At 42.4% G+C, this 144,179-nt stretch overlaps 1 protein-coding gene and 1 non-coding gene across 9 annotated transcripts; one reads left to right on the top strand and one right to left on the bottom strand.

The window, feature by feature from the left end:
* Window positions 1–38,133: 38,133 nt before the first annotated feature.
* Window positions 38,134–125,933, bottom strand: TLE1 (TLE family member 1, transcriptional corepressor). Of its 8 annotated transcripts, none has more exons than XM_069476339.1 (20): window positions 125,872–125,933; window positions 125,006–125,106; window positions 123,498–123,561; window positions 123,342–123,386; window positions 99,811–99,873; window positions 98,140–98,244; window positions 84,683–84,887; window positions 83,933–83,949; window positions 71,134–71,250; window positions 67,474–67,527; window positions 66,826–66,978; window positions 65,259–65,403; window positions 64,053–64,243; window positions 62,171–62,247; window positions 47,617–47,866; window positions 45,472–45,719; window positions 42,007–42,154; window positions 39,935–40,085; window positions 38,895–38,971; window positions 38,134–38,757 (listed from the first exon to the last, which is right to left on the bottom strand). In XM_069476339.1, the coding sequence occupies exons 1-20, from the start codon at window positions 125,893–125,895 to the stop codon at window positions 38,650–38,652; spliced, it is 2,343 nt and encodes a 780-aa protein (XP_069332440.1). In that variant the 5' UTR covers window positions 125,896–125,933; the 3' UTR covers window positions 38,134–38,649. The 8 variants fall into 8 exon arrangements, with proteins under 8 accessions (XP_069332440.1, XP_069332442.1, XP_069332447.1 ...); XM_069476341.1 differs by having other exon boundaries at window positions 98,170–98,244; XM_069476346.1 differs by having other exon boundaries at window positions 65,304–65,403; window positions 98,170–98,244.
* LOC138388860 (U6 spliceosomal RNA) lies at window positions 119,208–119,314 on the top strand. The gene has a single exon (XR_011234337.1). It is a non-coding gene; the product is annotated as a U6 spliceosomal RNA (small nuclear RNA).
* Window positions 125,934–144,179: the final 18,246 nt, after the last annotated feature.

Here is a 144,179-nt window from a genome sequence, read left to right as displayed (position 1 = left end):
AGGAAAATAAGAAGAAAAACTAAAGGGAAACCCATAGCTCTGAGTCCAACATAAGGGATGGTGGGATAATATAAGAAGTAATGTTGGTGAATATAAAGTGATCAAGTAAGCACTATTTTTTGAAGATGACACAAAACGGAATTTAGAATTCTATTTCCAGCAACATGGCAAACTAATCCCTCCAGGCATAACTAAAATGCTGAATAAAATATTTAAAATGTCATTTGAATGCATGGCTTGGCTGGCAGGAAAATGTAGGGATGGATTGAAGGCCAGAGATGAAAAGTGTGAACTAGAAAGATAAATAAGCAGTAGAGAAAGCATCTAAGAACCCTCGAGTGGCCTATGGCTTATATCATACCGGGCTGCCCAGTGCAACTTGGGGCTCTCGCAAAGGAATAGGTCAGATCAGAGAGTTTGGCATAAACCTGGCTCCCCCAACTATATACATTCTCAGGGCATAGGGGGAAAATAATCCACGCATGTTACAGAGGGAGATGTTTGGTATTTATTCCTCTGCTGACTTTGGCTTTGGATTTGGGTGAAGTATAATAATAAAAAAAAAAAAATTAAACTTTCCTCTTAAGAATTTCTAACCACAAGCCCCATTTGTGTGGGTTTGATGTCAGAATTCCCACTGCCTGTGTGGCTTCCAAAAATAGTCGGACTAAGAAGAAGGTTTTCTTTAAGTGGTCTTCTCACATCCACATGCTATGAAGTTGTACACACCAGTTCTGGCCAGAACTTAGTCATGTGGCCGTGCCTAGCTATGACAAACGCTGGGAAAGGTAGTTTTTATTCTGCATGCCAGGGTTCTGTTAAGGAAGAAAAACTGAAGAATGAATCCTAGGAGTGAGGAGGGGGAGTAAGCTCTGCCTTGATCTTCACACGCTGCAATGACTCCCAAAGAGAGAATTCAGTAGTGTTTGCCCCGTGGACATCTTTCCAGTTAGTAACGGATAGGAGTTTTGAGACTTACTGTGGAATAAATCAGTTTTGTTTTGTTTGTTTTCCACTTTTCATTAAAAAAGTATAAAAAATATATTTGAAATTGGGAATCAATTTCTTAAATAATAAGAAAAAGGAAAGAAGAATCTAAGAGCCAGAAATCATATAAACTGCAATTAAATTAAAGTTCTTTTTCTAAGGGGAACTTGAAGTCCCTAGGATAGACAAAACTGATCAGAACTGAAGCGGCCTTATTGTTTTTTCTCTGTGTTCTTTCATTTTGCTCCTCATAACACAAGTTTCCTCAAAAGAGCGTGGTGGCAAAGCCCTCCCGCAAAGCTAGAAAAACAGGGAAATAACTGAATTGTTTCCTTTTGATGGAATGTTGGTTTTTGTTCTTTTTTTGTTTTTTTAGGTGTCTGACCAAAGCATAGGAAATTGCACTGTTAACATTTTAAAAGGTTTAAAAAGGGACATTTTCTATAATAAGATAGCATCTTTTAAAACACACACACAAACAGAGCATGGTGGTGTGAGCCTATAGTCCCAGCTACTCACGAATGGCTTGAGCCTGGGAATTTGAGTCCAAGCTGTGCAACAAAGCAAGACCTTGTCTTTTTTAAAAAATAGTAATAATAATAATTATTAAATTAAAATTTTAAAAATTCATTCAAAAAATAAACACACATACACACACAGCTAACGCTCTCAATATTCTTGGCAGAAGGAGATTGTCTGTTTCTCTTTATAGGATTAACCTTGAAATACTTAAAAAAAAAAATCAGGGCACCAAATCTGAAAATCCACAATAAGGGTATATGCAATTCCCCCAAAATAAGGGAGATATTTTGTGTGTGTGTGTAGTGCTCCTAGCTAATCTACAAGAAAAATTAAAATGGACTATTGTGTAAATGTCAAAATGACAGTGACTGGTGGGAATAATTGTCCTGGCTAAGTCAAAGAGAGTACTAAAATTATGGGCTGATTTGGGAATGCAAACAGGAAAGTTCTCCTGCTGCAGGCTTTCAGACACATACACACTCTTGCACACTCATACGTAGGCCTAGGTACACCTGTGGTCCCCAACCCCCAGGCCGCAGAGCTCCACTGCCCCACCCCCTCTCAGCCCCACCCCACCCCCATCTGTGGAAAAATTGTCTTCCATGAAACTTACGAAATGAAGTGGGGTGGGGAGCCCCACACAGCAGGAAGGAGGCAGTGGGCTAGAGAGAGAAGCTTCATCTGTATTTAAAGCCGCTCCCCATCACTCGCATCACTGGCTGAGCTCTGCCTCTACTGCAATCCGTGGAAAAATTGTCTTCCATGAAACCAGTCCCTGCTGCCAAAAAGGTTGGGGACCACTGATGTGCACAAACCTGAGTGTGAGTCATAGCAACCGCTATACCAGCACAAAAGGTTTCCAAATGATTCAGCCCTATTATCTGAAATTTCAGATTTCAGATCCACACTTAGTCCCTGCACATGGACGGCAATAAATCTATTATAATCTAGTGCCAGAGAGGGGAGGAAACTAACAAAAATAGCCTCTGCTAAAAAATGGGCTGCTTTCTGAAGAACAGATATGGTACATACATCTTGTCATCTACATTTTAAATGAGTGGATATTTATGTGTTGAGTTTATTCCTTGGAGCAGACCATGCAGCAATCCTCTGCACTGCAGGCATCTTGCCTTCCCCTCTGAGGCTCCCTGGGTCTGCGATGGGAAGGCACCAACATGTAGAATTTATCCAGCGGGTTTAACTTTCAGAAGGATTGGGATCATGAAAAATAATAAAGATATTTAACTAAGTCACAACTTGATATGAGTATATTTTTGAGAATTATTTTAGGCGTTCAACTTAATGTAGATCTATATAAAAAGGCTTCACCAAATAGGGCTTTCTTTTCTTCTTGTCACAAGTCCAGGAACAGGCCACCCTATTCCAACTGTGTCTGTCTTTCCACTCTGCCGTGTTTAGCATTTTGCTTTCATCCTCGTGGTCTCAACACAGCAGACTACTCCTCCAGGCATCACACCCACATTCCCGGCAGGAAGAAGGAAAAAGAGACAAAGAGGAAATGGGAATGCCCATATCAGGAGAGCAAAACTTTCCGACACATCCCTAACAGAATTTAACGAATGCCTCGCTGACCAGAAGTGAGAGAAAAGCTTCAAAAAAGACTGGAAAGTGGTCTGTTCTCACTCGATCCATCGCCCCCTCAAACAAATCAAGGTCCTGATAGTAAGGGTGAGAATGAATAGTATCAATAGTTAATGCCAAAATTCTAGAATTTCAATCCATGGAGAAAGTAATTAAGCTTCTCCGAGGAAGGTGTAATATCATATTCACATTCTGTTCTTCATGTGCTGACACACAGAATGTACTCATTCTAAAACTATTTCTCCAGTTCCTATGATGTGCCAGGTGCTATTTTAGGTGCCTGGGAAATACCCAGATAAAAATTCTTGTCCTCTTAGATCTTATATTCTAGCAAGTGGAGACAGATAAATAAATATAATAATAATAACACACTATAGTCACAATAAATAAATAAAGTCTACAGTTTGTTCAGGGATAAGTTCTATGGAAAATAAAAACAAAAATATAGCTGAGTAAGGAAGATTATGAGTGGTAGGTGGAAGGAATGGGTTGTAATAAAAACAACACAAGAATTATGTATTAATTTGTTCTTCTTTCATGCCTTGGACCCTTCTAATTTCTGGAGGGTAAGTATGTTTTATCTTGAAAAAAATATATTTCATTATTTTTTCAACTGCCATACTTGAATGTGCTGAATCCACTGCTGTTATTTACACAAGAAATGTCAACGATTGTGTCAGGCAGGATGGTAGGCGAGACGTTGCTTCACACGGGGGAACTGTTTGCAATTTACTTAAAGGGTCTAATTCCATAAGGAAGAAGGAAAATTCAGGGGGAAAAAAGCGCAATCAACAAAGAGAAAATGCTCTCCTGACCTTGAGCCTTTTGAGTGTCAGAGCGTGGCCTTTCTGGGGAATGTGGCTTTTCAATAGGCATAACGCTATTGGATTAACCCTCCTCTGCTTTGAATCATAAAAATAAGAACTGTACACACACACACACACACACACACACACACATAGGAGTTGCATTTCAGATTATTTTTTAATTCCAAAATCAACATCTCCCAAGGGATTGGGGTTTGATTGATTTTATTTAAAGTCTGGGTGGGTTTCTGACCACTAAATATTTACTTAATTATCCCAGCAATGAAGAGTGATGCTCTCATTAGCAGAGGTTAGAAGCCCATCTGTGTTCTCTGTCGGTTTTTTGTACAGGATTGTAAACCTGCAAATTGCATGTACAGTTGGGGAGTCAGAAAACTGTAATTGAGGCTCTGATATTCATTATCCCATGAACTTGGGTAAAGCAATTTTTTCCCTGGGGTCTTGGCCTATTTGTGCATAAATTGTTGTTAATAGTACTCCACTGCAATACACAATTTCAATATTTTATGCTAAGCCAAAAAGCCTTGCCTTGTGCACTGCTCATTGGCAGAAAGCGATGCCCTATCAGATCCTAAAGCTGAGGTTATTGCACAGAGCTCAGAGAAACTGCCACACAGTCAGAACACGAGAGGCATCTTATCATTTTGGAACTTGCAAACACAGAGATCATAAACATAGCTGGCCCTCTCCCTGAGGAAAACGAAAAGTGAATGCTTCTCCAAGAAGAAACACTATGAGTTGAATTTCACAAGTGTTTAGGGAGATGACCTAACAAAAGTCATTTGATGGTTATTCCCAGCAAGAGCAAATCCAGATTTTGTGAGGCCTGAAGCTTTTACATTTTTGTGGGATAAAGATGGGTGCTCTTTAGTAAAAGTAATAATAGATATACCTTTAGAATGAAAAAAAGTCACAGCACGTTACAAATTTTTAAAAATGTAAACTATCTATCACAAACATCACAAAATGCATAAAGACATCAACATTTATAACTGCCTGACATGCCTTTATATTATCCTCCGTACTTTTTTTGTCTGCATTCTTGACTACTGCTTTACAGAAAAACAATTTTGAAAAAGCATTTTCAGAGACAGATTTGCCATGAAGCCCTAACTTCAGGGACCCTCACTCCCATGGGTTTCTTCCAACCTTGCAAGGCCCCATATCAATCTCACATTTTCCTCAATTCCCATCACACACGAAAAAAGTGATGGTGTCTTTATAATCAGGCATGTTGCATTATTGGGTTGCATTCCTGAGAAGAAAGAACTTACATTTACTAGGCTTCAATGAGAATGAAATTTCCTACTTAGAGCTGAGGATTTGAAAAAATTTCCATACTAGCTTCTAGTTTCCCTCCACTACTCACCCACTTGCAATGCTGGACTCTGTAGTGCAAGAAAATTCTTCATAGTGCACATTCATAGTGCAAGAAAATTCTTCCCCACCCCTTCACAGCACAACGCTGGGTCAGTTAGCACAATGGGAGGTGGAAGTATTCCTAGAAGCCATTTCCATACCAGGACACCTAGCCTACTTCTCACTCTAAAGAAACATTCACTAGGTACTTCCAGAAGTGACTGTGAACCACACAAACACATCCCACTAACCTCAAACTATTAATTCATGTATTCCTACTCAACCTCCCCTTACCTAGATTCTCAACATCCATGGTCATTTCAGTGCCATTGTGTGTGAGGGAAAGAGTAGTAGAAGGGAAGTTGGAATGGAAAGAGACTGTGATCTTTATATGTCTAAAATGTCTAACTTTTGCAAATTTTACAGAAACATTTGACTTTACAAGTGAGTGGCCCTAAAACTTAAGCATCATTAATTTTGTGGTGAATCTTCCTCGGATTCTGAGTCCTGATGGCTCCACACATGTCCCCACTATGGGGGTGATGCCTTAGAGGAAGTAGATGGCTGTCCAGGTACCCGATATTCTGAGCTTCAGAAGTAGCATTTTGGCATTTCTAGCTCCTTTGAATCTGGAGATATGGATTCTGGTTTGGACTTTCATTCACTCAGCTGTGGTTCACTCACCTACCTATAAAGTTACCCAAAAAATACTCCCTGAACACTATCACCATTGAAAGACTATGCCAAGAATTGTGGCTAATTGAAAAATAAGTAAGTCATGGTCCCTGCCCTCAAGGAACCTGGTCTAGGAGAGGAGATAAAAATATACACAAATTATAAGGCAAGGCAGACTGCATTGGAAGAACAAAGGAAGTAGATGTCCAAGTTGGAGTCCAAGTGTTCAAACCATGGGCTTATTCCTTTGAATAACTGTGTAACCTCTGATCTTCTCTGATCCTTGGTTTCCCCATCTATAAAATGCAGGTAGTAATATTCATCTCACAAGACTAAGATAAGGATTAAAGAAGATAAAATTACACAAAATTGTCTAAACATAAGGTTTTCTGTAAACCTTATGCTTAATAAGTGAAAACAAACTTATTATTTTATGTATCTATGTCTGTTCTATTTCTTAATGTCTCTGTCGCAAGAGGAATAATGAATAACAGGGTAATGAGATGAAATATAAGAAGAGAGGCAAGGGCCTCCCAGAGAACATTTGCCCTTACCCAAGCCTCGGAGGATGTTTTGGACATGATGAAGAGATACCAAGAATGCACTGGAATGCCCTGGACAGGAGTCTGTCAGTGACAACTGGCAGAAACTCAACTCAAACTGGCTTAAGCATAAAAGAGGAACCAGTTGGCTCATGAAACTGAGAGATCCAGGGGGGAAATTAGCTCTAGGCTGGCAGAACCTTGGGATCCAAACAACATTCTGAGAACCGGTCTCTCGCTATTGCTTAGCTCTGCTTTTCTTCATGTTGGCTTTATTCCCTTCAGGCTCTTCCCACACCGTGGCCAATGGTGGGTCACCTGCAGCTCCAGGTGCACGTGGGAAGAGTCTCAGATTTGGGATATGTTGATGAGCCCCAGGGTAGAGATGGTTGGAGGGGTGGTACACAAATGGGGGAGGCATTCGGCCTAACTTGAGTCACAGGGACTGAGAATGGGAAAGGAGTGAATCTCAAAAAAAAAAAAAAAAAAAGAAAAGAAAATTCCAACAGCTCAGTAAGAGGAGAGAGAGGACTGCCGTGGAATTCTCCTACAAAGCACACTTCAGATAGAGAAGAAAACAAGAGCAAATGCACAAATGTTTACTGAGCATATACTGCCCTGTGTCTGCGAGGATACAAAGGTGAGGAGAATTTGATTCTGGCCTCAAGTAAGGGAGGTAAGGCCTCTGAAAAATAAACAATCATAATCCAAGGTAGGAAGTGTGGAAAGCCCTGAAAGGGTCGATAAATGCCATTTGGTCAGAGAAGGCTGAGATCTCTTTGAGCTGGAAGGATTGGAAACTTTTCAGAAAAGACATGGCCCCTAAATTGGATTTTGAAGACGCTTGTAGGGAAGCGTTCATAATCATTTGAAAATTGAAATGTCTCAAAACCAGCCCTAACGTTGGCCTTTGAAACTGTAGAGTTATTTAGGGTTCTGCTAAACAGAATGTCCAGTCATTTCTCACATCATCGTCATGGTCAAAGATTAAAGTGGGAACAAAGGCAGATAAGAAAGGTTACAGAGTGATTTGTATTGTGGCAAGAGTTACACTATCTGGGTTAAAGTCTCCACTTCAAATTTTAAGTAATTAGATCATTGTACATTTGTTCCTTCATTCATCAATTTAACTAGATCTCCTTTTATTGAGGTAAAATTCACATAACATAAAATTAACCATTTTGAAGTGTACAATTCAGTGGCATTTAGTACATTCAAAATGTTGTTCAATCAACTATCACCTCTATCTAGTTCCAAAACATTGTCCTCTCTCCAGAAGAAAAACAGCACCATGAAGCAGTCACTCCCCATTGACACCCCTCCCCCGGCCCCTGGGAACCACTAACCTGTTGTGTATCTCCATGGATTTACCTGTTCTGAATATTGCATATAGGTGGAATCATACAATATGCTTCTTTCACTTAGCATATGTTTCTGAGGTTAACTGAACATACTCATTTTTTATACTCCTCCCCATATCCCGTAACATGGGGCCACTAACATTAGGTATATCTTATAACATTAGGTATGGACAAACCCTATGCCTAAATTCCAAACCCTGGCAGTCCTCTTGTGATGGGCCTTTTACCAACCAGTGTCCACTCAGCCTGGTGATCATTTGTCTCCAGAGATCATTTCTTAAGAACTCCTTCAGGGTCTTTTGTAGTTATAACCAAGTATTCACTTGATATATAATGATCAGCAAATTAGCTGGCTGCACATTGGGTGTCTGTAGACTCCAAAATACATTCTTTGGCCAAACAGAACCCCTTTCCAAGGACAGTCGATCTAGCACAAGAAGCAGGTAGGCAGCAGGGTGATGGAGCCTGACTTAGGATCACCAGCTCAGCCTTCAACCCACCCCCAGCCTCCTACGCTTTACCATGGAATTTAAAAGCTGAATGGATTCTTGGAGAACGTCCATTTTTTAGGGAACAAAACTGAATCCCTAAAAGGTTAAAAAAGAGTTATTAAAAATCACACACCTAGCACATCAGAGCCCATATAGAAGCTCAGAAAATCTCAGGTTAAATGCAGTGCTCTCTGGTACGGCATGGTCCAGCACTTTTCTCTAGAAGCGAGAACCAAATATAAGAAGGCAGCACATCTAAAGAAATCCTCTGGACTCTGGAAAAGCTGAGAGGAGTCCCGTTCAGCAATTTTTCAATCTGTACAAACAATAAAAGGGATGACATTGCACTTCACAACGGAAGAAAAGCCAGTATGTCTAAACTGAGAGCAATTTTGATCTTATAATATGAGCATTTGAATGAATGAACAATGCTTTCTACTATGTATAAAGCTAGAGCTACCGTTGGAGTGATTTTTCCCTGGGTGAGGTTCCTCCTTGTCAACATGGTCTATATCTTACCGCTTTACAGCAATGATGATCTGCATCCCTCCATCTCATTTCGAATTTGTTCCCAAGGGCACCAAAAGTAAATGGCCTGGCAACGGGAGGGGGACAGGGCTGATGCTGCAGGGACAATATTTAGGATACAGCAGCAGTGAGAGCATCCCACCCATTCGGGAGCTGCTCAGCTGCTGTTCTCCCTCTCCAAAAATATCCCTAGTCTATGGGAGCTCAGCTCCTTCTCGGTAGAAATGCAAGCCTGTAAATACCATGTCAGGATCTTTATTTTTTTGTAACATAAAGTTAATGATGCTTAAAATATGCACAATGCGTACCTCTGTGGAACACTAAATTATCTTGATGTCTGAGCTTCTAAGGATGGTCTATAAAGAAAATAATTCAGGAGCGAGTAGAAATAGAATTGTAGAATTGTAAAATGCAATTGAGGTTTGGGGGAGAGCCCCAGATGTATGGGCAGCAGAACAGAGAGGGGAGCCAAACAATGCTCAGACGGGCTCATCTTTGTTTTTTAATCTCGTCTTTGAAAGATTGACTTCCTGGATTTTTCCCTTAGAGATTCGTGAGCATTTCCTTGAGATAATTTACTTTTTTTTTGTAACTCAGGGAAAAGGTGCTTTCAAAACAAGCCAACTGGACTGTTTTCTCCCTGCAGAGGTACAACACTCAAACCCTCTCCAGCTAAAACAAACAAATAAACCAGGAAAAAAAAAAAAAAAAAAAAAAAGAAGAAGAAGGAAAAAAAAAAAAACCTTCCTAACTAATATTTAAGCTTTCAAAAGCAGGTTGGCTGTGAGCTTCAGCAGGATAATCATTTGCACCCTCCTCCAGCCACATATAATACAGTCTTTATTCGGCAAATAGCAAAGCCGTTTCCCAGAAAGTCAAAGGTCACTTTTTGCTGTATTAATAGCTGCTCTGGGAGGGTCAGTGTTGTGCTATCCTACATTTTTTCCAGGACCTGGAGATGCAATTTCCTACAATCTGCAGGCAATTTCCCACCAATTTTCTTGGGGAGCTAATAGGCTGTGACAGGAGATGGAGCTAGCAAGCAGCAGGCGGCTTCAGAAAAGACAAATTGCATCTCTGCCACCTAACTGGGCAATCTAGATCGACAGAGTTTATAGCTTTGTAGTGTTATTGGGCCCCATGCTAACAGCAAATCATTCACGCTGCTTGCTGAATTTCATATTCCCTTCCTTCTGAATTTGTTATTGCCACATATCACTTTGTAACACTTTCCCTGGAAATTGCAGTAAAAAGGGGATCACATATATATTAGTGACTTAAACATCTCCCAAATTGCTTACCAGAAATTATTAGCATTCAGTAATTTCTGCTTACGAGTTAGGGCTAAGCTGGTAATTTTGAAATGGTGGGGTGGGAAGGTTGGAAAGAAAAACCAGGAAGGAAGGAAGAAGGCACCATGCAACAGGTTGAGGCCCTTTAGACGGCCAGTAGAGACTCCTCCTTGCATCTAGTGGGTCCATGTACTTCTGTAGGTCAAATGCATCTCAAAAAATAATATAAACATTTGCAAAACATGCTTGCAACACGGATTTATGCTTTGCCTCGATTGTTTTTAAAAAGCTAACAGTTTAATATAATAGTGGAAATGTTTTCATAAATTAAATAGAAACATCTTTATTTTTATTTAAGTCTTTTTTGTATTACATAAATCATATGTGTTCAACCTAAAAGATTTAGAAAGAATAGATAAAGGGGGTGATTTAAAAAGATCTGATTAAAGAAAAACCTAGTCATTGTACCAAATCAAGCACTTTTTTTTTTAATTGACTTAATTTATAAAACACTACTCTGTGCCAGGCCTGGCAAGTCCTGAGGCTACAAAGATGAATAAGACAGGATCCCTGATGCTGGGGACTTGACAGTCTAGTGGAGAAGATGTCGTGTAAGCAGATAAATTGCAAGTTGTTGTGGCCACAGTTGGCCTGAATGCTACTTTTGAAGACAAGGGGAACAAACCCCCTGCAAAGGTAAACTGTGATGAGAGAAAGCACAGCTCGGATGGAGTTAAGTGGTGCAGGTAAGTACACAGCAGAGATTCATTTGGCGCAGCTTCCCTTGAGTGGTTCTGCTGGAGAGGACCGGTATGGAAATAGTAGCCAATGCGCTCTGTGATTATCAGTATCTAGAGGCTGTCACTTGAAAAGCACAGAAACAGTAATGTTTTGGGCAACCTGATCTATGCTCCAATGATTGCTCTAACACTAAGGTCATTGCACACTCCCGCCCTGGTATAACGAGGCTGGGGAGAGCCTAGGGGTTACGGGAGTCCACGGGAAGGGGTTAAGAGCAGAGTGTGTGCCCGAGAGAAAGGCAGAATTCCTGGCTCATCTGTGAATCTCATTCCTGAATGGTATCTATCCTCAAAGAACTTAAGAAGTCTGAAATGGTTGGGAAGGGAAGAGGAGAGCAGGGAAGGGGACAGGAGGGGAGGGGAGGGAGAAAAATTAAAACTAATCACTTCCTAAAGATTAGGAAGCACCTAAGTTTTACAAATTAGCAAGCATTGTGGCAGAAACACCTCCCATCTCTCTGGGCTAGATGAGCCTGACAAAGAAGTCTCTGCAATATTTACTGATATTGATGATACTTCTATTAATATAAAAAGTAGCATTATGATGCTTTATTTTTCAGCTCATTATCATACCAAGTATGCTTAACAGTAGGCAAAAAAAATCATCTCAAAGAGAAAATGGAACAAGTTTTGATGCAAAAATTTTCAAACTTTGCAATTTGCCGGGTTGATCTAAGCAGATCACCCTGGCTTACTGGTTTTGAGGACAAGCAGAGGAGGTTTGCCCAAGCAATAGAAAAGTGAAGGGTCCCAGCAAAATCTCCGCTCCAGACACTCTCTTCCACTTGCTGGCTGTGGGATCTGAAACTTCATCATCCATATTCATTCTTATCCTAAAATACCATGAGTCTTAAAGACAGAGTATTTTTAATCTCAAAATGTCCAGAGCGAGGCCTCTAATAATTCTCCATACCCACTGATTGGCTGAATAGAATGAAGAGTCCCTTAGCTGAAAAGCCAATACTCTCGGGTATAAACCAGTCACTATCTATGTGCCCCCACCCGAGGAGATTCCAGTTGAATAGCTTTAGGAAAAGGCCTCCTGGCATCTTCAAGGCTGATTCTGCTGCATAGTTAGGTTTGGAAACCCCTGGGATAGGTATGGGGTGAGAGGAGGTAGGATGGACAGCACATGTATACCCATAAGGAATCTCTAGGGATGGCAGTGACACACAGTGGAAAAAGCATGGCAATGAGCCCTCAATGCAAAGCCCCATCTTAAATCTTATGAGCTATGGGAATTTAGCCAAGTGACCTAGTCTGGACTTTTTGTTTCCTTACCTGTTGCAGTGTGGGTGGATTACAGGAGGTAATGCTTGGGGAGCTCACCCCATCATGGCCAGCGCCGGTCAAAGCACCTTATGCAGGGGATTCTTAAAAGAAAAGGCAGTCCCTCTTTTCTCTCCTTCTCCTCCCCTTCCGCCTCCTCCTTCTCCCAGGTTGGCCATGGATGATCTGCTCCCCATGCCCAAGCTACTCCCTGACATATGACATGCAAAGCCTCCCCCAGGTCTCAGGTGCCACATGGAATCAGCCTAAGCACAGGGTACAGTGTTCTCTCTCCTTCCTCTCTCTTCCCTTCCTCTGTCGTTGCGTGTCTCTTGGGCATAACTTCCAAACGAGTGAGCCATTAGAGAGCATTATTCTCCATGAGTGGATGCACTCAGTTCCTTATCATTTCTAGATATAATGGCTTCTAATCAGATTCTGAACCACTCCTTGTATGCTACGTTCACTTCTCTCTTTCCATAAGTCACAGAAAAGTGAACCCTGAAGTTAATACCACTGCAACAATAATAAACAAAATATCATAGCACCCTTCGGGGAGGCCTTCACTGAGTGCTCTACTCCTCACTTCAAGAGCAGGAATTAGGCAAAGGAGAGAATTTGACTCATTCAATTTCTTTTCATAGATAAAGAGAAGGTAAGGGCTCGTCCACAGTCACACAGCATTTCATATATTCCTCAATCTCAAAATTAAAAGAAAATGTATGGGCACATTTTCATAACCTTCATGAACTTAGGTTCATGAAGGAAGTGCAGACCCTATAACTTTTCAGAGGGCACCTGAGAATTAGGAATAAACTTGGAAAGGTCACTGGTAAGACAAAAAAAGAAAAAAAATACATATTTCATTGATGCTTAAACTTTAATATTAAATGCACATCAGTTACTGAATCTAAGAATATTTAGAAATAAATGATGTTGAATAAAATTAGTAGGGCTTGCAATGTTTCATGATATGAATAAATGAGATAGAATTAAAAATATTTTCTACTTAAATTAACACTGTCCAGTGGGAAAGAAAATTAGTTTATGTTTAGTATAAGGATAGATAAAATTTTACTATAATTCAGCCCTAAGGAATTTTTTAATTACCTCAGTAATGAAAAATGTGAAATTACTGTAAGCGTGTGTGCTGGGATCATTCAACACCCACTCCTCAGTTTAAACCACCTGCCATTTTAATATATAATTTCATAAATACAATATTTCCAAAATGTTTGGCCCTTCAGAACAAGACAGGAGTAAATGCATGGTAACATCTAGCTGTAACTTGCACTCAACAAGAAAAAAAATGTTAATATTCATGGATTGTACAAATCCAACAGTGTTTAAACCCTAGCCAGCCATTTCTTAATCAGGAGCAGTGACAAAAATCACAAATTCCATTGCTGCTCTGTCTTCAGAATTAGGTCCAACAAATCAAAAATAACAACAACCTTCACTAGTTTGTGTGGTCTGGCAAAGGATTAAGCCAGAAAATAAAATAAAATATTTTCCCAATCAGCAAATGTTCCTCTGAATGGATCGGCCAACAAGCCCAAGTACATTTCCTTGAATTATATCTTGCATGCGATCCCATTTTTCCAATGATCCATTAGTTAACCAGAAATACTGTACATATTTTAATGGGTTAGGAGACCTTCAGGGAATTGATGCATCACAAATGAATGCCTCGGGGGACTCGGGTTTATTGCATAGATGATAATTCTTTCCTGAAAAGGAGCAAGCTTCATTTGAAATTAAGATTTGGAGATCATAAATGGAATCAACTGAGCCAAGAAGTCCTTTGTAATGTGTGGCCCATGGGAGGCAAATAAGCATTTGCAGCAGGTTACTGGAGTAGTGAGAGCAAGGCCCAGGGGTGACAGAAACCTCTTCCCCTACCTGTGTCACCTCAGAGCCTGTAAACAGTATGTTTTGTGAAGGAGACTTAAAGGATTTTCCCGGTCAATGTGCCACACTAAGAGGTTCATTCTTCAGGGGCGGGGGGCAGAGAGAGAGAGAAAGAGAGAGAGTGAGGGCATGAATGTTGGTCGCATTCCAGAATATCTTGAAGCAGTTAACCACAAAATAAGTTATTAGCTTATTGTAAGTGCAGCCAGTTTTTAAAGTAATAGAGTAATCCACTGTGGGTTGCAGCAAGGAAGTGGAACAAAGGGTGTGAAATGAACAGACGGATTGGATTTTAAACAAATTAGACCCATGACAAGGGATGTAGCAAGTCGTTTCTTAGTTTTCCATGCTATGGGTTAACTTCCCTTTGTGACCTTTCCAGCCCGCGAGCTCATTATTCCTCTACCAGGAACTCAGACCTTTCTGGGAGAGCAGCTTTTATGCTTTGCAGTTGTAAACTACTGTCCCCCGCTTCTACTAACCTGATCAAACGAGGCACCACAGGGACTGCCTCCACAGAATGCTTGATTACTTAATCTCCAAACTATTTGTTCTCTTAATCTCGTACTCTTTCCCGGACATGTTGATAAATACAAGAACAAATGTTCCGGAGGTGCCACACCTCTGTAACCCTGGGTTCTGGGAGTTTTCGACAGTACCCTATTGACATGCCCTTTGATGTGGCTGACACCTACCCCAAGCAGACTCATGACAGGGGTCATCTCTGCCCCTTCTACTCTGTCTTGCATCCCACCCCTGCCTCCCTGCCCCGACTTCTTGTGTTCAGTGGCCGCAGTCTGCTAGCGGCAGGCTTTCTGCAGTGAGGCACACCCGTCCACCAAGCCTGAACTGCCTGCCAGTACCCACTGCCTCAAAACACCCTACTGCCTCCTCGCTGTCTCAGTAACCCCGCCATCCTGTCCTTATTGCTAATGCCATCTAAAGCTTTGGAGGGAAGCACTGGGTGTTCAGAAATTCACACTAAGGGGTGAATGACTGGCCCCTTTGACTCAAATTGCAAGTCTCCTAAGCGATCCTTCCCTCCAGTCTACCTCCACAGAGCCACGAGGGTGACCCGTCTAAAATGAACTGACCAGGTCTGGATGGCTCTCTGTGACCTACAGAAAATGTTGAAGTCCCCACCCTCATTCCCTCTGGATTTCAATCCCCAACAATCCCCCATCTCTGCCCATACTGACATGGAGACCTTTCCTCTCCACTTTCTTAACTCAAACACATTGCCTCAGTCACAGCCATTTAGCAAAATCGGAGGTCAAAATCTCAGTTCAAGCACCACCTCCTCTGGAAACGTCGCTGACTCACACCCACCCAAGCGGAGGTCCTGGCTCACATCTTGGTATCAATATCTTACCCAGTTCATGACGGTGACTCTCAGCAACATTCACTTGCTTTCTGCAAATTCAGCCCTACTCAAACTGTCCCATTAATTGCCTGTAAGATGTGACTGACATGACACTTTTGTGTCACCAGAAAATCAAAATAATTCAATGTGTGAGCAAACATCACGAAACCAGTGTGTGGTTGAAGGGAGGCCTGTGGCCTGTTGCTGTTCTCAGAGCGAGGGACATGGAGGCCATGTCCCTTAGTCTCATCCCGCAGTTAGGTGCAAGGGAAAGGCCCACGGGACCTGAGGTGGGGGAGAAGCTACCACGGCTCCAGAGCCCGCCCACCCCGATAGCCGCTGTGTGAACTGTGAGGATGCCCCGGGGTCCGCTTCTCCCAGATACGCCCTCCAAGTCCCACTCGTCCCCACAGAGGAGGCTTTGTCAGCCTAGTTCTCAGTTTTGTGGATACACGGAATCCAGAAAACGCATAGCAGAAAGAGCGTGAGAGAGGCAGCAGGAGTGCAGAATGATGACTGCTCGAGGGCTCCTTCTCAGTTCCTCATTTCCTCGTTTCTGTGGAGGGAATCAGAGGGCAGAAAGAGCAAAACAGGGAGCCGACGCAGGGGAGGAAACTGAAAAGGTGCAGGGGCTGGGTCTAGCAGTCTCTAAGTTTAGCGAGTGAGAGGCTTTGAGACCATTCAGGGGAGAAAAGCAAAATTGGGCAGCAGAGAAAGGGGCTGTTGAGAAGTATTGTTGTGCATGTCACAAGAACATGAAGGTTGACTTCATTCAAAATGGTGCTTGCCGTGGGGTGTGGGTCTTGACCGACAGAGAAGGGACACAAAGGAACATTCTGTGGCTCTGGCAATGTTCTGTATCTTGATCTGGGTGGCGTAGGCGTGCCACATAAAATAAAGGACACCCAGTTAAATATTCAGGACATACTAATACAAAAAATTATTTGTTTTTATTTGAAATTCAAATGTAACTGGCTGTCTTGTGTTTTTATTTTCGAAATCGGGCAACCCTACCGTGGTGGTTACATGGGCATAGACCAGTGCTTCTTAACTGGGGGTGATTTTGCCCCAGGAGGTCTCTGGCAATGTCTGGAGACATTTTGGGTTGTCATGACTGGGTGGGCTCCTGGCACCTGGAGGATAGAGGACAGGGATGCTGCTAAACATCATGGATTGCACACAACAGTCTCCCACAACAAAGAATTCTCCAGCCCAAATGTCAATGGTGCACACGTAGGTAAAAATTCAGCAAGATGACACTTGCTGAAAGAACACTTACGCATATCACAATAAATTTATGACAAAAAATAAGTCTGAACTCATAAAAATTTTTACTCTTTAGTAAAAAATTTTAGGAGACCTTAAAATGGGTAAAAATCTGAATTAGATGGGATAGTGGATCTCAATAACATCAGAAAAAAATACTCCATTTTTAACAACATTTGCTCATTGGAATATGCTTCCCTAAATTCGAGTCCATGAGGAGAATGAGCAGTATGGGGTTCCAGGATTTTTTGAGTTGCATATAATTTTAGCATTTATGTAAGACTTCATGGTTTCCTGGGGCACCCCAGCAAACTCACAGAGATATCATGACATATTTTAAATTTTCAAGGGAAACACAGAGGTACTCAACAACTGCCGGTCATTGTACAAACTGCTAGCTTCAGCTAGCTAGTTCACAGTTTTAACATTAGGTCACAAAAATCAATACGTAACAGAGAGTAAGGGGCAGTAGTATTCAATCTGCTTCCAAAACTTGAGAAGCTGTGAAATTCCCAACTAACATATGCATTTCATTAGTGAGATCATCTAAAAATTTTTTTTCAATTTATATGTATTTAAATATTCACAAAGTTTATAGGACACAGGTATTTTTAAGTAGTTTGGTTCTTACTACTTAATAAGCAAAACTGTTAAATATTTCTTTAGGCTTGGGGTACCATGAAAACATCACTGGGTGCCATAAACAGAAAGTTTGGGAACCCTCTGCATAAGAGCACTGATTGTGTAAGTCCAGCAGTATTTATACAATGCATAGCACAGTATTTTGCAGTTTTGGAAAACAAGTGTGTCTCCTCTCCTTGAGGAAAGAGATTGTCTTATTCGTCTGCCTGTCCAAAGACAGGGAATGTTTGCTCAATGACTGTCAAATGAAGGGGGAAAAGAGGGAGTTTGTGACTCCCAAAAGAGTGTAGCTAACATGTGGTTTCAATTGATGGGATAAAATGTGAAAACCCCCCAAATAGAGAAGAAAGGAAGGAAGGAAAATTTTAGTTGGAAAGATTTGAGGAGCAGGGCCTTCCCTGTGTCCTGACATGACAGAGCACACACAATGGCCTCTTCTGTTCATGGGAGTGGCTTGGCCTTTGTGTGAGCACAAAAGGCACAAGATAAAATTCCTTGGGCTGAACATTAGAGCAGTTGATGTCACCGCATTGATCTCATAATCACCAGTGGAAAACAGCCCATTCACCTTGAGTTGGCATAGAATTTTGCAGTTGTATTCAAAGCATTTGCCACAGACATACTCATTTTGTCACCTGCTTTTTTCTCAGTTAGCCAACAGCACGAACATCGATTGGGCTCCCGAGCCTGGCCCAGGTTCAAATTCCCTGGCTTTCCAGAAGGCATCCAGGCCTCTCCGCTTTTGCACAGGGCTGTAGCTCCTTGACCTTTTGCAGTTTTCCACGGTTGTGTCGTAGCCAGTCACTCACAGGCAAGCACAATTAGTTGTACTGCCAAATGCCAGTGGAGAAATGCCAAGCTGGTGAGGAAGTGAATCAAAATGAATTGGAATTACCTGCAGAGAACTGATGAGGAAGACTCAGGCTGCAGCAAAAATCAATGAGTAAAAAGAAAAAAAAAAAAAAGGTCTGCCCGAGAAAATCAATGAAACCCAAATGGGCTGACCATAGAGAAGAATTCTCACATACACACAGTCTGGGTCTGACCTCAGATGGGCCCAGCAAATCCAGCCCTTGGCCAGCTTGCTAAAGAGAGCATAACCTGGCTTCTCAAGCTTTAATGTGTATATGAGTCACCTTGTTAACGTGCAGCGTCTGATTTAGTAGGTATGGGGTGGGGCCCCAGAGTCCACATTTCTAAGAAGGTTCCAGGAGATACAGCGCCTGCTGGTCTGTGCACCGCACTTGCAGTAGCTGGCTTCTAGAGGAGTGCGGTTTCTCAAAGCGTGGCCATTGGGCCGGCATCGCCAGCATCACCTGGGAACTTGTTAGAAATTAAAATTCTTGGACCTCCTCTCCAGACAGACTGAATAAGAAACTCTGGGGGTAAGGTCCAGAAATCTGAATTTTAACAAGTCTCTGGGTTATTCTGGTGCATTCTAAAATTTGAGAAACATCCATAGTCTAAATCTAGACTATGTTTTCATGTAGGTCCGAGTCCATCTCTAGAAGGAAAACTTCTCATGTTAACCAAACCCTAAGATTTCTTGCCTTCCTCTGAAGTCATCATCAATTTCTATTTCATGTTAACTTTTCACGTGCTTTCATTTATCTCCCAAATTATTTCAATAGCCACTGTCGTGTCTGACGGACCATATCGAGGTCTACTTGAGAGCAGGGGCCGTCCGCGTTCAGCTGTGCTTCTCCGACTTGGCACCGAGTTTGCCACGTGGAACGTGCTCAGCAAATGCTTCTTGACAGGCCCATGGATATTACGTGGATTCACGGTGAAGCCAGATATGGGTAAGTGGTGGGCAGGAATTCAGTGTCTAGTTTTGGCATCTTTTTCAAGTGAATAAAATATAAGTATTTAAAAAAATAAAAAATAAACAGCAGTCTTGAGACACATGAGGATAAAGGCTAGATTATAGATTAGTTCTACCCCCTAAAAACAATGGCAGGTTTCTGTGCTTACCTGTGTCTCTGTAAATGCAGCAATAAAATGTGATTCTCTTGCCATTTATACTTTAAATATATATATATATATTTGCATGAATTATCTAATGCTGCATAATAAACAACGAGAAAACTTAAAATAATACTCATTTATTATCTCTCATGGTTTCTGTGCACCAGGAATCTGGGACTGGAGAGGCCAGCAGTTCTGGCTTGGCTTGGAGTCTCCGACGAGGTTGCGGCCAGAGAACGGCAGGCTGAAGTCAACCAAAGGTTTGATTGGGCCTGAATGACCTGCCTCTGAGATGACTCACTCGTGTGGCTGGAAGATTGGTGCTGACTGCTAGCAAAGGCCTCAGTCCCTCTCCACAGGGTTGCTTGAGTGACCTCACAACATGGCAACTGCCTTCCCCCAAAAGAAGCAATCTAAGAGACCAAGGTAGAAAGTCCCATGCTGTCACTTTCTTAATATTCTGCTGGCCACATAGGTTAGCCCTGACTCAGTGTAGGGAGGGACTACACAGGGCATGACTAGCAGGAGGCAGGTAACTGCAAGCCATCTTGGAGGCCAGCTGTCACAGCCTGTATCTCTGGGCAGCCACAGACACTGCATTTGCTCTCAAGGAGTTCACATTCTTGGAGAAGAAAACAAACAGTAAGCACGTTCACAAATAAGGATTTAAGATAGAAATACATGCATGAAAGAAATAAAACAAGAAGGGAAGGGGGCAGGGAGGGGGTGTGACTTTAGATACTGAGATCGAGATAGGAGATTATATGAGGGCTTGACATTTGAGCTGAAGGATGAGAAGGAAGTTCCCCGGGGCAAGCAGACAGCGGGAACAGCTTGTGCAAAGGCACTGGGTAGGAGGAACAAGCTTGGCATGTTTCAGAAGCAGAAAGAAGGCAAGTGCGGCTGGAGAGTAGTAAAGAAACAGGAGAGTGCCAGTGAGGAGGAGCTATTAATAGAATCCAGAGAGGCAGGAGGCGAACTGGAAGGGTTTGGTGTCTCCAAAGCCAAGAAAAGAGAATGTTTTTAGAAAGACAGAGCCATCAACTGTTCTAAAAGCTGCTGAGAAGAACATAAAGAATTGGCCGACAGATTTGGCAAGGAGTGCTTTAGAGACCTTGTCAGGAGCAGTTTCCATGGCTTGGTTGAGACTAAAAGCCCGATGAGTGTGTTGAATAGAAGCCAGGGCATAAAGAAATGGAGGCAACCAGTATAGGATTATTCTGAAAAGAACCGATGTCATAAGAAGACAAATAGAGCGGGATCTTGGGGTATGGAGTTAAGAAAACTTTTTGTTTTGATTTGGTTTGGGGCTTTGGGTTTTAGGTTTTTGGTTGTTGGTTTTAAGGTGGGAGATAGGACAGCCTACATGGGCTGAAGTATGCTGAAGGGAATGAGGTAAGATATAGAAGTCTCTGGAACATACCCATCACTCAATGCATGCAGTTCCCACCCTTGCCCTTGGGATTGAATTGGAGACAGCTAATGTGGCAACCTGGGAGAATTTTGGTCCTGATTTAATTGGGAATTGTAGTTATTTTGTTAACTTTTCTCATTTAACTCAGGAGCTACTTATGCTTTAGTGTCTAACTTGTAGAGTTTCTGGAAGTAATAAAGCAATCTTTTTTCTAAAATATGCCATTTTAAATTGCCATTGATTTAGACTTGTCTCCTTTCTTCGCCTTTTTGCTGATTCCTATTGAGTTTTTTGTGCTGAAACAAGGCTGGGTGTAGAGACCCAGCCCTGACTGGGCTCTGCCCAGGGTGTCTCCAGTGATCTCAAGGGGTACTGAAATTTTTCCTACAGATGATTGAAGCAGTCAACTTTCATTTACTTTAATTAAATACATAAGCTATAAAAAAGGGCTTTTTTTTTTTTAAACGAATAGACAAAAACTTCCCACTTTTGCCCCGAGGCACACGGGAAACCATGAGTCCCCTCAGTGGTTGGGATACTTGGGACTGGAGGCCTCTATTTTACCCACTGCATGTTACAGAGATTTTCCTTTTCTGTGAGTCATGACCCGAAGAAGATTGGGAAATGCTGATTTTCAAACGTGTGGGAGTCAAACCTCGGACCCGGCCTTCTTGCTTTTCTCCTGGTTCTTCCTAGCTGGGCCCCTGGGCATTCTCCCCACCTCCACAGACTTCCTATCCTTTTTCTGCTCACCAGCCTTGCACAAGACAGTGTTGTGTTTGGGGTTGCTGCCTGGAGAAAGGGAGGAAACCAATGAAATCGCTGACGAGCATGTGTGTTTTGGTTAATGTCCATCTCGCCGGCTGCTGTGAGTTAGCACAAACGACTCAGGAATCCCCACTCCAGGGGCAGATAATTAGGAGGTGAAGAACCCTAATCAGGAGTCCTTTCTCCAGATTCTGCAAATGCTCCAAGTATCATCAACTAAATCAGCGCCAGAAGGTTCCTTACTTAGCATATGGATGTTAGGTTTAAGTTTTTCATTGGGTAAATAAGTGTTTTCAAGATATATGCTTAGCTGAAATGATTATGCATGCACCACCACCCTGCAGAACAAAGCCGTAAGCACCCAAGGAGCCCTGCAGTTGCAGAATTCCATGTGGTCCTGAACAACCTCATTCACAGAGGACTCCGTTGCCTGATCCGGCCAGACTTGCCGATGCTTCCACACAGGGTTCAGAACGCCCAAAAGGATGAGAACAGGGGCTGAACCACACCTAGCAGAAAGGTTGTATGGTGCTTTTGAACCCGTTTTCTTACAAATTTCTGTTTATGTGGAAGAATTCTGAGATCAACTTCCATTTTTAACCTGTTTCAGTTACCTGCTGCTATTTGTCAAACCACCCCAAAACATAATGACTCGAAGCAATGATTTACTAATTTTCATGATTCTGTTGGTTGGCAATCTGGGTCATTGTTCTGATGGTCTCATGCAGGTACAGTTGTCTGATGACTTGACTGGGGCTCTCCTCAATCCCATGTCTGGTCATGGGTATCAGCTGTCAGTGGGGTCATGTGATCCATACAAGCGCCCACACCCCAGGAGACTAGACTGAGCTTTGCTGTGTTACGATGATCTCAGGCTTCCGAGAGCATGAGCGTGGAAGCTAAATAGCCTCTAGAAGAACTTGCTCAACATCATTTCTGACATGTGCCTTGGTCAAGGTGAGTCACAGGCCAGCCCAGATTCAAAGGGGCAGAAAAAGAGACCCCATCTCTCAAGAGGACTAGCAGCAGCGTCACATTGCAAAGAGGAGTGGCCACAGGGAGAATAATCCACGGGGGCCATTATCATAATGATCAGCTTGCTCATCAGGTAGTGCAATGGTAGGGGAGGAAACAAAGAATTTCTACACAGTTCTGATCATTTAACAAAAGAACCCAACAAATTAGGCTGAAGTGCATCCTTAATCAGAGTGGATGTAAATCTCTTTTTTCAAGCAGTCCTTCGTAATTTTGAATTTTTCTTCAAGACAAACTTCCTGTTAGATCTAATGAAACCCCTTTTTTTGTCTTTAACCTTAAAATTTGACTGTTGAAGAGTTCCAAGTAGGAAAAGTGTCAGCGTGGGCATTTTTGATTGCTTATGCTTGCATCATTATATTATCCTCAACCTCAGCTCCATTGCTGCAGGGGTTTTAAGCCACCTGTACAATTGGTAAGGGTTACTTAAAATTGGATAGGTTAATACAGAAGAAATCTGTTTTACCTGCACATGAAATTTATGATGCATCACAATTTGCTATTGAAACATCACTGCTGACCACTCATCACCATCCCTGCCAGCCCTCCACATGCCTCGGCCATGTGGCCTGCTGACATCTGGCCCAAGTAGGGGTTATAATGTCAATCTGCTATTAAATATCAGTAAGCTTTATTATTTTCAATTATATACATACAGTATATACAATTTTTCTTCTTATGCCCCCTGTGGATCATCTCTCATACCTCTCTCTGGAGACAAAACAGCTACCTTAATGCAGCACATTATCTATAACCTTTGATAATAATTAGCTTCATGTGTAGCACCTGCCACACTCAGGGCCAGCACTGGGGTGAGGCAAGTGAGCTATTTGTCATGGGCACGAAATTTAAGGAGGCACCAGAAAACTTTATTTTTTTAATCTTTCCCAGTTAGAATGGCTTTTATCAAAAAGTCCAAAAACAATAGATGCTGGCACACATGGATGGCTTTTTAGGCCATTGTAAGGTCTTTGGTTTTTACTCTGAAGTCAATGGAGAGCCTCTATGGGCTTTTTCTTTTTCTTTTTTTTTTTTTTTTGAGAATATTTCAGGGGTACAAACACTTTGGTCACATAAATTGCCTTTGTACTGCCTGAGTCAAAGCTACAAGTGTGCCCATCCCCCAGACAGCAGGCACCACACCCATTAGGTGTGAATTTATCCATCCCATCCTCCCCCCTCCCCCCACCTGATCCCCTATGAATATTACTTCCATATGTGCACATAAGTGTTGATAGTTTAGTACCAATTTGATGGTGAGTACATGTGGTGTTTGTTTTCCATTCTTGTGATGCTTCACTTAGACGAATGGGCTCCAGCTCCATCCAGGATAATACAAGAAGTATTCGCCATAATTTTTATGGCTGAGTAGTACTCCATGGTATACATATACCACATTTTATTAATCCACTCATGTATTGATGGGCACTTGGGTTGTTTCCACATCTTTGCAATTGTGAATTGTGCTGCTAAAAAACATTGGAGTGCAGATGTCTTTTTTATGGAATGTCTTTTTTTCCTTTGGGAAAATACCCAGTAGTGGGATTGCTGGATCAAATGGTAGTTCTACTTTTAGTTCTTTGGAGTATCTCCATACTACTTTCCGTAGAGGTTGTACTAGTTTGCACTCCCACCAGCAGTGTGTAAGTGTTCCTGTCTCTCTACATCCACACCAGTATTTGTTGTTTTGCTACTTTTTGATAAAAGCCATTCTCACGGGAGTTAAGTGATACCTCATTGTAGTTTTGATTTGCATTTCCCTGATGATTAGAGATGCTGAGCATTTTTTCATGTTTGTTGGCCATTAGTCTATCTACTTTTGAAAAGTTTCTGTTCATGTCCTTTGCCCACTTTTTAATGGGGTTGTTTGATATTTTTCTTGCTGATTTGCCTGAGTTCTTTATAGATTCTAGTTATCAGTCCTTTATAGGACATGTAAAATGCAAATATTTTCTCCCATTCTGTAGATTGTCTCTTTGCTCTAATGATTGTTTCCTTGGCTGTGCAGAAGCTTTTTAATTTGATCAGGCCCCATTTATTTATTTTTGCTGTTGCTGTGATTGCTTTTGGGGTGTTCTTCATAAATTCTTTGCCTAGGCTGATGTCTATAAGAGTTTTCCCAACATTTTCTTATAGAATTCTTATGGTTTCATGCCTTAGGTTTAAGTCTGTTATCCATCGTGAGATGATTTTTGTGAGAGGTGAGGATCCTGTTTCAGTCTTCTACATGTGGCTATCCAATTTTCCCAGCACCACAGAAAACTTATAATCAAAAAAAATACTATTTTAATGCAATATTTCAAAAATCAAAATTAATGTAAAAAAATATCCATGACAAACACAGTTTCAAAGTTTTAAGGAAAGACAAGATCCAACAGGGCCAAGACTACGGTGAGACAAGGGAGACAGTTTTATGCCAGTGCACAGTTGCAGACTGTCTTTATTTTAAATATTCATCTTGTGCTGATCGTAGATATTTTAATAAGACTTTATTTTTTAGAACAGTTTTAGGTTCACAGCAATATTGTGCAGAAAATACAGAGTTCCCATATACACTGCCTGTCCCTCCAGCCACAGCCTCCCCTCCCCCAACCATCCCACACCTGAGTGGGACATTTGTTACAATCGCCAAGCCTACACTGACACATCATTATCCCCCATCGTTTACACTAGGGTTCACTCTTGGTGTTGTGCATTCTGTGGGTTTGGACAAACACATAATGATATGCATCCACCATTGTACTATCACATAGCATACTGCACTGCCTTAAACATCCTCTGTGCTTTACCTATTCATCCTTCCCTCCCCACTGAGCCCTGGAAACCACTGGCCTCTTTACTGTCCCTACAGTTTTGCCTTTTTCAGAATGTCATATAGTTGGGATCATACAATATGTAGCCTGTTCAGATTGGGAGCTAATGCTTAATAATATGTATTTAAATTTCCTCCATGTCTTTTCATGGCTTGATAGCACATTTCCTTTTTAGTGCTGAGTAATATATTCCTTTGCCTGGATGTATAACAGTTTCTTTATCCACCGTAGCAGTCTGGGTTCTCCAATAGGATGGAGATATGTATACATATAGATAGAGATATAGATACACACACACACATATCTATATGTACAGGTGTGTATATGTGTATGTATGTATATGGGGGTGGGGGGCGGGAATCGATTGATTAGATCTGCAGTTGGAAAGCTGAGACCCAGGACAGGAGAGCTGATGGTATAGTCCCATTCCAAGTCCAAAGACCTGAGAGCCAGGAAGCCTGTGGGTTTAAATTCCAGTCTGAGTCCCAGTCCAAAGGTGGGAGAGTACTGATGTCCCAACTCAGGGATAGGCAGAGAGAGCAAATTCTCTCTTAGCCTTTTTGTTCTAGTCAGGCCTTCAACAGATTAGATGAGGTCCACCCACATTAGGGAGAGCAATCTGCTTTGCTCAGGCTACCAAAATCAATTGTTAATCTCATCCAGAAACATCTTCCCAGACATACTCAGACTGTTTACCCAAATATCTGGGCATCTTGTGGCCCAGTAAAGTTGACACACAACATCAACCAATCATATCCACTCATCTACTGTAGGACATCTTGGTTGCTTTGGCAACTAAGTTTGGACCATTATGAATAAAGCTGCTATAAACATCCATGTAGCAGGTTTTTGTGTGAACATACGTTTTCTTTTCTTTTCTTTTCTTTCTTTCTTTCTTTTTTTTTTTTTTTTAAGACAGATTCTTGCTCTGTTGCCCTGGATAGAGTGCAATGGTGTCATCATAGCTTATTGCAACCTCAAACTCCGGGGCTCAAGCGATCCTCCTGCCTCAGCCCCCCGAGTAGCTAGGACTGCAGGGGCACACCACCACATCTGGCTAATTTTTCTATTTTCAGTAGAGATGGGGTCTCACTCTTGCTCAGGCTGGTTTCAAACTCCTGGACCCCAAACAATCCTCCTACCTTAGCCTCCCAAAGTGCTAGGATTACAGGTGTGAGCCACCGCGCCCAGCCCATAAATTTTCAGTTCATCTGGGTAAACACTAAGAAGTATGATTGCTGGATCTTGTGAGTATGTTTAAGAGTTATACTTAAGAGTATGTTTACTTTTGTAAGAAACCGCCAAACTAACTTTCAAAGTGGCTGTACCAGTTTGCATTCCCACTAGCAATGAATGAGAGTTCCTGTTGCTCCATGTCATCATAAATTTTTTACATTAATTTTGATATTTTAAACAGTGCAGTAAAATGTAATGGTCTCTTCAGTTTTTTGGCAACATTTAAAATTTTCAGCCCAAGGCCAGGGCCTTCCTTGCCTCACCCTAATCCTGGCTCTCAGGACAGAAACCATTTCTTCTAATTTTTAAAATATGGCAAGTCAAGTACTCAGTAAAGTGCTTAACATGCAGTAAATGCTCAATAAATGTTAATTATAGTAATTACTATTGTGTCTCTCAAATAGCACCTACCAGTTACTGGTACATAATGTTTGTTGAATGAAGTAATAGCTTTTTATGTAATTAAAATATCCTCTTACCTTTCACCTGTTTATAAACACATTGTTGCCTGTTTTGTCAGGCTCGGCAAATGTGTTATTTGAGATCTGTCCTTATCTTTATATTCACCTAACATTTCAAAGGTTGCATTTTAGAGTCAAGTCTTTCGCTATTAAGTAGCAAATGCTTTCACCAAGTCCTGGATAGAGAAAAAAAATATTTTCTATTCAAGCTAGAAAAAAAGCCAGTTTCCTTTGTCTTTCTTGTTACGGAGTATGCGGAGGATATGTATGTGCTCTGAGATCCTACTGCTGATTAAAATAACATTATAATTCAGTAAAAAAGTGCACCAGGCAGCCTCTCTTCCACATGACTCCATGTCACTGTGGTGGTTTTCTATTTAAAGTTCAAAAAAACAAAGTATAATTCAGTACAGACTTTAGGGTTTGCTCCAATGTTTTTATCAACCCCAGTTTTATTTATAAAGATCAGCATTTATTTCTTTTGTGATTTTTCCTGACATTCTAGAATCATTGAAAAGCTGATCCGAATGACTTAAAAAATCTCAATTACCGGCAAATTACAGAATCGTAATTCTTAAAACGGAAATAGCCATACGTCAGAGTATGTCAGAACATAAACAAAGATGACAATTGAATCTTGTCAAACAGCCTATGGAAAAGCTGGAAGAAAATTTTCCCATTCTAATAAGAGAGTCGCTGATACTTCTGTGACTATGACAAGAAGCTTTTCCGAAAATTCTCATAAGTACACAAAGAAAGCCATTTAATAACCTGCTTTTGAACAGCTGACAACTGCCAACATAAGGAACCACATTTACCACACACAATGAAATTTCTGTTCAAATCAAATCAAAGGCTCATTTACACACATTTCTGTATCTCCCAACTGAACTCAATGAAATCATATGTGCATCAAGGACTTAAGTCAGTCTTTGGTACAACAGCCTAGCCCATTTCAGTCAATTTGAGGAAAGAGAGAAGGGAGAGGAGAAGGAGCAGTGGTCAGTTTAATATTTTTTAGCTTGTGATAATATTTGCTAACGGGTGATTTATCTCAGTGCTTCTCTGCCCCCACGAGGGGAGAGAAAGGCCAGCACCAAAATCCATTTCAACACTTTTCTTGTGTGAGTGAGTCATTCAACCAACCAAGTCTTCATCACCTAGCTCTCAAAAATGCATTGAGTTGTGGCTACCATGAAAGCTTCTCTCAGCTGCTGGTACGAGGAACGTGGCTGACAAGGACAGAATGGCCACTGTTAGGTCCTCATACATGAGTATTGCATCAGATTTATCACCCAGGCAGGTCTGTGCTAAAAAATTAGTTTATATATTTTGTACCACTATTAATAGGTAGCAATTGAAATTTACTAAGTGCAAATCATTCCTTGAAATTTAAAACTTAAACAGTGAACCTCTATTAAATCTATTTTAAATAATTTAAGTCTAATGCAAGTAGAGGAGCTCAGAGTGGATAGCATGGTGAATTGTATTAACCTTAACAAAAGATGACTGGAAAGGCTAAAATTCATCTAAAATTGATAATGCGAGAGATCTGGGATCTCTACATGGCAAAGGTGAGAGTTGAAATTGCTTTTTCTCTTTAAAGCACTTTGTTCCTTTTTTTTTTTTTTTTTTTTTTTAAAGAGACGGGGTCTCACTATGTTGCCCAGGCTGGAGTGCAGTGGCTATTCACAGGCACAATCCTAGCACACTGCAGCCTTGAACTTCTGGGCTCAACTGATCCCCCTGCCTCTGCCTCACGAATAGCTGTGACTACAGGTGTGCACCACCATCCCCAGGTTCTGTTCCTTTTTTGAAAGTCCCTTCTGCTTATTTTTCCACATTACTAAGAAATAACCACCCCGTGTTAAAATGCTCCATTGAAGTATGGCCATGATGAAGCACTGTTCAATAGTCTCTCTCTTACCTGTGCAGGATGCTGCTCCACAGATGCTAGCAACAACATAGAGCTTATCAACTGCTTAGATGTGTGTATTAAGATTTCTAAATATTACATCCTGAGAGTCCACGTCTGCTAGAAGCCAAAATACCTAAAATGGATATAAATTAGTACATAATGTGACTAAAGTTTTAGGCACTAACAAAGTTTTTTTTTTTTTTTAAAAAGGTGACAACACTAATATTTACGTTCTATATACTGAAGGGACAAGAGGTCTGCACCTTCCAAATCTCAAAACATGTGATATAACAGTAAATTACAGTCCAGAGGAGATGGTTACCATGCCACTAGGTGTTAAGTCCAGAAACTAGAAAGACTAACATGGCAGACAAGGAGTCTTGCACATTGATAAAGTGGGTATCGTGGAAATCAGTAATAATCACCTGGGCCATTTTCCCAAACTATGATTCATTTGATAAAACATTAGGACAGATCTCTTGACTAGGTGTATTCCTATTTCATTCACTTTTCAAATAAAAGAGTCTTTCCAGCCCAATGATATGTCATGGCATTGTACAAATTGGCATTTGCGGATATCAAAAGGATGCCTGCCACCCAGAGAGACGCGTGAGTTTGCCATCAGTTGCTGGCTGTCAGCGGCTTTTCTGATCCTGTTTCCATGGAAATTGACATTAGATAGGTGGGGGGGGGGAGAGGAGAGTTATGGGTTGTGTTTTTTATTTCATTATTTCAAATAACACGTTTGAACCCTTTACCTTCTTTGCACCCATCTGAAACTGGTTTCCCTGGCAACGGAATCAGGGATGCTGCCCCCCAGGAGCTGAGAGCGGGAACTCTGACTCTGCCATCTCAGACCACAGCGCTGACAAGGACAGTCAGCACAGGTTGCGACTCCTCGAATGGGCAGAAAGGGAGTCAGGAGGAAAAGGAATTGGAAGTGGTCTGAAACTTTGTAGGAAGGTTTAAAAAAATACACCAAGGTTTTATTTCCAAATCTAGTCACTCAAGTAAAACAAATATATAGGTGGTGAGGCCCACCCCAGACCTCGCTGAACGCCCTAACCCCGCTGCTCCACACAGTTCGTCCCTCCACCCCTGTCACCACCTGCTCCTGCGTTTTCTTATCCTTCATGCTCACTTGGCTTGGGGTGGGGGAAGGAATATTCCAGCCAAGGGCTAATTAGGTTATTTTTTCCCATCGATCAATGTTTTTTCACACCGAGTGATTTGCTTTCCAAGGGACTATCGCTGTTTTTAAAAGGATTTTCCCTGCAGAGGGTATGTTCAATGGAGAATGGGGTGGCACTAAAATGGCTGTCTGCTGAAAAAAATAATGCTATACAAGAAACCATAGGGGAAAGAAGAGTGGCCATTAAACTAAACTATTAAGAATGGTAGCACTTTACATTCCCAATGTGAAGTTATGTATCAGGGTTATTACAATCGCAGAGTGCTGTGCCGTGGATTCAGCAGAGCGGCCACGTAAATTGAAAAGCAAACTAATGTCTCTTCAAGCTCTGGAAACCACAGAAGGAATTTGCTCCCAAGTGGAAAACTCCAGGCAATCAACCAATGAATCACTCACCCGAAGAACAAGAGCTTCGTCTTTCTCCACTGTCTTTTACACAGAAGTAGGATATGGGTCACTTCACACAGTATCAGAAGGAAACCAAAAAGGCACAGGCTTCGGCACAGACCTCACTTGGGTGCTGAAGGTTTGTATTACGGAAAGGGAAGCGGTTTGTTCCTTTTCTTTAATTTTGTCATACAAAACATTCTTATGAAAGGTTACCCCTAAAATGCTTGGTAAAAATAAAACTCTTGATTGACATGCTTGTGTTGGGTGGAGGTAACAGATTTTACTTCTATGCACGCCAACAGAAAGGAAAAGCAGGCTTATAATATATTCACACCCTGTGATCTAGCAATCCCATTCTTGAGATTATTCCAAGGTAGTAGTTCAAAAGAAGAAAAAAGCTGTATATATGAAGATGTTTAATAGAGTGTTAGTTAAAATGAACATTGCAGAAGTCGTCTAATAAATGGTAGTCTATGACTTGAAGTCAGTAAGAATGGAAGACTATGCAGAAATACGAGAGGAAAAAAGAACTTGTGAGAGCTAGTGAGAACAGCAGAATACAAAATGCAATGTGTGCTGTGCTTACATATGTATGCATGTAGAAATAAACTTAAGGGAAATACACCAAAAACAGAAATTCTAAGATATCTCGGAGAGTTTTTTTTAAGAGACATAGTCTTGCTCTGTCTCCCAGGCTGGAGTGCCATGGGCATCATCATAGCTCACTGCAGCCTCAAACTCTTGGGCTCAAGGGATTCTCCTGCCTCAGCCTCCCGAGTAGCTGGGACTATAGGCGACTGCCACCATGCTCGGCTAATTTTTTCTATTTTTGGTAGAGACAGGGTCTCGCTCTTGCTCAGGCTGGTCTTGGACTCCTGACCTCAAGAGATCCTCCTGCCTCAGCCTCCCAGAGTCCTGGGATTACAGGCGTGAGCCACCGTGCCTGGCTGAGTTTTGTTATTTAATGCTTTGTAGCCTCTTGTTTCAATGACATATAAAATAAGGCAGTAATTCAACATTTGAACCTTTCCTAACTCACTTTTGCAAGTGGCTTTGGGTGTTGGCTGTTGCTGACTGCATCAGTTTGGTAGTGTACAGTAAAGCTGAGTCATTACACCAGTTACTTCTCTAAACCTAGAGTGAGGAAAACAGAATGAGGAAATAGTAGCATGCCCCATTCATAACAAAGGCAATGACCACTTACCTCAAGAAATTGCTGAAATCTTGACAATTAATGGAACAGGTGGAAATTGTGCAAGCCTTATTATAGCTTACTCATTTTGAACAAATGGACATTAAATATAGCCTTTTAATTGCAAGAGATAAATGCTACCCAAACTCTAAGGGATGTTGAAATACACATTTTCTTCCTATGAAGAATGTTCTGAATGATCATTGTTCTAAGAAATGAACGGTATCCTCCCAACTTAGCCTATTAACTTATTAAGTAACCCATTTACTGACACCACCAGCATCTTTTTCCAGAGCTGAGAGAAGATACACACATTGTGGACAAACACCACTTGTCAACTGAGCATGTCAGGACTTAAACAGTCTGCTGTACCCCTACAACCTGTGCATGCTACAAAGTATAAGGTAACATTTGAATTTGATTGTTTCTAGGAAAAGATGCCACTTCAGAGGATCCGAGATGTTGAGGCCTGAATTCACAACCACCCATGCAAGCTTTCATTAAAGTCTACCCTGAGACCATCTACTAGCTGCCCAAAGCAATTACAAGTAACGACCAGTTTGGTAGGTTCGGTGGTCAGCCAAACTGGGCCTAACGTATCAACTTCTCAATGAAATGCATGACTGGCATCACGTTCAATTCTCAAAATGCAGCATCTTCTTAACCCTTTATCAATCCAGTGAGGTAGGTGATTTTATTCCAATTTTGCAGTTGAAGAAAGATTCTGAAAGAGGCCAAGGAAGTTGCCCAAAGCTATACAGAAACGATAAATATGTCTCACACCTGGGATCTGTACCTGGTCTGGAGTCCATTCCAAATGCAGAATTCTTCCTAACACACCGTGGTGCCCACTGGGCTGTTTCCAGTTTGCACTCTCATTACAAACAGGGTATTCTTCATGCAACTATGGAAGAGCTTTTTATTTTAAACAATAATCTAGAGGTAGGTTATAGGTTCTCACTTTTAACTTGTTATTAAGGCTTACTTACCATCATTGGGGTTTCTAAATTACCCATTAGAGACAAGCAAAGGATAACAAATGAAAAATAACACAATTCTTGAAAACTATAGCTTCTTAATATTGAAAATAAAACATACAAGTTTATGCAACAGAAGTCTATCAAGAAAATTAGACATTCATTTTAAGTGTCTGAAAGAAGCTATCAAGAGCTTTTCTGGGAAGGATGGGGCTAAACTGTTAACAAGCTGACTCCTTCAGGATGTTTTCAAAGAATGAATCTAAGCTAGAAGAAAACTAAAGGGGGAAAGGAGAACTGTACTGCCTATCATTAACAAAAAATTATTTAGAGTTAAGAACATTAATGACATTGACCTGAGACAAGATGGCATTGCCTGGCTTTGCTGGGGACAGTGTAAACAGGCCCAATATTTCTGGAAAGCATTTGATCATGTATGGTACCAACGATCTGGAATATGATTATATCTTTTGATGCAGTAATTCCATTGCTTACGCTTAATCCTAAAGGGCAGAAAATAAGAGAAACTGACATGAATATTTTCTTTACAAAAATTGTAGTATCTTAACGTTCAAAATAACCTACAAATCTGATAAATGAGAAATGGGAAAACTATAGTATAACCAACATTGTAAATTATGAATGATGAAAATAAAATGAAAAGCAGTTTATAAAACTTCATAGACACGGAGGTAGAAGAGTAAAATTAAGACTTTGGAGTCTGACCACCTGGGTTAAAATGTGACTCCACAATTTGCTGCGTGATCTCAAGCTGGTTGCTTAACCTCTGTGTGCCTCAGTTTCCTCTGTGTGGTGATCCGACGATTTCATGGCCGAGTCAAGAGGACATCCTTGAGAAGTAAGTGTCAAATGAACATGAACCCAGTGGAACTACCTCATTGGGTTTTTGCGAACATTCAGTGAGATAACACAAAGTGCTTAACTGTCCTTTGCATGCAATAAGCACTCAACAAATGTTAGCATTTATTAATAATCAGGATTATATTTGACATGCTTGGCAGGAAAAAAAATGATAATATAGTTCTAGGTGGAAAAATTACAGGTTTTTATTTTCTTTGTTGCACCTTCCCTATTTTCCAAATTGAAAAATCAGAGGCATATGATCCTTTTATGATTAGAAAAAAGTATCAGTTAAAAAAAAAAAACAAAGAGGAATGTTTTTATTAGTACACGGGCACATCTAGTAATTAAATGGGAGAACCTATGGAAGCCCTTGGCATAGTGCCTGGTCTGTCCAAACACTTGTTGGAACGGCACCGTTGGGTGTCCTAGCCAAGGGCCAGCCAATGTCCAGTTGGTAACTCGCATCCAAGACTGCAGAGAGCTGCCCGCCCATCCTTCCTGCTGGTTTTCCCAGGGCAGTGCCTCACCCACAGCCCCTCCCTCCACTATCATCAGCAGACTCTTCCCCAGTGCCCCATTGGGAACAATTCCATTGTAGTCACCAGGCCAATGACCACCTTGCTGGCCACATCCTCAATAAATTCTAGCTGGTTCACTGATTCTAATATGACAATTTAAAGAATAAAAACACTCTGTAAAGTCAGCAGCTTATTGTTTTACACAATAAGTATTCCAATTTTCAAAGAACAACTTCTAACTTTTCACTATGCATCACCACTCCAATTAAACACCGAGTACATTCTTGAGGTCTCTACTACATTAGGTCATTGTGGTCCATTTTCTAAACCTTCTACACTCACATTGCTTTTTATGACTAAGCAAAGCAACTTTAAGAGTTCGATTTCAGTTTAGACCTATTCTAACATTCCACTTCAAAAGCTGGTTTGGGGAACCAGAGACGATTCAAAGAACAGATGTCAAGCAACTTCTTGTTTGCATTTTGTTTTTAATCATTTTCCTTTTAATCCTCAGCTCCACGCCCTACAATATGGGAGGGTTCTGGTCCTGAGAAAATATGAATAGCCTCTAATAGTTTTTATTAAATTGTTATCTCTACTGTAAAGATGATCACTGTAGACCGGCACTTCTCAAAGCGTGGTCCCTAGACCAGCAGTCTCAGGACTACCTGGGCACTTGCTTGTTTTAGAAATGCAAATTCTCTAGTTCCCCCCGGTCTAGTAAACCAGAAATGCTCAGACTCTGGCCTAGAAATTTGAATTTTAACTAGTCTCCCCAGCAATGCTGATGATACAGATTAAATTTTGACACCTTCTCTAGAAACCTGAACCTGGTTAAGAACAAAACATTTAACTGTTTATTAAGTGTTAGTTTAAGTATGCAAAGAAACTTTGGTTATCTGTATGGTAAATTCCCTGGGGCAGAAAATGACCTGGCTCAGGGAAGCCTAAGACTGTGGAGACCTGATTTCATTGCCCAGTGAAGAGAGGACAGCCTCCAGAAGTCCACAATCCACGGGCCCACAGCAGAGTTTGAAAAGTCACCTCGATGACAGAGGCCGCAGTCTCCTGATGGAATTAAACAACATGCTGAAACCAAGACTCTGATCTCTCTCTCTGATCTGTGGGAAAATTTGGGGAAAGTCACAACCATTAGCAAAAGTGTGATTTTTTTAAAATCCCTATGTGAACGCTCTATAGTTTTGGAGCCAACTGCTACTTACCGGTCATGGTATCTTGAAAGAGTTAACCCACCAAAAATCCCATCGCTCAGCCACCAAGAGGGTTATAATAATTTAAGTCAAACACCTACCCTGTCACCTCACAAATAACAGAAGCTGAATAAATGTTAATGATCATACTGAGAATGTATTTTGTCCTTAATTATAAAATAAGTACTAGAAACATCTAGCTATGAAAAAAGTATTACAAAACCAATTTCACTAGGACCTTGATTTTTTTTTTATCCAATTCCATAGAAGGATCACATGGTAGAAATCAAATTGATTGATTAAAATTCCAAGATTAAATATATATATGATTTGTTGATTAAAAATGAGAAAAACAAATATTTACATAAAGTTATAAATTAGTGAACACAAACCTATCTGCACACCTGTAATACGGAGGAGGGGTGGCACATAAGGCCATTGTGCCACTGCCAATCTGTGAGATTTGAAGGAACACAGACAGGGCTGGTAGGAAAACCTTCAGTTTGGTCTACCTTCTGTGAGGCCGTGAGACAAACTTCCCTGACCTTTGTAGTTAAATAACGATAATGACAACCATCTCCCAACACGTTTCTACGTGAGACCGCCTAGCACAGCTCTTGGCACACAGAGGTGACCAATGTTTAGTTGTACCTAAATTTGTTGTACCCTGCTTTGTAACCATGTTCAAGGCAAGAAGTATAGAAACATCTGGTTTACTGGGTCTCAACGGTCACATCATGCTAATCTCCTGGGGTAGGAGTGGCAATGTCTGCCATCACAGCTCAGGAGGAAGAAAGCCTTCTCCCATTAGAGCCCTCATTTGTGAGGCCCGGTTATACACCTAAATAATAGGTACATAAAGAATGAGCCCTGCAGCTCTCATGAGGAAACAAGCATGGTTGCCACCCACAGCCCTGCTCACACCCCCACTGCTGAGCCTCCAGACCAGAAAGACAGATACGGTGACTTTCATTGTTCCCACCTTCCAAGCGGGCACCACTTGACTGTCCAGGCAATTTCCTAAGATTCTGATCCCGAGTGGTGAGGCTTGCACTAGAACACCCTCCTCCAGGACTCCTGCCACCAACCCAGTGTCTCATCTAAAATCAAACGGAAGCAGCTTCATCAGACTCAAGATGATCTACGAGTTGGTAAGGCTCAGGCTCTCAGAAAAATGTTATTGGAGAAAGAATATCAAAAGCTTGGGAAACTATATCGCATGAAAAAAAATTAAAAGGAGAAATGCCACCAAGAGAAAATAGGACTATCTCTTTCACCCAGAATTTTTTCATATGTATCACTCCTTCTCCACGTGTACATGGCTACAGAGCAAGGCACTGTATTTTCCAGTCTCCCTTGTGGCCATCATGTGACAAAGACCCTGCCAATGGACTGGCAGATAAAAGTGATGGAACAAATTCTGGTCACCTGCTTGGAAGCATATCCTTTCCCTGGACTTCCATTCTTTCCCCACCGCTCGCTGCAAGTCGGGGCAGCTGGAGCTAAACGGCTGGCCTGGGTCCCCCGGTCGGAGGTGAGAAGAGACAAACCCTGGTGGCCTTTAACCCGCTACATTGCTGGGTCTCTATCAGAGTGACCAGACCCCTACCCTGCTATTAGAGAAAACAGAGAAGTCAGGCAGGGAAGGAAAGAGAGCACAAAAGGTAAATACTCCGTTAATAAGCCATCTGAGTCTGTAGGATAGAAACCTACTTCATTATACAAGGAAGGGATGAGAGCAAAATCAGCTTCAGTAATTAGGGGTTTGCCATTTGCTTAACGAGAAGTGAAAATATTTAACAAACTCTGTAAATAAACAAAAATTTTTTTGGTAAAAAGCAAACAAAGTAATGTTTTAAATATATTAAAAAGAAGAAGGTCTCAGTAACAAACAAAAATATGAAGTCAAACTGCCAACAACGTGCTGGATCATAAGAAAATAAGAACATTAAAAATTCCTTAGGTGCTATTTTTAAACAGCCAGGAAAACTGGCTTGAAATCATTAGCCATTACTTTTTAAAATATAACGATAAGTAATAGGTATACAAAGAATGAACCATGTAGTCTTCAGGAAGAAGCCATACACAGTAACTTATTAAAAGCTCAGGGTTACAGATTTCATCTAATCAAATTAGTAAAAGCTTGTCCACAAAGATAAGGACCAAAGACAAATGACAGATAACAATGGCTGGAGCTGTAGGGAGAGCCTTAATGAGAAGAATAGGGTGAAGTGCTGGATATGGTTGGCTTAAGTAAATTAATATAACAGATCAAGTAAGTATTTATGAAGACATAACCAGCTGAATTCCCACCTTTCTTTTACAGGTTAATGAACTCTACAGCTTTCTGTGCATCACAGGTCATAATACAAAACCCAAGTGAAGCTTGTAAAGAAAGAATATAGATTTGAAAAGATTGGGCCCTTCCTAGAGAAAAGAATATTCTGCCTTCCAGCGAATCAATAGGAAGAAGTAGAGCTTTAATTTGTGAACCTGAATCAGAAGAGTATCATAACAAAAGAATTGAGTCTCGATGAAATAATTTTACCTTCCTAAATAAAACTGTCATTAATATAACTTCAATGACTCAGTGCAACAGGAATCCGCAACCAAATATACTTAAGCCTGAGAAGTATGTTTCAAAACTTCCTCTACAAATGTATGGACTTTGCTTATAAAACCCACATTGATGATCCCAAAGCTTTGATAAAAACTGTAAGGAAGGAAAAGGAAAAGCACTTATTGGTACTAAAGCCTTTACTGTAATAAACCAAATATATTTACAATTTATACAAATGTTTAACCTTCAACAAAAATACAAAAGAACATTTCACAAGATGCAAAACCAGGAAACAAGTTCATTGGAGACACCACTGCTCTACAAAGGACGGAACGTGAGGTGAACTGCAAGGAACAGAAAGGTAATCCCACACTCGGGCACGGCGTGATCGACAGATCACCCAGAAAGAACGGGCTCTGACACAGGTCAGCAGATGCTGTCCCTCAGTCCCACAACCCTTGGCCCTCTGTCCACTTGGCCTCGGTGCTCCATCTGGTCTAGGCATCAGCTGACCTTCTGCTGATGGACTCGTCGACTCCCCTTTGTAGACTCAAAGTAGTTTTGTGTCAAGGTTTGGAAACGGGTTTTTGTGTGTTGGTTTTTTTTTTTCTTTTAAAGTTACACCTTTTCTATTTCTACAAATTCAAAACATTTTGGCCCAATTCAACTATAAGTGTTAAACCACATAAATGTTTTCAGTAGATGACTTCATAGACTGTAGCCTTCTTGTCCCCTGAGCCAGTGACTATGTACTTATCATCCACAGAGATGTCACAGCTCAGCACTGACGAGGACTCTTTGGACTGGAAGAGAAAACAATGGGTATGTGTTTAATGCAGAATAAGGACACTTGGGGGCCCTGCTCCCTTGGAGGCACCTTCTAGCTTCAAAGGTGACCCTGTGGTTAAACTGTCGTTCTAGATAAGGGGCATGTACTCACCTGGAATATACTGGCTCCATAGGGGGTCCGCCAAGCATTGAGGAGGTTATCTTTTCCAGTACTCACAAACCACTTACCTAGAATTAGCAAAGGAATACGCAGTCTTAGCAAGATTAAAATTCCTACTATGTCCAGCCTGGGCAACATGGCAAGACCTCATTTCTTAAATAAATAAATAAATAAATAATTCCCACTATCGTATTATTAACAACAAGCTGGACTCAATCACACTGAGAGCATTTTTAATGCATGAACTATCATGCCCAAAGGCTTGGTCTAGGACACGAGCTGAGGTTTTAAATCTGGGCTCCTCGCTGAATTACCTGTGTGACCTTAGGCATAACTCAAGAGGTGTTGGCCTCACTAGTCACTGGATGACTAACAGCATCATAGCCAACACACAGTAGGCCTCGAATATTGAATCAGTGAAGTTGTTCTGCTTTAGTCAGTCTCCTCATGATAAAATGGGACTAGGAAGGATTAAATGTCTAAGTAAAATGCCAGTCACATCAGATGGCATACAGAAGGTGCTCAATAAGTGACGACTCAACACACATGCATCTATCTTCTGAACAAACACCTGACCACCTTCAGTACAAGAATAGTCTCCACATGACCATCTCCCCTCTTTATCCTCACTGCAGAGTGTGAGAGTCTGGGTCCAGCTAAACGTCCCCCTGTCTGACCCTGGGTTCCTCACCCTGGCCAGCTCATAACAACTTCCACTGCTCCTGTCCCTTCTTCTATAAATTTCCACCCACCCCTCTAATTGTCTCCTATGCCCACTAAAAACAAGCATGTGTCCAAACCTCATACAAGGCAATTTCATCACCGCTGGCTTTTCTCAAATTAGCGAAACAGACTGAAACAGACATTACTGTGCTCTGAAGAACATGTTAAAACAATAGAATTATTGCATCCAGCTGCTCGGAGAACAACATTTTTTCCAGATATGATCTCTACCATTTTTTTTTTTTTTTAACAAGTATTTTCCATTTAGGCCATCAATGGCCTCCAGTTTCCTTTCAAGCTGAACTCACCACAATAAGCGAATTTTAGGGACAGCACGCAGCTCTCATGGAGGTGCAGCTGGTACTTGTCGGGCTTGTTCACGTGCAGCACCTCCACGTTGCTGCTCTCCATGCCCACGGCCAGCCACTCCCCGGTGGGGCAGTAGCCCAGGGAGAAGATCTGTAAGGAGCAGACAGGCTCACTGGTTATTGAGCCCAATAAACTTAGGAAGTGAAAAGGCAACAAGAAAGGGGGGGGAAACAGCAAGAACATGGGGGAAGTAATCAGGCAAATCCACACCGTGGGGAGGTATACAGGGCAAGTGGCTCAACCCAGATGAACCAAGTGTCAAAAAGCTTTATGAAACAATTGAAAAAATTTGAACACTTCCATCCTAAGTGATGAAATTAAGAAATTATTCCTAATAATAATGGTACTCGTGTGTGCGTTTTAAAGGAGGTCTTCTTGTCTTTTAGAGACACTAACTGCAATATGGTCGTGTATCGCTTAATGAAGGGGGTAAGTTCTACGACATGGGTCGTCAGGTGACTTCATCGTCATGTGGACATAATAGAGTATATTTACACAAACCTGGGTGGTAGAGTCTACTACACACCTAACCTATACGGCACAGCCTATATTTATACCCATACACACAAATACATATATATACATAAACGTGTGTGTATATATACAGTCACATGTTGCTTGACAACTGGGACACATTCTGCAAATTACATTGTTAGCCAATTTCGTCGTTGTGTGAAAAGCATAGAGTGTACTTACACAAACCTAGATGGCAGAGCCTACTGCACACCTAGGCTATGTGTGTAGCCTATTGCTCCTAGGCTACCAACCTGCAGAGCATGCTACTGCACTTAATACTGTAGGCAACTGTGACACGGTGGTAAGTATTTGTGTATCTAAACACAGAAAAGGTATAGTAAAAATATGGAATAATCTTATGGGACCACTGTTGCATACGCAGGCCATTGTCGATCGAAACGTTGTTACGTGGCATGGGACTGTACTTACGGATAAAATGATGTCTGGCATTTACTTTAAAACAATCCAATGTTTGGGGATGGGGATAATAAAATAGATGAGAATGGCCATGTGCTGATAACCGTTAAAGCTGGGTGGTGAACATATGGGGTCTATTGTATAATTCTCTATACTTTCATATATGCTTGAACATTTTCTGTACATGTTTGAGAATTTCCATAAGAAGTCAAAAAAAAAAAAAAAAGGCAGACCGAAAATAGATCCCACTTATGTTGGGAAGGAGGGAGAACAGGGAAGACTCCGAGAAGCTCAATAAAATGTTAATAGGAAAATTAAATTTAGTAGTATATATACTTGTTTTCCATTTTTGCCCTATTTTTCTGAGTTGAATTGTTTTTATTACCAAAAAAAGGTAAATAAACGCCAAGTAATGATCGAAAGAACAATTCTACCATCAGAAAGCACTTAAAACAGCAAGCACTGTCTTTTCCGAAAGAAGTCTACATTCAGACACTCAACATCCACATATTTTTTCATGGCCCACAAAGTTACCATTTATATTATTCCAGAACTCCATACACCTGGTCAGCCATGACTTCATTGTTTAGGGGACGAGGAATAAAGTGGGCATCCACTGAGATCCCTCCGCATATTTTTAAAGCTCCCTAACGCAGGGGAAATGAACGAACTTTCAGAGCTGTTGTGACTTTACTCCTAGCAACATCATCGCATATTTCTCAAGCTCTATTGACACGGGAATCAAATAATCATCTCTATTCCGCATGAGCAGGTGGGAGCACGCGCAGCAGACCAGGCACTGCCGAGGGAAAACTGCACATTCTTCACTGTATGAACCCTTTCAACCAACTCGTACACAAATACAACAGCTGGCATGCCTTGACCTACGGGATTTTAAAAACCACTAAGAGTTTGAGGGGGTTTTTTGTTTGTGTTTTTTTAAGAACCGGTTATCTCCAATTTCACCCTGACCTGTTTGTCTAGCTACCACTACCCTGGGGTGGGAAGGGAAGGAGAGAAGGACGACACACCCAGGCCACCTCACAGATTCTGGGGCAGACGAGAGCCAGTCAGTCACCTGGGAGGTGAAGTCGTGCTGTTGCAGCTGCCGCCCCTCGCGCAGGTCCCAGGACCTGACCGTGTTGTCCAAACCGCCCGTCCAGAGCTTGGTGCCATCATTAGAAATGTCAATACAGCTGGCTCCGTCTGTGTGGCCCTGGAATTGCCTGATAAAACAAACCAGATTGAATAATGATTTCCTGCCAGAACTCAAGGTAAACACTGTTGTGTTGTTAGTTTTGGACTCTGTGTATGTGTGTCATCTCGCCAGTGTCTGCTGATGTGCAAGATCAAACCAACCTTCCCCCGAGGAGGACAGGAAACAGCACCTGCAGACTGTCTTTTTTCACAATCCAAATGCTAAAGAAATGGAACACCATGGCAGCTCACTGCCCAGGAGTTAAATATGCTACTCTGACAAATCCGTCTAGAAGGTAAAACTCCTTCCAGGTCTGGAAGTATTTAAGTGTTAAAAGAAAATAAAGGACAAACACACAAAATCCCAAGTGCATTCCTAGAGGAAAGATAAAGGCCCGCCCTTCAATTGTGAAGGCCTGAATTCACGAGAGAAGGAAGTGGCTACATTACGAGCACAGGCTACAGAGAGTATTCCCGTCTCCACGAGTGAATCAACTCGGCAATGCCCTTCGTGCCAACAGAGCATGAGCTCATGTATTTACTCAACCTTGCTTTCTGTGTTATAAAGAGCCCTGAGTTAGGAAATCTGGACTCCCAGAGACAAGGGTCATGCATGCCGGCCTCCTGACCTCAGCGGTGTTGAGCAGAGACAAAGGTAACTGCTGAGGCCTGAGGCAGACAGCACTTCAGCAAGACCCTGCTTCCAAGCTGAGTTCAAGGCTGTTCTTTAAAGGGAAACCTTGTGCTTCATCCAAAAAGCACCACCAAAAACAGTCAGCCAACAGAGCTTGCTGAGCAGGGCCTGCTGGAAGGAGGTCAGTGTGAGCCACCGCAGGGTCAGAGGCTGTCCTGGACTCGGTTTTGCACGTCAAGAGGAAGCTGGTGGGAGAGTGGTCAGAAAAGGTGAGCGAGGTCTGGACCTGCCCTCAGAACCAGACAGGAGCATTCCAAGAGGAGAGTCTCTGTGGCTTTTCTTTTCTTCCTTTAGGCTCCCCATACCTCATACCCACAGAGCTACAAACTTTTAACCTGAGCTTGGAATATAAAAGAGTGTAAGGGAAGGAAAAAGCACCACTGTTGGCCTGAATTCTGAGCCAAGAGTGAACCATCCCTCCCAGAATCTTCTCTCTGCACGCTATCCCACCTTCTGCAATTCGGGGTCCAGACTCAGTCCTCTCTCCTCCACGGCAGCTCTGTTCGTGGACCCCGACAGTCCCCTCCAAGACTTCCCCACAGGTCACGCAGGTCTGCAGCAGTCCCTGCTTCAGTTTTTCAAAGTGCCACTTTTTTCCCCCTTCAAACAGCTCTGGGGAACCAGTGATCTCTTCATCCTCTGACATCTTTTGACCTCTCTGACTCATTTAATGCTCTTGCTCCTTGGCTAAAAACATCTTTCTCTGCTGACGTACGGCACTTGGTGGGTGTTCCTCCATCCCTCCACCCCATCCACATGTCTCAGCATCACTCCCAGGCAGATCCTGCGACTGTGTGCTGGGTCACAGTAGATATGAAGACACTCAACAGGCTTCATATCACCCTGTCACACAGAGTAGCCACGTGTGGCCAGTCCAAATTGAGAAAGATCTGTGAAGTGCTACATTCTATGATGTCCAACAGGTATTTACTGCCTGGGGGCTAACGCAGAGCAGGGGGTTCAGGGCACAGGGGAAAGAGCAGAATGCCTGGGCTCCGACCCAGGTCCACCACGTCCACCTGCGAGACCTGGGGTGAGCGCCGTAACCTCTCTGTGCCTCAGGTTCCTCGTCTATAAAATGGGGAGAACTACAGTACAGATGTTATGAGGATTCGATGGAGTGATATTTGGAAAGCTCTTAAAATTAATATTTTGAAAGTGTTATTTATTAAGTTAAAAAAAAAAAGAAAAAAACAAGTAGCTTTTGCTAGGCTAAAAGGTCAAAGCGGCTTTTGGCTGTGGCCCCATTATTCCATTTTGCTCACTCTGCTCTACACAGCAAGTGGTAAGAGGAAAATAACAGTCGCACTGTCACCCGCACGCAGGGTCAGGGCCTGGCTCAATGATACTTAATGGATTTCTACAGAGGAGGTTTGAAGCTGTCGTGCCGACTTCTGCAGGCTGCCCCTTCTCTCTGCACACGGACCTGAAGCAAAGAGGTTTGCCAGACAGGCCCCGGACCTCAAACTGCACCCACACAGAGACAGTTTCTGAGCCAAGATGAAACATGAAATAAAAGAGGGAAACACATGCTAATTTTACCGTTGACATTTCATTAGTGCTCACTTTTTAAAAGACTTTTCTAGGACATCTCTGGTGAGAGCACTGATTTTCTGTAGGGTGCATGTGGTGCAGGAGCTGAGGACAGACCACAAAGGTAGCAGAGCCACAGCTGCTGCTAGGGGTCGGAGGACAGATTCCAGGAAGCCAGGAAGACCCCTGCTAGCTCCTGGGTGGAACGACCCCTGGGAAGGTGTCTTATTTCATTATTGAGAAACATGGATACCTTACAACCATTTTGAGGTGAAATTCATGGCATTTCCTCTTCTCGTGTCCCTTTATTGATTTTCTGTTATCTTTCATCAGTTGGTTCCTGTTTGCACAAACAAGGTTCTAGCCAAAGCCAGAAACATCTAGTATCGAGGGCCCTTCGTACAGCCATGGAATCCACAGGAGGCCATCCCTTGGCAAAAGCCAGGAATACTTTTTAAACAAGTTTGGTGTCTGTATGTGGGCCGAAGGATTGGAATGTTGAGGACATAAAAAGTCTCAGTGACACTGGGCACAACATTAAAACTGAAGCTGGCTGGGTGCGGTGGCTCACGCCTGTAATCCTAGCACTCTGGGAGGCCAAGGTGGGAAGATCGCTTGAGGTCAGGAGTTCGAGACCAGCCTGAGCAAGAGCGAGACCCCGTCTCCACTAAAAATAGAAAGAAATGATTTGGACAGCTAAAAAATACACATATAGAAAAAATTAGCCGGGCATGGTGGCGCATGCCTATAGTCCCAGCTACTTGAGAGGCTGAGGTAGTAGCATCGCTTGAGCCTAGGAGTCTGAGGTTGCGGTGAGCTAGGCAGATGCCACGGCACTCTAGCCGGGCAACAGAGTGAGGCTCTGTCTCAAAAAAGAATAAAAAAAAAAAAAAAAAAAAAAAAACCTGTAAGCCGCCCAAAAGCAGCAACACAGCTCTCTGTCTTTGTGCCCCCGACACCTAACACCCAGCTCCAGGCCTGGCATATGGTGGGTACCCAGTGTGTGAGCTGGGAGCCTGGTGGGGAGCTAGGGAGAAACAGAGGTGCCAGGAGGAGGTCTCCTGTCCCCGCTACTCCAGGGGTGAACTCTCGCTCAGACAACCAACCGTCTTTGCTCACCTCACTAGCGTCTGGTTGTGCAGGTCCCACACGGCGATGTTGCCGTCACTGCAGCACGAGAAGCAGACCTTGGAATCGGGGCTGATGGCCAGGGCATAGCAGGCGGGGGCCGAGGACGTCAGCTCTGCCTTGATGCGCGGGGTTGGAGCCGCCAGGTCCCAAATGGACAAAGTACTGGCCTCCCCTCCAACTATGAGCGTGCAGCCATCAGGTAGTAATTTACAGGAACGGATGTAATTATCTCTATTCTGTGAAATAAACATAATTCAACTGCTATAATGAACTAAGCAATAACAGCACCATATTCTCTAACTACTGTATTGGTGTTTGACTTAAAGAGTAGTATTTCACAGACACTCTAACAAAGCAAGAGTTCTGCAGTAGATGGAGGTCTGACTGCGACTGTCTCCCTCAAAATAGTAAACAAAACCAACTCATTGGATTGCCTGTGGAGAGAGCTTAGAGAACTGTTCCTGATGTTCTCCTTCACAGACACACTTGAAATCATCTGGGTGTAAGGTGGGTGGACATGTACTTCTCTTCTCTGTGAAGAAACCACTTTTCAAAAGTAGGTTATAGGCCGGGCGCAGTGCCCCACGCCTGCAATCTTAGCGCTCTGGGAGGCCAAGGTGGGAGGATCTCTTGAGCTCAGGAGTTCGTGACCAGCCTGAGCCCTGAGTAAGAACAAGACCCTGTCACTACTAAAAATAGAAAAAATTAGCTAGGCGTGGTAGCAAATGCCTATAGTCCCAGCTACTTGGGAGGCTGAGGCAGGAGGATTGCTGGAGCCCGAGTTGGAGGTTGCAGTGAGCTGTGATGACGCCACTGCACTCTACACGGGGCGACAGAGCGAGACTCCATCTCAGGAGGGAGGCGGGTGGGGAGTTGGGGGGGACGAGGAATGTAGTTTATAAATCTTTTACCTTCCATTATTACCCATTTGGAAGCTGCAGACCACTATCCATGTTTTGGTTTTCATTACTCTTAACACTCAACCCAGTGCTGGACTGTGTCTTCATTAGACAGAGGATTCTTACCTAGAGCTCCATCAACACACATGAAAGGGGGTGGGGGTGGCAACTAATACGACTTATCCCCGAAAGAAATAATTGCTGTCCTCCAACTGAAACCCAAATAGATAGAGCTGAAGTTTTCTTACGTGCTTCAGCACTGGCCTGTCTTTCAAAGATGAGAGAAACTTAAAGCACATTAACTTCAAAAAAGGATACTGCTACTGCTATAGAATGCTGAGCTATATATACTTCAGTATGAGATTCATTAATGGAGAGACTTTTGTAAGTTATCTGATTTTTAAAAAACACACTAATAACTACCCCCAAAGTCTCTTGTGTCTCAAAAACACTGCTACTGTGCTTTTTGGCAACATTCTCTCTGGAATCCTCACAATTCTCCAGGCAGGGCCCAGGCAGACACCATCCCAAGGGCAGTGCAGCCGAGAGTCTGCTTGAGGCCAGTGGTATCTGCTCTGTAAATCCTGGGGTTACAGTTTAGAGATCGGGACGTGTCCTGGCACGTGCTACGTCCCCGAAACATGCAAAATGGTATTCTCGGACTCTGGGAGGCGGCGGCTCAGGGGCCTTGGGAAAGCGTCCTCGCTGCTCCTGTTTGACTGCTGTCCTGATTTTCTGCAGTGAGATCCTTTGGCCCTTTCTTGACATTAAGGTGGTAAAACCAGCTCTCTCCGGTCTCCCTTAAAAACACAGACCCTGTTCAGAATGTTTTTTATGCCACATTATCAAATGTTTACTATTCGGTGTTTATCTGAAGGCTGCAGGGAAATTAAAAGTGGAGCGCATTGCAGGGATCAGAGTCCAGGCCTAGCTGGGCTTTCGTCCAGTAAATGGGAAACCCCCTGTATATTACACGTCCACACAAGGAACGCTTCTGTAAACCACTGTAAAATAGTTAAAAAAAGAAATCCATCACCTCTGGCTTTAACCACTGCAATAGCAACAGATGAAACCTTCACACTGGGGAGAGGGGGGAGAGTTAAATAGCTGACACAGGAAACAGAAGGGGCTTCTATTTCCTCATAATGGGAATAAAACCCAGGCCTGGACAGCTATTTCCTTATTGAGTCTCCAGGGAGAAATTACCCTTGTGCACCAGTTCCTGTTCACTCACCAGACAGTCGAGCTGAGAGACAGGACTCTTATTGCCAGGGTGGCTGATGTCCCAGACCTTGACGCAGCCCTTCCCACCCGTGTACACGTGTCTCGTGGGGTTGCTGATGGTCACTGCACACACCACCTCCCCGTGGTTGAGAGTGTTGATCTGGCGAGCGTGTCGGGGGATGCCGGGTCCGATGAGGGCGTCGGGGGGAAAGGGGACAGGCTGCATCTGACCGTCTGCCGTTACGTGGAAGGAGTACGCGCTTTTGTAGAGGGATCATTGGGGAGAAGAGAGAAGAACAGGAGAGAAGACAGAAAACACATTTATTACAATGCAATCAGTCATTACCTCAGCACTGCTCCAGGAGAAAGACAAAGAAAGGGAAGATACCCTTGTTATGGTTCCTTTTGAGATCAATACAAGTTGAAGATTTACTGACGGAACAGATTTAAAATAAATAATGGTGCAGGTCTAGGGTGTACCCAATGACACATATATTGAATTGTATTTTAAATTTTCTTAAGATTTAAAAAAATTGTGTGTATCCATTCTAAAGCATTCCCTCAAATCTTATTATAAAACACTTATTGGGCTTCCAAATTAACATAAAATACTTCCTTCCATATACCTTGTATAACTGTATGATTTCCTAGTATAATTTAAAATGATTATTTTCAGTGCTTAAGATGAGGCCCTTAAAAACTTATAATCGTTTATTTACAGACAGCAAACAGTGTATTGCAACGCTACCAACAAAAAAGCAGCTTTCTAAACACACCCGTTTAAAGCTTGGACTTAAAACTCTCTTTTGCATAAACAAGAGAAAATGAAAGAGATTCTCTTACATCGGATGGCTTTGTAACAGGAATTTGAAGTTTCCCACTCAACAACCTCCCTCCCCTACCTTGGTCACGAACCCCAGTTTATCTAAGGCAGCGAAGTTTCCAGCTAACAGACTACTCTTCTATTAGCTGAGGAAGAGTTCTATGTTCTGACCAGTGAGATTCAGGCAGAGGCCATTGGGTGGCACTTTGAGGAAGTTCTGTTTTTTTTTTTTTTTTTTTTTTTTTGAGACAGAGTCTCACTCTGTTGCCCAGGCTAGAGTGAGTGCCGTGGTGTTAGCCTAGCTCACAGCAACCTCAAACTCCTGGGCTCCAGCAATCCTCCTGTCTCAGCCTCCCGAGTAGCTGGGACTACAGGCATGCACCACCATGCCCGGCTAATTTTTTCTATATTTTTAGCTGTCCATATAATTTCTTTCTATTTTTAGTAGAGATGGGGTCTTGCTCTTGCTCAGGCTGGTCTCGAACTCCTGAGCTCAAACGATCCGCCCACCTCGGCCTCCCAGAGTGCTAGGATTACAGGCGTGAGCCACTGCGCCCGGCCTGAGGAAGTTCTTAAATTGAAAGAGATAGGAGGGACCAGGGAACTCTGTACTTTCTGCTCAATTTTGCTATGAACCTAAAACTGTTCGAAAACATAACATTTATTGACTTCAAAAAAAGGGGAGGGGACATGCCTGTCCCCTCCTCTTCTTCCTTCCCCATGCCCGAACTATAAGCAAGACTGGAGCTCCTGCAGCCCTTTTGGGCCACAAGGTGACTTTGAAGATGGAAAGAGACTGCCGAGGGAGGTAACAGAAAGATAGAAGGCAGAGGCCCTGGGGACACTACTGGGCTGTGACACCTGCCTTGGGCTGCTGACAACCAGTGTCTTTTATGGGAGAGAGAAATAAACTCCCATATTATTTAAGCTACTGCTTTCTTCCCTGTTAAATACAAACAAACCTGATTCTAGTTGCACACTTCTATTTCCACACCAAAATTCAAAGCATATTTTTTTCCAATGAACTAAATTTAAACTTCAAGAGCTAATATATCATGGACATTATAAAACATGTACAAAGAAAAGACACTTTAGAAGATAGAAGAAATAGAATATTTCTAATATTTTCACTGCTAAGATTTTCATATTATCCCCAGCCGACAGAATTACGCACATCCCACTTTGAAGACTACTAGTTTCATTTTTCTTATCTGAGACATCACTACGATATCTAGAAAGTTCAAACTGTAAACAGTCAATGAACTATGTACTATTTCCTCCTTCCTATAATTCCCCAAGGGGAAGTCTGGCCTTTCTGGAACTTGTCATTGGTACCTTTACACCCGTAAACACCGTGAGTACTAATGTAGAGCTTCTATTTTCATTTTGATACTAAGATATTGTAAAATAACTTAGCAAGCACAAAATTGAAAACTGATACAAGATATCAGGTCTCTACTACCTTACACTTAAAACTCACATACTTTCTCTTGAAAATAAAATACATACTATTATTTTCCTTCCTTGAAAGCAAAATTTCAAATACATGAAGACTTTTAAACTTCCCCTCCCCTCAACCAAGGGACACAATCATATGTCATCTCTTGGCAAATTGGTTCCAATAACTAATATTAAATGGCTATTTGGCCAAAATCTTTAATGTTACTCTTAATTTGAAAAACTAAGCACACATAATGAGAATGTCCCATGGACAATGTCCCGGGAAATAAATATGCATATAAACCAGTACACCTCAAAGCCCTCACATCACCAAACCATTAAATCTTTTTTTTTTTTTAATCCAACGGGACCCTTTGGCGTCAAATCCACAAGTTATTTCAATATACACACATGATAGTTGAATAGGGACCTCTGCCACTTACTATGGGATATTTGAAGTTGTAATTAAGTAGTATTTTGTTGCCCTTTAAGACAACCACAGAACTGGGAGTTTAAATCTATTTAAATCTATTCACATACTACAAGAATTCTGGGCAATAAAGATTTCTCATAGGGCAAAGTTCAGTAGCGAGTTACATGACCTAGAATCAGGTACCGTGACCTGGGTCTGAAAGTAACAAATATCCAACTGATGCTGAGCAAATTCCAAGTGAATTTCCATAAAATAAAGCAATTGAGCTGCACATATTTTGTAAGAACGGTCACCAAGGGGAGGAGAGAACCACAAATCAATGTGGGCACCTCCAGGTTTTGCCAAGTTTCCATCAGATGCTCTTTCAGCAATGCCAGATCTTCAGGGGAAGGAAATTTTATCTTGCTTCAACTGGAAGCCTGCTTATTATAGAGTTAAATGTTCCAGATTAAAATAGCTGCACAACGTACAGACGGGAGATCTGCGTGCTGGTCTTTAGAAGACACCCACTTGTCTCCCAGGTGTCCTCTTCTTTAAACTGCACAGTAGGTCTGCGATCGTCACACCGAGGCAATTTAAAATTGATTCACAGTGCAGCGAGCTGCTGTCAGAAGCTGTGAACATTCATCTGTCCCTGGGGAAACCCATATGGATGTTAATATATCAGTCACAGGGGGCCTCGGAGGAAGCTGGCGCTGCCCGCTGTGCTGGAGCCTGGAGCGTAAATCAAATGAACAACCCAGAACGACGCACAGGGCTGATGGGTCTTGATGCGGGGGAAACCAGAAGGCAAGAACCAGGGGAGCAAGTGAGACCACTTGGAATTATTCACCTGCAACAATGACAGGAACGACTTCGATAAAAGGCCACGATGAGGGCACGTCATAATGATGTTAAAGAGATCCCGAAAGGAAACTCACCTTCTCTATTGATTAGGGAACTAAGAAAAGTAAAACCAACCAGGAAAGGGAATTTATAAACAGGTAGTGAGTATTTATAAATCTCTCTCAAACCAGAATTCAGAATAAAGCCGAATACAAAAGAATGTATGTGGTATGATTGCATTTACAGAAGTCCAAATACAGGCAAAATTCACCTGTGGTATGTACTGAAAGGCAGGGTAGGACGGTGGTTACCCTCGGCAACTGGAAGGGCAAAGAGGGGCTTCTGGGCAATAATCGGCCCCGTTCCTCGATCCTGGGGCTGGTTCCGTGGGTGGGTGCCCGTGGTGAAAAGTCACTGAGCTATACACCTATGCCTGATGCACTTTTCTGTATGTATATTCTATTTCAATTTGTAAAGTTTAGATTCATTTATTTACTTAAGAAAAAGGTGAGCAGAGGGCGCCTAACCAAGTAACACATTACAGGGGGCGCCTAGCCAAGTCCAGAGCCCAAACTCCACCATCAAACGGACCTCAGAGGTGGAGGTCTGGCACGCCAGCCACACCCACTGTGGTCTTGTCCGCTGGCCAGCCTGCAGCCTACAATGTGTCTGTTTCCTGATCCGTACGATAGAAATCATAATAAAATACAGGGGGCACAGGAGTTGTTGCAAGGATTAAAGAGATAACAGCCGCACAACACTTATCACAGCACTTGACACCTGCAGTAGGGCTCCGGGAAATGACAGTATCGTTATTAAACCACCATGACTTTTAAAAAAGCAAAGGCTTTTTATCTCAACCAGTGGAAGAGCGTGTGGGTCAGGGGATGTGGAAAGGGAGGAAGATGCATCGCGTGAGCCAGGAAAGCACAGGGGCAACGACTAGGCGAGGAAAATCATAGAATTCCTAACTCTCAGAAGACGAGAGTCGGGCGAGAAGGCACTCAGGAAGGACTCGAACAAACATCCAAAGAGGAGAGAAGGACGTCAGGACAGAACCGTGGCAAACTGCAGGGCGGAAAGAAAGAGTCCCTGGACCCCTGGTTAGGGGCCGTACTGCTAAGCCCACCAGCATCTAAGGAAGCCTCAGAACTGTGCCCGGCCGCACCTACACATCAGGATGGCTTCTGATTCTGAAGTCTGGTTGAAATATTGACGAGATAAAGCCCACTAGACTTGACATATTTAAAAATTGAATGAAATCAACATTCATTCAAAACAAGGGCCTTTCATTTACTAGGCACACAGCAGAGGTGAAGGAACTAAAAGGAAAGACTCCCCCAAGCAGGACTCCCCAAAGCAGCAGTGAACAAGACTTGCGTTCCAAGGAAGCAAGTTGTTTTTTCCTCGCAGACTGGCTCCTGTTAATAAAACCATGCTGTGTTCTGTGGCCAAAGGAAAACAGGTGTTTACAGGGTCGTTGCTTTGCTGGAAACAGACAGGAACCGCAGGTACACAATGACGACATACACAGTAATAAAGAACCATGGACCCCAGGGATGATGGGGGCTCCAATCCCCTGGTGCCTGTGGACTTGGAACTTTTGATGTGAAGTTTTTTGCTATATTAACAAGTATCAAAAATCTGATTCTGTTAAAAACCTTCATTTGCTCTTTAAGCTCTTTAGGACTCATGAGGCCCTTTAGAATTTAGTGCCAACAAGTCTTAATTCATGTAACCCTAAATGCCTAGCCACATGGGACAACAGGCCAGTCCCCTAAAATGTCACATGCTGTCATGTCTCCAAGTTGCACACACACCGTTCCCTCCCTCCTAGCACAGCACTGCCTCCCTCCTAAGTCCATGTCACTTCCTCCCTCCCTCTGCCTGCCACGACTTCCCCAGGCTGGATGACTTTTCTCCAGGGTCTCAGCTCTTCCTACACATCTCTACTACAGCATTTGTCACACTGTGAACATTTCTGTCTTTCCCATTCCAGCATTCTTCAGGGGCAGGTGGAATGACTTCACCAGCCGGCATACAGCTGACGCTCAAGCAATGAATCAGAACACCCCATGTCGTCTACTGCTACCTAATCACTTATACACTGAGACATGAAAGGTTGCTCTGCGAAGGAAAATCAGTTGAAACAAGAAGGTAGGCAACCCTCTAACTGCCTGGGTCACACCAGCCAACTTTTCCCAAGGAATGTCTAGCAGTCATACCAAATGTCGCTAAGAGATGGCAACAACTTTCCCAAGGGAGAAAAGCAGTCCCTAGAGAGCTGATTCAGACCACACAAAGGACAACAAAAGCAACTATAGTAATAAAGTAAAATCCACAGTTTTTCTCCAAGTTGGCTAAATCCAGCAGGTGTCGGACCCTTCCAAAGCAAGCTGTGGGGCTGGGTGTGGTAGCTCACGCCTGTAATCCTAGCACTCTGGGAGGCCAAAGTGGGAGGATGGCTTGAGGTAAGGAGTTGGAGACCAGCCTGAGCAAAGACCCCATCTCTACTAAAAATAGAAAAAATGAGCTGGGCATAGGAGTGAGCACCTATAGTCCCAGCTACTCGGGAGGCTGAGGCAGGAGGATTGCTTGAGCCCAGGAGTTTGAGGTTGCTGTGAGCCAGACTGACACCACGGCACTCTAGCCCAGGTGACAAAGAGAGACTCCATCTCAAAAAACAAAAACAAAAACAAAAACAAAGCAAGCTGTGGTAGAGGCAACCCCAAGTCACATGATGGAACAAGCTCGACCCTGTGTCTGGGCTTTAGAAAGCATGGCCCACACAGAAAAGTACCAGAAGTGAGGGAAGAAACACAAGTTACAGTTTCAGTTTAGTCACTGGTAAGATGGGGGGACCATATTGAACTTATGTGGGCCTCATTTCCCTATATTTACAATGTGTCCTGACAAAACTCACTAGCTGGCGATCAGGGCTGCTGAGGTGTGGGATAAACGAACGCACAAGGGAAGGTACTTCAAGAAAAGCATGAAGTGCAACATATGCGCAGCTGCTGCGGACCATGGTGCGGGAGGTCGTTTTCTGTCCCTTATTACTTAGAGATGAGGGGGAGAGGCGCAGGAGAAGCTAAGTAACTTGCCTACGCCCACCCAGCGGGGAAGCGGCAGAGCCGACATGCTGGTCCAGGTCAGCTTCGCTGCAAGAGCAGAGCTCTTAACCTCTCCCTTGGCTTCCTCATCAGCACTGCCTTCCACAACAGCCCCCTGAGAGGGGACACAAGATGGAGACGCTGACCCTGCACATAATGAGCAACGTGAGCGTGTGGACATCACCAGTGTGGTTCCTTACAGAGCCCACGGTCAAGAGACTCAGCACAGGAGACTGGGGGCTGGGGACACCTGGCTTCTTCTAAGATAGATGAGAATGAGAATTATGTATTTTATGATTTTGAGGGATACTCTTCGTCTGAAAACTAATGCAGGTGGTTGCTGGGGGTATGGGATAGTGATGTGGGATAATCAGAGCCTTATTATCCTAAGATTTCAGGAAAAAAAAAATAGGTCTTCAGGTGTATAATTTACTTTCTTATGGGTAAAATCTCCCTCTGCCAATATCATAAGCTTTACTTTTAATTTTTTTAAGGGTCCGTACATCTAACCCATAACATCTATAAAATTCTTTATTTCTGGCCAAGATTTTTCCAATTTGGAAAAATCCTTCCCTTTAGAAAGGCAGCCTCCCAAACAGCAAATACAAAGATCAAGGTACAATTTGTATCTATTTGGAAGATACCGTCTCTCTAGCAATGGAGGGCTTTATTAACAGTTAAATTAGAAGTCAAGAACTCCAAAGCATTAGTATGGGAGACTCTGTTTCCTTATTTAGTTGAATATGTTTCTGTTCTCAATTTTAAAAAGACAAATACAGAACTTCTTAAAATGGATATGGACAAGAAGATTACGAGCAGAGAAAAGAAGAGAGGACCTAGCTGATGAACAAGGAGGTCTTCCAGCCAAAGTCAGCATTTAAGATTCTGGGTTCTAAGACCTGCTTCTTCCACCAATTAAGTGTTTCTAAACTTCTGAATACGCTGGGCCAATAACAAGGGTCCCATGCAGGAGAAAGATACAAAGTGAGAGATTCCTAGAGGAAAAGTAAAACACAGAGAGGTTTCATATACTGCTGTTCCAAAGTTCAATTCAAAAACGTGAGCAAAGGAACCATCCACCACAGACAAACATAAGCATTACCCAAGCAAGATATATACAAACTACGTTTATACCCTATAAACAGAACGTCATTTCTGAGGAAGAGGGAGAGTAAAAGGAGGCACAATTTTAATGTCAGCCACTAAATGTGACTGATCTTAGTTCAATCTTCATTAACCGTGAAGGGCCTTAGTTCTCAAGAAATCAAGCTATACATTCCTAGATCATCAGAGGGTAGAAAAACAGAATTTAAACTAAAACCTATATGGCAATTACAAGGCACAGAACAGGCACATTATTTTTAGCATTTAATAGACAAAAAAATAGATACATAAAAATCACCCAAATATCATTGCGATGGTTAATTTTATGCATCAACTTGACTGGGCTAAGGGATGCCCAGATAAGACGTTATTTTTGTGAGGGTGTTTCTGGAAAAGATCAGCATTTGAAATGGTATACTGACTAAAGAGCCATCCTCACTGAGGTGGGTGAGCATTACTGGCAGCCGAAGAGAACAAAAAGTCGAGGAAGGGCAAATCTCTCTGCTTGCACGGGGACATCCACCTTCTGCTCTCGAACACCAGCGCTCCTGTCCTCGGGCCTTCCGACTCAGAGTGTAACTACACCACCAGCTTTCCTGGGCCTTCAGCTTGCAGACAGCCAATCATGGGATTGCTCAGCCTACAACATCATGATGTTAGCCAATACCTCTCTGTAGCTCCATCCTATTTATCTATCTAATTATCTCTTACTGGTTCTGTTTCTCTGGAGAACCCTGAATAATAGAATCACACCAAGTAAAAAGAGGGTTGCATTATTTTTCGAAACCAAACAAACTGTAGAATCCAGAAACGGTCAACAGAGCAAACAGAAGAAAGCTCGGGAACAGACAGTGGAGGAAAGGGGAGCATGCCCCTGGGCCACTGAAACTTCTCCTTGGCCAGAAGCCTGGGAAAGTCTCTAGTCGCTGATGCAAAACATGTTTTCCTAACAGGCAATTTTACCCCAAATGGAGTTAAGATTTCCTTTTCCCTTTAGGCTCTAAATCCAAAAAGGTACTTGAAAGATTTAAACACTAAACAAGTGGGTGGAAGATTTCTAAATTATATGTCTGGCATTAAAACACAGGGTGAAGGAAGCTGGAACTAACCTAGAATCTTAAGCCAAACTATTATTAGTCTGAGTTATTACTGACCTCTAGGTGCTACTATGTGAGGCAGGTAGAACACAGCCCCCAGGTATTTAGAGGAAGAAAAGTAGAGCTACAGTGGCAGAAAAAGGCCTAACTAAACTCTGGAATTTCTCTTCCACAGAGCTCAGGGGAATAAATGTCCTAAAACTAAAAATGAATTTTAGTTAAGCTGACTAAACAATACCAATTAAATCTAGCCTTGAGGGTTCGAAAACAAACTCTGGGTTATCTCTTATAAAATCAACACTACTTAGTTCTAAAATGCAAAATGGGAATCTCCTTTCGAGAAAGATGAATCACAGGGTCTCATACAATCCTGGACTCGTCTCCTACCCATTCAATGCAAGAAACATTCATTTACTGGGTATCTATGCTTGAGCGACAAGGAGACTTCAGGAACTTCCATTCTCCTGGGAGGAAGCAGATAGAAATAAGATTTGCATACATGATTATAATCCCAGGTCAAAGTGTGAAAAGCGTCACAGACAGGACAAGGTGCTACTGGAGAGAGATCACACATGGGAAGGCATCCTCTAAGGCTGCATGAAGAAGGCAGCAACTGAAGTGGGCTTAAAAAGACAGAAAAGATTTCAACAAGAGATGAAGACAATGAGAAGGGAAGTTGCTCCAGGCAGAAGGGGCAGGAGCCATCAGGGAATACAGGGGCTTCCCATCTGGTTAGCACAAGACGCAAAAAACACAGGACATGAGGCTAGAAAAGCAGGCGGGGCAATGTTGCCAGCAGGGCCTTGAATGCCACACCAGTTTATACAGGTTGAGTATCCCTTATCCGAAATGCTTAGGTGCAGAAGCACTTTGGATTTCAGAATGTTTACATATACTTAATGAGATATCTTGGGATGGGACCCAAGTCTAAACCTGCAATTCATTTATGTTTCACATGCACTTTATACACATAGTCTGAAGGTAGTTTTATTTTTCCCTTGGGGATGCTGAATAAACCATGTGCGCCTGCATTTTGACTGCGACCTGTCATTCGAGGGCAGGTATGGAATTTTTCCACTTGTGGCGGCACGTGGTGCCCAGAAAGTTTTGGATTTTGGTACATTTTGGATTTCAAATTTTCAGATTAGGGATGCTCAACTTCTATTCAACTCTTGAAGGTCTCTGAGCAACACATGGACCTGAGAAGAATCAACTGACAGTGATTTGATTGGGGCAGGAAGAGGGGAGACAAAACACATCTAGGATCCTACAGATAAAAGTGGATATGAAAAAGGTAAGGATTTTAACAAAGAATAAAACTGGGTAAAACACAGGAGTGAAATGAGGAAGACTCTAAGGCTAAAGTGTGGGTCCAGATATCAGAAAGAATGGGGAAGATGCTTTAACAAAAATAGGGAAGTAGTGTGGGTATGAGAGATGGAGAGAAAATGATCAGCCTGGTCAGGCAACCCTATTAAGAATCAGGAAAAGAAATGTCGAATGGTGGCAATGTGAGTCATCTTGCTCTGTTCCACTGAGGCCACAGGGCCTTTACACATGCTGGTCTGTCCACCTAGAGGTTCACACCTGCCTCCCCTACTGGGTTAGTGCAGTTCTGAAAACACTTCCCCAGGGAATCTCTGCTTGCCTCTCCCCAACAGATCAGGCCCCCACCCTTTGTCACATGCTGTCATAGAACAGCGTTCCTCTGTCATAGCTCTCATCTCTACTATAATTCTGCATTTGGTTTTTGTGAATATTTGATTCATGTTGTCCTCCCTGATGGATTTCAGGACATGCCACACCAAAATATGTCACTTTGGCTTATTGATTATTTTGGGGTGAAGGCACTTGAGAAACGGGAGATGTAGACAGGACCTTCTGACCTTCTCCTTTCTATATAAAAACAGGCCACGAAATTTCCCACGAGAAAGGTGCCCTCCCTGTACCAGAAAGAGAATAACATCCTTATCACTGTCTGGGAATCGACACTGAAACGGACCTATACAAATAAACTTACCAAAATAACCCATGTCTTCCTCTAGTTTTCCCCACTGTATCTCACAGTCACCTCCCCACAATTTTTTGCCTCTAGCTCAAACTCTTGTCATTTCTTCAAAATTTCTCATTTCTTTGTATAAAAAGTATATAAGCTGTTTGCTTTGGTCACTTCTTTGGGGCTTTATTTTCTTGTGAGGACTTCCATGTATGTGTAAAATTTTAGTAAAACTTGCATGTTTTTCTCCTGTTAATCTGTCTTATGTCAGCTTGATTCTTAGCTACAGACTCTAAGAGGGTAATTTTTCCTCCCCTATACACCATCCTAGGCTATGAGCTCCCAATAGGGTCCTCTATGTCTGTGTAGGAGGTCTCCCTGAAATCTGGGGAAGCGTGGAAGGAAGGGAGGTGACAGTGTCTGCATTTTAGTAAGCAGGTGACGTGGGAGCCCGAAATCATGTCCCACAACCACAAAATAAGGGTGAAGCAACAGAGACATGAGCCAGAGGAGAAGCCTTAGAGTAGAGCAGAGGGCTCCGGAAATCTGCGGAGCTGTTGTGAAGACCATGGATTAGCAGTGCGCTGCACGGCTTCAGGGGCTAGGAAAGAACCAGGACTGATGGGTCAAGCTTCCAGGGAAACAGATCTCAGCTCAAGGGCTGGACGAGTTTTCACACAGCCACAGAAGATGCGCTGCTCTGCACAGCAGCGAGTCCCTGGCCCTGGATACGCACAGTCAGAGGCGCAGAGTCACGTGGCTGTCATAGCAGACCTGAACCACAGATGAGCATTCATACTAATGGACGTTAAGGTCCCTCCAGCCCCAGCTGAACTCTTCCGGCTGTTAGGAGGTACTCACCCGTCTGTACACGCATCCCTCGAGCTCTCCCTGTGCACACACGTGCTGTCCTGCCCCGGTAGACCCATTCCTTCCTGCACATGCTTCCACTTTCAGCGCACGTGCTTCACCCCAAGGAAGTCTTTCTCACCCTAATTTTGGTCACTTTTTTACATGCATCCCTGTCACCCACTGCTCTGCCTCCACCGCACTTACCACTAGTTTAACCACAGTATTTACTGTTCTTTTAATGGCTGGGGAGCACCCTCTTTCCTGGAGCTTGCTCAGCATCTTGCAAAGCCTGACGCACAGTTCGTGCTCCCAGTCCACAAACAGCCATTGTGAGTTCCACCCACCTCACTCACACATTCCTTCCACAGGTATTTCTCAGAGAATTATTTGCATGACATTTACTGCCTTGTTCACCCTACCCTGGACATACTGGTTTGTCCTCATTTCTCTTAAGGGCCTCAGACCAGCCCCACTCAACCCGTGGTGTGCAAACATTTGCTACTGTTTGCAATGGCATGAGCATAGTCACCAAAGGTAATAAACATTTAGAAACTTTAACAGGCCAACTTGACAGTTTATGGCTGTTGACTCTTGCAACAAAAAATTGAGACTTGGGTTTTCTCTCCTTTTACCCCTATTCATTTCTATTGCATGTTACAAAAGTATCAGTCTTTGACACACTGGGAATAAACTGATCTGTTACCACAAACGGTTTAAGAAGCACTGCCTCAGGTAATATTACTTTACTAAATGAGAAGAACAGCAAGTCTTCTTGCACTAATTAAGGGATTAATATGAGCAATAAGACTGTATATCCAAAAATCCTGGCAACAACATACTTATTTTTCCCTCTGATATTAATTTGATATTAATTCTATCTTCCTCACATAATACGGTTCACCTCAACCATGAAAGGGAATCCTAAAAATTATATTTTAACTGTTTTCGAGAGAGCAGTGACTACTCAGATCCAAAAGCCAATAGCCCTTTTGACCAAGGTGAGAAAAATGCCCTTACACGCGAGTCTCACAACTTCACTGCTGTGTCCACTGTCCTTGTCCCTAGGCACGCTGTAACTCTAGCTTGCACGGCTTTGAACACAAACAAGTGCAAGGTGGCTCACAAGCCAAGGGCATGAATATTTGGCTGTAATAAGTATGATACCACTACTGTCTTTTGTCTAATCATGTTAAGCACATATGTGAACACATGTGTAAGGAACAGGGTCCATGTTAACATGCCCTGCACACCGGCTTTCCACACCAGCACTGTAGCTCACAGCTCTGTCCACCCACTCCAAACCGACTCCCACTTCACACTCATCTTCACGGCTGAACACACCCCTATACCTCTGACTCTTGAAGCTAGCTTTTCTGAAGGATCAGCTGGACTCGGCCTGATTTGCCTATTACTGAAGATTCATCAGTTACTATTACCATGGCTTCTTAGCACGACATTGCTCATTTGCCCTTTACCCGCTCACCAATCAGTAGCACACACGATAGCTACACTCTGGTAACCACAGATAAGAAGTGCCCCCAGGTGCCCTGAACGTGTCCCAGGCTGGAGGCCGGGGGGCATTCCCCAGAAAACACACAAGGTGGGAGCTCACGGGCATCCACCGGGAAGAGACCAACTGACCAGCTGAGAAAGCCTCTAGCAACACTGTCGTCCACCTCAATCCCAGTTCTTCTCTGGGCCCGGATGTCACCTTAAATTCTGAACATTGCTACTAATTCCTACTGTGGAGAAAAGCCTCATTTCATCACGAATCAAATTACCGTAAAATAGATTGTTATAACGCGTAAAAAGTGGAGCAATGGGAATTTGCTTTCCTAAAAAACAGGTGATGGGGTAAGGAATTCAATTTTTCCTCATGCTGGTGGTTTACTTGAAACAAGGCTCTTATCGAAACCACACAAGAATGCCCAGGCAGCCGAATAGACCACTCAAAATAACGCACTAATGTGACATGCAAGTGACGCAACCACACAAAAGTACGGGCTGTGACAAAGACGAGCCTGAGCCGTGTACCACCAGCTCCTCTATCCAGAAAATCAACACTGGAAAAGACCTTCTTCCATGTTCTAGCTCAGGAAGAGGCAGAGTATTTGCTGGGAAATAAGACAAATCCTCATATTTCAATTATGCTCTGTATGAAACTTGAGAATTTTAAGAATTCTTTAAAATCGTGCTTCTCATTCCTAACAGTATGGAAAGCAAGCGATTTTTTAAGTGACCCAGGAAGAAAGTAACAGTTTTTTTTTTTTTCTCCCAAATTCCAAATGCTTTTGTGCACTTTAACTTTCCTTGCTTCGCCACAAAGCCACTTTACTTTTTACAGTGCTAGATCTCTCGGAGTAAGGCGCTCATCAGAACTTTCCCTGGAGGTCAAACTGGGACTCTGGCATTCAAATAACTCTCGTTTCCACCACAATAAGGAAAAGGTGGCATTGAGCTGGGTAAAGAGGTGACACATTTCAGATTTCTGAGATTTCCAGAGCCTGTGACAGCTTCCCGCCCACAGCACCGCACTGCTGAAAGCCTCCGCCGGCTGCCCTCCGCCCAAACGGCAACTCGGAGCAGCCCTCCGCAGGGTCAAGTGCAGAGGGCCAACCACCCCAGCTCTTCCCTCCCGCCTGGCCCTCGTTGCCAACAGCTTCTCTCCAGAAATAACCAAATGTATGAGATCGCCCACAGGGAGAAGACGGAGGCATGACACCTACGAGTTGCCTATTTATAGAAAGTGTTAACACTCCTCAGGAAAAGACACCAGAAATCTCCTTGGAAACGCCCAAGCCCGTGCTCCGTTTGGTATTCTAGTCTGCTAATACCGATGACTGAGTCACCACTGTTACAACAAGGACTGAGAGGTACTTACGGCTTCCCCCCAGGGATCCCTGCCAGGTTTGGAGGGATGGCAGGTACTCTCATGTGAGGGGGAGGGTCAAACCCCACCTGGAAACAAAAATAAAGCATTGTAGGCTCAGTCTATACACGGCAGGCACTTTGAGAACATCGATAAAGACTTTTCATTAGAAACGCATACAACCCCAAAGCAGTATAAATGAGAACAATAACAGGGCCTGGTATAAAAAAAAAAAGGCCAGGCACGGTGGCTCATGTCTGTGATTCTAGCACTTTGGGAGGCCGAGGCAGGAGGATCACCTGAAGCCAGAAGTTTGAGAATAGCTGGGCAACATAGTGGGACCCCATCTCTATAAAAATTAAAAAATTAGCCGGGCATGGTGGTGCATGCCTGTAGTCCCAGCTACTCAGGAGGCTGAGGCAGGAGGATCGCTTGAGCCCAGGAGTTCTAAGCTGCAGTGAGCTATGATGATGCCACTGCACTCTGGCCTGGGTGACAGAGTGAGACCCTGTCACCAGAAATAATAACAATAATGCCAGAAGTAATATAACCACCTCTAAACACCACAAGACACACTTCTTTTTGTGGAGGTGGAGAGGAGGTATGATCTATTTGTGCACTGAGAACCAGCTTCCCATGGTAAATACGTCCCACAGACTTAAAATGTTCTGCCTTGCCCAAGCAAATACAGAAAGCATTATGTTGTGTAAGGATTTCTCAACCTCAGTACTGTTGACGTTTTGGGCCAGATACGTCTTTTCTTTGTTGGGGCCTGTCTTGAGTACTGCAGGATGTGGAGTAGCATCCCTGGCCTCTACCCTTTATGTGTCAATACGATTTCTCTCCCCAGTTGTGATAATCAAAAGTACTCCCAGATATTATCAAACGTCCCTAGGGGATAAAATCACCCCCAGGTGCATACCACTGGTCTGAGTTAATGCTTAAGGATTCGTGCACGGCCTCCCTGTGCTGTGCACCTCAAGGAGAGCAGCCAGTCACTCAGCTGCCCCCCTCACCCACTCTCGCCCCCTACTGCACAGCCTTTGCTGTGAGTGCAACGTAAGGAAGAATCGGTTAACTTTAATATCATCCCAAACTACTGGAGGTAATGCCATGTGAAGAGGAGATGAGAGAGAGAGGTAACTGATATATTTCAGAAAACAAAAATGATTCTGGGACTTTAATTTGCTATGAGTGATCACCTACACTGTTTTCCTGATGCAATCAACGATTATACACAGTTTTACCCTTCAAATGTGGTTTTGTATCTATCGTCTCGGCCACTGGCACAGTGGAAGAAGGCAGGGCAAGATGCTATGGAGGGCCCGCCCCTGTGGTTTCAGTCTGTCTGTCTTTCTGCCCGCTGTACAGAGACCGCTTCTTATACATAAGTCACGCTTTTGGGCTTAATGTAGAACATAGGCATGGAAAGAGAAAGCCAGGGCTTCTCAAATGTTTTTTCCTAAGGTTTAAAGAGGAGGGAAAAAAAGAAAAAAAAAAAAAAAAAAAGCTCAAGAAAACGAATGAAAAGGCCTCTGTGAGCCACTTGAGTCATTTCATCGCCTTCAAATAAAAAAATCTCCTTTGGTGGGAGAAAACCAGATGTCCCCTGAGCCACTGAAGGAGCTTCTCAACACTGCCTTCTTCATCCACAAAAACAGTAAAACAAAAAGCGTCTGGCCCACACTTAACGAAGCAGCATGCTGCTGACGGCTGACGGGGAAGGCAAGTGTGCGGGCGGACACTGGGCGTCTTTGTTTCCGAGGTGTGCGGGGCTGGCTGCTGCTGCCCACACAGCACCGAGAGGCCTGCCACCCTCCCTGCCCAGCCCCACAGTGCTCACTGAAGCACGCGGCTCTCCTACCCCACCAAAGCCCACCCGAGGGCGGCCTACCATTGGGGAGCGCCCGTAGGCCACCACCGCGGCCGCGGCCGCTGCGGCGCTCATCTGGGGAGACATGTTGTGTAGGCTGGCGTATGCGGCGCCGGGGCTGGTCAGCTCGCCGTTCATGCCGGCATGGGGGACCATCCCGAAGGGAGCAGGGTACGGGCCGGGCACTGCCAGGGGCGTCCTCAAACCAGCTGCTGAAAGGAAACACAAGACGTACATGACTCAACTGACCTATTCGAGTCAAACCTGAGCAGCAATTCTCGTGTCATGTGTTAGTGTCATTCATCACAGAGAGGAAGAGGTTTATGGAGAATGGGGGAAAAAAATCACCTCCAATTTATACACTGGATCCATTCTTACCCAGAGTTAAATTCATCTCCAGAAAGCAAAGACCCCAGGGGAAGCACAACCCACACATCTTTGCATTGGTCTACGTGGCAGCTCGGGGAATTAAGCATCACTATACCCAATTTACAAAGGGCAAACCAAGGAAGACACTAAGTGTTTACCTGACTTAATCTCAAAAGAAGATTTTCTTGATAAAATCCAAGATTTCTCCTTCAGTCCCAACTTTCTATTCCCTGGTACCAATTCCAAATAAAACCCAATCCTGGATTTGTGTAAACCAAAGCACGGGTTTAAGAGGAATATTCTGGTGCCTATTTTCCTTTGAGCCCAGGTTGCTACTTTTTCTTTTCCCAGTGAGAAAGATCAGGTTGCAAGTTATGCATTTATTCATGGGCTGGAGTCTCAGAGAAACCCTCCCAGTTTCTACTGAAGGAGAGACCACTGATCCTGAAGCGGCCCCCAGCAGCACACCAGCCAACTGCAGGCACCAAGACACAAACCGGAGTGGGCCAACCCGTCCGTTTCAGTCAATATTAGCAAAGTCAGACACACAACCGTAGTTTGGGAAGGTGCTTGTGTTTGGAATAATTATCAGAAACTTTACTGAAGTCCCTAGGATTTGGATTATTTGGAAATAAAAGAAAAACTGAATGTAAACAGTTGGAGACCGAATGGGGTGCAGCTGCTGAAACCCAAGGACAAACATCTGTTTCTTATCACGGCTTTTTCAGAGACAGGCAGGGGGATGGCCGTAAGTGCGTTTCATATTCACGGGGAAATTGCGTCACGAGATTAGCAGACAACAAATCAATCTGGGAAAGGGAGAAACAAAACAAAGCGCGAGGAGAGGCGATGCTCTACCCGCTTGGTTAACGAGGGGGTCCACGGCTGGAGGCTTGCCGAGGCCTGGACGGAGTCCTGGAGTGGCGCTGGTGCCCGGCGTTGGCATGTCGCTCCGAGGCGTTGGTGTGCTGGATTTCAGAACAGGCGTGCTGGCTTTTTCATGCTGGTATCATTAAACAAATTAAATGAGTATTATTTTTAATCCAAGCCATATTACACAATTTATCACAACAGCAGCTGGGACACTGGGCACCTTCTTGCTACTCCCTCAGCCAATTTTCATAAATCCACACAATGTTGACAGCATTAACTTGTGAGTGAGAAATGTTGACCTTTCCTCTTCCTGCCAGAATTAAAACTCGAGCTAGAGACACAGAACATGATCACACTTCTTCCTCCGCAGATTTTATTTTAAAAAGTATTTTCCATCAGGCCTGTGGACTTTGGATCCGCGCCAGGCTAGAACGGTGACCACCCAGAGAACAGCTCCCAGTCACAACACATGCCCCAGCTGCCAAGAGCGTCCAAGGGAAGACACCTTTTCTAATTTCACCTTAGGCAGCCCCGAGAGTGAGACTCACGGGTGAAAAACAGCACAGCCAACATCTCAGAGGCAAAAGCCCTAAGACTGGCCTTACTATTTTGCTTTATATGTGCATAAAAAGAATAAGCCTCTGGAGTTAAGTACCCCTGCCCACTTTCCTACATAACCAGCGTGAACCCCCCAGTGCAGGTCACAGATCACACTTAACACCAGCCAGGAGCCTTGAGGACTTGAGATAGTAACAGGGTGACAGGGCATCTTCTTTTGCATCACAACGTTTCATGTCCTCTGCAACACAGTCCAGGAAGCACTACAGTGTGGCAAAGAGCACAGGCCAAAGGGAGATCCCAGCTCTTTCTGGCCTTGGGTCGTGGGCCAGGGCTATGTGGCCTTGGTGAGTGACACAGGCTACCTTCCTCATCGGGGAGATGGGATAATGCTTACTGGGACTGCGTAAGGATTAACCTTGGGGTTGTCACAGAATGCGACCATTAAGAGATGATGCACTCCACAAAGTTGGTTGATTGAGTGACTGAGTGACCATATGAATGGGCTCTGATGCACTCTGCCCCCGCCCCCGACAGGTTCCAGGCTTCCCGCAGGGCCTCCTCTGTACACCACCATCCTGATGAGCTCCCCAGTATCGGGGCACGCTCCACAACATACCCCGATATTATGGGTTAGTCTACCAGGTAAATGGCCAGCGTAAGAAAATGAGGACTTCTTAGAACCTAAGAGGTTTGAACTGGCTGCTAACTGGGAAGTTGCAGAGAGCTGTATGCCAAGGACACAGCCCCCCAGTCAGAAGGCAACGAACACAGAAGCCTGTTCACCTTCTCTAATCATGGCCCGAAAGAAACAACCAAGAAGGAAAAGTAAACCCTGTAGGGGACAAAGAACAGAAGGCTGACTTTCACTTTTAAACTCTTAATACAACCTTCACAGCAAAACCCCCCACATTTCTAATATTTCAGGGTCCTCTGGTCCATCAGGAGAAATGCACTGCTGCCAAGTAGGTAAATGCGCGTTCTCTTTACCTACCAAGCTCATTTCTTTGGATTTCAAAGAAGTGGAACTTCCCGAGGAGGCCGTGGAAGCTGGGCTGCTGGAAGCATCTTTCTTTAGCAGGCGGTTTTTGTCGATTCCGTTTTCCCGGGGCGAATGGGCAGGACTTGCTCGTGGAGAAGACGGGTCCTCAACAAGCACAATCAAAAGTTTTCATGATTTAGCTTACAACGAACAGACTTTCCCTTCCCACGTGCATCCTCTGAATTAAAGGAGAATGCTCCAAGTCCCTCAGGTTGGGGGTGTGCAACGTGTCTGACAACGTTGTTATAATGAACGAGATGTTGTCTGCAAACACACCCACGAACACACCATAAAGAAAACAACTCCACAAACAATCATATCCCTCCTTGGGCTCAAGTGCCTTGCTTGGAGGGCACAGGAAGGAAAGGGGGACCAGACACCCAACTGAGGAATCCAAAAGGACTGGGAAACAGAGGGCTTTTTTAAAAGGGAAATAAAAGTCCATGCCAGTTAGACCATGTATCAACAACCATTAAGCTCTTAATGCATAAAGTTGGAAGAGACCAAAACACTGTGGTTCTGCTTCCTTCATTTACTGTTAGAGTTTTCCCCACTATTTGAATCATTTTGAAGATAGAGTTTGATAAAAAGAATGGTTACCTCATTAGACACATCCACAACTAAGTTGTCATCACTTTTGTCACCATCACTGTCCTAGAAGAAAGAAGTTTCAGTGACATTTAGCAAAAGCTAAGAAAGGGTTTGAGGCCCAGTTAAATTTCTTTCTATAGTTCTTGGTAGCAGACAGGCTAAAAAATCTTATTGGGACATGCCTGTGGGCTCCATTCCAGACTGCCAGCCCTGGGAATTCATACCACCTTCCCCCTCTTCGCATCTGACCTGGGCCACACAAAGCTCCAAGCAGGAACTCTGCTGCAATAGCAAACCAGCTATCCAACCACAACTTGCTTACAGGTGAGGGCAAGTTGCAAATACTTGGCAGACTGGGAGAGCCCAATGCATGTTTGCAAGAGGAGATCCACTCCATAATCTGAAATCTCTTGTTGTCTGCAATTTTGTTTTGTGACTTGACATCCGCATACCCTTATATCAGAGATCTTTTTCCATTTGATTTCAAATGAAGTACACAATTTCATGTTGATGCATTTCTACGTATCACCTTGACGACAGCCAACCAATCTGGTGCTCATAGACAATGCGTAATTATAGAGACAAATTTACTTAAACCATTTTCCCACGGGGTTACTAGTTACTAGAAAAAACAAAACAAAACAAATAAAAAACTAAAAACAACTAAGTTGGCTACTGGATGGAATAAGAGACCAAGATCTAACCTCATGTTAGGAATAAACCTCTTTAGCAATCAGCTTGGAATATTTTTGGAGAAATGGAAGAAAGATAGATGGCAACATCTGGAGGGCACTGGCATGCTGCAATAGGGCTTTTACTGTCTCTTCATAAAGCTATAAAATTTACTAATCAGAGAAAACTCCAAGGTTGCACTGGGTTTGGAAAAGATTCAGAAAAGCTGTTTAATTTAATGATGTGCTCACTACTACATGACGTTCAAGGCAGGCTGAAAAGTCTACTTTCTTCGCCAAAAGGTCTCATGTTCTTCAGTGCAGAGTAATACAAACGGGAGTATGGAAAAAGTAGGACATCTCAATGGATAGGAATTCTTGAAAAGGAACAGTTCTCTAATTTATGATGTAAATAATCCTTTTACTGATGTCTTTGTCAATTAAGAACATACAGGCTGGGAGTGGTGGCTCACGCCTGTAATCCTAGCACTCTGGGAGGCCGAGGCAGGAGGATCACTAGAGGTCAGGAGTTTGAGACCAGCCTGAGCAACAGCGAGACCCCGTCTCTACTAAAAATAGAAAGAAATTATATGGACAACTAAAAATATATAGAAAAAATTAGCTGGGCATGGTGGCTCATGCCTGTAGTCCCAGCTACTCGGGAGGCTGAGGCAGAAGGATCACTTGAGCCCAGGAGTTTGAGGTTGCTGTGAGCTAGGCTGACGCCACAGCAGTCTAAGCATGGCAAAAGAGCGAGACTTTGTCTCCAAAAAAAAAAAAAAAAAAAAGAACATACAAATAGTGTCTGAGAAATAGTAGTACATAAAGTGCAAATCTTACCCACGCTGGCCTTCTGTGGGGCCACATGTCCAAGCTTGAAAGTTTACCCTCAAGTCTAAGTATAGATCTTAAGTGGTTTTTTCTAATCATGCCCAGAACACTACATGTGGGAGATTCAATTTACTTTCTTCAATAGTGTGTTACAAAATATACCTTAGCCACTGTTACAAAGGTACTATGCAATTCACTAGTAACAGCATAAAATTACAACCAATGAGGAAGCCTGAGTAACCTAAAATAACAGTCCACTGAAAGAAATATTTTCACGTAATAAAGAAAAAAGCTAATACTAACAAAAATTTGTTTTCTCTTAGTAAAGCATAGAAAAGCACAAATGTTCTCAGGTGTCAAGTGGTGGTAAAAAATTGTAAATTAAAAAGGTTTGCCTTTTAGAAAAAAAAATTATAAAAATGGCTAATGTAGTGTACAGACTGAACTGGCAAAAAGTAGCAAACAACTACTTTATTACAATGCAACTCTGAGAAGTGAGTCCTTAAGCTTTCTGTAATTTAAATCTTAGCTTCCTACTTGACCCTTCTCCAGAAATAAACCCTTCCCAGCACAGTATACTCCTGTTATCAATGAACTAAAGTCTGAGGCCTTTGCCCCAGATTCTCCTACATAATCTCAGGACACTGCCCTCAACCACCTATCAGACATACCTAGTACATGCAGGGTACAAAACTGCCATGCCAAGCTATGGATTCTAAATCACTCATTACTAAATAACTTCTTATATACACAAGCCTCATGAACAGCAACTCAGCATTGTATATCAGCAAGTTATGAACCTTCCAACTTGCTAACTGATATTTAAAGTCACAAATGAAAGCACATGCGTGGGACACTGGCGCTCTAGGCAACAGACAGGGGAGAGCGACGTGTGCTAAAAAGGCTTGGGCTTGGGTGGAGAGGACCAACAATTTTGTACCTTAGGATGCTATTAAACCATATTGCAAAGTGTGGACCCATTTGAGGATCTACTGCAAAATATCCAATCCTAGAGCTGGGTTTGGGAATCTTGGCATAGTGATTAGGAGCAAGGATTTTGCAGCTGGGCTGCCTCCAGGCTCTACCACCAATTGTGACCTTCAGCAAATCACTTAAAAGCGCCATGCTCCTATGTCATCAATCACTGGGTGTTGTAAGAATTAAATGAAATAATCCAAGTAAAAGCACAGGGTCGTTGGCCCTAATTCCAGTTGGTGCTCAAGAAATGTTACCTACTGTTAGCTACAGCCTTGAGTAGACAGCAGGAGACTAACGTTTAAAATTCTACATAGTCTGCACAGTAGACCCCTCTTCCTCCAAGGGCAACAGGGAAATGGTCCCATTCGGCATTCTACTTTCATACTGTTCCTGAGAACATCATCCATCCTGAAACAGACACTCAGGGACACACCAGGCAACTCCAAGGCATACATCAGCTGCAATGTCTATGACCTCGATTCTAGAGCCAATGGCCACTTGGCTTGATCTGCTTTCCTTTTGAATGTGGTTTTAGCTGGATCTGGGACAAGAGTCCTCACTCCATCAATGAGTTGGATGATCTCATCTGCAGAATTTGAACAAGATGCCTCCAGTGTTTTTTCCATTTTCACCATGAACTTAGATTACTGAAATGCTTACTGTGGAAGATGATGAACTCTGTCTTGAGAACAAATATGAGCCTGAATACAGGCCTAAACATATCAGAATAGCATCAAAAAAGGTATATTGTGACACCAAAATTTTTACTCTATTTTAGCAGGAGTAGCTACCAAATTTGTAGGGCCCAGGACAAAATGAAAATGCACGCACAGCCCTTGTTCAAAAACTGAGAATTCAAAGATGGTGAGATCAGAGCATTACACCCAGAGTGGGGCGGGGCCCTTCCAAGAGCTGGACCCTCTGCAACCACACAGCCTGTCTGCATTTTCACATCCCCTCTCGTGAGCAACGAAGGCAGAAAGTCTAAAGTGTAACATTGAGCCCAGCAGAAGCATAATTTACAGCCCTAAAGGGAAATAATATCCTACCATGTAAGAACCTATCCTCTTTAAAGTATTATTTTTAAGGAATGTGGAATTATCACTAAGATCTTGGAGTACACTTGGATCCTCACTCAGAGGGTGAGCAGTAAGCAAACAAATATTATTTCAAGTCCCTTAATACTCACATAATGGCTGGAGTCCTTATCATCCACCTTCCTTTTCTTGATGTCGTTGGAAAATTCAGGCCCATTTCTGCGTTTATCTGTGCCTCTTAGACTGTCTGGGACCAGGAGGGAATTACTCTGCAAGACAAAAAAAAAAAAATTAATCAAAGATTTTTTCTCAAGCCTCTTTGTACACATAAAAACCTAACCTGGATGTGAGAACATTTTAGAAAGGTGATACCTACACAGCCTTTCATTCCATTTAATTCATCTCACCTAAAGGCTTTGATGGCAAACATTCATCGAGGTTTATGCACTTAAAAGGGGGACCCTGACTTTGCAATCAAACCATCCAAAGCCTGGTGGATCCTTCAGGCCTCATTCAAAATGTGCTTCTGTTCTATTTGCAGTTAGAGAAATAGGAGCTTGCTGTGGTGTATGTGCATGTGTTTTTATTCTTTCCCCCTGCGACTTCCTGGCTGGGCCTAGGAGCAAATCTTGAGATTATTCTATTAGACATATTCTCTAACTGTAAGAGTCAATGTATGCCACTCTCAAAAGACACAAAGGACGCGGTGGGATTAACAGCATGGTTTTCTAAAAGGCAAATCACATTTTCCACAGCAACAATGAAGGAACTCTTTTGAAATCTTTTAATTTATTGTTGAAAATAAGGTTTGGTGTTCCTTGCCAATAGCACTGAAATTTAAGACCCAAAGCGGGAATTTCAGCCAGTGAATCTTCAATAGCGAGGCCAGCTCCCACACACAAAAGCAGGAACAAGGACTAATCTTTTCCACAAACCACACAGGATACTTTCATTCGCATATGCTGAGTACAAACTGTTGACCCAAAGAAAACAGGCATTTTAGATATTTTGGGGTCACATGACATGCTCTGACATCCCTTCAATTCCCATCTCCCCTTGGACTAAAGCATCAGAACATGTTACAATGAGTTCTTTTAAGTGTGGGATTAGCATATGCAAGGGGGCAATTTGTTCAGTGATGTGTTATAGCCTTGAACAATGCTGAATGAGCTGTGGAAAAACCTCCTTTCACAAAGCCCAGATAACCCCAATTTCTGAAAGATGTTTGAGAACTAAGAGGAGGGTGTCCAGGGCCAACAGACAATTATGTTACCTTTCTCTGCCACAATTTAAAATAGAAGAGGGTAGGGGAAACTTTTACATGAGACCACATCTAATGCAACGGTATGTACCAGGAGCAAAATATTCGACGGTACGTTTTTTAAAGCCATGGGTTTTCTTTCCTAACCAGCCAGAGGTAATCAGCCAGGTGGCTGCCTCTCAAAGCTCCCCCGAAAAACATGCACCCCACCATTGGAGTGTTGTTGCCAGCTCAACCATATGCAAGAGGAAATCAAAACTGGGGACCAGAAGGCAATCTGAAGCCTCTTGGCCCACTTCAGGGGCTGACTCTAAAGGAGCTGAGCTCTTTTATTCATGACTGTTCAAGCTACACAAATGCCAGGAGGCTTAGATAAAAGAGGGTGGGAGGGACCTAAGCAATTCAATAGAGAGAAGCTCAAAGTAATGTCTTTACCACAGTGTTTGGGGCTGAAAGGTGAGCTGGCTGGATCCCTGAACTAATTACCTAGATAAATGTCTGCTAAAAACTAACCCCTCCGACCCAGACCCACGGTCTGGCGAAGGCTGCAGGAGACTTAACTCTTGCAAAGTGCTAACATGCACTCTGAAAAGCTGAGCCCCGGTGGCAGCTCCTTGCTCACACAGGGGAAGAGTGTTTAAATACACCTGTCTGTCTTCTAGATTCTTCCAGCCCTGAGGTCTCCTCCTCCAGACTCTGAGCAGATGCATCCAGGGCAGGGCTGTATCTTACTCAGCTTTACATCTGCCAGAGTGCCCAGCAAAACATGGCATAGTCTGCGTCAGCTGGCGATTTTTAAGTGAAAAATCTCTCTCTACCACCTTCCAAGCCCTCCTGCTGTAATTAGCACCGGGCATCCAAAACACTTGGCCATTCCAAGACAGCTTTCTAATGTCTTCCTTTTTTTTAATGATGTCAAGTGGTGTTGTGAACGTAAAAGTAAACTACATTTCTGTTAGGAACAATCCAACTTCTGTTAAGAAACAATAACATTTCTACGGCTGGACATTTCAGACTGCCAATCTTTGAGGCCTCTGCATCTATGTGTTCAAAATCACTACTGTAATTTTTGCTTGAGCAGCTTAAATGAGGCCTATAATCTGAATGGGTTTTGAAAAGCTCTGAAAGTTTCTCCAAATTTGGACAGGGCTAGTAATTAGCACCCCTGCTTATCTGAAAGTTGGCCCCATTCAACTGGCAGACTTCGACAAGTTAGGAGAGTTACGAAACAGAATGTCTCATCGTACCTTTGATGCTGTAAAATTGATTCAAAACAAGGCAGCAAAGAGTGTGGGCTAGAAAGGCCTGGGAGAGCCAGTCAGACCCAGGAGCGATCCCTGGCCCACGCAGCTGCACGATACCTGGCAGCTTTCTACTTAAAGGCCACCCTACCAATAACAGACTGCTTCCTTTTACCCTCATTCCCAAGAACCCCGTTTTCTGTGTGTAATTGTCCCTGACTTCGTCCAGCCCTGACGCTGCTTCCACTATTGTTCTTGACATAAGCAAAGAGCTCCAGCCTAATGAGCGTCACTGGCAGCAAGGGCTACCATTTTGGTTTTTTCACCTTCGTGGTTCCCTCACTGACTCCCAGAAACCCAAAAGTGACTTTGCAGGTATTACTGCATGTCTTGCAATTTTTTTCACCTCATGTTGTGATTTTCTTTCACGCACTACTTACTTACTGTTTGTTCCTTATGGCTCAGGGTGGAATACAGCCATTCTGTACTGGTCGTTATGAGCCCCTTTATACATATTTTAAGAATTAAGAGATTATATCCAGGTATTGACCAAATATCCTTTTGATCCTTCAAAATTTAGAATTCCATATTATCCAGGTCCAAATCTAACAAATCAAGGCAACATTTAAGAGGCCATTTGCAAAAGAATGGAACTGAGGTTGCTTTGCATTCAATTATTTATAAAAAGTCGTGCATTCCAAACACAGAAAAGTAGAATCAAACCTAACTGAGAAGAGGCCAAAATAACCTTTAAAGGACCTATGTTCCTCCCCCTCATCTGCCCTTCTTTTATCTAGAGGACTGTGTTGTCCAGAGAGGGGAGGTGATTTGCCCGAGGCCAAGAAGCTCTATCTACCACCTGCCGGTTCCCATTATGTCCACGTGCCACCCCTCTCAGAAGAGTGATTTTTAAACACAGAATACTTGTACCCAACAACTTATTTAAAATCCACACTGGCTCTCTGAACCCTTGCACTTAACATTCTGATGTGACAAAATAATACCTAAGGCAATTCCCCCTCCTAACCAACAGTCTCTCTCTCTCTCTCTCTCTCTCTCTCACACACACACACACACACACACACACACACAAACACAGTCTCTTATCTGGTTAGACGCCTATCATACCAAAACTGTAAACATGTAATTTTTAAAAAATGAACATTTTATAGCCTTCTTTAAAATGAACTAAGAATAGTCCCAAATTCTTGTCTTTCCATTCATGAATCCTTCCACCCAAGATTAATACTGACAGAGACGTCGGCAGAGGGCAAGAAAGCAGCCCAGGTACACTCAGCACGGGTCCCACGGGACGCCAACCCCTGCAGGTAACAGTTCTACAGGCCTGTTTGCCACCACGGACCCTCTTCCCAGAGTTCCTATTTTGAAAGATTTTTAATCTACCACACAGCATTCAAGTAGAATTCATTTTTTTTTAAATATTTATTTGCCAAATAAATATTTAATCGTGAATCAGAGCTTCTTTTGATCAACACAAGAACCAGTGTTACCACACTGACTGATATACTCTAATTCTAGCCAAGAAATGCAATGTTTTATTTCACCTTGCAGCTGGCAAAATTTAAGTATCTGCCAGGATTTTTCAAAAACTGTAAATACTGGGCAGACTTCTATTACAAATGTCCCAAGGACTGGGATTTCCAGACTGTATGTAAGTTTTCCTTTGTTTTAAAATTTTGTTAAGAAATAAAGTCATCCTATTTACGTCTCTTACAGAATTCAGAATAGGAGTTATCCAGCCCACGGGGGATATTATAAACCTGAGCAAATCAAGATCTGAAAACACACTGTTTTCAAAACAAACTAAAATTCTAAAACCATAATGGTTTTCTACACCTTATGTGTTGCACACACTTATGGGTACAGAGCCAAGTAAAACGACAAAGGGAGACGAATGTCTGACAAGTCTCAAAGAAAAGATCCTTCTAGAATGCTCAATACTAGAGACAGAAAGGGTCCGAAAGTTAGCACTTAGCATGACTTTCTCTCCACTTATATGTAGAAACTACACGAGATGATTACATGAAGTGCAAGAACAGAGAAAACAAACAAACTCCACAACAAGAAAGGACCGTTCCCTCTTAAGAAAATCTAGAATTCTGTGAGAACATCAAATCTCAGGAGGCCTCTTCACTGGCAACAGACAAATTGTTTGGTATTATTAATATATGCTTCCTAAGTAAGAGTCATATCAACTTGCACTAACAGTGATGACAGAGTAAAACGGCTCTGACAGTTAGCAAAAGAGCCAGTCTAAAGAAAATAGAAGTAGCAGATCTTCCAATATTACAACCTGTGTGTATTCCTTTCGTCACACCTAGAACACAATTTCATAACTGTGGGAACAATGTTTTATTAAACACATACCAGGACCTTTCCCCACTGCAGCTCAATGGATGCAAGTTAACAAGATAATTGGCAAAGTGCTTGAACCTCGTGGACAGAAGAGGCCAATGTGTACTTTTAAAACAAAACAAAAATAAACATCCCAATGCAATGATGAAACCATACCTTCACATAAGCACTTACAGTGGAAGTAAATGAATCTATTAAACCTAAAAGACCACCCAGTGGAGTCAAAAGCAAAATGGCAAGATTTGGACTTTGTGTTATCTGTATCCTGACCATTTTGGACAGTGATGTGTCTGTTTCATACCCTAAACACCCACTCAAGACTAAGGTAGCAAAGACCAGCTGCTTCAAAAAGGATAAAAACCAGTCTTTACAGCCTTGTTTCAAGAATTTTACTTTTCTTTAGCCACTTAACAGTAATGGTTGTTCACTTCTACTTCTACTGAGCTATTCTGGAAGGTAACTCCAGAAACTATAAGAGAAAGCAAATTTAATAAAATGTTACACTGCTACCAAACACAAGTTACAGAAGCCTTCGTGAATCCTGAGACATCCAAGCAACTCCTCTGCCAACAAGTTTAAACCGTGAAACCACCAATAGCAAATCTGAAACGAAAACCCACTCACGAATACAGCAAAAGCTAGACAGGTTTCCCCTAATGTGAAAATAATGCACATTATTCAAATGGATTTCTTTAGCTGCCATGCTGATTCCCCTTGGGAACTTTCTCCTCCCCGCAGGAAAAGTGTTTGTGTCAGAGGTACAGATTGGAAACTCGTGACACCTCATTTATCCTCAGTTACACTAAGGCAGTAGGAACCTAATTTGCTAGCACACTCCATACTGACAATTAACTTCTCGGTGAACATTAAAACAATTAGGTAACGACGCACCCCATCACATCTGTGTGCCTGCTCCATCCACACCTGGTACCAATTAAGCCATCACCCTGTGCCATACTTTCTGCTGCAGTCCAATTGGTCATTCACATATTCTGCTCGACATTTCAACGAACGCACTGTTATCCCATAAAACTGGAGAGATCCTCACTTGTCAACAACATGGAAAATGTGCCCCATGGCAACCGCATCCTATCTCAGAACCCAGCCTGTTGCAGCAGGTCTGAAGGGCACACATAAACTGTATGCTTCATACAGTTTAAATGCAAAATATGGGGAAGAACCAGTGTATTCCTGCACCTTGATCTTGGAACTCAGCACTGTTGAATACAGGTGAATGACTCAGTCAGGGGGACTGCTGGAAACGAACGTCGCCATGCAGAAGACAACTACAGAGCCTGCCAGTGGTGGGGCTGGATAGGGCACTAAACCATGTGATACCTTCGTCATCACCACATCTCCAGCTGGCCCTTCTACCCTCCTCCTCTCAGTAATGCAAGACAAAACAAATAAAAACTTTGGAGCAGACAGTAAATCCAATTATTTTAAGATAATTTTTAAATGACCTCATGACACTATCATTGCCCAACTCAGGACCCAATCACAGCAAAAATCAAATCTGTATGTCAAACCTTTATTTAAAAGCATGTTTTCTAAGAGCTACTTAGCCGCGTCTGTGCCTCTTTGCTCTCCAGCCCCTGCTACGATACTTTCTAATGCAAGAAAAGGGCCTGAAACTAGAAGGCATTAGGTCAGGACTTGATGTTATTTGGGTATCTGATAGCTCTTACATTCATGTCTCCTTACCTCAATGACGAAGACACAGAGGTTACTGTCTACCTATGTCCCAGTGAGGAAATGACATTAATTACTAGAGATCAAGGGGAAACAAAACAAAACAACACCTGCTCACAATGATGGGCATTAAGTACAGAACAAACTGAAGTTTTAGTTTTGGAGAGAAAAAAGTTCTCTACCTTCTTGTTTTTTTAGAATAAAGATGCCCTATTTTTACAGTAATCGCAGTGAGACGAAATCTGAATGTTAATCCAGTTGCACAAAGGCCCCAACAGCCACCTAGTGAGTTACTGCATCCACAGTAAATAGACGCCTCCGTCTCATCCAGGTACACACCCCTCCCAACAATCTAGAAACCACCCTGGCTTTCCTCTCTTCCGGGGGTTCATCCTACTCAGGGCAGTGAGGACAGTTTTCCCAAAGAGGATTTGTTTTTTTTTAAGCACAAAGTTTTAAATTCTGCCAAAAGGGAAACGTACTGAGGCAATTGCTTAAGAAACCTTAAGTGTTTTCCACTGTGCCTAAAAATTTAAATTTTAGGTGACTCATCACAGGTTTAGCCTTTATTTCCAGGCAATCTCTTAACATGTCAAGATTAATTCATAAATATTTAGGCACATGTAGGCAAAACCAGCTCCTCCTAGGCCCTGTTTACTTTGAGAAATTTGAGTATCACGAGAGTGATCGAGTTAATTTGAGTATCATGAGGCTGGAATCAGTTCGATGGTGCAGACATACTGAGAATCATCAGAAACTGCCGCCTTGGCCCCTGGGCCTTCATTCCCAACTGCCTCCTACAATCTGTATTTTAAAAAGGAGAGAACACCGCAAGTAACTGCGCTGATGTGACTAATAATGCATTTATCGTTGTCTTGCTCCTCTGCAAATGGGAGCAGGGAGGTACGTTCCTGAAGGCAGCTCCCTTCCCATCTGAGGTCTCCTAACCCTCCCCCTGCGAGGCAGCCACTACAGTCTCCATTTATAGATGAAACAAGGAAAGTACAAAAGGATGAAAAAACCTTGCCTGTGCAGTCAGAATTCCACTCAGGTCTGCCTTTGTCCAATACACATGTTCTTTCTACCACCCTCCACGCCACCGTGGTCCCCAAGGGCCTCTGGGAGTGAATGTAATAGTTAAAAAAAAAAAAAAAAAAAAATTTTTTTTCCCAGAAAAAGATCAACAATATTATTCTCCAAAGCAAGCCTCATGTCTCTTCTCTTCCTTGCCTTCTATAATGTTTATTGTCGTTTGGAGAAAAAGTGAAGTTAAGGATGGTTCTGAACTAGGATTTGGTCCTACCCCTGCCAATTAACTAGTGAACAGCCAGGGAAGAAAAACAAAATAAAGAACCCACCTTCCATTAAATAAAGTCATGGTTGTCATAGCTATCTTTAAGTAGGCTCTAAATACAAACCCCCAAACCCCGGTGATTTGACAAGTCAGTTGTCGAGTGACAACACAGTCCCTCAGACCTGATCTTAAGCTCAACCTCTGTTTACTAAGTGACCAGATTCCTTGATCTCATTGTGTCACTGATGAAATCACGGTGCTGTGCCACATCATGGATAAGGTGGATGAATGGCACTTAGACTTTTCTGGGTCAGGAACCCCTTTTGAGAATTTGATGAGCTATGATCTCTCCCCAAAATCATTCAAAAGAACACAGACCCACAATACTCTTTGTACAATTGCAGAGCCCATCCATAAACCCTGCCTAAGTCCACAATACCCTCTGCTCTGGGGTCTCCCCAGATACCCCCAGAGTCTCCTCCCTTTTCAAAACAGTGATCACATGGGTTAGGTATTTCAGTGTTTTATAGTCAACAAATATTTAACTGTGACATTAAAAGGAACCATTGCAAAATGACAGCAAGTATACACAGTGTCTCTAACAGAGCTTAGCACATAGTAAGTGCTCAAAAAACGCTTGTTAAATGACTCAAAGTAGGTAAGTATGTGTTCTAGCATATGTTTTTAAAAGCTATATAATTTTTTTTGGTCAGTTCTCTAATTCCAAGTCTTTCAAGCATATGTATTTAAATGATATTCCCCTTTGGCCAAAATTTAATGCAAATTAAAATTAATGGAAATATCTAAAGTTTTTATTACTACTAAATACTACTGAAGCAATAATGGCCTTTCTTAGGTCATTTCATATTTTATTTCTTTGCTCAAGAACTGTACTTAGGTTAAAAAAAAACACACAGATTTTCTGAATCAGTAAAAAGTCAAATCTTCATTTAAAAATAACAGCTAAACAAAATTTTAAAACCACAGCAAAAGCAAATCTCTAAAAAGTTACTAGCATCATCATTCATCCCTTTCAGAAATAAGAAACTTTAAAGTAGCTTTCGTATTTTCACTCTGCTCTTAGTACCGTCATGTGTCATTTAACAACAGGACTACTTTCTGAGAAATCCATCATTAAGCAATTTTGTCACTGTGTAAACAACAGAGTGTCCTTACACAAACCTAGACGGTATAGCCTGCTGCAGACCTGGGCTATATAACACGGCCTACTGCTCCTGAGCTACAAACCTGTACAGCATGTTAATATACTGAATACTGTAAGCAATTGTAACACAGTGTAAGTATTTGTGTATTTAAACACATCTAAACATAAAAAAGGTACAGTAAAAACACATTATTATACTCTTATGAGACCACCGTCCTACATGTGCTCTGTTGCAGAAATGATACTGTATAGCACATGCCTGTACTTTCACTGTCTAGGTGTTATATTAAAGCAGATTGCTTATGTGAAGGCACATTTATTTTCCTACCACAAAAGCTTTAACTAACAAATTGATTAATTTTGTCATTAAAAATAAACAAATACAAACTACCTACCAACCAGTTTTAGGCTCACAGATAAAAATCCACACATACTCATAATCCCTCTGGATCTACATGAGCCTCTGATTTCTGCACTTGATATAAATGTGTTCCATATAGAAAGAAGACCAAGAAAAAATAACAATAAGAAAGCCTCAGTCTGCTCTATGGCTGAGGTTCTCAGAGTTTGGTCCAAATACCCTAAGGGTCTCAGAGACCCTTACGGATCTCCATGAGGGCAGATTTTCTTCCTATACTTCAACCAAAACAATGTATCACAACAGATTGAATGTAGAAGGTGGTAAGAATCCAGCTATCGTCTTATAAACCAGGCATTGAAGACATTTTCAGATATGCAGAACAATGCCACTATTTTGGAAAATAATTATTTTTCATTAATGTTATTTATAACAACACTTAAGCAGCTTTTTATCTGTTTAAGTAATTTTAACTTTTTTTTGGAGATAGAGTCTCACTCTGTCACCTGGGCTAGAGGGCTATGGAGTCAGCCTAGCTCACAACAACCTCAAACTCCCTGGCTCAAGTGATCCTCCTGCCTCAGCCTCCCAAGTAGCTGGGACTACAGGTGCACACCACCATGCCCGGCTAATTTTTTTTATTTTTTGTACAGACAGGGTCTCTCTCTGTTGCTCAGGCTGGTCTTGACCTCCTGAGCTCAAGTGATCCTCCTGCCTCGGCCTCCCAGAGTGCTAGGATTATTTCTAATCCAGTAAATATCAAAATATGTAATCACAGATAAACAGAATTCTTTGAGATCCTTAATAACTTTAATTCAAGGGTGTAAAGATCCTGAGACCACAAAAATTGCTGGCCTAGGCCAGGAGCGGTGGCTCACGCCTGTAATCCCAGCACTCTGGAAGGCCAAGGAGGGCTTGAGGTCAGGAGTTCAAGACCAGACTGGGCAACACAGAGAGACCTTGTCTGTACAAAAAATTTAAAAATTAGCTGGCATGGTGGTGTATACCCGTAGTCTCAAATACTTGGGAGGTGGGAGGTGGGGATCCCTTGAGCTCAGGAGTTTGAGGCTGTAGCGAGCTATGATCACCCACTGTACTCTAGCCTAGAAGACAGAGTGAGACCCCATTTCCAGGGGAAAAAAAAAAAAAGGAAAAAGAAAAGAAAACCACTTGCCTGTAGCAACTGCCCTTAACCCCTCACTGGGTGAAAAAACAATAGCAATACAGAGCAATTAACTGATTTTATCTAACAAGTAAAATTAGACTTCATAATTGAAGCCACTTTATTAAGTTGATGAGTATCATAATATTTTAGGCACTAGAAGTACACACCACTCTCATTATCCATTGCTTCTCATACACAATTTCATGCAAAATCTGAAGAGCTACTTAATTTTATATGACTACAGCAAGATTCCACTTTTGTGGACAGAGAACAATTTCATTCCTCTCTACAGACTGAATTAAATATTTAGGTTGCAATTAGTATAGTTTTCTCATCTTATATCATCGTCACCCAAGAGTTTTCTGTAATAATTAGGCAGGAAACATAGTATCCATACATACTCTAAAAATACTCAAACGATCACTAAAATTGTCAAAAATTTCATATGCAAAAGGCTCTATGCCAATTACACTGAAGTCCACTGCTTTTTGACTGGAATGTTCATTGGCTGCTAACTCCAACTTATGGACTTAAAAATAACCCACAGCTGCCTGAAACTCAAGAACTATTCTGCACCCTCTCTCTGCCCACTCCAGTGAACCCATGAATTAAGTACTTGCATACATTTTTTAGTCAAAAATATAAATAGGTTATTAGACATACTCAGAAACACACAGAGGTATGGAAAACGCCTCTAATAGCTTAAGCATGCAAACTTCGACTCATTAATGCTCCCGGCATTTCAGAGGGGCACATACCACGTGGTATCACTTCCACAACTGTGATTATCAGGAAGTTGTAGAACTTTTGTGGAAACTATCTATAGTCTTGTGTCTTCTAGTATTTTTGTCACTTTGCCTCAATCCTCTAAGAAAGGGCTTTGCTTTGTGCCTTCACACCTCTAATCACAGATGTATGTCCCATACTGCCTTACACATAGTAGGCACTCAATGAAAATATACAGTCATTTAGGGTGAAACAGTAGTACTGAAGGGAAAAAGTTAAATTAGAGATAAAGTCCCAAAGCTAGAATAAGTTCAACAAATTAAAAACATGTAGCACCCTACAGGACCTGGGCTTTCCCCAAATATTTTCTGCCATCTGTTTTCTGGTCCAGGGTTAGGTTTTTTCAATTTGACACTCTACTGAATGAACACAGCAGAAAAGATGACCATCGATGGGAACACTGAAACAGCAAAGCAGTCACCTCCATAAAGCAAAGCCAGCTTGCTTAAATTTGTACTTTGTGCATCATTTTATTTCCTAGCTGTAATTGTTTTGTAACCCCCTCATCCCCTCACAACATTTTCCAGAGAAAACTTACAGCAGGAGAATTTAAAACCTAGCTACCCCTTCCTGTAACCATTACCCACTCCTCCATCTGCATCCTGACACATGAAGTATACCAAGATCTGTCTCAAGGGAATTTTTAAAGTAACCACTAAACAGAAGAGGGAAAAAAACCCTCAGCTTTTCAAACTAAAAAGATTTACATATCTTCCCCCTCAAACTCATAACCAAAAAGTTACCAGAATGATTGAAAAGTGCAGTATCCCATTTTTCCCCATATTAAACATGGTCAAAATACTATGTTCAAAAAGAAGGAAAAGAGGCAAAACCCATAGGCTATCCTAGATGAAAAGGGGCCAAATTCTATTTGTTCCATAACATTTAAGAGATGCATTTTAGACACAGGTCTCCCCATAGCTAACTGGCAAATGCAAGTACAAATCAAATGTGCATCTTGTAGAACAGGTATGATTTAGGCTGATGACAAGATGAACTCCGTACAGCCCCGTCTGCTGAATTTCCTTGTCTTTAAGAGCTTACTCATATGCTCAGTTCTTAGGTCTAAAATAAAATTTAAGTTCAAGTTCACACTCCAAGGACAATTACACAAAGAAAACTAGAAATGGAAACCTAACAACTAAGATGCATTTGCAGAGGATAATGAATGGTTTAAGTAGAAATAATACATTACTAACCAACTTCACATACGGATTGTGATCTCTTGCCTGTAAAATGGATTTAAGATATAAAAGTGAATATCCTTTTAAACTACAGGCAACCAGGACTTGGAATGCAACAATCAACATTTTTAAAGTGGGTCTGGGGCACACAGTTTATTTCCAAGTGACGAATCACAGCAAACAGCTTTGCCTCCAAATCATGCCCCTCTCCTCTGATGCAACTTTTATCAAAAAGACAAGAAAGGGGCACACAGTCATATGAGAAAAAAATATTTTTAAAGAAAGAAAAAGTATATGCAAAAAACCAGGTCACTGAGAGAGACAGGGAGAGTATGTGTGTCTGTCTGTGCCCGTGTTTAAAGAAAGGCAGCGTGGGGACGCACTGGTAGAAGGGGGCAGTGTTCGTGTGCAGCAGGCGGTTGTACTTACTGTGCCCGGCTCTCTGTCTGCTCCCGAGGTTACCAAGAAACGCACAGACATGCCCGTTCAGACACAGAGGCAAGAACAGAAATAAAAAAAAGGGGGGAATAATTAGAACACAAGCCCCAAACAGTTTTAAAAATGGCTTTTATTTATATAAGTCATTGCACATTCCTAATACAGTGATTTCCTGAAAATTACAGTATTTTGTAAACATAAGATTTACAGTTTAACCATACACAAAGCCTATTTTTTTTATTTCTTGACAGAATAAATTACTTTTCTTCAAAAAATTAGTCAAGTGCAATTTTGCCCAATATTTAATGCATACTAGAATTAAAGCCTATGAAACTAAGTAGTAACAGATGCAATTATCAAACCTTTCATTTGAACACATTCACTTTCAAATTTAACTTCTTATTTCGCCCCATTTAACAACATTACTTTCTTTGAAAATTACCCAATTAAGCAGTTAACAGTTTTCCATAATATCGTACAGGCCACTGGCATTAACTAGGCAGTTGCCAAGATGTCAAGATGCCTGCCATCTAACGAGATCGGGAAATTTACAGATGCCCAGGGCAAACCCTGCAAACTTCCGGGGTGACCTGTGTTTCAGTGGAAATCTCTGTGACAGTTCCTCTTATCTCATTGTTTGCTCTCTGTATAGGTTGGGGCTTTCTTTAGCGATGCACACAAGTTTGCAGCACTGAATGAGTATGAGGACAAAGTCCTAATCTGGCTTGCCCGGCCTCTCACCTCTGTGGTGCTCTGCATCGTGGTGCTTCTTGTCATCTTTTATTGCCAAGTGAGACTGCCCACTCAGAGCACTAGACAGCGCGAGAAGGCCGGCGCTGCCCCCGAGGGGCGGGATTCCAGGAGGCTGAAGTCCCGAAGGGTGAGGCGTTAGGGGTACCGGCGGTCCGTGGCCGTGAGAAAGATGCTGGGCTTGCAACTGCTGCTGCTGTTGGTGGTGGTGAGAGAGGAGGTAAAGGAAGAGGAGGAGGAGGGAAAAGAGGAGGAAGTGGTGGTGGTGGCGGCAGCGGTGATGGTGGTGGAGGCAGAATCCAGACAGGACAGAAGACGGAGGACACACAACAGGAGGAGTGACATACACACGAAGGGAACGAAGAGAGAAACATGGAGGAAAGGGGAAAAAATGCAATTAGTGCTTTGGGTTCATCAAAAGCTTTCACCTACTCACAGTTATCTCTCTCCACCTTCCCGAAATATAATCCTCACATCTACACTGTCACTTTCTGGTATAACTCGCCCCCTGAGAGCGTGGCAAGGCTGGCTACATTCGTAAGCACGCTGAGTTAATTCCATCTCTAAGTGCCTCCGGGGATGAAATCCAGTATTGTCATTGAATCTAAGGTGCCACAGATTTTAAAACTCATCCTGATTCAGAGAGGTTAAAATGGGGGCGGGGGAGGGTGGAGGGTGGAGGGTGGAGGAAGAGGTGATACGCATCCCACAGTGCAGTAACCACACTCCCAACTAGTCCCCAGTTACCAGGCGACTCTATTTTACCACCGCATTCTTACATTATCACAATGGTATGAGACAAAACCAAAATAGTGTTTTTAATGAACAGGATTCAGAAAGGAAGAACGAGCATCCGGGTGTCTCTTAGGTACCACCCAGGCACTTACGAAGCCCTCTCAGAACTGCAAGGAATTATTGATGTTCCCACTTCCCCAGAAGAGCAAGGGCTCAAAGGCATTGAGTAGCTGGCTGGGGCTCTCCCCCAAGGTGGGAAGAACTGCGGCCAGTGCAGGAAGGACCCTTACAAGCTGCTCTCTTTACTGCACCACCACATACAGGGCGGAGGGTCTCAGGGGGCCAGGCCAGGCTGGAGACAGCTGGAAGAAACTTTAGGGACAACATGGCCTTATCTCTGGTCTTTCTCCTAAGACCGACACCTCAAACTCACCTCCCCACCTTCTGAGTCACCAGTGAAAACAATGAGACCCAGAGAGGTCAAGATCCTTAACAAGGAAAGCGCTGAAAAGTCCCAGCTGTGTGGGACTCCAGCCACAGTGACCCACGGCCCCGTCCCACATGCCCTTTCCACTACACCGCTTGCCTCCATCACTCATTCTAGAAGTTCTAAGTCTGTTTGCATTAAACAGTATCATTGCTCTCATATAAATTTAAAAGCATGTTGTATGAAATGAGAAAATACCCAAGAAATGGCCCCTGCCCCATGAATCTGGCCACATTTCGGCTGTCCGACATAAAACTCGTTTTCGATGAGACTGTGAAAACGATTAAAGCTCAACTTCTGTTAGAAAATTCTTCAGATTCTGATTTGTGCTCACTTCCCTGGGACTCAATTACTCGTTTTATTTATTACCCCCTTGCGTGCACGGAATATATTAAATCTTCACACCAGACCTTCAGTAATTCCCACCCAGCCCACTGATTTTTAATGGAATCCCAAACACACTTCTCAGCCTCAAGCATAAGAGAAAACAGCACCTTAAAATCAGAAATTGGGTGTCTAAGGTAACTTTACAATAAATTTTCAAGCACTTCTAGCAACTTAAAAAAAAAAATCTTTAGGAGCCAACCTTTTTAGACTTCCGTTCCTTCTTCCAAAGCTAGCATAATTCTAATGAGATGGAAAGTGGAACCGAGGGCGAGGTCAGAGCCGGCAGCGTTCGCAGTATTCTTGGAAAGTATTTATAAACTACTCATTCACCACTTGAGATCATAATAACAATTTCTTTACGCATAAAATCACCTTCCTGTCATCCCAAAGACACTAATTCTTGCTCTGTCACCTTTTAAGAGCTTGGCAATAGTGAGACATAAAACTGAAGAAGCTTGCAGCAGCATCACGGTCCACTAGGCGTGCTCATTAGCACTTAATTAGGAACTAGACACCTGCCATGAGAAATGTGCTCGGAGAAGGATGAGGAACAGGTCTGCCCTACCAGCAATTACCATCATTACTCGGAGAGTAAGAGCTATGTCCGGCTTCTGGGGGGGAAATGCAATGATGCATACACAAGCAAGTGCAGTGGGGTAATTAAGCACGGCTCTAATTAAAAGAAGATGAGAGAGGCTAAGCAGAGGGGAAGGAATCTAACTACAGGGTGGAGGACACCACCTCTCGCCCCTCTCTGCTTCCCTCACTCCCCCCCAAATCCAGAACAGCGTCCCCAGAAGAAGACTTCGGAGGTGGGATTTTATGTCACAGCAAACACATATTCCAGGTAGTATTTGTATATACAAAAAGAAAACAAAGATCCCCCCCCCCAATAAAAATCCAAATCAGCTTTCAGAAAGATGAACTGGACAAAACAGACTCTGATAGATCATTGAAAAGAGGGGCTAACTTATGTAATAAGGGGGCTTCGCCACAGCTGTGAAGTAGAGCTATGCAGTCAAAACCAACAGTTAGGCCAGTAACTAGGGACAGGGACATTCAACAGCCTAACTGGCCATGGGTAACTCCCACTTCTACCCTGCTCAGCTTCCCGGGCCCCTTGAAGACATCACTGTCTGCTATTAGAGGTAACTGGGTTCTTCCATCCTTAGCTCAGGCATGACAAGAGCTGCTGCTTTTTCTTTTTTTTTTCTAAAGCACAATCCTGTCAAACTGAAAGGAGGAGTAAGCAGCACCGGGACGGCTCACCACTGGTGAAGATGCTGCGGTTCCAGGCAACGTGGACATACCTCACGTTCCACTTTTGTTCCTGCCAGCAGTGCTCCTAGACAGTATCTGCACGTCCACTGTCGGGCTGAGCTGGGCACGGCCCCCGTTTCACAGGTGAGACTGGCTGGAAGCTAAGCGGCCGGCCTGGGGCTCAGCGCCAGGATGAGAGCTACAAGCCTTTTGTTTCCTAGACCATCGTTCCTCCTGTAAACCCAGCATCCCATCATGTTCCCAAACACATGGGAAGAGGAAAGGAAGAGGGCCCCCCATCTGGTTCTCCACTGGAGACTTCACGTTTCCGTCCACGCCTAGCCGACAAGACGCTCTGGAGAGCTTGCAACACCGCATGCCCAGACACAAATCCACCCTCACCATCAGGCCTTAACGCAGTGATGGGTGGGAGTTTATTCTTACACTGCACAAGTGCCATCTCTCTTGTCCCCACTTCTCACTGCCTGTCCCTGCATCTGAGAAAACAGGATATCACTTGCTCGCAGCTCTCTTCCAAGGAAGCCCATAACAAAGAATCAAGACTAAACAGAGAAGGCTCTGGCTGTTTTCAGAAGTCGATGCTCAATATTACAAATAAAAGGTGTCACTTCTAAGATAAAACATTTATGTAAATGAATAGAAGGCTCATATCTAGAAGAGTAAAACAGCTGACTCCAAAACGGCTGCCCACACCTGTCCCATCTGTCCTTGCAAGAACATTTTCTCCCAACAAGACGTACCTGATACAAGCTGGTACCCATCACCTTCACCAAGAGAGAAAAGCAGCAATACTACTTAAAGAATACATTTTAGGACAAAAGTGATACTGACATTGCCACACAGCCAAAAACTCAATGGCTCTGTCAAGTAGGGGGATTTACATGCATCTGTCCTCTGTGACCCAAATGAGCACTTATCAGGTTTGGAAAACTACAAGATGTTTTTCAACCTGACAGCAAGGGTGGGGAAATTTATCCTTCCACCTAGCCATTAGTTTAGGGTAATGAGGAAACTTTTTTAAAAGTTAATGCTTGCAGATTTTTATAGCACAGAACATACAAGCAAAACAGTTTGTAAAGCTATTAGAAAAGGCGTTTTTGATAAGCGATGGTGGTTTTCAACAATACAGCTGGTTTCTCGGGCAGTCAATATAGACCCCTGGTTCTCAAAGAGCCGATTTTGACACCCTGCCCCTCCCTGCCCTGGGGACATTTGGCACTGTCTAGAGATATTCATGGTTGTCACACTGAGAGGAAAGGGGGATGGGGCTACTGGCACCTAGGGAGTAGAGGCCAAGGATGCTGTTAAATATCCTACAATGCACAGGACAGCCCCCACTAGAGAATCATTGAGGCCAAGATGTCAGCAGTGCTGAGGCTGACGAACTCTCATCTAGATCTAAGCTCAAATTCTGTCCTATTACATTAGAATTCATGTTCTTATATGCCAAGTGACTTGCCAAATTATTGTTTAAAAAATAAAAATACTTTCAACATTCAAGCATTCACTGTCCCTTCATCACCATCCAAAATATCCTGTCATAACTCAAAAAATGAACATCTGTCTTCCAAAGCTGATTCCACTAACAATTTGAAATTTAAAACAAACAGAATGCCTCATATTTTACAAAACAACTTGGGAAGGCTCCACCCTGGGAACTTTCACATATTGGTGTTCTGGTCCCTCAAAGGGAATTATGGAAAGGTTCAGGTTTGGGAATAACGAGATAAATGCACTTGCTCTAACCAGAATAATTTGAATAGGGTAAGACTGAGACAAATGAAACAAACACCAAACCCTGAGTTAATGATACCGAAAACCCACAAGGAATAAAGTAACCTCAACCATGTCTAACAACAGCCATGCATTTAGAATTTTAATTCACATTTTACTTAGTGTAGCCTGGGTCAATTATGTTACTAGAATGAAACTGTGCTGTTTACATTCAGAGCTTTAAGGCAATGGTGCAGTGATTTTCTACAGTTTTGTTTCTAAAACACAGGTGTAGCACATGGTCTATTACCATAGCGCTGCCTGTACCCACTTTTTACTCACTAGATGCCAAGCTCCCCACTACCAACCACTAAATCAACTTTAATTTATGAAATTTAATCCACTTTATAACCCCAAAAGAAACTAGGTAAAAAAAAAAACAAAGAACCATGTCATGAAAATCACAAACTTAACCCAATCCAAACTAAAACCATGCCTCTAAATGGCATCTCTAATGCTAAGAGGGACAGTGAGTGACATTTGTAGTACTTGGTATTTAAACACTTTTAAAAGGGGACAAAAATGTGAAACACAGCATTTATTGACAGTTCTCTCCAAATAGCCCTTCCTTGATTTCTGCTGTTTCCCTGTTTTTTATAACAGTCAGTTCTTATCTTGGGAGACTGCAGAAAAACGAAAATTGGTATGCTATGTAAACAAGTGGGAAAGAGCCATCTGGCAGCAGAAACATCAAGGATACTACTAGAGGAGTTATCCGAAAACCTCCCATTATGTGAATGGCCTCTCGCATGAAGAGGGGCAAGGGTGATAAACAGGTAAAAACTGCTTACTGGGGCCAAGAATTCTCCAGCTACTTGAAGATAATAAAAATAAAATAAAATAAAATCACTGAAAGACCCCATCTCAATGTAGGAGTGCAAAGAAAATGACACATGGGCAACCTAGGAATGGGAAAAAATATTTGCAAACAGCATCTAATAAGGAGCGCATATCCAAAATATATAAAGAACTCAATAGCAAATAAAATAAAATAACCCAAATTAATAAATGGACAAAGGACCTAAACAGACAGTTCTCCAAGGAAGACATATAAATGATTAATAGGTACACGAAAAAATTCTCAATGTCATTAATCATCAAGGAAACGAAAACCAAAAACACAATGAAACGTCACCTTATACCTGTTAAGATGACTACTATCAAAAAGACAAGTGATAATGCGTGTTGGCGAGGGTGTGGAAAAAAGAGAACTTTTGTACCCTGTTGTTAGGAAGGTAAATTGGTACGGCCGTTATGGAAAAAGAGTATGGAGGTTCCTCAAAAAGTTAAAAATAGATCTATAGGTTGAGTATCCCTTTTCTGAAATGTTTGGGACCAGAAGTGTTTCGAATATCAAATTTTTTTGGATTTTGGAATATTTGCATCATACTTACTAGTTAAGCATCCCTAATCCAAAAATCCGAAATTGTCATGTTGACACTCAGAAAGTTTCAGATTTTTGGAGCATTTTGGATTTTGGATACTCAACCTGAATATGACCCAGCAATTCTACCTGTGGGTATATATCCAAAGGAAATGAAATTAATATGTTGAAGAGATACTCCTGCTCACCGCAGCATTATTCACTATAGCCAAGAGATGGAAACAACCTAAATGTCTGTTGATGGATGGATGTACAGACACTGTGGTGTACAGATACACATGGAATACTATTTAGCCTTTAAAAAGAAGGAAATTCTGCCATTTGTAAGTGACAATGTGCATGAACCTGGAGAATGTTATGCTAACTGAAATCGGAAAGACAAATACTGAATGATCTCACTTATATGTGGAATCTAAAAGAGTACGACTCATAGAAGCAGAGAGTAGCAAGGTGGGGGTGGGGGGATGCGATGTTAGTCAAAGGGTACAAAGTTTCAGTTAAGCAAGGTAAGTTCTGGAGATCTAACTAGGATAGGACCACTGCATTTCAGCCTGGGCAACAGAGCAATACTGTGTCTCTTAAAAAAAAAAAAAAAAAAATTGTAATAATACTTAACTGTATACTTGAAATTTGCTAAGAGGGCAGATCTTGAAGTGTTCTCACCACACATGTACACACACAAAGGGTAAATACGTGAGGTGATATGCTATGTGAGGTGACGGATATGTTAATTAGTTTGATCATGGTAATCATTTCCCAATGCATATGTTGTACCCCTTATATACAATTTCTATTTGTCAATGATACTCCAATAAAACTGAGAAAATAAGAGAAAAAGACACATGAAAGCAAAATTGATGGCATGTACACAGGCAGGCACCAGGACTAAGAGTCAACACCTGTGAGATGGAGACAGTGCTTCACACCCACCAGGATGGACAGTAATTGCTGGAGATGATGTAGAGAAACCGGAATTCTCATATACTGCTGCAGGAATGTAAAATGGTGCAACCACTGTGGAAAACAGGTTAGCAGTTGCTGAGAAAGTTGAATATAAACTTACCATACGACCCAGCAATTCTACTCTCAGGTATAGAGCCGAGAGAAAAGAAAATATATCTGCACAAAAACTTGTACACAAGTGTACACAGCAGCATTATTCATAATAGCTAATAAGTGGAAACTACCTAAATATCCATCAACTTATGAATGGATAAACAAATGTGGTATATTGATGAATGGAATATTATTTGTCAATAAAAAGGACTAAAGTACTGGTGTATGCTACAACATGGATAAACATGCTAAGTAAAAGAAGCCAGACCACAAGGCTGCATATTATGTGATTGCATTTATAAGAAATGTACAGAATAGGTAAATCCAGAGATGGAAAGCAGACTGGGAGTGACCAGAGAGGAAGCGTGGAGAATGAACAGTAATGAATACAGAGCTTGTTTATGGAAGTTATAAAAATGTTCTAGAATTAGGGAATAGTGATGGCTGTACAACTTTGTGAATATGCTAAAAACCAACAAATTGTATTCTTTGACAGAGTGCATTTGATGATATGTATATCACATCACAATTTTAGAAAATAAACACAGAAATATAACTCCTAAAATGGGGTAAAATCTGCTCTCTGGAGCTTTTTTTCTCCCTCTGAAAAAAAGAGGTATAAATAATGCCTTGTTCCAAAGAATGAAGTAAAAATCATATGAAAATATGTGGGAAAATTAAAAAGTAAATAATGCTTCAGTGATTCATCTAATCACTAAAAAGCATGATTATCCAGAAGAACCCAGACATTGAGGCCAACTCTGCATTTGTCAGAAGCCTAGTTGTACTCTCAGTTTAAAAAAACCCCAAATATAACCAAAGGAAAAAAAGGATGCATAAAACATTTCCTTGCAATATTGCTCCTTCTCTTTCGAAATTTAATAAAAGGGCTAGACTATTGCAATTTAAGTAAAGGGTATGTCACTAAATAAGTTAGCAGAGCCAGAAGATCCATGTTTGTTGTAGCTATTTAGTCTTCTCCTCTTGGTAGCAGGATACACATTATTCTCCCAGGGCAAATTTGTTTTATAAAGAAACCTACAGCTGGGTTACTGATGGGCTTTCCAGGGATTAACTGCATACTCATAAGAATAAGAGGCTAACTTCATCCTCTTAAACTTCACACACTACAATCCCATAGATAGCTGACAGCTATAGCCAAAGGAGAAAAATAATCCAACATTTTGCTAATCCTTAAACCAATCATCTCATGCAACAGTGGAGAGTCCTTTAGGTCTACAACTCAATCTCTTAGAGACAGAAAGGCTCCTTCTACAGACACATCAGCAGTTTGTATTCACAGCCACCTCCTACACAAACATACACAGACAGACATCATAAAATTCCCTAGACTTTTATTTCATACTAAGTTGTGTTAAAGTACAGAGAATTATAAATCTATGTCTATGGAGCAGGAATCTACAAATCTGACCAATAATCTGGAGTTGCATGAGCCCTGACAGATGTTATATTCATAAAAAACAATTTAGACTACATACAAGTAAGTGAGAAAGGAAAACAAGCTTGCCTAGATTAACGCTAAATTTCTTGAGCTCCTAAAGTTCACAGGCATTACTATGGAAAACTGCTCAAAGAGTCTGTACTAAGGCCACTACCAGAAATGGGGCATTTTGTGGATGGGTAGCACAATCTCCACCGGTCACCTGGCCATCTCTTCTTTCTTTCCTCCCAACTTTACTACAATGATCCCTGTAACCTCTCAGTGTCAGCAAAGACAATTGTCTGCCTTCTTTATGTTAAGTAAAGAATGATGTTCTGTCCTCCCATTTTTGCTCTAAACTCAGTCTCCGTCTGTTTCCAAAACTTAACTTTTTCTGTTCAGTTTTGAACTTTTAAGTTTATGCATCACAAGCTAAAAGGCAGTACTTTTCCACTGCTGTGTCCTTATTAAAAGTCATTCATGCACGACAACTTAATGGCAGGAGCAGAGCATCTGGTTGGGTTTAATCTTAAACACCCACATCCATGTAACCACTAGAAAAGACAAAGGAGAAGCTGACCTGTTGTTTAGGCCAACCACTCCCACAAGGGCTTGGCCAACTGGACCCAAAGATCTGCTACAGGTCTGTAAAGAAACCAGGCAGACAAAAACTGCAGGGTATGGAGTCAGGACCACATGCTCAGTGAAGGCTGTCAGCCAAGGTCTTATCCCCACAAAAGCTGTGCCGGTAGACGGCATTACCATTTACAGATGGGGACACTGATAGAGATTAACTGACTGTATGCAGTCACAAAGCTGATAAATGGCAGCCAAGTGTCCTACCCAAGTCCATCTGATCCTAGGCATTGTCCAAGGTAACGCAGTACAAATGCTCTTGTATAGATTACCACAAACACCATGAAGTTGGGCAACAGGTGGTTAGAAATAATAAATACACCTATGCAATTGTTTTCTCCAAAAAAGAAAATTTCACTCAACTGATTTTTTTTTTTTTTTTTAAAAACTATCCACTCAAAAAGCAACCATCCCTCAGGGAGTGGGGGGAAAGTGACTGAAAAGAAGCATGAGGGAACTTGCTGGGGGTGACGGAATCCACCTGCGTCTTGTGGAGTGCGGGTTCCGGGGTGTACGCAGGTGTCAAATATCACGCTGTACATTTAAGATGTGTGTATTTCCCTACATAAAAATTATATATCAATTGAGAAAAACAAATCTCTGTGTATATAAATTTCTATCTATAGCTATATAGGGATATAGATATGAGATATATATTAATTATTTGCAGTATAAACCTGATAAACCAATTATTTGGAATCCCAATCTCAACTAAAATCAATTACTTAGTATCTATCAGAGAGAGGAGAAGAGAACTTTAGTTTCAAACTCCCCAAATAATAAAGTGGGGAACAGTCTTGACGAGTCTCACTTAATTCTATGTTCAGGTAGCCATTCCACAGATAAGATGTTACAACATTTAACGACCAGTTTTGGTTTGGTCATTCTTAAGAGAATTCCAAATTAAAAAAAAAAAGACTTTTCAAGAAATGTTGCTTAAAGTGTAAAGTCAATCCTGATCTAAAAACTCAAGGTCTCAAATGAGTAAGTTCCACAATGCAACTTGTTTTCCGACACCTAAGTGAGCTGTGTGTCAAACCAAATAAACCCAGTGCCTATTAAGATGTCTGCACTATTAATTATCTTTTTAATTGTTATAAGAATACAACACATTTAATAGCAAAAGAGCTGGTGAGAAGCAGAATTCAAAACGTAGGGTTGCAGATATTGTTCTGTCAGTCATCAAATTTGCTATCAGTCAAAAAGCTATTAAAAAAAAAAAAAAAGGTCAAACAAAAATATTTCAATAGTTTCTCCAAATATCAAACAGTACTCTATGTCTTACATAGAAGCCAGGTGCTGTGGTAGGAAATAATTAAAATTCAGTATTTTATGTCAGATATGAGAACTACAGTTTCTATGCTAGTGAGAAATGGGCACCATTACCCCACTCGACAAGGATGGAAAAAATATAACCCTTTCTTCCTCCTCAAAGAGCACCCACAGGCCCAGGACACACCTTGAGCTTATCTAGAAAGCTCATGTCCTTGAGAAGATTTACTTTTTCCAGGTTTGCTAAAGAGAAATATCTTCAGCCCTGTCAAGCAAGCAGTAAGCTCCTTGATTGTACCTTAAAGGGAATGAGTGTTTCGGCTCATTTGCATTTTAAAGGGTACTCTTTCATGATCTTTCACACTTGTAATAGATGTCTAAACCGTTAAATTACTATTTCTTTTCTTAGCCTGAAAGTCGATGCAGACTAAGTGCGTGGCCTCTCCCATTGTTCTCTACCCTAAGTCGGTCCCTGAACAATACTGACAGCTGCTATCAAACCAGGCTGCATTTACTCTGCGAGCAGCTGCTGCTTGTAGGAACAGACAGTCTCCCGGTACCTCCTCCCCTCTGGGGAGACAGGTTGACACACTGCATGTTCAATGAAGGGGTGCAAAGGTCCACTGAATTGTCAACCCAATTTTATGCTACTTCGATTTTCCAGGACGCACACAATTCCTTTCAAGCAAAAATCAAGCATATGCCAGAGCATGAAACTTATGGTGCGGGATAATTATTGATCACTACGGACTTGAAAAGAGCCTTCTGACATACATTAATATACTGATCCAAAAATTACAATGACAAGAACCGCACATGCCAGTACGGTGAAGACATGCAATGGGCGTAAGTCGCACGGTGGGCCCAGTTCGCCAATTTGGGTGACTGTTGCCACACTCTCCAGAGCTAATCTGCCTTTATAATCTCAACATTTTTCCTAGACTAAAGCCATTCATAAAATTAGAGATTCATCTGCCCTTCTAAAACAACCACTATTTTTATTTTCTGATTTAGCTTAAAATGGATATTACTTATAAACATCTGGTTAATGCAATTTCCTCCTTTCCAAAGTGTGGGTCCAAAGAAGGAGACTGACAAGGGCTGGGCAGTGCCTTAGAGAATTTAAACATGAGCGCTTTACCATCAAGAAATTATATGTAAAAACTGAGAGCCTATCAGAAAACAAACATGTTCCACAAAGTTTAACTGGGTACTTGAGAACTGCTTTGCATATGTTTTCTTTTAATCAAAACAGGCTTTTCCATCCTCATTCATTTGGGTGAAAAAATTCTGTGCTGGAGCTACAAGTACAATTCACTATTAGTCTTTGCTAATCAAACACGGTACATGTGAAAGTACCAGTGAATATTTGATTTGATCTCTGAAATAAAGCAATTCATTACACAAGAAAAAGGTACAGAAGGCAGCAGACAAATGCAGATGTAATTGTGTTTTTTGTTGAATGTGATTAGAGAGCCCACTAAGTAACAGTCAAAAATGTGATACTGGAGGGGGAGAAAGGCAATGCCTGGATCTGAGGGGGAAGAGGAGGGAGAATTGTTTATGCAGAGCTAAGCTGTCAAGTGTAATAAAGCAGCTTGAATAAAATTTAAGCTGAAAATCCACTGAAGCTCCCCATTTCAGGGAGGAAAAAGCTATTAAAAGGAAATGAAGGTCACCCTCCCAGTTTATTTCACCTAATTGACTGCCAATAGCTTACCACAGACAACCCAACTGCAGATCTGCAATTGAGAAACTGATGAAAGGAGAGTTTTCAAGCTGAGGCTCATTCTTTAATCCTCCTTGGCTCTTATGTTTTTTCTCCATCTCCAGTTGGGATGTAATTTTAAGCCCTGATGGATTAACTGGTTCCATTGTCTGTGGCCATCATTGGACTATGGCACTCTTAATCCGTACAGCAGCATGTCTAATTATCATTACAAAGTGTCTGAGGGAACTATAAAGACCAGCAGGGCATCTTCTCACAAGCAATTAACATAAATTGATAAATGAGTGATTTGAATCTGCTCAAGGCACTCACATATGAATAAAATCAGAAAGGACGGTCCCTTGTTTCAGCTACTTTTTTCACTTGGTCTGGAAGGGGCAGAACACATGAGAACCATCCCGGGTCCTGCGGCGGTGGGGGTGGGGGAATGAACTCACATGCACGGTTCACCGGGTCCCCTAATGCAGAGCAAATGACTTGTGATTGATAACCAGTCACCAGCACAGAGCACTGACTGAACTCAACAGAGGAGAGCAAGAGCCCCGGTGAAAGGCTAGAGAGCACCAGGGCAGACAATCGACACCTCTTCCTCAGCAAGAGAGCGCTCTTTTCATTGGTGTGCCACTGAAAAATTCATGAAAGAGGCACAAGAAAGAGAAAGAGCAAACAGTCATATGGGTTCGAATACACTAGAAAGCAAAAGGCAAAAGCAAAGATCACTAAATGAAATGATAATTCAGAGGCCTGTCTTGACCTCACTGTGATCTAACGTTACAAGACAGAGGTAAGGAAAGTATTTAAAACTCTAACCTAAAGCTTTTACTTGACTAATGGAGCAAGGGTGGTTTAGGTGACACAAGGACAAACTGCATTTATTTTCCCATTTAAAAGTAGATTTAGGGCCTGGCACACTGGCATGCACCTGTAGTCCCAGCTCCTCGGGAGGGCTGGGGCGGGGGGGGGGGGGGGGGGCAGGAATCGCTTGAGCCCAGTAGTTCAAAGCCAGTCTGGGCAACATGGTGAGAACACATCTCTTTAAAAAAAAAAATTTTAAATCAACTAATTAAAAGTATATTTATCTTTCTTCCCCTCCTAAAATGCTTCTTTCAACTTTCTTATGCTAAGCCCTCTTCCTCTACACAACTCAGCACAACCCGATCCCTCCGCCCTTATCAAATAGGTCAACGTTAAGCTACACAAAATTGTATCTGTATATATATATATTAAGCCATCAAATTAATAAGAAATGAAAGCTGGTTATACACACTGTAGGAGGTAGACCTGGTAGGCCACGTACCCCGATGATGGCATTCAGCTCTGCCATGGTCACCTGCTTGGCACGTTCGACAGCCTGGGCCACTTGTTGTTGATGCTTTGAAAATAAGGAGAAGAAAAGTTGTTAACAACAGCCGAGACCTTCGTTGTACATTCTAAGAACATCACAACAACAAATGCAAAGCAGGTTGAAGTACAAAGGTTTAAATACATAGTTTCTCAACCTCTGATGAAAGGTTGAGAAACTTTTCACATTATTTCACAGAACACCAGGAGAAAGAAAACAGAGTGGTGCTACCCTGTATTCCTGAACACCACCAGTCACTACCTAACTCCTGACAATCATGGCTCAGAACCACAGAAAGCCAAAAGGGACATCAAGAATAATAACCTGGGACTTTACAAAATAAACAGAATGGGACTTGGAAGATCACTCTGGTTCACAGAAGGGGTTTGCAACGGTAAGTTTGGGCAGGAGTTCATGGCAATTTTAAAGCACCCATTTCAATACTTAAAATTTAGACATCAAATCTGCAATCACTTCTCTGATCAACAAATCTTGACCCACAAGCAGTTTCCTGAAACTCTTGAGAATTCCTCTCTTTCTTTCAGCCTTTTGATTCTTTTCACCCTCCACAGGGGAAAGGAAGGACCCCACCCTCAGTTCAAAGGATGGAAACTCACCCGGTAGACCTCCCAACTCCACCCACAAACAGAAACAAAGCCACAGGTTTACTTTGGGAGGCATGAGAATGGAGCACAGAGACCTGGATCACTGAAGTCTAACAAACAACTAAATTCAAAAGGCCAACAAATCTATACTGTAACATCAAACAAAAGTCATGCTGGAAGAGGCTGCTACAATAGCAGAGATGGTGACCATCCAGCATGGAGCAACAGATGCCAACGAGAACAGACACCCAGCGTTCTGACTCCCTATTCAGTAAGCTTTCACCCTGCCTCAAGACACATTCGCACCGTGCACACTCACAATACATTTATTAGCTTGTATCCAAAGGAAGGTAAACCTTTCAAGGCAAAACTAAAATATAACAGTCTTGAGTCAATTTCAGATAAAAAGCTTTTCACCAAAGAAGTATTAAGGTTAAACCTCTATGACTTTGTAACTAAATATAATGGCTTATATATGCACCTGACTCAGTTAACATAATGTCAATTCTTATTTTGGACTATTATCATCTACTCCCTCCATGGACAGCATTAAGTCAACTGAATTGATATACAAGGACAAAAGAAATAACTGCTTCCATGGTAAAGTCAACCCCAGAACCATTTTTAAAGACAGAACCATTTTTAAAAGTCAGTACAAGAATAGCTCTCTACTTGAAAGATATAAAGGACACCTGAATCATCAGTAGCTATCAAGCTTATACTACTCAAAGCAAGCAAAAGCTTTATGTTCGATAGTCATTTTGCAGTTTTCCACAGGAAAAAAATTAATTTGGGAGTTGAGCTATTGTCGCCACTTCTACAGTGCGCCCTCAGATGTGTTAGATAGACTAGCAGGGGGTGTACACACTTCAGCTGTAACAGATGTTCTTCACACTTGTTCCTTGTGATAAAATTAACATCTTAAAACTAGCTAATTTGCAAACAGAGAAGCAACATAATTGCACTTTAACAGCTGAACAGTTTTACTTACTTCCTGAGACAGAAATGGGATGACTTGTGCACAAATCGTATTCAATCTCTTGGCGATTTCAGTCTATAAAGACAAAGCCATACAAATGTTTAGAATACTTCACAATCAGTTCAGAAAGGTAAAACTTCATGCCTCCAACACTGTAGTCCTCTTCTACCTCACTCTGGAAGGCATACAATTGCTTCCCCAGGTTATGTTACTAATATTTATCTTGAGATAAACAGCAGATATCAATCCCATTTGCAAAGTAAGGCACAACTGCATGGTTTATTGCTCACTTAATAACAGATAATGAGTAGTTTAATGGAGTTGGAAAATCTGTGTGGTATAAAGCTATGCGATCATTTAATTTGGTGATTGTTAAGCCCCTTAATAGAGTTTTTCAATGATGGCACACCATGGCACATCTGTGTAGTTAAAGCAAGTTCACTCAAACTGGAATCAGAAGCCACTGGAGCCACACAGCAGTGTCAAAGCAGTCCAGCTTCCAAAGATGAGGCCTCATAAGGCGACAGAGCAGAAGAAAGGGACCCACTGACCTCCTTCCCACTCTTGCACAATTGAAACGGGATTTTAATGTTAGTAGCCTTCATTAAGTCTCAAAATTTCAAATAAACTAACAAAACGTTACTAAAAATAATTGAGTCTATCTAGAGTGATGGTCAAATCCCAATATCCGGAAATTTTACCAAAATTCAGCATCAAATGCAAAGACCTCACTGACAGGGCCCATGGGTCAGCTGAACATAACAAAAGGCATCTTCACAGTGTCACAAGCTGTTTTAAAGAAAGCAGGAAAAAGAATCTTGCTCAGCTCCACATGCACAGCAATCCCTCTGCTACAAGGGACAAACTAGCAAGAGAAGGAAGAGAGGGTCCTCTGCTCCCAGCCTAGGAGAGGATCCACCTGAGCCACCTCCAACATCCTGCAAAGCAGCTCTGCTTTCCTCTAACTCTGAAGAACCAGTTCTGCTTTTTTTAAAGAGGAAAAAAAAAAAAAAAAAGTCTATCTGTAAAGAGACCTAGCATTGACCTTATTTATTTCATCATGTTCTGTCAATGCTTACTAAATGCCACCTCTATTACTGAATTGGGCAATGAAAATGATCACGAGAAGGAAATTAAAAAGCACGCAGTCCATGCCCTTGAGAAATAAAGAATGGAATAAGCATGATAAAGTAGGAACCCCAGGAACTTTACAATCAAGGATATAAAAAAGAGCTTCCTTTTGTCCTCTAAGATGACTCCAGTTAACTAAGCAGGAAAGTCTTGGTTTTATGGGCTGGCTGTAGGCCAGCCTAACCCAATTCTCCCTGACCACCGGTGAGACAGAGTTACATACCATGCCACGGAAAACACGTACTACAAGAAGGGGAGATGACTGATATGGAGAGCAAACCCATGCATGACCTTGCTTTAGCCAACGAGGCAAACAGATACATGCAAAATGGGTGCAGCTGTACCAGGTATAAAAACAGAGCTGGGTCAGCCCTACCCAGTTCATTTGTTCACAGCCACCCAACTCAAGCTAACTCAAGGTCATGCCTCTCCTCGAAAGCACAAGCATCTCCTTTCCTTTGCAACAGGGTTCTGCACTGTGTCTCAGGGTGCACGTAAAGCAGGGATGCCTTTCGTGGACTCTTACATAGGTCCCTGCTCCCTACCCCCTGCCTACCATACATTCCAACAGCATTCTATGTGTTCCTCTTCTCCAAAATTCACACTTAAGGCTTTCCAATTTTAAAAATGATACACGCTCACATTGAGCACACACACACATACACAGATATATATAGACAGACAAATATAAAAGAATGTTAACCCCAAGTCCATCACCCAAGGATAAGCCTGGGTAAAACACTGGTGATTCTGGGAAAACACCATTCCAGGCTCTCACTATACATGCAGAAGGCCAGCAAGAGAGACACACTTTAATACCCAAGGGTCCCATTATATACACTGCCTTTCCATAATTTGTTTTCCACTCAAAAAATGTGTCATGGACACCCTCCCAGTCAATAAATACATACATTAGTAAGTACATCAACCTATTCCACCATATAGGTATATAAATGTTTAAGCACTCACCCCGGCATCAGCAGATATTTACATTTCATCTAATTTTCCTCAATTACGAACTCTGTGTCAAATAACCCTCCACACAGATCTCTAAAATGAATCCCTAAAAGTGAAACTGCTGGGTCAAAGTGTGTGCATATTTTAAACTGTAATGCAGGATGCCAAAGTGCCCAGCAGGAAAACTGCACCAATTCACACTGTTGCCAATCTAGGAGGGAGCCTGCTCTTCCAGCCAGTGTCAATATTGGGTTTTGTTGACCTTTTTTTAAAATCTTCATCCATCTAATAGATTAAAAAAATGAACTCATTTTTATTTGCATTTACTTGGATTTTTCCTGAAGTTAAATACTTTTTCATACATTTATTGGTCCACTATATTTTTCCTTTCTCTACTTTTCTGTTGATGTTTCATCATTGTTGTCTTTTGGTAGTAGTTCTGTACATAAGACAATTATTAACCCTTTATCAGAGTTTGCCCAGCTTGCCACTTGTCTTTCAACCTTGCTTAATATGGATTTCTTGCTGTATAAAAACTTTTTAAGTTTTTATTTGGCCAAACAAAAAGAATTTTCTTCCTATTCTGGCCTTTGGGTAAGGATTAGAACACACCAAGATTATAAAAATCATGCTTAATTTTCTTCTAATGGTGCTATGGCTATACTTTTTAATATTTAATTACTTGCTCTAGCTGGAATTTATTTAGTTTAAGAAGATGTCCTCATCTTTAATAACTGTTATTACAGAGAACGGCATCAAGGTAAAATCGAACATGGTCAGAGAACAATTAAGACCCAGTCTCAACGGAAAGAGCCTGTAAACCTTTAATAACATTAAATTATATATATATATAGAGAGACAGAGAGAGAGAGAGAGAGAACAGATTAAAGCAAAGACAATACAGTAATCCCTTGGTATCTATGGGAGATTGGTTCCAGAAACTCCCAAGGATATAAAAATTTACAGATATGGCCGGGCAGGGTGGCTCACGCCTGTTATCCTAGCACTCTAGGAGACCGAGGCGGGAGGATTGCTCAAGGTCAGGAGTTCGAGACCAGCCTGAGCAAGAGTGAGACACCCCCCCCCCTGCATCTCTACTAAAAATAGAAAGAAATTAGCTGGGCAACTAAAAATATATAGAAAAAATTAGCTGGGCATGGTGGCGCATGCCTGTAGTCCCAGCTACTCGGGAGACTGAGGCAGAAGGATTGCTTGAGCCCAGGAGTTTGAGGTTGCTGTGAGCTAAGCTGATGCCGCGGCACTCTAGCCCAGGCAACAGAGTGAGACTCTGTCTCAAAAAAAAAAAAAAACAGAATCTACAGATGGTCAAGTTCCTTATATAAAATGACATAGTATTTGCATATACCTTACACACATCTTCTTGTATATCTCTAGATTACATTATGATACCTTATAATACAATGTAAATGCTATGTAAACAGTTGTCATATTGGTACTATTTAGGGAATAATGACAAGAAAAAAGTCTATGTTCAGTATTTTTGATCCGTGGCTGGTTGACTCCACAGGTGCAGAACCCAGATACAGAGGGCCGACTATACCGTATAAGCTGGGTTAGACTAAAACTGAAACAGGAGGAAGAAAAAGTTAGAGCTCAAAGCTCAGACTGACTGATAAAGAAGAAGCATCAAAAGCCATATTATATGTTCTAGAAATTCTAAATAAAGGGTCTGGAGAAGAAACGGAAATAGGAGAAATCCTCGCTCTGCCAGGTCTCTAAACCCTAACCTTGAACAATATCCTGACAAGTGAGCTTGATTTTTGAACCAGAAAACCTAAATTCAAGTCTCACCTCTTCTACTTACAAGCTGGTTTAACCTGAACAAGGCCCTGAAACTCTGAGCTGCACAATGTCCACAAGAACAACCTATCAGCTGGCAGAGTGAGGACGCAGAGTTCACCCGGCAGTGCCTTGTGGATTCTAAGGCATCACCACCACCTTCCCAGGAGGACTTCACGAACGTTTTCCCTGTCTCCTAAAACAGCATAAATGGCAGCAGCATAAAAACTGGCAGTAACTCTTCGTATTACCTCTTGCTTCAACACAAGGGTATTCTGATAAGATTCTTAATGTAGCACCAATTAACAAATAGTACTGTCTTCGCCCATGCTTCTGTTTCTGATCAGAGACTGCTGGTGGGTTAACCCGGATATTGGATGCTGCTGTCTTCCACCTCTTCTGACGGCTAGATAACTGCAGTGAGAACACCATGAGCTCACTGCATCTTCCACCTAGAAATCATTTTCCTGCCCAAAGACGAAGGTGTATTTGGTACCTGCTAAATCATAAGATTTATAAATAAACTTTCCCTGTGCCTGGATTTTTGGCACTGTATAAAGCAAGAACAACAAATCAGCATTCAAGAGCTATCCCCAAACCGAATCTGCACGGAAGCCTCCACCCAGAAATTTAAGCAGCTGGATGAAGGGCCTAGCAGCACCAAGCCTGACCTCATAGACAGTCACCACCCACTGAGGCAGAAGGAAGCAGAAGTCCAAATGACCCATCTAGAACAATCTTTTATTCTCCTGATCCATTCCAACTCCGCTCACTGACTTGGATATGGTAATAGTTGGCCTTCATAATCCAAAAATTTGGGTAAACTAGTACTGGGTGTCCTAAGTCAGGTCATTTCAACTGCTGGGTCCCAGGTCTCTTATCTGAGCAACAGGAACACCACCAATCTAGAGTTTCATCAAAATCAAGTAAGTTGATATGTAACCGAAAGGTATGCTATTCCAAAATGCTATACAAATATAAGTGATCTTCCCAATCCTTCAAGGCCTACCTGAAATCCACTTAGAAGCTGTCTTTCCCTGTTGAACACCAATAAACACACTCTTCTCTAGGCCCTTCAAGATCCTCCAATGCACTTACTGTCGTTCGGTAAACTAAACCTATATGCTTAAAAATCACATGTCAATATAAAACTTCCATACACTTTTTTGACAGCTGTCTGCACAGTCTTCTCAACACAAGATGAGAAGCATTAGGAGAATAAGACTCCTACTAAATACTGATCCCAGGATACATATTCAAAATACTTTCAGAGTCATGCTTCACTGAACTAAAACTGAATCTCTATGTACCCCTAAACTGTTACTAAACAGTGCTAGAGAAAGATCCTGTTTACAAAATGAAATCATATGTTAGCAGGCATAAGGCTCATGTACATGTATATTTTAATTGAGCTAAAATATGGCCAAATATCTCAGGGACTAGCAATCAATCAAACCCTGGTGTACCCCGTAGGGCTTTTAAATTCAAGGTATGTTTTTCTGGGCATCTGAACTTCGAGTTTACAGATTTTATGATCCCTAAGCTCATCTTGCCACCTTTTCAAACTCCTCACACCTTGTCTAATTACAATATTGAAGGGCCCACTCCTCAATGCCCACCCGCACACTTCCCCACTACACACAAAGTAATGCATAATGAGTGTTTGAAGCTCAAAACAGGGCGAGGACTGCTTAAGAGTAATTGCCCATCAGTCTCAAAGCAATCCAATGGCACCTTGCCCAAAGTCAGCTTAGAGAGGGGAAACTCCACCAGCATTAAATTGCAAATTGATGGATCATAAAAAATGGTGCTTATGCTGAAGGCTGGCAAACTGATCTTTTGGTTTCTTTGAACCAAGCGGGAAGCCAAGATAAAAACACAGCGGAGTGTTGGTAAGAAGTGTCTGGCAACAGATAAACGGGCAAGAACATGAAAACAAAGCACACAAAGGAAATAAATAGATCACCTTTAAATCCCTTCTGACCAGAAGTTTCTGAGTCTGTGAAATGACAGCCTTAAATACAAAAAAGAGTACAACCTCACCAGCAACCAAACAAAATGCAAATTTTGTTGTAAGTAAGGTGGGACATTCGGAACTGGTTAAGGTAGTTTAAAAAAAAAAAAAAATGGTAACATCCAACGATGATGAAGCCTCGGGGAAACTGGAACAATCGTACATGACTGATGACAGAGTAAATTGGTACAGTTGTCTTGGAAAGCAACTGGGCAATGTGTTTCAAGAGCATGAAATTATTCAAACCCTTTGGTAAGGCTTCCCACAGCTAAAAATTTATCCTAAGGAAATAGTGCAAATGAAAAGCATTCCATGCATGAAGCTGTTCACTGCAGCACTGGTTTCAAGCAAAAGAGAGAAAGCCAGGTGATAAAGATGTAACAGCAATTCAACACATCACAACCATCTGCCTGGTTTTTGAAAAACTTATTGTTTGCTCTCCCGATAAATCAGTTGTCTAATACTAGGAGAACACTTAAATACACTACACCAGCCCACAGGCATGGTAAGTAACCATTAAAGTCACATTTATGATAATGATGCCAAAATGTCCAATACATTTGCTAGATGAAGCAAGAGGGGAAGAACGAAGATGTGGTGTTAGTATGCCTGCGTTTTTTTAAACATCATGCGTGTGGCCAAGCTCTGTAAGCTGATACCCCAAAACAAAAACAGTGATTATGCTGAGATGGTAGGGTCACTGGTGACTTTTTTCCCTTCCAGTAACTCTGTGAACACTGCCCTTGATTTCTTGTTTAAATTTATTATTAAATTGGGAAAAGAGAGAAGAGTGGTCAGGCCCACCATGCCTGCGAACCCAGGCTCCATTTGGGTACCCAGCCCTCTTAAAACCTTTAAATCACATATGGAGAAGCAGCTGCCTAAAGGAAATGATTTGCCCAAGATCATAAAACCAGAATAGAAGCCACAGTGCCTGCCTGGTCCTTTCTCTAGTAAGGAGAAGTAGGAAATTGGGACATACCCAAGACCAGAAATGGAGCTGACAAACTCAGCCTTGACTGCAAAGCAATACAGTTGAATGGCCATACAGTCCAGACAGGACTGCAGCAGCCACAAGGCCACCATGCCATCCCTTAGCCAACAATGGCAGGACAAAAGTGGCCCTAGTTTGTCAATGACAGGGTCACTGTAGCCTTGCTACTCTGGCAGAGCTCTGCACTAAAGAATAGGCATTTTATAAGGGACTTCAATTATAAATTGCAAACCTCAAACAAACGAGTTGCGGCCAAACTCACTTTAGTGTTCTCCTTTACAGGCAGAGAATTAAGCATCAACCCTAACATCAGACCATCTGGCCCACCAGCAGACCAAAATCCATAAAACCACTTCCAGTTTCGGAAGATGACATCTGATAAACCTAAAGAACATTAGAGATGTATGTATAAAAAACTATACCAAAAATGATACACACAAACCACTGCAAATAATCTTCCAATACTCCTTTCCCCTTCACGAGAGAAGAAACGTTCTTTTCCAGAGGCCTCCTTCAGAATATTTTTGACTCATAGACTCCCTCTCTCTCTCTTTCATCATAGAGCCTTGCTCACCAATTTGCTCATGAAAAGGTAAATTTCCTTCAATTCTAATGCATCAGAGTAGCTTTGGTTTAAAATCTGATTATGGTGCTAAAACAACTAATCACATTTTGGGGAATCCAAAGTAAAATAATGTGGGGTATCTTTAAGTTGAGGTTAGAACGGTTAATGAGGTTTTCAGTGGTGCTCAAACTTGAGTGAAAACACAGACAGCTGGGCCACAGCCCCAGAGCTTCTGAAAGAGGAGGTCTAGGCCTAAGAACGTGCATTTCTAACCAGTGCCCAGGTGATCCCGAGGCTCCACACCTAGAGAACCACTGCTGCCTATGATCACAGCGTGTACTGCACAGCAGCCGTCAGGCCCTCTGACGTGTGCTCTCTCTTCTTCACGTGGACACCAGGTCCCCTGTGAGAATGAACCGAAAGGTTAAAATAACTTGCCTAAGGTCAGGACAAACTAGTGAGGAAGAGGTCAGGCCTGTCTGTCTTCAATGCCTTGCAACAACACGAGGGTCACCTTCTCCACACATTTTTTACAAAACACTGAGGCAAGAACACAAACCGGGGGGTATAGGAACACATTTGCCTCCCGTGGAAAACCTCAAACAATATTCTTTTAAATTATTCCACCCATGGCAATGTCATCTCACCCCTTCTTAAAACCTGTGATTAAAACAAAACAAAGAGTACCAGATGACAGGAACCCTTTAGAGGCTCAACTAATCAGAACATAAGTCACCAATTACTGGCAGATATTAACTTTTATGTTGCATCTCCCTCTCATTTGGCAGCTCCTGCAGCATTCTAAATCTGAGCTCTTTCCAACTGGGCCCAGATTCTATCCTTTCACTGCTCATCTTTCACACTCACAGCTTCTCTGAAAACAAGGAGGGGTTAAAAGAATGGAATAAGAAGAAGAAAAAAAAAAACACCGAAGGCTGCTCAGGCAGAGATAGCAACACTAATTGCTCCCATTCTCTGGCTCCTCGTGAGGCAGATTGCAGAGGCCTGCATCTCGGGAGAAAGCTCTCCTATCTTCGGAGGCTCTCAGCAGAGCAACTCAAGTGCCCTTAATTGTTTATGTTCTTAATGCAGAGCCTCTTGAATGCATTCATTTTTAATAGCAGGCTTGAGTGTGGGGCCCATCAAAGAATGACAAAGCAACTCTATTCATTGGTTCTCCTTCCTGCAATGATGGTCTTTTGATTTATTTGCAAATGACAAGCTTGCCAGGCCCCACTTGAGAGCTGCCCTCATTTTTTTTTTTTTTTTAAAGAATTCAGTTGCATTTTCCAAGATGAAGTTGAGTCTACAATGCTGTGTATTTGTGTAAATTTTTCCCCCTTCAGTTCCTTCTAATTAATGACTTAAATGTTTTGACCCAACTGTTGCCAAGCAGAGCATTTGGGCTTTAATTTGTCATTTTGGTAAAGATGCATCTTTGACAAAAGCATCGCAGCTGTTTCAGTTCCTAAATAGCACATTTCCATTATTCAGAAACCCTTGTTATATGGAGTTCAGAAAGGGCCTGTTCACAGGAAATTGTATTGACTTGTCCCGGGATGGAAAAAGGACAGCTTTCGGTGGCCTTAAAGGAAAATGCACTCCGTGAGCCAAAGAAGGTTTTCAAGACAGACTGTGCAGCATGAATCACAGAACATCACCATGAAGTCATCACCTATTGTTCTCTGGTGGAAAGAAAAGCACACCTCTTCCCTGGAACACACCCCAAGCAATCCTACACCTTTAACCCTCTTCACAGATATTAGTCATTAGGGAGCTCATGAGAAATTAGATAATACCACACAATAGCAGGATTAGTGGGAGGAAAAGCAGACTACATTATTATCATCACTGGATGAAGGTTAAAATTACAATTGTGAAACTAAAATATGCCCATGTAGAGACAAAGACTGCATGAAAATCTGCAAAAATCAATTTACCTCTGAATGTCTTCCTTAACACATTGAAATCTTCAGTCAATCCAGATTGAAGGGAAAGGAACTTCCTGCTTGAGGTGACCATGGGCCAGTGATTCCCTAATTTTAAAAGCACGCCACAGCTGAATGACCCACACCCCACACAGGAATTAACAATAACGGCTGGGCAACTTCTTAGGGAAAGCAGCTACTCCATGAGGAGATGCAGGCCATCAACGTCACATAATGGCTGCAACTTTGACAAATGTATGTGTTGGTACGGCCCCAGGGCAAAGTCATCACCGGACTCCCAAACTCAGTGCTGAAATCTCAGTTGGAAAATTCAGCCCCTGAGTTGTATCTCTGCTCTCCCCAAGCTGAGCTGTTGGCAAGAGGTGGTCCCCTGGGAAGGAAGAGAAGGTTCCTGCCCTTCCCAGATGGAACCTGGAATTCTCTTTTTAATCAACATCATATGCCAAGAAACCTGCAAAGCTCCAGAATTTACTCTCAAGTAGCCAGGAGGAGGATTGAGTGGAGGGCCTCTATTTCAAAAAGGGCACCAGAATCTGCCTTAGGAACAGTGCGCTGTCTATCCTGGAAGCTGGAGGAGGGGCCAGAATCCAAGGTTGGGAGCCACTGAGGCAGGCAACAGTTAACAGTCACACTTACAGTCAAGACAAAATTTGTTTTCTCAAAAGCATCTGAGTCATGATTAAAATGAAATCTGGGATGCTGGCTAAAATTTTCAAAGTATAACCTTTTGGAAAGCTTATTTTAAGTATTTGGAAGATAAAGAGAGTAAGTACAAGGATCCTCGATGACAGACGTCATGGTGCACAGACTCATCGAATATTGACTCTGCTATGCATGTGGAGGCAACCTGGAATAAATACAATGACCTCTTGCCAAGAACAACCCCAATCACTGCATCATAATACAATGCACAGAGAAATCTAAGCAAGAGAAAAATAATCACCATTCCTCCAAGATAACAATCAACCTACTTTCTGGAGAAAAAAGTGTGTTGTAGGAGAAGGAATCTATTTAGGATGACAGGGACTGACCAAAAATATACATGATTAAAAGTATGCCAGCCAGACGCAGTGGCACATGCCTGTAATCCTAGCTACCAGGGAGGCTGAGGCAGGAGGATCGTTTGAGCCCAGGAGTTGGAAGCCTGCCTGGGCCAATACAGCAAGACCCAATTCTCTTTAAAAAAAAAAAAAAACAGTATGCCAAAGAAAAAACCCTGAGTTCACTCATGCTCAGTCACATCAATTTATAATTTTAAAACTACACAGATTACAATGTCATCTAAGTATATATATACTAGGGAAGTGTTAAATAAAAATAAGGAGGGGACAACAAATAAAGGTAATAAAGGAATAATAAGCCAGGGGCCACCAGAAGTTACCACTCCTATAATTCACAAGTGGACAAATCAATTTATGCGCGTCTGTGTTTTTAGAAAACATCCTAGATATCTTCCATTAATTATGTGGGTTCCAGGACATGTCAATTCTCGTTTCCCAGAGCACCAGAAACCAAATTTAACCCACGTATTCTGTTACACTGGTCTGCACTTGTGCGGTTCCCACAGGGCTGGGCTGGCTCAATAATGCTGCGCTCCTTCTGGAAGAACAGAATAGACTTCCTGCCATTTGGACTGTGAAACACAGTAATCCACCAGGGAATAAAGGTCAATGTTGCACTTTTGGTCATTACTGAATCATTTGAGATGATCTGTGGTGAGGATGAGAGGAAAATCGAAGGCTGTGAGAACGCTGCAAATGGCTTGACCTCAGACCAATTTTCATCTCCATTTGTCTAATAGACATGTGCATAAAAAGCCCTCCCTCCTTCTGGGCCATTCGGCTATTTTCAAATCCGTGGCACAAGCCAGAAACCAGTTAAACAATATATTAACAAGGGGAAATAACCTTTTAAGCCTCAGACTAAAGCTTATTCGGGTTTTGGGTCATCAGCTGAAGTTTGGAATGCAATTTTCCAGTCTGCATGCAGGACTGCAAAGTAGAAATTTTAACTAATAGAGAATCATCTGCAGTGCAGGAGCATGTGCCAAAATCTCCTTACTTGTACATGCAAATGTATGCATGCTTACACCTCCACCCCCCACCAGAAGACATCCACACACAAAGGAGAACAGCAGTTCCGAAAACTATGTGTTGCTGCTAAATAAATCTTTTTTTCCCGTGTCCAATTAAAGCTGCTTAATCATTATTAAGGCATTTCAATCCTTAAATACAAAATATTCTTGGGAACCCAGAGCCTAATCATCATTTAAGCCATGGAATAAATGTTAATATCCCTCGACTTAATACCAACACTCCCCTTTACCGGTTTGGCCGAGCTACTTTTTTTAAGGTACTCTTGTATCATATATAAGTTTAGGCCCCCACAGTCTATCAATGTCAAACAACATCGTGTCAAGCTAAGATTCAATTCAGGTAAGTGCCACTGCCAAATTTTCTTGTTCCCAGACGGGCTTTAAGATTATTTTATTGCTTAAAATTTAATTTGTTCCAACTCGTGTCTCCATGACAACGTTGGCTAACCCTGCAAATCATTTGGGTAATTGGATATCTTATCTTTCTATTGCTCTCAAATCGAATGATTCTGCTAGAATTGTAACAGCCAATCAAATTTACAGTCCTCCTGAGTAATAGACTTGGAGAAGTAGCCACATTCATCTCCTCTTTACAGCCATATTAACCAGTATGCGACAAACAGCAGAATCCGGTCTTCAAGCTATACCCCAAATTACAAATGGTGTCAATACCAATATTCGGACAGTGCAAAGCCCCTTCCCTTTTATATTGCTTTAATTTGAGAAGCAACAATTGGTATTTGTTCCACATAAACTTTGAGCAGTTTCAGCACTTTGAGGGAAACGGATAAGAATAATTCCAGGAGCTAATCAGAAAAATAAATAATAATAATGCTTTAAAAATCACAGCTTTTTGGGGATATTTAACCTTCTGATAAAATAATGACCAAAACACTGGCTGCACAAGATTACAGTAATGCACTGACACTGGCCCGTCGGGGCCCTTTAGGTAGGTAAGCCATACTTAATAATCAGTCAAGAATGAATACAGATTTAACACCTCGTTCAAAAGTCTCTGTACTCTTACAGAAATCCACATAAACAAAATCTGACGCCTCCTTGTACTTCATTTAATTCCCAAACATCACACAGCATCCATGGTAGTCAATTATGAAATACAGATTTTTATAAGATTCAAATGTCAGCAGTTCTCCCCTTGAGTTAGTGGTATGATTTTGGCCTTTGGTCAGCTAAAAAGTACAGAAGTTGGACACATTTCAGTGGTCCAATTCCAATCTTCTCAGTAGCTGTGCAAAGACACTGGCTCCAAGGGAGCTCATGGCCCAGGCACTGTAAAAGAGCCAGCCGCTTACAAATGGAAAAGGCTCTGGAAGCCAGGCCAGCTGGCAAACGAGGAGGTTGTCAAGAATCTAGTTGCTTCCCCTACGGATCCTCAGGACGTCAGGGCCACTTCTCAAGCTAAGCAGAAAGAGACGTGGAGCTTCTCAGCACACCCACATCAGACGGCAGCTGAGCTCTTAAGCTAGTCTGAGAGCAGGAACTGGCACGACTTGTCTGAACTGTGCCCTGCTTTATCCCAAATACAAAGACACACAAGAAGTTTCGGCCGCATTGTGCTCATCCTACTTGGCAGTAAGAGTCAACAGCCTACATTTCCTGTATGTCCAATCCCAGTGGCTCTGCTTTTCTTCTCCCCCGTAAGCTCTGGGCTTTCATTTTGTTTTTCACGTCCCCAAATTTTAGCACATAAGCAGCAGCTGTGACTGTGACAGTCAACAAAAATCTCAAGCCCATGGAGTAGATGAAGAAATATAACACTGCAACTATTCTACTCAAACTTTTGCATAAACTTTACAAAAAGCAAAAAGAAAACACATCCCCCAACGACATGTATATGTGTTACCTCATCAAGGTGAGACTTAACTTCATTCCCTAACCAAGCAACAGCTTGACCTTGTAATTCCATGTACCCTCCTTATTTAAGATGACACATTCTCTTCAAATTCAGAGTTGATTTTCCATGTTACATTAAAAAGAAAAAAATCTGAAATGCACCTCCCCCCTTTATTCTGCCAAAATGCACTTCGATAGAATGCACGAAGTCCTCTTTGTCGTTCATCCATCTCCTTAAATGAAAAACTACACACAACTTTATTCTCACTGGTAGTTAGGTTAATTACTGAAAGCTGTTGCCTTCCAAGGACACATTTTGCTGTTTGGCCTAAGTAAGGCATTTTGCTTAGATTCCTTAGACAATAAAGACTGCCAACAGGGGCCTTATTTTATTAAAACAATTTTTTTTACATTTTTCCTTTTGAGCCTAAAGATAAATGCATATGATCTCAGATGGAAAGAAGACTTTGTAATTGAGGGGGGGGAAATGAAAAGTGAATTAATTCAAGATGTAGGGAGGAAAACAAGATGGAAGTATAAATGAAGCAAGGCCTAGAAGTCCAACAGCAGGGGTAGAGTTTTAAAGAGACTGCCAGTAGATACAGGTAACAGGTATCCCTCAAGAGTATCCCCAGGCCAGGAACCAATGCAATGGCTCCTGCATATGGCAACTCATTTAATCCTAAGAACTACCCTATGGGTAAGTGCTATTGTCATCCCCTGAGGTTACTCACCTGTTTTCTCTTTTTAAAGGGGGAATAATTAACATCCAACACAGAGGGAGATTGTGAGAGTTGACAGGGAGCTCCTGCAGAACAATTCCTAGGGTACACAGGAGCTCCACAGATAGAGGCTATGATCAACGCTTATGTCCCGAAAAAGCTTACTCTACAATAAGAAACCCAAGAAGCTGACTTCTGAAAGCCAAAGAGCTGCAAAGACAACTGTGTGAGAATGGAGCGGGCACCTGTAGCTGCAGGCTGCATGGGGACTGCATGCCCTTTCCCCACCTGGAGGCCCATCCTTTATTCTCTCTGTACCAGACCAAGATGCTGATCAATGTCCAGACCCCCTTTCCTAAACCAAAAGCGACCTTTTTACTTTCACTCACTAATCCACAGAAGCCTTTCAAATGGCACAAATAAAGGCGGCTGTATTTTGTTCTCTAAATCAATTTTCTCCCCAGCCATCAACTAGATGTTCCCGCACAGAGAAAGAACAGCCCTTCCCTTCTAATTCAAAAATCCATACTGCCATTGCCCTTGCAAACTGCTAAACAAGCAGTATCGGCAAGTCACTTGTGTTCTGTAATATATTTACTGCAAATCCCAATGGCTTGCCTCCTAATGCAGTTTTCTATTGTGTCTGTGCGTGTCAATACACTGGCTGGCCACCATACTTGTAAGAGGCTCTGACCGGCTGTTTGCTCAAGGCATCAAGAGGGCACAGAGAAGGAAGAGAAGGAACAAAGGCTGTGCTCCTGAAGAGCGACCTGGAGGCCATAGCCTGGGAGAGCAGCTCCACACACTGGGGTCCTCAAAGAGCTTTTGTTGCTGGTACTTCACACCCCGCTACCACCCACGGCCCCCGAGGCCGACTGAAATTCTCCACTAGGACAGCGTTCCTAACACAAAGTTCAAAATCAGAATCCTTTTGCAAAATTATTTCCAACTTTCCTACCTATCAACAACACTAAAGCTGTTTGCTGTTTCCCCCAGCAAACACACTGGTCACATCTTAAAGGTGCACTCTTAAGTCTCATTAAAGAGCTGAAAGGAAGGTAGAGAGGAGGGTTTGGTAAGGGAAATCTGGCTTTTCTGTTTAAGTACAAATCTCTGCTTTCAGGTTACAGTTGAAAAAGAAAGCACCTTAACACCCTGTAATAGTGGACTACCTAATACAACCATGCCAAAAACACCGAGGGTAAGTCTAGGAGGAAAACGTTATAAAAATCTGTTAAGACAGTTCTTAAAATGTACATGGAAATCCCTGCTTCACGTGTCAGTCTAAACCAAGGTTGGTAGCTAAAGGAAGGCCTAATCCTCAAACAAGTCCTTCAAGTTCCCCAGGTTATTCGTTTCTCTATTTGGGGGCGTGGGGGTGGTCTACGTAAGATATGTGACAAGCAGTTGTTACAAAATGTTAATTTATAGACTCCAGGTATAATACAGGTGTTCACTGAGTATCTCTCTCCTTTTCCGCATACTTGAAATTTTTAATAAAATGTTTGGGAGGGTGGGGAGGACCATGTGGCGACTACTTTATGTAAATAATCAATGGGTTTAATCATTATTTTACTAAGAAATCTGGTGACAAAATCAAGTTTAATGCCCTGAGAGAAGCTTGTAATGCAATTTATCCACACTCCATTGGCAGCTGTGGTTCCAGGGACAGTAACACTTGCACCTGCTCAATTCACACCAAGACCCAGGCCTCAGCAATGGTTTTGTTTCCTTTTATTTAGTACAAACCCAAATATATTAGTATAGTTAAACTCCTCATTGAGAAGCCTCAGTGGATCATAAATCACTTTCCCAAAAGAAAAGCAACTGAGCAGAAGTGGATAGATAAGGCTATCAGGACTGAACTGAATAGATTTCATTTTAGCATAAGGACCCATACTGCTACTCTTGATTCAAGTTTTTATTCTGGGTTCCATGGACTAGCTGAAAGATCTTGAGATATACACAAACCATCAAAATTGTTAAGCAAAGCTATATTGTGTAGTTGTGTGTAAACATGTATGCAACCATTTTTTTTTTTTTTTTTGCAAAGTAGCTTTCACCTGATTTTCAAATGTTCAGCATTCAAAACATTTACAGCTACCACTATGCAGAAGGAATATACGAAACACTATATAACGAACGCCTACTCTGTGTAACTCCTTGGGAAGGGTAGATAGAAGTCTCAAAGTAAGCTTCAAGCAGACTGCAACCCACAGTGATGAAGGAGGCACATGAAAAACCATTCTTACAGAACACTAAGCAAAGTGCGTGCCATGACAGCCCACTGCTGGAGCAGTCACAGGCGCGCCTGAAATAAACAGGCGGTGTTGTTGGAACAGGGCCTTGAGGAGACGAAGAAATCCCACGTCAAGTCTGACAAAAAGGCCTGGACTTTTTATAAAGAAAACAAGAAAACTCAAAACATACTTTCCAGCAAGAAAGAGAGATCCATTTGGCTGGATTGAGGGAACTGCAGGGAAGAGAAAGACGCAGAGGCCAAGACTGGAAGAGAAAGTAGTCAGGGGCAGACAGCTGGCTGTGAGTGACAGACAAAGAGGCCATTAGAGTGGGAAGTCGAAATTAAAAAGAACACACAGAGCAGAGAGGCCCAAAGCCCCAAGTTCCTGAAGATGTTTTGCATTTGCTGTCTTCCCAGGGCCAGAGTTCTGAGTGTGCTGCCAGGTTTGAAATGTAGGCTACTGGCCTCTGAAGGACAGTGGGGACCTAGGACAAACTAATGGAGTACCCTGAGAACAGGAGCACTTTTAGCCCCCTCCATTTTAAATGTATATATTAGTATACCAACATATATAAAACTTTCACATTTGCAAGTAAACTATTAGGGTGATTTGTGCTCAAACTTTTTATCAACAGGTCGCACACAGTCCTAGACTAATAGTGTGGACTAATAACCTAGTTAGAGCAGTACTGGTGCTAATACCAAACCCAGTCTCATATTCCATGTATTTCAGTGGTTTAACAAACTGCATGATTTGGATTGTGCGTGTTCAAAAGCACCTACATTCTCAAAAACTGACTCCACTTCATCTAATGGATAATGACTATCTCAAGTATCTATTAGTACACTGGGAATAGGTTTCATGGCCGCTCAGCTAGTTGTATATACAACTCTGTCTCTTCCAGCATACACAGTGCTGTACATCCAACACACTTAACAGTTTTTCTCTACTTGGCAGAAAAAAGAATTCAACCGATAGATGTTTCAGAATTTGATTTTTCCTCCCACCAAAAATGTACCCTACCCTTTTTCTGCTAACATATTTTATGATGAAAGGATGACTGAGTAGTAAATACTACTACAAAAAAACTAAAAAAAAAAAAAAATTGTTTTAAACCTACTATGAGAGCTTGTAGGGAGAGTGGGTAAACAATTGTGCTCATCGTTATGATTTTATATTGCTTCAAAGGAGGTAAACAGAATGAAACTTCACAACTGAAATTTAAATGTTAATGAAATAGATAACTGTGCCAAATCACAGGTTATTTGATAAAACCATGTATCGTTTCTTAGATTTTCATAAAAAATCATTAAGGCAACTGGGTGGTCTGTAACAATTCTGAAAACATCATACTTTTGCAAACCATTTTAGAAACCATTTTGTTAAATCAAGTGAGTGATAATACATATATTAATTCATGTTAAAATTTCAATGTCAATTTATTTGATTTTTCAAATCAAATCGTGCCTCAGAAAAAAATTAGAAAACCTTTTCTACTCCTGCCCACACCTACGTACACTTACCCATACACACACTAGCTCCACTTAAAACATCAAATCATATTCCTAGCACAGTCCTACAGCACACTTATAACTACAGAACTCACTAAGCCCATCAGTGAAGACTATTCTGAAGGTATAAATGCCTAATCTTGTCAAATAACCCAACCAACAAAACCAGCTGTCTAAAATTTAATTAAAAACCACTATACTGAACATCCCACAATAAAGGTACTAGCTGTGAGAATTTCAATTTAAAAAAAATCAGAGGCAACAATAAGCAATGGTGATGGGAGGGTTTGGGGAACTGAGACAAATTAAAGCTTTGAGCAGAGCCATGTAAGCTTCTCAGTTTCCTCCTATTTTAACCCACTTCTGGAGACCACAAAAGGTTTAATAAAAAAGCAAAGACGCAGATCTACAAAAACTTAAAATGGCTCCATGAGCCAGTAATGGAATATATTCTTGGTTCAACTACCACTCAAAATAATTTATTTAAATATTTACTAAAAGAACAGATTTTCTTCCTGTGTTTCTTAATAAATGCTATTTGGGAGAACACCTTAAGCCCTCTGGAGATGGACTCTCCTCAATTTACACACGCAAGGTGTGTGGCAGTGTACTTTGAGATGACTTCTGCCCTGGGAGGGAAACAAACAGGCTGTATGTAAGTCTAGTCCAACTCCCTCACTATACACAGAAGGAAACTGAGGCCCAGGGAACTTGGTCATGATTCACTCGGTCCCTAGTTAAGTGACCTTGATGAGCTAAAACAGAACCAAGACATATCCTACAGATCATGGCCATTTCCCACAGGACATTCAACCTCTTCTCTCCATCTGGGAAGGCAAAAGAGGGGGACTGAGGCACTGACAACCCCCACCCACATGCAATGGCCCGACTCTGTCTCCTTTGCCTCACCCTAATCCTGACCAACCCTGTCAGATCCTGTCCTTTTAGAAAATTTGGATATTTTGTTCCATGTGGATTTTGGGGGTATTTGTTTTTAGTTTTTTAAATATTATTTACCATGATTACTACATTTTCTGATACCCCCTTAAATTTCATACCCAAGACCTCTCTCACCTTACCACAGTGCAGGCCATGGACAGAAACCAGCCACCAGCCCACTGCCGAAACGGTTAGGGAGGTGACTGTTGAGTAGTGAGAGATCAGCCTTGCTTGCTGACAAAAAACAAAGGCTAATCTTGCACCTGGAAATCTAGGGTCTAAATGCACAGGGAGATTTATCTCTTGTAACTTATGCTTGTAAAGGGCAGGCCTGGCTAATGAAGTTGGGAACCACTCCAATCTTGATGACAGCTACCCTCTTGGTATGACAAGGTTATTAACACCTGGTAGAGCTTAACTCTAAGTGCCTATACTCCAGCTAGTCATTTCCCAGTGGAGACTCTGACTTAGAGGGGAAAAAAATCTCAACATGAGAAACTGTAGACAAAAACACAGATGGTTAAAAAAATGGGAAAAACGATAAACTCGCACAGGAAGAATAAGAGAGTTACATCTAAGGAATTAACCCAGGGAAGAATAACTAACAGTTCCATCTAAATACTTAAAAAAAAGTTGTGCTCACTTTGGCAGCATATATACTAAAACTGGAAAGATACAGGGATGACTAGTATGGCCCCTGCCCAAGGAAGACATGCAAATTCATGAATTGGCCCATTAAAAAAGAAGAAAAAACTGCACTAAAAAACAATGTATTTTTCTAAAAGAAATTTTAAAGCACACATCAAAATCACTAAAGCAGTTTCATTTGAAAATGTACATGATCGGAGACACGGTGCTTGCTGAAATATCACATGGAGCTTGGAAACGTTAAGCTCTTTCCCCTTCCCCATCCCAAAACCAGGATTGCAGAATATATCATCTTTCCTTCAGAGCCAGGCCTTTCATCTATTTTTAAATTCTTCACTGCCCAAGAGAGGCTCAAGTGCTTGCCTCTGCCCACCCTTCAGCAGAACACAGGCAAGACAAAGTAACTGATCACACTCACTCTAGAGCTGGGTCTCCACCGGGATTCCTAACGTGTTTCTTTTGTTCTTAAACATATTTTAACCTGAACACTGAAGACAGTATGGCTCAGTGGGATACAACCTTCTACCCACGGTTTGTGACCCCCCACAGACCGGTCATCAGCACTGCTAATTTTCCTAACTTTTAGAACATAATGCCTAGCCCTGGTGTGTCTTGTAAGTCATGAAGTTGATCAGCACCACGAGTGAGAACTGAAGAGATGCACAGCTAGGGGGCCCACCTCATCTGCTAGCTTGGTAGGGACTGCAGGAAGTACTGGCCACCCTGGACCAGGTAACCCAAGCTCAAGCTTCAACAGAGGCTTAGCCTTGAGCAAGTCCCAGACTCTGAACATGTGCCCACAGCTGCAGGAAGAGCAGAACACCTACCTACTCTACTTCTCGGGATGCCTGTAGACGTCATATTAGACAAATAACTATTGACAACTGTTAATTACTGTGCAAACTGAAGCCACCAATGACAATTTATAGCATGGCTTTATCAGTGTGCTGGAGAGATATATGAGTAGGCTAAATAAGGCTTAAGTATGCATTTACAGTACATCTTGTTCCTAAAAATACCAAGTGAAGTAATACTAAGCCATATGACACAAAAATAAATTTAAAGATCACGCTGCCACACATACTAGGCATGGCCCTGGAAATGACGACTCACATCAACTTACTATTTTTTAATGCACCATAACACTTTGATGGTATCAGAATTGTCTCAATTTTTCAAGAGGGGTTTCCACCTCCTTCTTGTATAGAGATAGCTAGAGCTTACCATCTACACAGAGGATAGATGGTCAGACAGGGATCTATAAAAGGCTCTAAGAAATAAAAATTCTTAGTGCTACGATAAAAGATTTAAGTATCCATTACCAGTCCTGTTCCACTGCCTTTTCGGTAACCAGCCACAAATGGGAGCAGAACATATAAGGGGAAGGCTTATCAGGAAGTGTTGACACAACATAAACACAGACTGTGGGCACCACACCAAGGAAGGAAACCACAATTATACCATTCTTGACTTGGATACACTTTCACTTTAAAACTTCCAGACGGAAAAGTCAGTGGTGAGATTTGACACTGAAATCTCTAAAACTCACTCCTTCGACAAACCCGTTGAAAGGTGGGAAGGAGAGCGGTCGTCACACTGGAGACAAATCTTAACAGCATTAAGTCTCTCTGCTTTAAGTTTCCCCATCACTGCATTTTTTTTTTCAGTAACAAAGATGTTGTCAGAAATGACAATTTTTTGTGTTCCCTGATGATGTCTTGCTAGCATTTGGTTATAAGCCATAAAGCAGGAATAATTTCAGCCTGTCAGGAGTCTCGCTAATGCCCAGTTTCCCCCTAGAGAGAATTCCTGTCAAATCTAATGAGAGCTCCAAAGGCCCTCTCTACAATATAATGAGCACTTAGGCCATGCTGGTGATCAGGCGGCAAAAAGCATCAATTTGAGCCTGGCTACACCCTGGGGGCCAGACGTCACCAGTTTTAATAAGAATTATGATTACTAGCTGTACCAAATGCCTCCTCAGAACTTATTATTAATGTGTGACATTCAGAAGGATGTTTTTCAAACGTAAGGCCACTTTAAACTGAATTATAGCACTACTCTGCACACCACTCTAGTTAAGGGTCTGTCAGCATTTACAATATAAACTAAATTTCAGGGGGCTTAATACCCCGTTACTATGAAGAACATGGTGTTTCTCAGTTTTTTACATTTTTCAAATTACTGAGCCAATTATACACAGCGTATTATTAATGCATACAGTCTCATGGACAGACAGTACATACCCACAAATGCCTGACACAGTATAGAAACTCATTAGTAAACTGTTTTCACACCCTGGGGCTTCTGACCCACTTTGCTCCTTCTCCCTATACCATAAAAAAGAGGTTATCCCACCATGTAACCTGCAGGAACCCACAAAAATTACACATCTCTTTTAGCTCTCCCAGTAAAGCCAGCACCAGCACACAACAACATATGGAGGTAGTGTTGCCTTGTAAGAGTCAATGAGGTTACTAAATCCTTTAGAGTTTATGGTTTTAAGAAAAAGCTGGCGCTCGCCTCTTACTCTTCCAGAGTATTTGTCACCAAAAACATGCCCTTCAGCATAACTTAAAAAAAAGTTCTAGGTTAGAAGTCTTAGGCCAAGTTTATTTGCATAATTCATTTAAATGGCCATAGATGCTAGTCATAGATCTTCTTGCCCATTTATTATCAACAAGTTACAACTGCCTCAATAAGCCACTAGCCACTGAAACACAAAAACAAAAGCACAAACCCAACATAAACTAGGCTACCAACTTTGCAAATCAGAATAAAACCAGCACTTTAAAGGCCCAATTATATTATTAATGAAAGGCCCTGAATGTGTAACTATATCTCTTTCCAAACACATATCTGAGAACAGATCTAATGTACACGACGATAACTTAACACTATGAAACCTATGATGAATTAAAAATCAAAGAGTGCAAAGTTACAAAAGCAGAATTCAACTTTGAAACACACTTGCTTAATGAAACTCTTTGAATATAAGCAAGATCTGAAGGCTGAACTAATCAATTTCTCCACTGTGCCCCAGCCGGTCAGCCATGCTCTTTAATTTAATGAAACAAGGGTGTGAGATGAAATAGCACATATACATCAAGTAAGAATTGTATTGTTGCACTTTGAAATGTGTCCAACTGTGCAACTTCATCTGATGATAATTTTTTAAGAGGCAATCGATTTCTAAAAGACTTATTGTACCAGCGTCTTGATGAAAAAGTGAATGTCAGCATATCTCCAGAATACTTACACCCTGCCATTAATGCTTTCTTTGGCAGACAATGACTACTCAATCGAGGGTCCTTTGGGCTGAGCAATCATTTAGCTTTTCTTCTCTTATGAGGTCCTTAGTGCCTTGTTCCAGCTCAATACTCTTTTTATACACCATTATAGTAGCCATAAGTGTGAATTTTATGGGAACTTGCAAACTCATAGTCATAGCTAGAGCTTTCCAGTCACTAATCTTTTCATGCTTTTAAAACCACTAGGACTGAAGCAACTTCCAACATATGCTCTGGCCATAAAAGGATGCTTTTTGTTTTGTTTTTTTTTAACACAAAACCTACAACAACTGAGGAATTTTTCAAAAATTTGCTTGCTAATAAGCCACTAATCCTGAGTGTTGCTTTATGCCGCCTCAAAGCAGAAAGAGTACTCCACAGACAGTAATACACTTTGTTTACCCTGATTAAAGAAACTCCTAAATACTCTTCTTTCCTCCCTCAGGTCCACACTTCCTTCCAAAACAGCACAGAAAACATAAACTGTTCTGAACATCAGCAACTCTATGGGATACCCAGATCTTCCAAGAGGAGAATAAATCTACCCAGGTGGAAAAGTAAACTCCAAAGTCTCAATTCCTATCTGCCTATAAACAGGCCAGTTTACATTTCCAAAATGGCCCTCACCTAGTCACTTAAACACTCCATAATTGTCAAGAAGCAACACTTGCTGCAGACTACTACCACCAATTTACAAAGAGAGAAACCAAGGCAGAAAAAACGGAATACAAACCCCATCCCCCCCAAAGCCCACTATTGAGAACAAAGCCAGTATTGTAAAGTCATATGAACTGATTTCTCATTTCAGCTTGAGGTTTAACTAAAGCTTACCTGTTTATGCATTTCAATGTTTAATCCATATGACATTTCATAATACTGTAAAGAAAAAAAAGAATCAAGCATTTCATTAACTCGTGTTTTTACAATGCTAACACATGTTTGCTAGTATTATATGGAAAGGGAAAAAGTCCAATCTTTGATACCTACCATCACATAGTGCCTCTGCATTTCTGTCTTTTCACTTGCCAGTTTCTCACATTCCAATTTAAGGCTATGAAAACAAAACAGGCAACTTAATGTAAACATTATGTCACTTGTTTTAACATCTGCCTCACATATTTGCACTTCAAGTAAAAACACAGACCAATTTGGAAAAGCCATAAAAACTATCTAGGTAAACATCCAAAAGCTTTGTCCTTACATTTAATAGGGGAAAGGAATAATGTGAACAGTACAGGGTGTCCATTCAGCTACCATTCTTTTTCTTCTTGGTGCATACCTGATCAGATGCTAAGAATGAAAAAACTGTCACAATCTCTGACTGATTCCTCCTCATGGTCATCTATCTGTTCCCTACCTCCCTGTATAAATGTGTGTTTCTCTAGACTCCACCAAACTCTGGCCTTTGCACAGTCTTCTATCTTAGGCCTGGCTGTATCATTTTTGCCAACTCAGTCTTTAGGTTTGAAAATCGTATCTGTTAAAGTTGCTTCTACAATTGCCCGTCCGTTTCTAAACCTTTGGTTTTTAAATCCCTGCCAAAATATGTCAAATAGCTGCTGCAATAAAGTGGGTTGAAGTTTACCCTGTTCAGTAAACATGGTGTGCAAGTATGCCTCAAGCTCCAGAAGTATTATCTACAAGTAGACAAAAGGTCAATAATCAGAAAGCCCCTGACAAAATAAGACAATTCACACCCAAGGCACTCAGCCTCATCCGTGTGCTTTTTCTCAAGCACGACAAAAGTAAAAATTGTCATTCAGTTATTTCTTGGCTCACATCAGCTAAAACTCCATAGGAGCAAGGGAAAGAAATTAACCTTTCTGGGAAGTTCATTATGGATAGGATGCTTTACAAATAATTTTCATTTATAAAGCCTTTGAAGGGAAGTATCATTACACGAAGCTAAGATAACTAGAAATGTGACTCCACTCTCTTGTCCTGCCCAACCCAACCCAGAATGACGCCAAAGCAGGTGAGCTTCCCCCATACTATCCACCTCCCTCATCATCACCAATGATGGCCACTGGTGAAAGCATCCAGCCTTCCGTAAATGGACTTTGTCTTCAAGAACCCAATTCTCTACTATGGCAAATAGCAATTTCAACACGGCTTTGCTTCCCTGAACCCCCAACTCCAGGGCTGAGGCATCGATTGAACCAATGTTTCCGCTCAGCCTGTTGAAAAATAAATAAATGAAGTGCAAATATTGACGGTTCTCATGCAAGTCCTAAAGACACGAAAAAGGACTCCCTGGAAAAGCAGCAAATGGGTAAAAGGGAAACAATGGGAGGGGGAGGAGGAGGAGGAGGAGACAAGAGGTGGCCTGGGAAGAGCCAGGCAAGGGGGTAACGTGAATGACAGGTCTTAACTGCGACTCCACACGCCACCGCCTGGACGCAAGAACTAAGTACAGCCGCCGCCGCCACCAGGCTGGGAGACTGGGGCACGGGGCCGTCCGCACGACCAGTCGCCCGGCGCAGCCGGACACGCACCTGTGATACTGTGCCTGCAGGAACTGGAATTCCTCTTTAATCCGGTCCAGGGACTCCGGGATTGTGAACTTGAAGGGCTGGCCTGCAGCCTGGTGCGGCGTCTGGGGGCGATCAGCAAGGGGGGCCGAGGGACGGGAACGCGGGCGGATAGATAAAGCAGTAAGTCAGAGAAAGAACGGCTGGGACATAAACAAAAATAAAGTTGGCAGTGGCAAAAAATGGAGCCCCAAACTCGAGTTTGCGCTTCATTTTGAGAAGGGAGAAAGTGGACTTTCCCCTGACCCTTAGCTTCTAAAGAGGCTCATGTCTTCCAGCCTCCAGGGCGGATCGCGGTAAGTGCGCCCGGGTTACCTGGCCAGAAGGAAGGGGGCTCCCCGGCGGCCAGGGACGACCAAGCCAGAATGTCGTCGTCTACGTCGCCGCCCCCTCCCCCATGGGGGCGATAAAGACCCAGGGAACCGGAGGAGAAAAACAACTCCTGCAGGCTCCCCATTCCCAGAGTCGCCAGGGCCACCTCCAAGCGCACCAGAACGGGGGCCGCATTGATATGTAAATAGGCGAGACGAGAAACAAAGGGGGGGGGGCGCCCAGCCCACCAGGGAAGGGGGGGATGTGGCTGCGGGAGAGAAACTCCATCCTCCCCCGGCGCCTCGGTCCGCTCAGTGTAGACGTCAAGTAAGAGGGAGCACAGAGGGAAAGGAGGAAATCCAGTGTTTCAGCCCACTCCCCATCCCGGGAGAAGGACCCCCGCCCTCCCCAACCTTACACCGCTGGGGGTGAGGAGTGTCCGCCGGGTTGCAGCAGCCACTCGTCTCCCTAACGCACAGGAAAAGTGTCCCTCCCCCCCCCACTGGGCCGCGCCTCACCGGGTGCCGGCTCTGCGGGAACATCGCTCTGGCGGCGGCCGCGGCTCTGTTCCCGGGCAACTCAATTCTCCGCTCAATTTCCAACTTTAACCCCGCCGAGGAAAATTAAGCCGGGCAGAAGTGGGGAATGCGGGGGGGTGCACTGGCCACGCACGCAGGCGCGCTCCGCCGGGCGCACCGGCCACTCCGCGCCCACGGCTTCTGCTCCTGTTTCCGTCGGTGCGGGCTCCCGCCCTCAGGGCCACATCGCAGGGAGCCCCAGGCCCAGCCACTCCAAAAACATGCGCGGCAACACGAACGCCCGGGGACTGCGCGTAAGGGCTGCGCTCCTACACGCGGGCCTCAGCCTGCGGGGAGGAGCGGGGCGGGGGGCGATGCGACTCCGGCAGCACTCCTCTCGGAGATCCGCGTGCGCAGCGCCCGTCCTGGGCAAACAAATCCAAGCGGGCTGCTTTTCTTTGCTCTTCTCCTGGTCCGCCTGCTCTCCGGGTTTTCCCCTCGGCGGCGGCAGGCGAGGTGCAGGTGGCGCGGCGGCCCCAGCTAACCCCACACAAATAAACCCAATGCTTTCGGGACCGACCCCCACGGTCCCGTCTGCGCCTTCGACCGGGAGCTCGCGGACTCCCGGGAAGCGGCGGGGGAGAAAGGTCGAGGCCGCAGCGGAGGCTCGAGGCCGGGGAGCGAGGGATGACGAGGCGGGGAAAGTGCGGAGGGCGCGCTGGGAGGCGGCTCGGCACGCCCCGTGCGACCAGCACTCTGTGTTCTCCGCGGTTGCACAAACCCTCCAGGCCCGACGGGGCTACTCCACGGAGGGCAGTCCCGCAGCCGCCCGCTTCTCCGAGAGCTCGGGGAGCATCAGGGCGCCGCGCCCCGAGCGCACTGGTCCCGCACGGCCGGCCCGGCCGCTCCGGACTCTTCCTCGTCGGTCTTCTTTCTTTCCTTCCCTACGTCTGCCTCCCCGCAAAGGGCGCTCCAGCCCCCTGCAAAGTTCTCTCACGACCTGACGGGCGACATCCACGAGATGATGGAGAGGAGTGCGTTCCACCGCTCGGCCTCCCTCCCGGGCGGGCAAACTCTGCGGGCGAGTCTGGAGTAGTCACCGCAGCAGGGCCGAAGGGGGCTTGGTCGCCGCGGGACAGCGGAGGTCCCGGCCGGCTGCGCAGGTCCCGCCCGGCCGCGCGAGGATGGGGGTGGAGCTGTTGGCTGCCTCGGGGACGCGGGGCACGGGGTACCCGCCGCTGCTGCTGCTGCTGCTGCTGCTGCTTCTGCAGCCGCCGCTCCCACCGCCGCCGCCCGCGCCTCTCGCGCCGGTTACATTAACACGCGGTTTCACACTCCGGAGCTAACCAGCGTCGGCCCCGCCCAGCCCTGCGCGGGCGGGGACCGCGAGCGCGGAGCCGGCGGGGGACTTGAGCCCGGGCGGCTGGGGGGGGGAGTGGGAGGCCCGGTCAGCCAATCGCGTGCGCCGTGCCCAACGTGGGGCGCTGACGCAACACCTCCCCGAAGCCAATGGCAGCGCAGAGCCGGTCGGGCCGTTCTCCCTCCCCCTTCTCTCCCACCCCACTCGCTTCCATCTCCGCTGTCTCCTCGGCCTCCCCTCCCGGCCCTCGGCCCCTCCTCCGCCTGCCGCGTCCTCCCGGGCTTGGTGAGGAACTGTTCCCGGAGGAGCCGCGGGACGCCAGAACCAGCCAATGGGAAGCGGCGTGTCGCGGAGATTGGCACCGAGGATGGGAAGGTCGGTGGGAAGGAGAGCGGCGGGGCCGGGCTGTCAATCAAAGTAACGTGGGGTCGGCTGGGGAGCGCGCGGGTGCGCGCGAGCGGGAGGGAGTGGCGAGCGTGCAGCCGCGGAAGCTGGGGGCTCGAGTTTGCAAAAATCTTGCCACTTATTTCTCTAATGAAAATTCTCATATCTCAGTGAAAGTAACTCGGAGATTAACCGCGTAGTTTCTTATTGGGGGCGGAGGGAAGGTAGTTTGGTAATTTGAGGAAATGTGTGTTTCGGTGTTGGCCCCTTGTTTGATGCTACTCTTTGAAAGTGAAGCCACATTTAAGATTTTGTCTGGGGTTTGTTTTTCCTTGAGCTGCCTTTTTACGGGTGCACGAGGAATGGACTGTGCACTTGGTAGAAAAATGCATAAATGAGCAACGCGTTGGCTGGCGTCCGTACACAAGCCGCGTAGGACTTGACTATGATACCCGCCCATGCCACCCACCCCCTCTGCACCCAAGGCGGTAGATTTGGGGTTTTATTGGACGATTTCAAACGACTTTGCAAAAAGGTCGTCACCCTCGTTTGGCGGGAAGGATCTCCACGGTGCCTCCAGAATAAGGCACGCGCGTCCCGGGAGCAAATGAGATGGTTTGCCCGCGGCGCGAAATCTCGGGTCCTTGGCTTAAAGTCCTGACTTAGCTGTGTTGAGGGAGGACGGGGGTGGCTGAGATTTTTAGGAGCATCTCCGCAACAGGACCGCCAGAATGTTTCCAATTCCCGGAAACAAAGACAATGGAATAAACCAGCACTGAAACCTCAAAAACCTGTCCCACCCGACCCTCCCCCGTGGTACCCCTGGGCTGAGCGATGTAAGGAGCTAAGTGGGAAGAGTTGGGGAAATGACGTGGGTAAGGTTCTTGTGAGGTGGAATTTGAGTTAAAAGGGATTTTGAGATTTTAAATAAACAAGACATGAAGTATAATTAATATTGAGAATTTCCATTTTTGTGTATTTCTCTATGTACACCACACAGCAGAAAACCTTCAGTATTACCGCATTTATACTTTTGTTTAAAGAACATTTAGGCAAGGCTACTTCCATATGAAGTAGAATAATGTTGTGAATAATGAAGTGAATAATGTTGTTTTATTATTCACCAATGGTGGTGACTTCCTTCACAAGAACACATCTTCGACAAGTATTCATTTTATGTTGGAAAAATGGTTAGCCAGTTTTGGATATTAATAACCCTCAAGTTCCCATTATTTTACCTTCAAGAGACTTATGGAAAGGAGCTTATTTAAACAGACATACTTTTATTTGAAGATTTGTTTTTACAGAGATCGTTTTCTTGAAATATTAACAGAATCATTTTAAATGGTACATTTCACTGTTGGAGTTGTTTTTAAATATGTATGATATTGATTTGTCTGTAATTGCATCAATCCCAAATATCAATTATAAATGAAAAATAGAAGAGCGACTTTAGCCAATCTGTACAAGGCCATGGTAAATTCTTAAACAGGTTGGGCATTGTAGCTTTACGGTGTTCTCTGTTCTCTGTAAGGAGTTGGGAAAGGGGTTATATTATTCGTTTTGCTAACATGGAGAATGGAAGGGAGAGAAGCACTGCCTCTCTTTCCTTGGTTACATTTGGTGATGATGAGAGGAGGCTGGCTCCACATACAGGACCTCTTGAAATTGTATGATCTGTGAGTATCTAAGCTTTGTCTTTTGGCAACCAGTGTTCCTTAAAATCGTCAGGTAGTGATTGGGCCACATATGCCAGTCTGTGGTCAGTGCATCCCATGATCAGTTCCAGGACCGGGTAGAAAGTGCTCAGATGCCACCAGTATGCTTGTGTACATGCTGTGACAACTGGGGCAACTGAGACTTCTCCCTGGATTACCCAAGCTTTACCTGGTGCCTATACCTTAACTAACTGGCACACTCTGGTAATTAAGTTAACAGAGCCATTAGAACAGTATGCTTTGGGACAGGAGCAAAAGTGTTGCTATGTCTCTTCTTTCCCCGCTCCACCCCCCTCAAAATTAGTTCTAACTCATTGTCTTTAACATACTCACAGGAAATGTGTCTGCTCACCATATTTTCTGGTTGGCCATGAGTAAAAACTGGAAATTCTGTTTTAACTAGTGGTTGCTTACCAGTAGAGCTCTGATTTCCTTATAAAGTCGGTTCTGCGAAAAAGAAAAAGCATAATGATTTCTAAATTAAAAGGTTTTTAATTGTTGTGCGTAAAAATAGATAGTTTTTGGTTTTGGAAGGCTTCTTTCTCATTTAGAGGATCCTCCTCCATGAGAGTGGGAGAAGACTCTGCCCTTTTCAAGGTCATATTTTCTCCATGATTGTCATGCTGTAATAATTATACTACAAAACTCTCATCAAACTGCATTACAAATCATGGTGTTTAAACAATCAAGTAGCTTTAATCTTATGTTTTAAATAAATAATATATGTGCAGATTGCCTACAGCCTGTTTAAAAGAAAATAGTCCTACTCATGAAATCTGTAATTTTGAGCTTCTATTTAAAGTCTGTTAACTGTAATCTTCTTTACCTTTAACATTCATATGTCGATGATTTTACATGAAATGATATTAAGTATGCTGCTTCCATAGGAAATTGTCTCTGAAAAAAAGTACTCTTTTCATCCTCTGCAAAAGAAACAAAAAGATTGTCTGATCGTTTATTTTATCTTGATGCATATATGGCTATATTTCCATTCATTTGTTGCTGATTATCAAATTTTAACTCACCAATAGCATAAGTAATTACAAAAACTATATGTTATGTGGTATAGATACTAGACAAAATAGGAAGAAGTATGGATACTGAACATAGAAATTATATATCTTTTAAATCTATTACTTTTTATTTGAAATAAATAATTGTGGCAATTTTTAAAAGACCACTCTTGTCATTTTCTCTTCCTTTTAGCTGTGAGTTATTGCTCATACATCTCCTCATTTGACTTTTTTTTTTTAACTGAGAGTTTTCTCAAACCTAAGAATGTAGAGTCCAGAAGAATTTTTCCCAGCATTGCTTTATAAGCTTTTTCTCCCCCACCCTTTTACCAAAGAAAAGGGCGGGATGGGCGTGGAGGTGGAGGGGCAAAGGCAGAGAAGGGAAAAAAATCAGTAGCAGATTCATGCAGCAGTAAAACCTCAAATAAAATCACATCCAAAGAATCTCTTGCGGTTTCACACAATATGGTAAAATTAGAGATTGCAGGAAACCAACTAAATTAAACTGGGAGCATTTGAAGAAAAACGAGCAGACTTTATGAAAATGACACATTGACTGACCAGTATGCTTCTTTATCAACAATTTCTTTGTTAAGACGCAGATCAAAGGAACCTGCATATGTTTTCATTTTGTTCTAACTAGAAAATTACATCCAGATGTTTAATAGGCATTTGGTTGGTTTTTCAGCATTGATTAGATATGTTGGTTCTGTTTGCTTACAAGTGTAGCCGGATCATTAGCTAATGCAAAGAAATGTTTGCTGTGAGTTGCTAATTAGGGCTTTTGGAAACTCTCCATGCTCAAGAACAATTTGTACAGTGGCCAGAAGAACTTGTGGGACTTGGGGAAGTTGTTTTCCCTTCTCTGTCAGGGTGGGGAGAAGCAGACAGCCCAGTTCCCTAATCTCCCTTTGCCTAGGGGGATTGCAATGCAATCCCTAAGGATTGGAGTGCAAATAAATTAGGAAGAGACCACACAGGCACTCCCAAACACAGAGATAAATGTGCTCTTTCTGGAACCACCACTGTGCGGTCTTTGGGGGTGGGGGGAATGAACATCTAAAACGCTGAATATTAACATGTGGAAGATGCTTGGTGCTAATGTTATCAAATACACAGCATTTTTAAGTATACTTTAGAGACAGATGGGAAAGCCCTTTATGATAAACGAGTGTACTTGAATTCATTACTGTAGTACTTATAATTAAAAATGTCTCCTTTGCAATTTCAGTACTTTTACAGGGTACAAGAGACCAAGCTTTAGAACTGGAAGGCTGGGGATAGTGAAAGGAGTGAGGGAGAGGAATTTTGGGAGCCAGGATGAGCCTGGGAGGAAATACAGTGTTTACTTTCACAGCCCACCCGTTTGTTTACCTTGTTAAAGCCCCCAAACTTGTAAAAGATTAGCCATTCACTCCGTATTCAAATAAACTGTTTGAGAATTTGAGGCACCGGGTGGATAAACATTTTAGCTGGCCAGTCACGTTTTTTGAAAACGCTTGACTGTGTCTGAGGCCTGCAGAAGAACCCCACCTCAGCCAGGGCCAAACTTTTGTTTATTTAAGACTGTATTTCTACATAGATATAGGTCCAAAATAGCATGTGTTTATAAGCAATCATAGCAGTGCAGATATAATGGCATTGTAGCGTGTTCTTCTGCATATTAATGCCCCTTCTAAGCCTGTTTACATCTAATGCACATGTAGGGCACACTCCTATGTGTTAATGTAGTCTGATTAATTTGGGATTTTCACACCAGTAAAATAGATTCATGATTAGTTTCTTTAAAATAGTTCAGGCAGAGGGCCTTTCTGTCAAAGCTTTCCCTGCCCACCAGCAAGATGCCCTGGAAAAGCAAGGACAGTATTTAGGCGCATCATCAAATACTGCATGATGTTCAGACGATAATATTAAGTCTCAGTGAAGTTAGAATCCTCCCTTTTTAAACCCATTCTCAAGTCTTATAAACATTGGAATAAAACACTTTTTTAATTCCTTCAGTTTAGCATTTAGCTGCAAATGAAATGGAAGGACAGTAGGTGAACAAATGATAAAAGTAAAGAAGCACCTCTGATGCTCCTTCCTACATATTCACATAACTAGAGTAGACCTTGGCCCCTTAATGGTCTCTGCAGTGACCCACCTTTGCTGCATCCCAGGAACTTGCTAGGAAATCAACTTTAAACTGACACATCTTTCCTTTTCCTTCAAAGGCTTTTGCTTTGGCAGTATCATTTAAATAACTTTTCTTCCTAAAGCTAGCCATGTCTTTGAAGGGTTAAAGCTTGAGTTCAAGCTTAGTTGATAATCTCTGGGTGTTCATAATTGAAGGCAAGTGAGCTTTGGGGATGGGAAAAGGGCTAAACACAAGTAAGTATTCCAGATACCTTCATGTTTCCAGAATGGAAAGTTTAGGTCTAGATGAACAAGCTAAATGATATAAATACAGAATGTTGGGACATTTTACAAAAAAACTAGCCTAGGTTGTTTGAAAAGTCAATATCATACAGAGAGAGAGAGAGAGAGATAAGAAAGGAAAAAGTGAGGAAGGATTATTCCTTAAAAACAGAGACATATAATAAAAATTCAACGTGTGAATCTTTATTGGCTCCTGGATTAAGAAAAAAACCAACTATGGAAGATGTTCTTGAGCAATTTTAATGTGGACTGGATATTAGGTAATATGGCATTATGGTTCTTTTTTGATGTTAGAATATCGTGGTTGTGTAGGAGGATGTTATTCTGAGATGAATGGTAAAGCATGCAACTTCAAATGACATCTGAAACTGCAAATAAAAAGTGTGCAGAGAGAAAGAGAAAGCAAATTTGGCAAACGTGTTAACAGTTGTAGAATTTAGGGGTACAGGCTACAGCTACTCATTTATCTTTTTCTTCATATATTAAATGGCTTCACTTCATAGTTAAAAGATTGGCTTATAATCTTTTTTTAAGTATGAAAAAATGGGTTATTGCCCTGATCATTGAAAAGCTGTCATACTAACAACGAAAGTATTATTTTGCTCTGGATCTTTTAGTACTTTTATTTTGTTATTTATGATATTTTATTTTTGTTTGATTTTTTACTGCAGTCCCAAATGTCCATTAGTTATCAATCAATATAAAATGGAAATCTTTAAATACATCAGGGCATTACATTAATAATCCTCTAAAGCATTGTTTTATGGGCCATAAATCTCAGAATCACCAAAAAATCTATAAAATAAAAAGGAAAGCTGCTTATTTGTTAAGAATAAGGCAGTAGCAAATAATTTTTAATTTCTTTATTCTTGTTATGAATAGTTGTCTGCTAGCCTTTTCATCACCTGAGCCTAACAGTGAAATTTATAAATTGGATTGATAGTTTGATTTTGAAATTTCTTTAATGTTTTGAAATATAATGCTGGTACAGATTTGCCTGTGTACTAAGCTTTAAATATTAATCTTGAAAAGAAATGAAAATAGCACCAAATCTTGGACACTGATGTTATGTTTATCCAGAATCGCAGAGGCACATATTTATGATGTGCTAATAAACAAATGTTTTTCCAGAAAAGTCATGAAGAGTGACAAGGCATAATCTGAGGGTTGACAGTTGGGATGCCCCACCTAGCAATTTTTTTTTCCTTTAATCATAACTATTTAGTATGTTTCTGTTTTTCCTATCACTATTATGTGTATTGAAGTGAAAACTTCTGGGACATTAGTAAACAGATTATACTTTGTGTGTGAACAGATTTAATCCTCAATTTGTGACGTAAAACTTGAGTGCCTTTAAGGGAGGCAAATACAAAAATTCAGAGAAACCAGGACTTTTGACACACAGTGATAACCAGTCCATCCAATACTTCTAGCCACCATCCGTCCACATAACTAATTATTATGTAAAATGAAACGATGGAAAGAATTTATGCTTTGCCATGCCAGAAAAAGCCCCAGGGGAACAGAGTTCCTATTCTGGTTTCCCTGGTTTGCAGCCTCCACACTTCTGAAGAACTGGCAAGCTACAATTGACACTTGCAAAAGTGTTACAAAACACTGACAAGTATTAGAGAAATGTTGATTAATGTAAACAGCCTGCCTCAAGGAATAATACCTTTCTTAAGAAAACTGGTTTTCAATTAGCATCTCTATGTTCAAGGAACTCCAGTGAGTGTTTCCAGAGAAGTTATTTGCCTTTGCTGGAGAGAGGGACTTTTGTCATACTTAACATCTTAAATTTCAGAAAATTTGGAAAAAGAATTAGTGAGATAAAAAGTCAATAGGCTTTAAAAAAGGAAGGAAATCCTGACACATGCTACAACATGGGTGAACCTTGAGGACATTATGCTAAGTGAAACGAGCCAGTCACAAAAAGACAAATACTAAATGATTCCACTTACTTGAAATACCTAGTCAAATTCTAGTAGTCAAATTCTGAAGAGAGCAACAGTGGAATTGTGGTTGCCAGAGGCTGGGAGGAGGGAGTCCTGGGGAGTTATCGTTTAATGGGTATGGAGTTTCAGTTTTGCAGGATGAAACAGTTCTGTGGTTGGATGGCAGTGATGGTTGCACAACAATGTAAATTTATTCCATGTCACTTAAAAAATGGTTAAGATGGTAAATTTTATGTTATCTATATTTTTACCACAATTTAAGAAAAAAAATAAGTCAGTAGGATTCTGTTTTTTCATGTATCAGTTTTATTTTGGATTCTCATTCTATTCACTTCCTAAACTTATGTATACCATTATTTTTTACTGCGTACTTACTATGTGCCAGACACTGTTCTAAGTGCTTTGCTTGTTAGTATTATCTCATGTCATCCTCACATCATTTCTGTTAGATATGTACTGTTAGCATCCCCATTTTACTGACAAAGAATCTGAGACCCAGTACTTTCCCAGAGTCACAAGTGGGAGAGCTGGGGTTTCAATCTTGGCACTCTAGAGAACTCACAAGTGGCCACTGGCCAAAGCTGAGTACTTAGTCATCCTTCCAGTGCCATTTCTTAGTCTGTTCTCACATCCTCCATGGATCTACTGAGAGGAAAACATGTATATGTATTGTGCCCACAAGCTTGGTAGGATTTCTCTTGGTACTTTTGAGGTGAAGTTGATAACGTTTAGAATTTATATTCCTGCAAATAGAACTAACAGATGCCTCAGAGCTCTGGAATTGTGTCTGCCAGCGGAAAAATGCAGCCATTTTCAGTTGTGTGCTTTCTGGTGGCACCCGATCCATACCCCAAGTTGCAGTTCAGCAGATAAAGGAAGGGCTCAGTAGCCAGCCGAAACAGATGAATGAGGAAGACTACAAGTCTTAATTTCAACTAAGACAGCAAAGCAACACACTGAGTTACAACTTTGCAAATACTATAATTAAAGGGGAAAAAAGCAGGAGATATATATGTATACACACACACATACACACACATACATACACACATAGTTCTGTGATTAATAATGGTTTGGGCACCAACCGTGGTGGTTCACACGTGTAATCCCACCATTTTGGGAGGCTGAGGCAGGAAGATCACCACCTGAGGCCAGAAGTTCGAGATCAGTTAATAAAGCGAGACCCCATCTTTAATTAAAAAATTAGCCAGGCATGGTGGCGTGTTCTTGTAGTCCCAGCTACTTGGGAGGCTGAGGTGAGAGGATCACTTGAGTGAGCCCAGGAATTTAAGGCTGTTATGAGCTATGATCATGCCACAACCCTCTAGCCTGGGCAACAAAGCAATACTGAGGCTCTGTCTCTAAAAAATAAAAAAATAAATAATAAATCATGACTTGGAATGATCTTGGTAATAGTAGACATATAGTCTGGGTACTAATAAGACATTTGGAAACATTTAACCCACTCAATGTCAATGAATATATTTCTCGCCTCCAAAGCCCTCTTGAAAATCAATGGCTTTCAAACATCTTTAACCATGAACCATGGTAAGAAATAAATTTTAAGTATCTCAACCTAGTTCTCATGCACACACATACAGGTCACATACATAGGTTGCAACTCACAATTTTAAAACATTGCTTTAAATTATGCTGTAAAATTTTTCAATTCAATTATTAACCTTCCAGCTTATGGAAAGTCATTGCCTCCAAAACCATGTTCTCATGAAAAATGGCAACACAAGTCTGATCAATAAGGATAGGACAGATTTTTCTTTCCTTTATGCTTCTTTTGTAATAAGAAGTCATAATCCCTGCTTTTGGTGAAGTTAATCTTAAATTCCAAATCAGTAGAATTTAAAGCTCTTCAGAGAATTTCCTGAATAATTCTTCGGTTGCTCCCTTCTTTGCTGGCCCTTTTCTGCCTCAAGTTCCCCAACCCCTGCCCCAGTCTCAGCATCCCCATCCCATCTGCCGTATTCCATGGCATCATTCATTCACTTCCCTGGCCATCCACATACCCAAGCCTATGGTATAACAAAAACAGCACCAGGTTCAGAGACAGAGGGTCTTGAAAGGAAATCCCTCCTGACCTCTTGCTAGATGACTTTGGGCAAACCACTTCTTCTCTCTGGGCCTCAGCTTCCTCACTTATAAAATGAGGATAATGACATAGATTTCTCAAGGTGGTTGCTTAGACTGAAGGAGATTAACTGAGATAGCTCGTAGAGTACTTGACATAGTGCTTGGCCTTGTGAACATCGTTTCCATTCTCGTTTTTGCCTGGGACTTGTTGAAGGGCCTATCCTAGGTCAGCAGGAGCTGGGGGAAATACTACCCCTACTACAGATGCATCCTGGAAAATCAGAGGGCAGCATGGATTCCAAAAGTGTGTTATGCGGAACTCTAGTCCAGACATGGCCCAAAACTGTGGGGCCCAAGAAAGACATCATCATGGTGTTTCTCAGGGGCAAGATAAATTGATCTCAGGGAAAGGCAGGAGCTGGGGACCTTGAATGCCCTCTGACACCCTACCTATTCATAGCCTGTTTCATACTTAGGAAAAAACAAGACTCGTACACATATCTTTTTGGAACTAGAAATGCAAACTTCCAAACCTGGGTTGGGAGGGCTCTGAAAACAAGTAATGAACAACATACAACAGCTATTTTTCATGGCTAAATGCCCCGAGTTGCCTGTTTAGATAATATAATAGGAAAAAAATGTGGCTAACCAGTGAGAGGTTAATGGAATTAGGTCTCAAATATGCTCTCCTTGAATGTCATGCCATCTCACCCAATGAATATGAAGTTGTGTGTTAGAAAGACCTTGAGAAACACATATAGAAATTAGGAAGTCAATTAGATATCAGCTTGACTCTTTTTAAGGATATGATCTGGTCTAGGATTATTTTTGAACTGAGAACTTCCACTGTTCCTCCTGGAGACTTTCCTTTCACATCATCAATTTTATTAGCGATGGCTGAGGTCTCTCAAACCTGTGAATAAGGTTTAGTGAGAATTGATGAGCCCTGGTTAAATAAGAATCCTAATGGCTGGGGGTTGCTGTCATGTGGTAGAAGTCAAACTCAATTATCTTTTAATTCAACAATTCTTTGTTTACCAAAAGACTCTCTAGAACCTCTTCTATGTGTCTTTTTTTTAATTTGAAATCTTTCCTTTGAAATCAGGCCTATTTTAGAAAGATAAAAAAGAAAAAAAGAAATAAAAAACCTTCATTTATGAGGAAAAGGAAGGAAAAAGAGAAGGGATTTTTCTTTCTATATTTGTCTTTTTCCAGTAAGGAAATATTAGGCCATCAGGTGAACAATCTTGGCTACTCAGATCAAGCTTAAAAAAAACAACCACAGTATGGTTGGCATTGCTGTGTACATAGACCAATTCTATGAGCTTTTACATTGCTACTACTCCCCTCCCCCACTGCAGCCATTTAAGAAAAGTTCTGTTTGGGAAGATAGAACAAAGCCTATCTTTATGCTGTGAGCAGTGCCTAGCTCCCAGGGATGGAGGAAGGGAGAAGGAAAAGGAATAATGAATGAGGAGGAGAAGGTGATACTTAGTTCTTTCTTAAATTTCACTCATTAAGAATTCCTTCAGTGTCAAATGGGAAAGCACCTCTAGGATTTGCAGTCTGTCAACTATTTTCCAATTGATTTTCTTCAAACAAATCCTTCGAAATACACCCCTCTTTTTTCCATACGCATGCTCACATAGTAATACATTAGGAGGCATTAGGACCAGCGTGGCCTGAAACGTCCACAAACGGTGCCAGGCTAGAATTAGGAAACTCTCTCATAGAGCAGAAGCATTCTCATTTCCATCGTCCTTTTGGGTTTGAAGACAGCAGCTGGATAGTACTGGGGACATGGGAAGGTGGTGGTGGATGGAAGAAGTTAATGTTGAGAATTTTTATTTCCTTTACAAAAAGAGCCTAACATGTTCCTTTTGTGAACCCTGCCATTCACAGTTTTTGAAAAGCGTTCTGATAGGATACTGCCTAGTTCCACAATCTCAACAAACTGGATTTAGTTTCTCTGAGTTTAGCTCAGTGATCTGTATAGAAAACAAAAGCAGCATTTCTTCTACATGTTGGCTGTGGGACCCAGAAAAGTGCAAATAGTTTGGAATTTGCTAATGATGGCCTCCTGCAAGCCTTTAAAGTGATTTCTTCAGTGAAGCATTTTCTTTTCCATAAACAACACCTCTTTCAGGGGCTAATGCCCTACTCATAAAAGACCCTTCACCATCCTTCTAGAATGTGTTCTCTGGGGCTGTTGGTCCTTTGTAAGGGGACGTTTTCTAATTCCTTTCTCCTAGAGATTTAACTGTACCATATCCCATTTTGCAGGGAGAGAGGGCATTAATGGAAGTTAAAATGTTGAAGCACAATCCATTCCATGTAACAGGTTATTAGGAGCTCCTAAAAAATACAGTTGTCTCCTAGGTATTGAGGACATAAGGAACTCCTATATATTAATGAATGTTAATTCCTGTCTCAGAGAATATACAGTATAACCAGTAAACCAGCCAGGTGAGGTGGCTCATGCCTATAATTCTAGCACTCTGGGAGGCTGAGGTGGAAGTGATAAGGAAAACCCCCATCTATTGCTTGGCACAGCAGCCACATGAGACCCCCACCCCTCACGAAGACCCGCATCAGCATAATACTAACCTATTATCTGGCCCATCAACTAATCCATTACCTGGCGGCATCAGCATAACACTAAACCTATTACCTGGTGCATCAACTAACCTATTACCTGGCGGGCATTAGCCACCTGAGACCCCACCCCTCGGACCACCCCAGCTTAATAAAAGTGAGAAAAATCGGGTAGACGGGGCTCAGAATTTGGTGGCGAGGCCCCTCTGAGCCCGCCAGCGATTCTTGGACTCTCTGTGTGCCGCTTGGTTTGTCCTCGGAACCACCTGCTGTAATACCCCCTATAACAGGAGGATCGCTTGAGCTCAGGAGTTCAAGACCAGACTGAGCAAGAGCAAGACCCTGTCTCTACCAAAAATAGAAAAAATTAGTGGGGTGTGGTGGTGCACACCTGCAGTTTCTGTTACTCAGGAGGCTGAGGTTAGGAGGATCACTTGAGCCCAGGAGTTTGAGATTTCAGTGATCTACGATGACACCACTGCACACTACCAAGGGTGACAGAGTGAGACCCTGTCTCAAAAAACAAAAAACAAAACAGTATAACTGGTAAACCAAAAGGTATACTTTAAATGATGAGCAATAATAAAAGACTGTAAGAGAGTATATGCTAAGGGTCAAATGAGGGTCAATGAGTGACCCCTATGAGAACTAGTGGGGCTGTGTGACTGGAAGTGGGGTCCTGAAGGCCTTCAGTGTCTCACATAGGGACTCAGATTTGTCTGGGTGGCTCTGAGCCCTGATGTGCTGCTCCTGGTGGAGCACAACCAAAGGCTGACATATTTCATTCTCTCATAGCAATAAAGAGTGATTTTACTGGTGGAAAATGGCTCTCCTATCTACACAGTCTATTAGAAAACCATGAGTACATCTTCATGAAAAATAATCTGGCTACTGAGTTAGGCCTGGGTAACTGTTTCTCAGCTTTTCCAATAATACTTGCTTTCTATTTCTTCATTCCTTCCAAACGCTCATTAGCACCAAAGGCATAAAAACTTACAGGATGGCCGGGCGCGGTGGCTCACACCTGTAATCCTAGCACTCTGGGAGGCCGAGGCGGGTGGATCGCTCGAGGTCAGGAGTTCGAGACCAGCCTGAGCAAGAGCGAGACCCCATCTCTACTAAAAAAAAATAGAAAGAAATTATCTGGCCAACTAAAATATATATATATAGAAAAAATTAGCCGGGCATGGTGGCGCATGCCTGTAGTCCCAGCTACTCGGGAGGCTGAGGCAGTAGGATCGCTTGAGCCCAGGAGTTTGAGGTTGCTGTGAGCTAGGCTGACGCCACGGCACTCACTCTAGCCCGGGCAACAGAGTGAGACTCTGTCTCAAAAAAAAACAAAAAAACAAACAAAAAAAACCTTACGGGATGAAAATTAAAACTTCAAACTTCATTCACTTAATTTGTTCTGCAATTGGTGGGGAACATGGGTGGGGAAGGCTGTCAGTGTTAAATTTTAGCAATAAATTACTTTGGCCCAGCTCCTAAAAGACTAGCTTCCCTGTAACGTAGTTTGGAGACCATTTTCAGGCTAAAGGAGTGGTCAGAGCGGGAATTTCAGGTATTGTGGCAGGTGGAAGGAAGAGGGTAGTCATCATCATCATCATTTTCATTTTCTAACCATTGTTCCTGGGCTCACTATTGTGTTTTACGAATGGATTCGTTTATTCCTCACAATGACTCTATGAAGTCAGGACTACTGCTGCCTCCATTTCATATGGGGGAAAACTGGGGCATAGAGGGGTGATGGTTTGCCGCAAACCTCACAGCCGGTGATGGGCAGAGCCACTCTGGAGTCAGCATTCTCAGCCGAGACGCGTGCCACCTCTCAGATAGATCACTGACCACCCCTCTGAGCTAAGGCCTAATCTCAGGATTTAACTGAAGGAGCCAGACTTAGAGAAATCCGATCTGGAGATGTTGGGAGCTCTGTCACCCAGGAGCATCAGAAAAGCCTGAGGAGGCAGAGCTTTTTCCTGAACTCACGGACAGTAGAGCAACATGGTATTAGTGCATTTTGGACAAGTACACGATGTGTCAAGTCGAACAGTATCTGCTACTATTCTTACCTGGCATCTTTTTGTTCACTTCTAATGCTTAAGGATATCGAAACAGCTTGAAGCAAGACTTATTCTTTCAAGGGCCTCTCAGTCTCTTTTGGAGTTAGTTTGGGTGTGCAAATGTGGGCCCTGCCATGGGAAAGGAGAGGTAGACAACACGGTGGGAGGGTATTCCTGGTAGTAGATTTGGGAGAGGGAATTTCCACGTCCTCTCGTCACAACTGACAACCCTGGTAGAGCCCTTTTTGCTCGCTGCTGCTTTTCCACCCTCCTCTTGGCCACTTCCTCGCCTTTCTCCATTCTCCCATGTGCTAATCAGGGCCATATTTACTAGTGTGTATCATTACTGTTCATCAACACTCAGAAACCATGTTCTATCTCCCTCTTCCTCACCTCCTGCCATCCCGCAGGGCCAGGCTGGACTGCCTTGTGCATTCTGACAATGCTTAGACTCAGCGGGGAAACAGATGGAAAGCCCTGCTCAGGAGTCCTGGCCTTGGCTGAATCTTTCTCTACAAATTGACCAGAGCTGCTCTGATTTGGAGAGCAGGTAGAAGTGGAGCTGGTTACAGCCCTTGCCCAGCTAGTTCTTTCTTCCCCATTTGGCTCTTGTTCAGGACCTGTCTGTTCTGTCCTTCGGCAAAGGCGAGGGGAGTGGTGGGAGCTGTGTCACAACTCTCCCCGAAGCTCTCGTGTTAGAGGGCAGTGTTACACAGTGTGGCTGCTTTCGCATTAGCAACCGACTAGCTGGGGGAGGAGAGGAAAGAGAGATACAGTCCCAACAGAGCCCGAGACTGGACTGGCTGTACCTTTGTCCGTATTGAATCAAGAGCCATAAAATTTGTCAGTTTTTTCTAATCCAGTAATCCCACTGCTGGAGCTGCATCCAGAGGAAACAATTCAAAGTAAGACAAGAGAATTCTAAGGATACCTGGAGTCCAGATCTTCGTTCCTAAATACCATCATCGACTAGAAGGTACCAGAGCTCCTTGGAGAAATGGCTGACTCAGATCTGAGGTGAGGAAACCTCATGTTGTGTGTCAGAAAGAAAAATGGTGCTTAGAGGAGGAACAGTTTCAGGTAGAGAGGTAGTGAATTCTGTTTTGGATTGAGCTGGAGGTACTTGGGAGATGTCCCACCAGAGATACTTAGTGGGTACCATACAGACATGAATGGGGATGGAGATCTACGTGTTGACACAGACACAGATACAGGTGTAGATATAGCTTATATGGATAACAGGGCCAAAGAGTTTTTTGTGTCATTTTGCCCAAGAATTCTCTCAGATGCTTGGTGGAAATGCAGATTTCTGAGTCGCACCTTAAGGAGCAAGACAACGGCATTGTAAAGATGTTCCCCAAAGGATTTTTTTAAGCACACATTAGTTTAAGAAATATTTACTTAAGGGCTTGTAAAAATTCAAGGAGCCACTGTGGGAAATTGAAAAGAATAAGAGAAGCAAGAGCAGTAAGAGGAAACCGGGGCATCCCTGCTAGGAAACTTGTGCCTACCAGCTAGAACAGCGCTCACTAAGGGGCCCCAGGGAGTGCTGCTGAGAGGACAGGAGAGATAATGGCATAAATGTAAAAAGGGCAACCATAAACCAGACACGGTGTCTCACACCTGTAATCCCAGCTACTCGGCCATGGTGGGAGGATCTCTTGGAGGCCAGGAGTTTGAGGCTGCAGTGAACTATGATCATGCCACTTCACTCCAGCCTGGGTGGGCCACAGAGCGAGACCCTGTCTCTAAAATAAATAAATTACGAAAGTCACATAAATCCGTATTTTCTAAAGCCTTTACAAAACTTATTTTAGTAAAAGGATCTTAAACTTGGTACCAAACAGTAACAGAAGTGAAGTAGGCTGGATATAAAGTGGAGACATGGAAAGAAGAATTATTTCACTTTCCTCTTAACCCAACCATTAAAAAAAAAGTGCAAGTGAAGCTGCAAATAGAACTGACAGTCTCAGATGGAAAACAATAGGGAGTGGTGGGGACTGCAGGGAAGTAGAGAGCACAGGATCACTTGTTCCCCAGCTGCACACAGTGTGAGCCAATCAAACCTATTTATTCGCCACCAATTTATTGTTTTATTTATTTATTTTTTAATTTAAAAATGTTAAGGGGGTACAAATAGGTTACATGGGTTACTTTTGTAGTGCTTGAGTCCTAGCTATAGGTGATCCCATCACACAAATAGTGTTCATTGTACCCATTAGGTAGGGTTTTGCCCCTCCCATCCTCCCCCCTCTTGCTACCAATTTACAACCTTTGCTTTAAAATTTTTATTGGCAAGAAAATGTTTAAAATTGTTAAGGGAATAAGGTAGGTTATGCTGCAATACTATATACAGTATGATACTGAATTTGATAATAAGTGTGTGTACCTAGAAGGAAATAACCCAAAATGTGATTTTATATGGGCCTTATGGTAACAGGTTGTTTTAATCTTTTTCTTTAATGTTCTCTGAATCCTGCTCATTTTCTATAACAAATTCATATATATTACTTTAGAAAGAAACAAACCAACAAAAGTTTATTATGAAAGCACTTAGTCTCAGTTTTGACACCCAGGAAGGATGTTCCTGAAAAGCACGGGGTCCTCTCTAGCAGTAGTGTTGTCACCTCTTAACCTGGAGCTGGATCTGGGCGCTTGGTTTATTTTTTTTATTTTTTTTTAAGTTATTAAAAAAAATTTTTTTTAAATGTTCCATGACC

Source organism: Eulemur rufifrons, chromosome 7, assembly GCF_041146395.1.
Source record: "Eulemur rufifrons isolate Redbay chromosome 7, OSU_ERuf_1, whole genome shotgun sequence".
Classification (NCBI taxonomy): domain Eukaryota; kingdom Metazoa; phylum Chordata; class Mammalia; order Primates; family Lemuridae; genus Eulemur; species Eulemur rufifrons.
Note: the sequence above shows the minus strand (reverse complement) of the source record. Positions and strands in the feature narration are given on the sequence as shown.

Bases quoted from the DNA above. Each gene is read 5' to 3' on its own strand.
- TLE1 (XM_069476339.1), bottom strand. From the start codon at position 125,895: ATGTTCCCGCAGAGCCGGCACCCG. The intron at 47,867-62,170 runs GTAAGTACCTCT...CCTCTACAAAAG, and splicing joins GGGATCCCTGGGGGGAAGCC to CGCGTACTCCTTCCACGTAA. The intron at 42,155-45,471 runs GTGAGCAAAGAC...TTGTTTTATCAG, and splicing joins CACAACCAGACGCTAGTGAG to GCAATTCCAGGGCCACACAG.